The sequence below is a fragment of the Pelodiscus sinensis genome, chromosome 9, assembly GCF_052426305.1.
Source record: "Pelodiscus sinensis isolate ZL-2025 chromosome 9, ASM5242630v1, whole genome shotgun sequence".
In the NCBI taxonomy this organism is placed as follows: domain Eukaryota; kingdom Metazoa; phylum Chordata; order Testudines; family Trionychidae; genus Pelodiscus; species Pelodiscus sinensis.
The window spans coordinates 21,745,916-21,885,899 of record NC_143060.1 but is presented as its reverse complement, the minus strand read 5'-3'; the positions used below and the strand labels follow the sequence as shown (position 1 = coordinate 21,885,899).

Below are 139,984 nucleotides of genomic sequence, written 5' to 3'. Positions count from 1 at the left end.
ACACATCTTAGTTGAAATAGAGAACTGAAAAAAGGGCATTCCTAAAAAGTGCTGTGTGACTCATCATGTAGCCAGAGTCTTTTCTGTCAGGAGCCCTGCCTTCCCCCTGGTATATTGTGAGCTACCAGAGCTTTGTTCAGAATTTGTCTACTGGATCTTGTATCTATCTGCTCCTATCACAAACGTCTTACAAAAAGCATGGATAATGAATGTGGGTATGGGGAGGGGAAAGTAATAATGTAAACATGGTGACTTCTGACTCAAAATATTAACTACCTCTGTGTACCTATTGTCACTTCTGCTCACTGAAAAAGAGTGTGTTTTGTAGTTTTTATTCCAGTGAGCCCTGCAGAGCTATGGGAAAGAGTTAGATTCTATTATGGTTCATGCATTGTCAATGGAATTGTTAACTAGGTTCTTTCGCAGAGCCAAATTTGGCACTGTCTACATAGCAGGAAGTCAAGGAAGAACATTCTTCCTTGGACTTCCCTTACTCCTTGTAAAATGAGAGTTACAGGAGTTGGAGTGAGAAGTCCTCCAGCTTGCAATTATTTCAAAATAATGGCTTGCAATGTAGACACGCTTTTTGTTATTCCGGAATAACGTTAGTTATTCCAAAATAACACTGCTGTGTCTTCAAACCCTCAGAGTATAGAATTCTGACGCCCCTGAGAGATGTAGCTGTAGTGAAGTAAATTCTGGACCTAGTGTAGACCTGGCCTGAGGGGGAATAAGTGCAGAGCACCATAATGCCGTTTTTACATAGTGGGTACATCTAGACTGGCAAGATTTTGTGCAAAAGCAGTTGCTTTTGCGCAAAAACTTGCCAGCTGTCTACACTGGCCGCTTGAATTTGCGCAAGAGCACCGACGTTCTAATGTAAGAATTCAGTGCTTCTTGCGCAAATACTTTGACGCTCCCTCTCAGGGATAAGCCCTCTTGCGCAAGAATACTTGTGCAAGAGGGCCAGTGTAGACGGGTACCTTAATTTTTTGCGCAAGAAAGCCCGATGGCTAAAATGGCCATCGGAACTTTCTTGTGCAAAAGTGCATCTATACTGGGCATGGATGCTTTTGCGCAAAAGCACTTTTTACACAAAAGCATCCGTGCCAATCTAGACGCTCTTTTGCGGAAATACTTTTAACGGAAAAACTTTTCTGTTAAAAGTATTTCCGCGAAATCATTCCAGTCTAGATGCAGCCAGTCAGTTTTCAGACTTGAATTGCATCTGAAAGGATGTTTCACAATTTTGTCACACAGAAGGTGCTCAAATAGCTGTGTCACTTTTTGTTCTAAGGGCCTGAGCCCAATGCCTGTTGAAATCACGACAAGTCTTTTAATAGATGTCATTGGGTGCTAGGTTGAACTCTAAATACATATTTTTCCAATAGTGTTTTATCCAAGGTGAAATGCTGATTTATTCTCTTCTTCTGTCAGTGTTTACTGATGAGTTGTGATTCTATAGTTTTAGACCATGTGGGAATGATTAGAGTCAAATGAACACAACATTGTGAAGTCATTTCCAGCTTGTAATCAGCAACAATGGATGTGGTTAGGCTATTTAAATAAACATATGGAGGAGAGGATGAATCATTAAGTAAATAAATACTTGATGCTTAGGAACTGCCATTTTATGTAATGCTGTTGGGCAGATGTGACAGATACATTTCTTTTACTAAGGGCTTCTCTACACTTAAAATACTAGAGAGGCACAGCTGAGTTGCTGTTGCTGTGCCATTTTAGCACTGAAGAATGGACACTACCTATGCCAATTAGCTGGCTTATCTTTTGTAAATACTTTGTGATGCTAGCTAGAAAATTGCCATGCACCTGCCTGTCCTCTCTTTCAGGTGACACTGTAAATAAGAAGTGGGCAGCATTATATCCCGCAAATGTAAACATTCTTTTTTTATTTGCCTTAGCAATAGGCTGAATAAGAAGTAGGACCGAGAGGACTTGCAGGCTCTAAAGCAGGCCTGTTTCTCTCTTGCACCCCAATCCCTTACTCCAAGCTCCTCTCTGCACCTAACCTCCATCCCAGACCCTGCATCTCTTCCATTATTATCAACTACTTTCCAAAATCTTGGAGTCTTGGTCCCCCCATAAAAAATTATTGCCCACCCCTGCTCTAAAGCTTTACATTGTTTTGGTTTTTTCAGTGCAAGTATGTAGCAAAATGTACATTTCCAAATTGCACTTCCAGATCAATTTCACAACAGTACTTGTATGAGGTAAACTGAAAAATGCTATTTCTTATATAATTTTTACAGTGCAAATATACAATTTGCAATTGTATATAAATGTAAGGAGTAGCAAAGCTTGTCTGATGAAAACCATTTAATGCAATCTTGGATCTCTGTATATAGCCTGGTAAAGCAGAAGTGTATTTGAGCCCTGGCATGTTTAGTTTTGACTTAGAGTGCAACATGGTTATTATGTGTCTATATTTAACCACAGTGTTTTTTGCATTGCTGTGGTTCTTCTTTCATATTGCTCACACACAACAGCGGAATACATAAAACAGGCTCATTACTAAAAGAAATTTAGTTTTGCAGCAAGGAAGCTGCTACCACCAGAACTGCCTGGCAGTTTTATAAAGTGGGATGCTCCTCTACCTTTGAATGCAGAGTTATCCAATAAAGGCATACACTGTGGTCCTCTGCAATTTCCCCTCTTTCACTTTCTCAGCTTCTAATCGCTCCCTTTTTGCTTCCCCCAACACAATGGAACTCCTTGGTCCTCTGCCAAAAAACATCCAGCTGGCTACCAGCTTGATGCTGCCAATCACTCCTCTGTGCCATTGATCTTCAGTGTTCATTGGAGATCTCTAAGAGATAGGTTAGTTTCTGGAAATGATAAAGGGGACCTTATCTGGGATCACACTTGTGCTAATAGATGGTGTTTATGAACAGATATGTCAGTGACCTACCCCTTCAGTGATTGAGAATAATCGGTCTCCCCTACAAGAAGTAGGAAGCCATCTTACACAATATCCCTTTGGTTGGGGGAGGAGGCAAGAGGATCCCAGCCTGAAAATCGTTTTTGTGGCATTAAAGTAGCATGAAAGGTATTTTAGACCTCATTCCAGGGTGTTTCCTGGTAGACCCCTGAATATCCTGCACCCGGTACTTATGTTTTTTCCCCCCTCGCTCTTTGATCAATTTGACACTAGTATTTCAGTGCTCTGCAAACAGGAAGGTGTTGGCCTCTGATTCCCAAGGATCCAAACTAACATAAATTGCAAAGAAATAAAAACATGACTCTAATGGAGTTTTCTTGTTCTCATTTCAGGACAAGAGCATCTTTGACCTTAAGGCATCTAACTTCAAATCCATTCGTCTATTTGAGCTTTGGTCAGGGAATTATGTGGGTCCTCTCATTCCTTCTTCATTAAAACATGCCTCCCCAAATGTGCTGAAGGATGCGTCTGAGTTACTTATGTCTGTAGCACATTTTGCTGTGCTAATATCTTCCTCAGAAACAAATGACAAATATAGGTGAGAATGTAATGTAGGCATGAGTTTCTGTATATGACTTTGCTAGTGCTTGTAATCTTAATGGTTCATAGTCCACATAATGATTCCATATGTAAAATGTAAATGTGCATAAGGTTCCTTTTAACTAAGGTAAACCCTGGAATATCAAAATACTCAGTTGCCGCTTTTCAAACAATGATTTGAGGACCATATGTGACAGAGAAATTCTGCATAGGCTTCAAATAAGGACTAGGATGAATCTTCCAAAAATGGCAAAGAGGATGGCTGACTGTTGTCACCTGATCAAAATGGCATGTTAATATGTTAGTATCAGTCCAGCTCCCAGGAGTCAGGTCTCTGTGTTACTAAAATAATTCCCATTGCCACAGCTGCTACTAAATGTCACCTTTATGAAATTGGCCAACTCTCAGGTCTAAGGGTGACTAACCAAGAGATCAATGGAGAATCTAACCTTTAGAAGTAGTCCCCTCAGGTCCGATTCAAGTCACATAGTTGGAACAATCTAAATAAATTAATGCTGCCAGTGCACTGATTGCATGTATTAGTTTTACAAATGACAAGTGCAGATCAGAATAAACAGTAATCTGAATTCAGCTCAGGTGGAGGTGAATTTTAAGGCTACCCCAGGGTCAAATTCATCCCAGAAAAAGATAGAGAAGCCTAAGAGTTATTGTAACATATGTCCAGCTCCTTATAGACCAAAGAATCTTTTCCAGTGACTGAGCATCACTGTGACACTGTGGCCCTACCCTGTTTTCCTAGGAAATATCTCCTGCACAAATAGTCAGATGGGGGAGTAGGAAAAGTGTATTAGTCATTAAAGCTGTTCTACAATACTTGGAGATTCCCCAGATCTTCCACCAGCTAGTTAAGACATCATTTTAGCTGCTTTTTAGGGGGTCCGAATGCTGCAAAGCAGTTGTAGCAAGACTGAGCAGCTTGTTAAGTGTTTAGTTTTATTTTGAAAATCATGTCCAAAACATAGCACCTGTGCATGTGTAATTTGGTTTTCTTGGCATTTTCTCCATAGACATGAGTTAATTAATCTCTTCCTAGATTCATAATCTGGGAAAAATCCTACCTAGAATTCCTCAGCACACCATTTCTTAGCATATTCAGAAATCTTCTTTCCAAAGCTACTGTCTGTTATATAGACCACAGCATAATTATCTGCCTCCTTGTCAATCATCTGTCACTTAATGACAGTTTGAAGTGGCAGTGCTAGTCCCTGTTCATGGGCATGGACAAAATTGCAGAATTAGGGCATCCATGCAGATTTTGCTGTATCTTACAAACTTAATATTCTTTCCTACTTTTTAAAAAGTTTTTCCGTGAGTCTGAAAGCAGCCAAACATTGCCAGAAGAGTGTAATTTGTGGCATTCACCACAATGGGCCATATATTTTTGCAGCATAATTCTCAAACAGGGATCCTTCACATCCATGGAAATGGAGGTAAAATATTTAGTTTGATTTGCTGAAGAGAACTTGAATTTTGTGCCATTTTGAAATCCCTGAGAATTTTTATGTGGCAGAACAAAAGCAGGAAACTTGATCAGAAACCCAGCTCACTACTGCTGCCTTCCTAAAATCCCAGATGTGATCACTTGACCCAGAGTCTTCTGTTTGAACCCTGACTATACTTGATTGGATCCCTGACTCCCTTCACTCTCCAAAGAGCACTTTCCACCTAAGGGTATGTCTACACTACAGCACTAATTCGAACTAACTTAATTTGAATTAGTTAATTCAAACTAAGCTAATTCGAACTAGTGCATCTAGACCTAAAAACTAGTTCGAATTAGCATTTTGCTAATTTGAACTAGCATGTCCACATTGAGTGGACCCTGAACCAAAGTTAAGGCTGGCCAGAAGCAGTGCCAGCAGGGCATCAGGTTAGGACTTAGAGCATGGAGCTGCTGTCTCAGGCTAGCCGAGGGCTGTGCTTAAAGGGACCCGACCCCCACCCCAGACAGACAGTTCTCAGGGTTCCCCGCTTGCTTGTCTACCTCGATGAGGGACAGCAAAGCAGTCCTGGCTTGGAGTGCCCTGAGTGCCCACACTCGGCACATCACAGCACTCGGCCATCAGCCTGGCTGCACTTGCCGCAGGCTGCCATCCAGGGGGGTCAATCGGGGGGCTGCAGGAGAGTTTCCACCCCGAGGAGCCCGCAGAGCTACCCCAGTCCTCCTCATCGGGGGCTCATACCCCATTCCTCCCTCACATCCTTCCACTTACCCGTCCCTAGCCCCCCTTCCTGACGTACAAAATAAAGGACCCGTGTGGTCAAAAATAGAAACTCTATTTAACAAAACTTGGGGAGACTGGGAAAAGGAGGTGGGAGAGGGGAAGAGAGAGGGTGGGAGAGGAGAGGGGGAAACCTAGGAGGAGGGAGCTGGAAGGGGGAAGCCAGGGGAAGAAGGAGGAGGGGAAGTATCAAACTATGGTACGCCATATCTTCAGTCCTGTGTACAGATGTGATCTCCTCACCCCAGAAAAGATAGTTTGGCCTTGGAAAGGGTTCAGAAAAGGGCAACTAAAATGATCAGGGGTTTGGAACAGGTCCCATATGAAGAGAGGCTAAAGAGACTGGGAATTTTCAGCTTACAAAAGAGGAGACTGAGGGGGGATATGATAGAGGTCTATAAAAGCATGAGTGGTGTGGAGAGGGTGCATAAAGAAAAGTTCTTCATTAGTTCCTATAATAGAAGGACTAGAGGACACCAGATGAAATGAATGGGTAGCAGGCTTCAAACTAATAACAGAAAGTTCTTCTTCACAAAGCAAATAGTCAACCTGTGGAACTCCTTGCCGCAGGAGGCTGTGAAGGCTAGAACTATAACAGAGTTTAAAGAGAAGTTAGATAAAATCATGGAGATTAAGTCCATGGAGTGCTATTAGCCAGGGGGTAGAAATGGTGTCCCTGGCCTCTGTTTGTGGAAGGCTGGAGAGGGATGGCACGAGACAAATGGCTTGGTCATTGTCTTTGGTCCATTCCCTCCAGGGTACCTAGTGTGGGCCGCTGTTGGCAGACAGGCTACTGGGCTAGATGAACCTTTGGTCTGACCCAGTATGGCCGTTCTTATGTTCTAAGCTCAGGGCTCAGGGTTGGGGGTCTCACTGGACCACCTTGATTTTCATGCAAACCTGCTCCTGGGTGGCCAGGCTGGCAGCTATCCTGCCCTAGATGGCCACTTTCCTGTGCCTAGTGCGGAGGTCGTGGATGTTGGACGCCTCCCCCCAAACCTGGATGAAGTCCAAGATCTCCGCACTAGACCAGGCGGGCGCCCGCCTCTTGCAGCCCCGGGCAGTCCCCTGGGAGCCGCCAGCCTGATCCCGGGAAGAGGCGGAGGGCTGGGTGGCAGCGGGTGGCTGGCTCATGCCGTGCCAGGTGCAGGGTCTGCTGGCTGGGTGCTGGCAGGCTTGCACCTGGCATGGGCACCGTAGCCAGACCATGCCCCTTTACGGGCTCCGGGGCCGGGAGGGGGGCAGACAAGTTTCCCTGGTTGTGCCCAGAGTGGCCACCAGGGCAAGCTGGGAAGGGCTAGCCTCCCACTAGTTCGAATTAAGTGGCTACACAGCCCTTAATTCGAATTACTTAATTCAAACTAGGCATTAGTCCTCGTAGAATGAGGTTTACCTAGTTTGAATTAAGCGCTCCGCTAGTTCGAATTAAGTTCGAACTAGCAGTTTGCATGTGTAGTGCCTATTAAAGTTAATTCGAACTAACGGCTGTTAGTTCGAATTAACTTTGTAGTGTAGACATACCCTAAGAATCCTCCTCTTTTTAATGAAATAATGTATGCAAATATGTATGATAGTAATTAAATAAAGGTTTCTGGTCCTTAGACCTATAAAGTTTGCTTTGCATAACCAGATGTGTAAAGATGACTCAGGTAGCTAACTGATAACCACCCTTGCCTATGGGAATCCTCCAATGGTATATAGATGATATAGTTGAGCCTTGGTTAAATCATTTAACCTAGCTGCTGCAGTCTCCTCGTGTAAAACTGGGGTGTTATAGATCTAACTCATGTAACTTAAGAATTATTTGAGATTAATAAACTTTGAGATCTTTGAGTGATAGATACAGGGCACAGGAACGGTAGGCTGAGTCTTTGGTGCCTGATGTAGAAGACCAAAGTCAGCAGGCTGCAGTAGTTTGATGGAGGGCAGGTATAGGAGCAGTTGTGTGAGCAGGGTCCTGTTCCCTGAATAGGCTGCCAGAGACTGCTGCCCATCAATTAAGACAGGCAAGCACCTGGGACTCATCAAGAGCCAGTCTGCAGCCAGCTAGGGCCTGCTGGTCCTTTATAAACAGTTTCCTCTCAGGCATAAAGGAGAAGAAAAGGGACAGACTGTAGCGGAGGAGGAAGCACAGAGTGAGGCAAGCTATAAGGTGGCAAGAAGGAGAGGTTTTCTCCAAGATGCCAGGGTGAAGGTACTGTGGGAGTGGTTGGGGAAGAAGCCCAGAGAGAGACTGCTATTCTGTGGGGACAAGGGAGAGAGCCACACTAGTGGTTGCTACTTAGTGTCCTGGTCTGGAACCCAGAGTAAATGGGCAGGACCGGGTTCCCACCAACCCTTCCCATGCCCAGCGGGCTGCCACCAAGGAAAAGGAGACTTTTTGGACCACAAAGGAGTTTTCTCTCCAAGCTAGTGACTGACCTATGATGAAAATGGCTCATTAAGAGGGGAATTCCCTTGGCAGTGGGAGGGTTATTGCAACCCTCTGAAGCATCTTAAAAATCTGCGAGGAAGCACAGGACCCAGGGGGGTCCCCACCAGAGCTCTACCACAATTGGTCTCAGGTGTGGGATTCAGTCACAGCATGGTGGTTAACAAAAACAAAAAAATTGCATTGGGGAGTTGGTTTTGGATTCTCCTTTTCTCTTTCCTTTGGGTGTTTGCAGTTAATACAGAATAGTTTGTGAACACACTGAAGAGAAGGTATGGTAGTCACTCCACTATGCCTGTTATTCACCCCCTCGTTGGCTGGGGATTTGGAGTGCATCACAATGGAGGATTTGGTGAAGGCTTTAGTACAGGCCACAGGAGCCCACTCTGGTACAGGGGCTCGCTATGCAGGAGACCACCCAGCTGCAACAGGAGACAAACCAGCTACTCATGGACCAGGAAGCCTCAGATCCAGCCGTCCTCCGAGAGGTGATGGACCAGCTAACGGCACTCACCATCCATCCACTCTTGGTTGAGGGAACAAGAGCCCAAAGGGCCAAAGTTGCCTCCCTAAGAAGTTGCCGGGGGATGATGTAGAGGCCCGTCTCCTGGCCTTCAAGCAAACTGCTCAGTGCGAGGCCTGGCTCAGTGCGAGGAACTGCAGGTTGGTATACTTGCCCCATTTCTGTGTGAGTAAGCCCAGAGGGCCTACTACAATTTACCAGCTGAGGACGCAACCAACTACCCCTGGCTTAATGAAGAGATCCTGGCCAGTGTGGGGATTACTACAGCGATCTCGGGCCAGAGGTACCACATGTGGAAGTACCAAGAGGGCAACCCCCCAAGGGCCCAACTGTTCAAGCTGATCTACCTCACACAGTAAGGCTACAATCTAAAGTACATAGCCGAGAGGAGATCCTCAAGACCCTGATCATAGATCATTTTATGCGGAAGTTGCTCCGGACCTTCAGGCATGAGTAGACCAAAATGACCCGACCTCCTACAAGGAGGCAATCGTGTTAGTAGAGTGGGGGCTATCAGCAAAGGAGCTCACCAACCTCCCCTCTCCCCCCGGCAGTGAGGTAGAAGGATTTCAGGAAGGCTAAGCCCTTGTACCCCCCCCCCCCCCGGGCCAAAGGGGTAAATACTGGTGCTACGGATACAGGGAACTGAGCCGCATAGTGGCCCAGTGCCCCAACCTTGAGGAATTAATGCATTGTAGTCTTGGGGACTGGAGCAACACATGCTCCCTGCTCAGCCTGGTGGGGGTTGTAGTGATCCCTCACAACTACACCAGGCCAGTGAGGGTAGATGGGATGGGGACCATGGCACTCATAGTCTCCAGGAGTGCAGTCATCTGATCTCCAGAAATCTAGTGAAACCCAGCCACCTAACAACAGGGGTATGTACTGGAGTCACCTACATCCATGGAACTGTTAATTATTACCCCAGTGCAATGGTGAAGGTGAAGATTCATGGGACTAGTAATAGGTGCAAGTTGGGATAGTGCCCTCATTTCCTGTAGCCAGTGCTTATTAAGAGGAACTTTCTGGGAGGGACTTTCTGGGGTTCAGTGGCTTGATCCCCCTAAGGGGCAGGAACCAGGGGAGTCCCCTGAACTGAGGGGAACCAACACCGAAAGGTGCGCTCCCTTGGTGTTTGTAGAAATGGCCCAAGAACTGTTCCTCACCCCTGGGAGGGGTAAGAAAACGAGGAAGCAAAGAAGGGCAGCCACAGAGCACCCAAATTTTGCTGCAGGCCCAGACAGATGCCTGTGTAGACCAGGGCTGGGTAATAATTTTTAGGGGGGGGGTGTCAGTGCTGTTCCCCACTCTGGTACTCCAAGTGCAGAAGGTGGGAGCCCACAAAGACTTTAACTATACTTTGCCACTACAGGCACTGGTTACAAAAACTTCCTCCAGAATCACAAATACACAGATTGCAGGGTGGGGGGAGATAGCTGCCACCATCAAGTGATTCTTTTTATCCCTAAAACACGGAGTGATCACTTGAATTTTCCCTTAGGGGTACCCCAAGTTCTTCTGCCATGAGAGAGCTTGAAAAAAGAAAAACAAGCTTCAGTCTCTGGTAGCTAACTCTCAGTCAGCATGCAGACACACACAGCATGCAGCATGCAGACAGACTTCCTGTACCTTCCAGGACACAAGAATCTAATCATCACTTTAAAAAGTGATTTTTATTACAAAACAAAAGATATAATTGATAAAGAATACTTGATTGCTAGATGTTACAGAGCAACTAAGGAAAACAAATTAAAACACAGAGGAAAATCTCTGGAAACAATGCTTAGATGGTAAATGGGGAGGGGAGGCATAGATTCACACAGAGAAGTTCAAATCAAACCACAAAATAAAGAAAATACCCTGATCACGGCTAGATTCGCTTTTCCCCTCTACTTACTCTCAATCTTTTGTTGGTTCAGTCCACTTCCATGCCCAGGATTCCTTGGAAGCATGGTAGTCCTGCCTGGATTTAAATCATTCTTTGTGTCTCAACTCCAGGTTTAACTCTCCCACACAAAAGAAGCAGGCAAGGAATCTTATACAATTCAAATTTTATCCTTCTATCTCGATTGGTTCGGCTGGTCCCCCCTGCCAACACCCTTGCTAGCTACCTGAGTTTAACCCCTTATCACTGGGTCCTGGTCAGTACTCCTATCCATAATGGGGGACCACTCCAAGAATTTGGAAAGTGGTTGAGGAATGCACTCTTCCATGATATTAATGCAGGAGGAGCGGGGTATGGGATGGAGGTTAGGTGCAGAAGGGAGTTTGGGGTAAGAGAGAGTTTGGGTGAAGGAGACATTTGTGACCTGGGGCACTGGACTGAGGTATAGGGGGTTGGATTGTGACCTAGGACATAGAATTGGGGTACAGGAGGGGTGCTGGGGGTTGGGTTATGAGTTAGGGCAGGAGGGGACTGGGGCAGGGGATTGGGGTGCCAGATCTGGAAGACGTATGGGTGTAGGAGGGGGACAGAGGATTTGGGTATGTGGCCTGGGGGGGTAGGAGTGAAGAGAAGAGAGTTAGGGAAGGGAGGGGCTCAGGTGGCAGATGCAGGCTCTGGCCAGGAGACTTACCAGCCAGCAACCCATACCTGAATCCCCGCACCAGCATCCACACCCCTTGTGCTTTACGCTGCATGTTATTGAAACCAGCTGGAAGCTGGCCAATGGGACTGTGCTGGGGGCAGGAGCGGCTCCTAAAGCTTTTCCCTTTCTCCCCAGGATCAGTTTTTAAAGTGAAACTGCTACGCAGCTGCATTTCTGAGTGGCATGTGGCTGGGGCTCCCCGCAGCATCTGTGGGCTGAATCCAGCCCACGGGCCATATTTTGGCCACGCCTGGTGTAGACCAGTGCCCACAGGTTATGCTAGCGGAGGGCTCAGAGACTCAGGAGGGAGAAGACTCTGAGATGCCGGTAGTGGGAGACCTCGAGCCACTGGGGAACCTGGCGTGAGCACTGACCCCGATGTTGCAGAGTCAGCCCAAAGAAGTGGGGAGACCCTGTGGGGTTCAAGTTAACCTGCTCCGGGAGGGCAACCTTTCAGCAAGACCAGGTGGAGAACCCCAGATACACAAATGCCAGACAAGAAGTAGTTGAAATAGACGAGTTAGCAGGAAAGCTCCAGGAACCAGGCCCCTACTTTATACAAAAGAAGGACCTCCTGTATCACATTGTATGCATGCAGGGGCAGGAGATACACCAGCTCTTGGCACTGCAAAGACACCAACAGGCCATTTTGGACCTTGCCCATAGTCACCTGTTCAGAGGGCATTTGGGGGTAGAGAAGACCCAAGCGCAAATCCTGTGTCTGTTCTTTTGGCCAGGGATACATGAGGCTGCCTAGCAGTACAGTGCCTCCTGTCCACAGTGTTAATTACATAACCCTCACCCCCACCTGAGGGCTCCCCTCATGCTGCTACTGATCACCATAGACTTAGTGGAGCCACTAGAGAGGATGACCTGAGGCCACCAATATGTACTTGTCCTCGACTATGCCACCAGATGTAGCCAAAATGTGGTATTTTGGTACTGGTTATAAGAATATAGGGTATGTCTACACTACCCCGCTAGTTCGAACTAGCCGGGTAATGTATGCATACCGCACTTGCTAATGAAGCCCGGGATTTGAATTTCCCGGGCTTCATTAGCATAAGCGGGGAGCCGCCATTTTTAAATCCCCGCTGCTTCGAACCCCGTGTAGCGCGGCTACACGGGGCTCGAACTAGGTAGTTCGGACTAGGGTCCTATTCCGAACTACCGTTACTCCTCGTGAAACGAGGTGTACCGGTAGTTCGGAATAGGCACCCTAGTCCGAACTACCTAGTTCGAGCCCCGTGTAGCCGCGCTAGACGGGGTTCGAAGCAGCGGGGATTTAAAAATGGCGGCTCCCCGCTTATGCTAATGAAGCCCGGGAAATTCAAATCCCGGGCTTCATTAGCAAGTGCGGTATGCATACATTACCCTCCTAGTTCGAACTAGGAGGGTAGTGTAGACATACCCATAAGTACTACTATGGGGTTATCTCCCCTGCTCACTATGCCTGCCAACCCCCCCTCTTTCTGGGGGTAGACAGCCCTGGCTCTCCCCCCAGCCACCTGGGAGGACCTAGTCCCCCAGGCCAAGGCCCCAACTTTCTCCCCCACAGCTACTGGGAGCTGCAGGGACAAAGCCATGACAGCCCCAGTTCTCCCCCCTTTCCCCTGGCTGTGCCAACCCCGGCTCTCCTCCATGCTCCCTCGGGCACTGAGGAGAGCTAAGGCCGCACCAGGCCTGGCTTACTTCCCCCCAGCTGTTGGCGGGGAGGGAGGCCTTGCCAGGCCCCGAGCCACCAGGGAACAGGGAGGAAGGAGGCCACGATGCAACTGCCCCAGCTCCCCAGCACTGGGGAGGGGGGAAGGGAGGAGGCAGGCGGGATGCAGAGTGGTGTGATGACATCCCATAGGAAAAGTGTTTTGCCCCCAACTGAAACACTTCACTTTCCTGGTGCTCCAGTCCAGGGAGGGTGGTGAGGAGAGGATTGAGGGTTCAAGGGCTCAAGCCAGATTAACTCTTCTGGGGTTCCAGGGTTAGTGGATTTTGTGGGCCTCCTTAGGCTCTGGGGTGGGGCCAAAAATGAGGGGTTCAGTGTGTGGGACAGGGCTGCCAGTGAGTAGAATAGGGATGGGAGTGCACAATCTGGCCAGGAGGTAGGGGGCAGGAGCAGTCTAGGGGCAAGGTGTCTGGCCGGGGTAAAGGAGGCAGGAGCGGGTTGGGGGTGGGGTCTTGTCAGGGAATTGACTGAGGGGCTGGGGGTACAGGGTCTGGGCATGAGGGGGTGGGAGTCATTTATTTGTCTTCGGGCCTCCTGCTGCTGCCAATAGGTGGAATCTGGCCAATGGGAGTGCAGGGAAAGGCTCCAGACAGTGCACTCGAAGGCTGCTGTTCCCCCAGCCAAGGAGGGGAGCGTTTCTTCCCCACACAGTGTGGCTCAGGGTTTTCTCTCCACCCCCACTCCCACCCTGAAGTGGGCAGCCAGCGCTAGTGCTCCCATTGTGCTGTGGAGGAGGGAGGATGAGGAGCTGCAGCACCAGGCAAAGGGGGCCCAGGCCATTGAGGTCAATGCTGTCGGGCACCTCCTCACCCGCCTTGCAGAAGCACCACTTGCAGCTGCCGCCCCACGCATGGCTGGGTGGGCGGAAGGGAGGGAGGCAATCTGGGGGTTGGGCTTGGGTCTCACTGGAGCAGTAGTGGGACTGGTTAGAAAAGGAAATGTTTGACAGGCTTTACCTGGTCATCACTCCCCCCCCTCCCCATGCCTGCAACCAGGGGTGTCAATCTGAGTCCATCTCCCAGACTTCAGCTTCCTTTCTCCCTCTGAAAACCGCACGGGCGAGTCCACACAGATGGAAGAGCGTTTACACGCTGTCTGGTGAAGCAAGCACCCAGTACTGCCCCAGGCAAGAGCATATGGAGCAAGAGATAGGGACCGGCAACAAGTACCTCTGGTGCAGTTACCGCCAACACGACTTGCGGGTGAAACATGGTATCAATAGTCACATGACATCAGTAAAAAGAAAAATCACACCCCCTCCAGACGCAGCAGCCCGGGGAGCTCCCACCTGGCCCAGAGTACACGTGATCCCAGGTAAGAAACCAGCTGCTATGGGATGCACCACTGGAGAGTGATGCTTTCCCTTGGCACTAAGGCTTTCTCCAGCTCCAGCGCATGGAGCCAGCAGTGGCAGGGCTGAGGTGGGAAGCTCAGATCATGGCAGCGATGCCTTCCCGGCCGTGTGCGGTGTTTAGGGATCGTGGCCGCAGGAACTTTCCCCTTGCCTTGAAGCAAGGCCGAGTGTCACGGGCTGGGGGAGGAGTCTCCCCACTCCATCACCTGAGCCTCTCCTGCATCTGGCCCCCTCTGGGGTTGGAGATGCACTGGGGGTGCTCTGGGCTGGGGGGGAGGAGGGGCTGTGGCTGCCTCCCACTGGCAGCCAGTGGCCAGGCCCAGCTCTCTCCCCCCTGACTGGCTCTCTCCCCCCCAGATCCCACACACATGGCTTGCAGCTCCCCGGAGCACATGGGAGGGGGAAGGCCATGCGGCTGAGGGCAGAGCGAGGGGCTGTGGGACACAGAGTGATGCATGATATCACTCTGTCATCCCACAGGAAAAGTTTTTTTATGTATATAGAGATGTATAATTTGATGGCACCACATGCTTCTGTAATCACTTTCAGCAACTGAACAAAATAACCCAGTTCGATGCGTACCCCATTCTGTGCATATACGAACTAGTAGACCACCTTGGCAGTGCCCCACACTTAACCACTCTGGACCTGGCGAAGGACTATTGACAGACCCCCTAGCTGAAGACACCAAGGAGAAGATGGCGTTCTCCATCCCAGAGGGCCTATTTCAATATACAGTCCTGCCATTTGGCCTCCATGGGGCCCCAGTGATGTTCTAGTGCCTCATGGAGCTTCCCACCCAGCCATGCGTGGGGCTGCCACTGCCCACATGTTAGGCATGCGACTGCCTACCTAGATGACATAATCATTCATACCCCAGACTGGGAGATCCACATCAAGAGGGTAAAGAGAGTCCTGTAAACCTTTAGGCAAGCCGGCTTCACTGTGAACCCTGCCAAGTGCACCATGGGTTTTATGGAAGCCAAGTAACTTGGGTACGTGGTGGAAAAAGAACAGGCACAAGCATTCCTAGGATTCATGAGATATTACAGACGATTCCTTCCCCACTTTGCTACACGAGACAGCCCACTAACAGACTTGGTAAAAGCTTGGAACCCTCCCCATGAGCTGCCACCAGGGAAAAGGGGGCTTTTTGGACTGCAGAGGGAAGGTCACAGTGAGCCTCTGAGGCATCTTAAAAATCCGCCAGGAAGCACAGGACCCAAGGGGGCCCCACCAGAGCTCTGCCCCATTGCCTACAGAGTTCTGAGAAGTCTGCAATGATTCTATATAGTTTTGTTCACACAATCCATTAGGAGTAGAAAATCACAATCTTTAAACAGAAAGTGCCTGCATATTAAAATCATTTTCATTTCTACTGACAAAGCCTCCCAAGGTAAATGTTTACAACTAAATGGAAACATAATGGAAAATTAATATACAGGTCACCAAGGTCCTTTTAACTGATGATATTTTTTGAAAGTTCTTGTAACAAATTTTACTGTCAGTTTAGACTGGAATAAGTAGCTTCACACTTGAATTGAATGTGTACTTGCAGTGTTGTGGCCATATTGATGTTAGGGACAAAGTGGGTGATCTCTCTCTATATTACTATATATAAAACAACTTTTCCTGCAGGATGACAGAGTGACGTCACCCTACCCCCTAGCCTGAGCAGAGTCCCCAGAAAGTGAACCAGTGGCCATGGCTCAGGGTCCCCCAGGCCCATCCTTAGAGGTGCCCTGGACTCCCTGCTGGTCCTGACTCTCCTGCAGGGGGGCAGGAAGCAGTTGTAACAGCTTCTCACTGTGCTCCAGGGCCCTGACGCTGTGGGACCCAGCAGGGAACCTCCACCTGCCTCGGGCCAGGCGCTTGGGCCCCCACCTGCCTGGCATCCAGCCTTGTACCCTCCTCCTCCCCGCCGCAAGATTACAGTGCCAACGGCAGCTTCCTGCATGGGAGGAGAAAGCCTGGGGCTGGCTGCGGCCGGGAGGTGGGGTGGTGTGAGAGTCCGGTGGCCAGGGAGAGAGCCGGGCCTAGCGGGACCTGGACCTGGCCCCTTTCCTCAGTGGCTGGAGGGGGCCCAAGAGCTTGGGAAACAAGGGCCAGGGCAGCCTTTGGGGTGTGGGGAGAGCCAGACCTGCCCTGAGCCATTCCTGGCTTCCGGAGAGAGAGAGACAGGCCTGCCTCAGCCTGGCTCAACCCCTGCTCCGGCAACTGGAGGGAGAGCCAGGCCAGATATGGCCTCGACTTGGCCCAACCCAACCCTCTTTCCCCCTACCCCCTGGGTGGCCAGGGGAAGGGAGCTAGGCCTGCCTCTGCCCAACCTCCAGCAGCTAGCGGGGGGAGCTGGGGCTGGCCTGGCTTTGGGGAGGGGGCAGCTAGGGGAGAGAGCCGGGGCAGGCCAGAGCTTCCACGTCTCAGTCTCATCCTCCCCCGAACTGGGTGGGAGAGCCAGGGCTGCCTACCCCCAGATAGAGGGGCTTGGTGAGCATAGCAAACAGGGAGCACAGCCCTTTAGTTTTCTTTTATTGTACCAACATCTATCTGTTGGTGAAAAAGACAGGCTTTTGCAAAGAGCTCTTCTTCAAGTCTAGGCACTGGCGTACAGCTGGTTAACTCTTAAAGCTTTATCTGTTAATATGTGTAACACAATATTGGTACAATATAAATTACAAATAAAAAGCTCTATGCAACTGGAGATACTGAGAAACTAATTTTATATCACACAGGCAAAAAATAAAATGCACAGGAGCTAAAAAAAACCCCACAGAATGCATTTTAAAAGATTTGAGGGAGATTGATTCTGAACAGATCCACCCTCTGTGGGTTATTTTTGATGTAAAGGTTTGCTGAATACTTGGATCATCTTCCTCTGATATAATGGTGGTGTAATGTAAGAAACTTTTATTCAAGGATTGCAAGCACCAGCTCTGCAGGGGACCTGTTCAATTGAATTGGAATGTGAAAAGTAGGAATCAAGGGACTGTTCAAAACAGCCGTTGAAGCAGTGAAGGATAAAGCTCTCTCTTGAAGACACCAGGTAAGACATATGATAGATGTGTCAATTCGAAATCTCTTTTAACAAAGGTCACTTTTGGTTCCTATGAAGTTCTCACACATTTCTGTGTGTAAAGGAGTTCTCAGATATCACCCAATTTATCTGCTAAGGATAAGCTTCTTTCTTCAGTGTCTGACCTTCAGGACCATGATTTAATCACTCAAGACGTTAAGAGCAACTAGCACCAAGGGATCCAAACACCTTCTGGCTTTCAGGTGCCACCACAAGACAAATAATAATAAGAATGCAAACATTTATGCTGTAAGTTACTTGGAACTCAATGAGACGGTATCCTGGACTACTGATCAAGTGGCATTAAAGAGAAAGAAGGAAATTATCTTCATCATATAAGTTTTGTCCTTGTAATATCCAGAAATTAATTCAATCTTTTTAGAAATAGTAATAATTAAGGAGAGATAATTAATACCAAGAATTAGGCTGGGTGTGGTATATTGGTACGAGCATGGGAATGTAAGCTAGGAACTTGTGGATTCCAGTTCTGGCTCTGACACTGATCTACACTGAGGCTTGGATAAATCATTTAACCAGTAAACCTGGGGTGCTATAGTTTTAGCTCATGCATCTCAAGAATTATTTGAGATTAATTAACTTTGATATCTTTGGATGACAAGCACCACAGAAGTGCAAGGAATTATAATTAAGGTATGTATAAGCACAATTAATTTCTTTACATACCCAAACAACTTTTCCAATTTTAGTATTTATTGTTTTCAAAATATTCCTCAGTTGTCCTATTCTCCTATTCATTTGTATTGTTCTTTTTAAATTGCTTTTTCTTCTGTGACTGTCACTCTCTTGGTCTCAGACTACAAGAATTACATAATTTACATCTTCATTGTGTATAATGCTGAAACTCTCTCCTAATTCACACTCGGAATTTTTATACTAGAACCATGATTGCACTATAATACATCAAATGTCAAGGAAGACAAATTATTTTTCTGAGCTGTAACTTATACTAAAGTACAGAATTAGTGACACTGTTGCTATGACCTAAACTTAATATATATTGTAGAGTTTGTGTATCTGTCTACCTGTCCATGAGTCCAACCATCTGTGAGTCTATTTGTTCAAGAACTCCTCCTGAACTATAAGAGCTAGGACCACCAAATTCGGTATGCAGCTTCCTCTGATCCTAACTTGAAGCAAGGTCAGGGTTTGGTTGTTCCAGGAAAATGGGATGTGTTTAGAATTTGATTGTTTTCCATAACATGGAAAGGGAGGGGTCTGATAGGAAGGATAGTTATGCTCCACAATGACCATAGGGGGCAGTGAGCAGAGGAGACAGTTATATTGCACGGTGACCATGGAGGGGTCAGCAAACCAGGAAGAGAGTGACCAGCTGGAGCTGGGGCTTTCCATATTGCTGGCCACTGGCCCAGGTAAATGGCTCCCCTATTCCCATTCCCCTTTCCCCTGTCCCTTGGCCACAGGGCAGGAGGGGGAGGGGGTGCCCTGTCCCCAAGCATTCCCTGACCTCCCAAAGCCACTGGCTGGCTGTGGGGACTGGGCAGCATAGACCTAGACCCTCTCCCCTCCCATAGGAGGAGCCACTGGGCAGCCCAGCCCCAACCCATCCCATTCCCCCCACAAGGAGCTGCCAGGGGGCCTGGGCAGCCTTGTTCCACCTATGCCGCTGCAAGGAGCTGCCCCACACCTCTCATCTCCCTGCCGTGATCCTGCCCCAGCCCCCTGCAAGGAGTTCCATACATACCTGCCAGCTCTTTTCCCGGACTCCTGCACCCCTCACCTCCACAGCCCCCTGTTCTGTGGGACCCAAGTAATGCTGGGTAAATCTTATAGTATCCATATATTTAAAAAAAACCCACAAAACACTGAGCTCAATTGTGAACTGCTTATTCAGACTGCTGAGCAGCTTCTTACACAACAAATGCCACTGACATCAATGGGATTACTCATGTATGTAACAACTCACCAGTGTGAATAAAAGGTTCAAATCTGGCCCATTTGCAGAAAAGGACCAAGACAAAGAGGCAAGCTGCCAGTAGGTCTGAGCAAATAAACCACAGTGAATGATACATCATCCAGTTATTTTAGTCTCTCTTTCTGTTTGCAGTGTATCTATGAGCAGATTGTGATTTTTCCAATTGAATGTATTGTTAGAAATTTATTCAGCACATTTTTTTTCTCTCTAAGATTTGATCACAGACAGTTTTCTGTTAAGTTTTTGTATTCCATATGCAAAATGCCAGCTGTGCTGCATAGTTGTGATTGGCCACATAAATCATAGTCTAGTTTGTGTTCTGCTGTTGGGTGAGCACACAAACTCTTCCGACACAAGTGCTTCTGTCCATGAATTTAAAGTTCAGTTTCTGTGAATATTTTATTGTGACTTTGATATTGGCTTTCTCCCAATATCTATTCCAGTAAAACTCGGTTGCTTGAATGTTCTTAGAAAATGTTCATAAATAGGGCATGAACATGGCATAAGTAAAGGCATTTCAAAATCAGAGTGAAAATTCTCAAAAAACATCTTTCAATATTCATCTCTCTCTAGCTAAGAGATTTCTGGCTTTGATGTTTTCTCCCATAAATTTCAGATAGGGGATTAGCTTCTGAAGCCATCTGCTGGTCTTCCACCCCCTTGTTTCTGGGAAAGCAAATTAGAGCAGCTTCAGGATCCCAGAACAAGACCTTTGTGGAGGAACTGGCCTGGAGGAATTCAGTGGTAGATGCTAAGATTTGTCAGCATCTACAGCCAGCTCTGTTAATCTATCTTTATTAAGAGCATGTGCTATCTTACTTTTTTTGGAGGATTGTAGGAATATGGGTAATCTTATTTTATATTCAATTTTTCTGTAAAAGCAGGGCTTGAATAAAGTATTAGAACTGTAAAGAATGCAAATGTAATAAAAGAGATGCAGCATGAAATGTGTTTGCCTGTATCTTGCAGTTGGTTTGTGCTTTATGTTGTGTTCAGGCTTATACTCATTCATGCAGTCCCTAAATATTTTCTTTGTTCTGTTACTAAGTTCTCTTTTGGGCTCAGTTCTAGGAATATTAGAACTTGTTCTTGGTTTCCAAACCAGAACAGGGTTCCTCAAGGATTTCTCTCTTGCTTATTTTATTATTGTGTATATTTAAAATGACATTTAAGATGTGTTGTCACTTGACAACTACTTAAGTAATATTTTGCCACTGAAAGAGAGACATTTAATCATTCTTGGCTCAATTCTAAATTCCCCATTATTATTTTCTTACCATTTTTGTTCAGAGGTGAAGTGGAAACAGTGATGGCACAAAATCTTGGTATCTTCTAAAGGTTTGCGACAACCCAGAATGTCACATCCACAACCAAGAGGACAATTTTAGTTCTTCTGCTAGAATAATATAGACTCCTCCCACTTGGATTAAACAGATAATTTCAAATCTATGGCTAGAGAAATTCTAACTTTTCAGTAGAGGGCAGTGGTGATACCCTGTCCAGTATTTTACATGTTTCTGCTTAACTTGTTATTTCTTTCCAAATTCATTATGTTTAAACATTTTCAGGTGGCAACCATGTGGTCTTTGTAGTGTTCTTTGGCCCTTAAAACATGTTTTTTTCTTAAACTAAGATTGTGTTGCCTAAGCCATGTTTAAACTCCATTTGGCTCTTTCAACTTCAAACATAGCTTTAAACTTGGTTATAAATAATAAATGGGGCAGTGGATTTCTGCCTCCACATACCCAATTACTGCGGTTTTCAGAGGCAAGGACAGTGAATGGTGAGATAGCAGAGGTAAGGGTTCTGCATACCCTGTTCATTGCATCACAGTCAGTACTGCAGGCTAAGGTTATTTGCTCTCTATATCACTTCTCTTCAGGGGTTCAAAGAAATCAGCAGATCTCCCCATAAGAGCTAGGAATACCTAGCACAATGCATTCACGCACAGCAGGAAAGCTAGGGATTAATCAGAGGGGGAATGTTGTGAATTCCAGAGAGTTCTTTCTTTCTGTTGCACAGCTGGTGGCAGGGCATATTGCTACATGAAAGAAGCCCTGTCAGTATCAATCTTCATTACTAGTGCTGCTACATTCCAGAGAATGAATTGGCCTCATTTGATAACTTCAGTGCTGCTATTCCCCTCTGTTGGATTATACTCACAAAGAATCCAAATTCAAACACACTGAATTAGCAAATTATCAGTCAGGTTCTGGGAATTACCACATCCCAAACTCAGAAATATATCAGTTCCATATGAATCACAGCTTCATGGAAAGTAAAAATGATACAGAAAATTAGAGCATAAAGACAGCCCATCTTCGTGCCATTGCTGGGTTGTTTAAATTTTAAATTTACATCTTCCAAATGATGGGACTGCCAGCACTTCCCTTGGGACGCTTTTCCATAAGTGCGTCTTTCTATATTTTAAAATCAGACTTTTATTTAGACAATAAGATATAAGACAAAGCCATTAGGTGTGGCTTTTTAATATAATATATAGAGGCAACTTGGGAAATCAAGTAGTTTCCACAGGCTCATTTCTTAAAAATAGAGCAAGAGTCCAGTGCAGAGCCGGCCCAAGGTACAGGCCAATTGAGCTAACACTTGGGGTGCCCCATTGTAGGGGGCGCCGCGTGGGGCTTCTGGGCCGGGCAGGGGCGGCACTGTGCATGCTCTGCGCGCCCAGGGTGGCACCACGCATGTGCAGGCACCTGGGGGCAGGGCCACACATGCGCCGCGTGCCTGGAGGTGTGGGGACGCCGTGCACCTAGGGCTCGGGGTGCACGAATGGCTTGGGCCAGCCCTGGTCCAGTGGCACCTTAAGGACTAACAATTTTATTATGTTTATAAGCTTTTGTGAGTTGCAACTCAAGGTGCCATAGAACTCCTTGTTGTTTTTGCTGAAACAGACTAACATGACTGCCTTTGAAAATGGTAGGGGTTAATTTTTGCAATTCTTGTTGGAAAGCTCTGAAATAATCTAGGTCTTCCATTTTTCCTCACAGATTTTTTGCTATCTGTAGTGAGCCAGTTCTGCTGTCTGCATATATTGTGTGGTAATCATGTTTAGGAGCCCCTGGCACTACCTCATTGTGCCAGGTACTGCATGTATAATTTTCCACATAATGCTCAACAACTACACCAACAAAAAATAATGCTTATCATTATCGCTGCTGTTTCAGAAATATTGTTAGCAATGGAAATTAGACTGCGAGAAGCAATACCGCAGCAGACTCTCTTAATACCAATCATAGGCTCATGTTGGCACTATAACATAACTTCACTGAAGCTAATTTCTTCCAGGTTTTTCTGTCCTTTAGGACAAAAAGTTCAAGGACTAACCATTGCCTATCAATGACAGTGTAAAGGATACCCACAAATATAGTTGCTGTTGATTTATTTTTCACTGATGAAAAGCAGGTTAGCTTTCATGATAAAAAAGAATGAAGGCGTTTGTAAGGTTATCTCTTGATATGTATTGAAACCTTTTTTATAATTTTTTAAGCCCATACATAATTTTTCTTTTAAATATCAGTGAATTACAACTGTATTAAACATATATATCTAGATAATTTAGACTCAGATATTTACCTAGACAAGACAATCTAGATATATAAATATTTAACATGCCTATAAGTCTACGGCAAGTAAAGGCCAAATTCTGTAGCAGGGATATGTTAGTTGTATTTCAGATTTTTAAAACTGCTACACACTTTGCTGCTGATAATTATATAGCTAAGGCTTTGTCTACACGATGCAGCTTTTTAGCACATTACTAAAAAAAGGCACATTATTCATCAAGGAAGAGCAGGGGGCAGATCTTCCATGAGAATGTCAGGTAAAAAGAGGTCTGAGGCTATGTCTAGACTGCAGGCTTCTTTCAGAAGATTTTCTGGAAGTGATCATCCAAAAAAACTTCTTCTGAAAGAGAGTGTCCATACTGCGAAAGCACATTGAAAAAGCAATCTGCTTTTTTGAAAGATAGCGTCCACACTGAATGGAGGTTATCTCTCATGTAAGCTATGATTATTACTATGGATGGAGTGGCCACCGGGGCACCTGTGCTTTTTCCTCTTTCCTCTTCTTTTGAAAGAACTCCCTCTTCCCTGTCCACACACGCCTTTTTCTGAAAAAGCACTTTTGGAAAAAGGCTTCTTCCTCGTAGAAAGAGGTTTACCAAAGTTGGAAAAAAAACACCTCAGTTCTTTCGATTTTTTTCGAAAGCACGTGATTGCAGTGTGGACGTAAGTTAAATTTTTTTGGAAAAATGGCATTTTTCCAAAAAAACTCTGCAGTGTAGACATACCCTAAATTACCTCCTCACTCTTGTTTGAAGGAGAATCCATGGCGCAATATGGGTACCACTGGATCTCTTGCAAAATGCAGGACAATGTAGCACTTTAAAGACTAAGAAGATGGTTTATTAGATGATGAGCTTTCGTGGGCCAGACCCACTTCCTCAGATCAAATAGTGGAAGAAAATAGTCACAACCATATATACCAAAGGATACAATTAAAAAAATGAACACATATGAAAAGGACAAATTAATTGTATCCTTTGGTATATATGGTTGTGACTATTTTCTTCCACTATTTGATCTGAGGAAGTGGGTCTGGCCCACGAAAGCACATCATCTAATAAACCATCTTCTTAGTCTTTAAAGTGCTACATTGTCCTGCATTTTGCTTCAGCTACCCCAGACTAACACGGCTACATTTCTATCACTGGATCTCTTGAGAGAGCAAGGTAGTAGGGCCTCAAAAATGGAAATCAGCTTACTCTGGTACTGAGACCAAGGCATCATGGATTACCTTAACACGAAGTGGTTCAGTGCTAGTCATTATGGTAAGAACCTCATAAATACCACTGTCTTCAGTGCTGATCACTTTCACTAAAGACAGCTCCTTGGAAGAAGCATAATTGATGGGTTTTTTGGCAGAGCTGTATGCAGTCTTTTTCTAAGTAGATTCCAAGCACCAACTGCTTTCACATCCAGTCACTGTTTGTGAGTCACCCTGTGTGCAATACATATAGATAAGCACTTGATGAAGGGTAAGTTGCTTATATTGCAGTAACTAGATTTCTGTAAGTTGTGTTATCTATATGTTTTCCATAATCTGATCTCCTTCCTTGCTGTTAGAGTGTTTTAACATCTGGATTCTGCAATGGCAAAGGAACTGATTTGTAGTTGGACCCGCACTGCACTTTCTACCCTTGGTAGAAACACCAAGATGCGTAGGGCACATGCACGACCCTAACAGTCACTGTTGGCCAAAGATTCCAATCTCAGGTGCACAAAGCACATGCTCACAAAGTGTACGTCTACACTACAGAGGAAGAACGAAGCTGCCACTATTGATCTTCCAGGGTTCGAATTAGCACTTTAGGGTATCGAATTAATTCGAATAAGACCAATTTGAAGTGAGAGGGGCACTCCAGTCGATGGCGGTAAGCCTGCTTTCATGAGAAGTAAGGGAAGTTGAAGGAAGAATGTTCTTCCTTCAACTTCCGGCAGTATAGAAAGTGCCAAAAGCTGAGTTAAACTACTTCGATTTCAGCTACACAATTAACATAGCTGAAATTGTGTATCTCAATTTGACTTTGTCCTGTAGTGTAGACATACCATAAGTGTATGGAAACATGTCTTGAAGAACTCCATTTACGGTAAGATAAGTAACTTTTCTCTTTAAAGTAATGACTACCAACCACAAACTTGTACAGGAACCCCTTTTTTCCTGCCATTTGTATTTTGCCCATTTGTATGTCACAAAATTAATCTTGGTTTAATTTGCTTTCTTTTCCTTTCAAAGATTATCTTTGCATTCCTGAAAGCCTTCGATAAGGTCAAGACCGGGACTAGGTAGATACAAGATCTGCCAATGTATTTCCATTTTCTTTTGTAAAACAGAATTGTTCTTCCATTATTGGGGTTTTTCAGAGTAGTTGTCTTACAGTACAGGTGATGTGTATAGCAGAACTGTGATATAAATGCCCACTATGACTTGATTTACACCATTTAATAGAGATGCATAGATCAAACTTTTAGAGGTGACTCGCTGAATCATTTAACTTACAGTGGCATTGGGGTGGGCAATTATTTTTGATGGGGGGCCACTCCAAGAATTTAGAATGTGCTTGAGGGACGGATTCTTCCATGATATTAATGGAGAAAATGAGGGTATGGGATGGAGGTTAGGTGCAGAAGGGAGCTTGGGGGAAGAGAGGAAGTTTGGTTGAAGGAGACAGTTGTTACCTGGGGCACTGGACTGAAGAGCAGGGGGTTGGATTGTGACCTAGGGCAGGGAATTGCGTGTGCAGGAGTAAGTAAGCTACTCACCTTATTTCTTTCCAGGAACCATTGAGCTGGGGTAATAATTTGCTGCTGATCCAGGCCAGCAGTAAATGACTAACCCCCAAGAGCCAAAAGGACACAGGAGAAGAATTGTGATTCAGAAACATATCTCTGAGTCACACAATCTCCTGAGATCACTCCTTGCGTGGGGCATCTTATGTACCAGCTCTCAGCTGTATCTAAAACACAATCTAGTTTTTTATCATTGTGGAAAAATGAAGCTTAACCACCACCTACTATACCTGGAGTTAGTACAGTTTTTTTAGGAATAAAAGAAAAAAATATTGTTTTCCAAATTATTTACCATTGCCATTACTTCAAAGCTCAGCTGAACAGTTGGCCGTAACAATTGTTCACCACTTGGTTTGTTCCTATGTGGCTACAAGGGCTTGATAGGCCAAGAGTCCAGCATCAAAACAAATTTAATTCACTCATCTACCATTGCCACTGGTCATGCTTTTATAGATACATTTTCTCACAGTCTCAGAGGGGTAGCTGTGTTAGTTTATAACTTTAAAAACGAGAAGCCCTGTGGTTTCTAAACTACACCCCTTTGTCGGCAGAGGTATGTAAATTAGACATTTTGAAAGTGCAAATGCAGCAGGGATTTAAATATCCCACACTTCATTTGCATAATGGCAGCCACTGCTTTTTTTTTTAAAATGGGGCTTTTCGAAAAAACCCGGCAGTTTAGATGGGGCATTTTCAATAGAAATGCCCTGTCTAAACTGCAGGGTTTTTTTGGTTTTTTTTCGAAAAGCCCCGTTTCGAAAATAAAGCGGCGGCTGCCATTATGCAAATGAAGCATGGGATATTTAAATTGCCACTGCGTTTGCACTTTCAAAATGTCTAATTTACATCCCTCTGCCAACATACTTGCACAAGAAGGCCAGTGTAGACAGGCACCTTAATTTTTTGCTCAAGAAAGCCCGATGGCTAAAATGGCCATCGGAGCTTTCTTGCGCAAAAGCGCGTCTATACTGGGCACGGATGCTTTTGTGCAAAAGTATCCGTGCCAATCTAGACACTCTTTTGCAGAAATACTTTTAATGGAAAAACTTTTCCCTTAAATGTATTTCCGCAAAATCATTCTAGTCCAGACGCAGCCAAGTGTTAGAGAAAAGAAACTGCCCCCCCAGTAAAAAAGTTTGGCCAGGCCGCTCTTGCTATAGTGGGCTGCAGTACTCCTTGGGACAAACTGGCCGCACCCTTCCTGCATACCATTGCCTTTAGAAAAAGGGAAGGTGTGAAAAAGGGAAAATAGCCTCAGACTCTCCCACCCATCACCTTGGCCTGAGAACTGTGGGGTTTACCTGGTCTCATGAAACCTGCACAGTTTCGGCCCAACCCCTGGGACACAGACCCCCCCACTTGGTGACCATTGGGCCATATATGGTAACATGCAAGCACGGGAAAGAGATATGCAGATTTGGGGATAAATACCCATCGCACAGTTCGCTCTAGGAAGTCTTTGCAATACACGTACCACCGTGCGTGTGCCTTCTCGTATACTTCAAAGCGCTGCCGGCCTGATCAACCGACCAGCCACCTCCCCCGACTCTCGGGCGTAACCAAGGCCTTCGCAACCGAACCGATATCTGTGAAATGTTCCGTGTGCTGTGTAAGTTGGTATGTATGATTTGATTTTTTCCTGTTGTATAAGCTTAGTGTTGTAGTTGTTTTGGGTAGTACATAGAGTTTGTAGTTATCACTGTTATTTAATTAGTGTAGCTGGATATTTTTAGACTAGAGACTATTCCCCTTGCCATTCCCATCCTTATATCTCTGACACGTTTAACTAGAAATCGTAGAATAAATATAATAAATACTGTAAATTCATTATTAACACGGTCTATTAAAAATCTTAGAATAAATACTATAAATTCATCACTGTCATAAATAAATATTTTTTATTTGATAAAACGGTCCACCTGGTTCTATCCTTCCCCCCTTGGGTATGTATCATCGGACCTGTGATTTTCACGACACCAAGGAGCATTAGTATAGGAGAGAGACTGAATTAGCAACAACCCAAATTCCTCCTTTCTTTATAGGCAATGATTTTCTTTGTATCCCTCAAAACACGTGGGACATTATTGTCCACTGCCCAGTATCTTTTAAGTGTAAAATGGTACCAGCTCAGAATGATAGTGTTTTACACCCATTTTGCACTGTTATAAACATCTATACAAGGTGCAGGATAATGGAGACTCAGCCCTTCATAACTGACAATAGTTCACACATCTCATCATCTTTCAAAACCAGACCAGAAATGTAAAACCTGCTGCTTGAATTGTTTGTGGGTAACTCGTTTTTTTAATGTTCCCGGTGGTGATAAAAGTAACTAACTATTGGCAAAATGCTCCTTGAGCCATAAGCTAAAATGCTGTCTTCTAGTTTGTGCTAAGCAATGTTTCTTCTCTTGCCCAAAACACATGAATATTTCAGCAACTGTCTCTTTAAGTACCCATTTCCAATACTGAATGCATAGCCATTACTCCTTTGTTCACTAGAATGACCCTCCTTTAACATGTCTAATTCACGTTTGGATAGATTCCTTACTTCCTTACTTCCGAGATCTGAAGTTTATAGACAAATACTATGAAAAATAAAGGACAAGATGTTCAGAATACAAAGTTACACATACAAATGACAGGTAGGTATTACACTACCTGATGAATATTTGCATATCAGCAGACAGTGTTCACTTTTTAAATCCTAGTTTATAATGAGGATTTTAAAGGTTTTAAGATCATGCCTATGGCTCAATTCTCTGACTAAAACTCAGGAGCAGCTTCTGAAAAGTGGTAAAGAATATCCAAGCTAAAAAAAATTACCATAATGAGGCTATTTCAAAAGCTAAACTGGTATTTTAAAATCTGAGTTCAGTGTTCTCTCTGTAATAATTATGTACATTTTTATAATACCTTTTAATTGAAGGTTACAAACAACTTATTAATGAAACCTAACAACTCTTGCTTGTGAGTTAAGAAAATATTGTCCCCATTTTAAGGATGGGTAAATTGTGGAACATAGAGGTCAAGTGACTTGGCAAACATTACCCATTGAGAAATCTAAGGCAAACTCCTGTTTCAAGGACTATTGCTAAAAGTTCACCATATATCTCAGGACAATAATTTCAGGGATCTACTGTTGTACAAAAAAAATCTATTTTTAAAAAATGATTATTCCTGAGGACAGTGTTCATTACTATGACAGAATCAGATGCATGGCCTGAGAATTTGTCATTGTTTTTAAGATAGTATTGGGGAAGGGATGACCTTCTCTTCCCTCTTTTCCTTTGTCCTTGATCTCCCTCTTTTTAACTAAGGAGGACTGGATGCTGTACAGTAGTTATACATTTTAAGCCTGTCAAAATGTATTCTTCCTCATCTCTACAAGTATCAAATGTATACATATTTCTAGGGACCCAAAAGACTCCTCTGGTCTTGCAATTGGATCCACATAGGCAGCCCATACTACCAAGGTGACTCTGCATGGGTACAGGGGGCTGCTTGCATAGATCTGAATCCAGCCAGAGCCCTCAGTCATTAGTTCCAATTCAGCACCGGTTTGTACACTGAAAACTGTTACTGTTGGTCACCTATTTGATGGTATCCATTCCTGCCAGACAAGTATCCTCATCACAATTATTTACAGTGTAGAGAATGGCCAAAAACTGAATGAGATTTATCAGTAATCTTTAGGTTGCTGGAACAGAGTAGATACATACCTCCAGCCAATGCTGGGTATCAGTGGAATATGTTCTATAGAGCTTTCATGTGCATTAAAGCTAATTTTGCTGTGTTAGAAAAATGGCTGCATCAGGGAGATCCAAGCAAACTTCCTCACAGCTCATACAAGAAAGCACGTACAATACAACACATATGAAATGTATTAAAATCCATGTTAGAGCTGAAGGAAGTCATGTACCTGTAATAGACTGCTCTTACTGAACAAAATAAAAGCTCCTTGGAAGGCTTAGGAAATATAAATTGAGTTAAAAAATTTATGGTGGTTACCATGAATTTTAGAGGTTGTCATCATCATCCAACACACATGGTCTACTGAGGACTGTTGCACCAGCCAGAGCGACCAAGTCACACCAGATATCATGTAATGGCATTCCTACTGCCCAGATTTAACATAAATCCACAAATCTCTGGGATGGCCCCATAGACAGTGACAGGACAAATAAGAGTATGGATCCATTGGTGTGATAGTGGAGATTTTAAGAGCATGGTGTGTTGTGGTGTTTTTGTCCCACCTTGGGGACATGATCAAAGAGTGAGCAACACTGCTTTTGAATATAATGAGCAATTGAAGGAAGGTCAGATCTCTGCAAGATGATATTTCTCATAACATTGAACCAGTTTTAAAGAAAAGATAAATATATTTTAAATGTCTGTCTTGGAGTTCGAGCAGAGGACTATATGCTTGGCAACTTGCCATTTAGCTGATGTATGTTTCACTTAACTACTTTATCTTCAATAAAATGAGGATAGTAACAATCAATTTTATGAAGTATGATGCGCTTTTTAGACAAGTTGTGTGAAGTATTTATTATTATTGAATTAAATGAAACCAGCATAAAGTCAGCAAAACAAGACAGATGGTCAATCAGAGTTAGTGCACTTTGTAGAAGGAGTTTGACTGCATAGGCACATAGTTGGGGCTCAAAGGGGAAACATTTACTACCTTTTTTCTTTCTATGTTCTTCCTATGTATTGCACAGTGTTTTATTTTAAAAGGAAAACAGAGCTTTTGAGTTCCCTGTCAAATAAATCGCTAGGATTAGAATACTAGGTACTCAGTGCAGCCCTTTTTTGTTTCATCTCTGCCAAACATGAAAATATAGTCATTACTGGCAAGAGGACGGTATGTCTAAAGAGAAATGTCCAAAGTACAGCTCATAATTATTACATCATCATAGGCTTGGCAGTAGCCCACTTTGGTTACTCCAACAGAGGTATCTCTTTTTAGGTATCTCTTTTTTATTCTTTCTATTCTAAGAATAAAAAAGCCTGTGGTTTGGGGTTTTTTTCAGATGAGATTTTCAGAGCAATCTTAGAGAAGTTATATACATTTTCAATTAAAATGAATGGAAGCTGTGTCTAAATGCCCTTACGTTGCTTTGACAATCTCAACCTTCTTCTTTTAAGCAATATCAAGGGTTATTGCCCCCCAGTAATCTGTTAATCTCCCAGGGTCTCAAAACCTTAAAATTCTATTGACTGATATATTTGTACATACAATCCTGGGTGCTCCCCAGTTATCATAAGCAGAATGGCCAAGCTGTATAACTTTACCTTGTAAAGCTTCAGAGGAGTATGAAGTGCCAAAACTGAAGCATACTTGTTGTTCGTTTTATCATCTAATGCTACAATACTATTCATGCTGGAACTCCTTGATGAAATCTATCTCTTTTGGCAAGCTGCCTCAGTCGTCTCACTTAACTAATGTACGTCATCGGCCTTTTCTGAAATTAGATTAAAGCTGCATCTTTGATGCAATAACTCTGAAGCATGCACCAGAATTCCGAGTGCTCAACCTGAGTGCATTTTCACTCACCTCTGGTGGGCTTTGAAAAACTATAGTTTGGTATAATTGTAGTGGCATCTACAAATTGAACTTTCAGTGCTACTCTGAAAAGGGGTTAGAACCATGGGAACAAATGTAATCTTGGTGTCCCAAAACAGCATCCTGTATATTATTTTAATACTAACATTACCCACAGCTACTAATAAAGACAATTTCCCTAGTTTGTTTTTGAAGGGGGAGTGCCGTGGTGGTGGGAGACCCATAAGGTTGTTAGCTGTGATGGATGTGTTAATTAGTTGCATGGAAGGAATGAAGCAGTGCTAAATTGAAGATTGATATTCATGTTGTGGGAGAAGATTGGACAAAAGTGCTTGGTTATTGGTGGTGGGTTTTGGTTCAAATGGACTTTGTGATCTGCCCGGGTGGTTCTGCATAGTCAGTAGGAGTTCTCTCCTCTTTATTATTTGTATTTCCTCACTTTCCCTATGTTGAGTTGCCCTTCTCCTATAGGTTAGTATATTAATGCTTGCAACTTATCACATATGTCCATTCATTGCCATGGCACTTGTCCAGTTCGATATTCTTTTCAAAACTTTCTAATATCTGGTGTTAGTTCATGTTTCTGTGATTGGCCAATGTCATTACAGACAAAATTGCATCTTACACTCTATTTCCATTTCCTCAAAACTTAGGGGATACCTTTGGACTGTTTATCTGTGCCAGAGTTCAGAGGCTCCATGCCTTATACTTACAGGTTATGAAGCCTATAGTCAGCCTTACTGAATATAATAAAGGCAAAATATAATGAAGGCAAAGCAGTGGTTATAATAAAGGCAAGTTACATGCATACCCTGCTGCAGCAACCCTGGCCCTTGATGACCATTTTATAGTGTCAAAGAAAGTTAAACAACGCTGAAACATGCTGGGGATATGGAGTATCCAGACAGCAGGGTTTCTAAGGGCTTGGGGCCCTGGATCTTGTGGTGAGAGAGAAGGCGGAAAGATAAAGAAAATAATATTAAATAAAGTACAAGGTCATTTCTTGCAGGGAATCACAGGAACCTATATTCTCACTGTGAAAGAACAGCATGTTTTCATCAGATTATGACCTCCATTTTGTTGTACAAGTATCTAAATTTGCCTGAGGGCAGCCTATTGTAATGCATTCCAGAGGACTGTCCTACCTGGGAAAGGTGTTTGACACTTCTTTGAAGGACTATCATGCAGAATGTCATTCTTCTGGGAACAGCAAGAAGTTTTACAGTTGGGAATCCATACAAACAAATATAAAAGGATTTGTTTATAAAGCAAGAATTTTCCCAACTTCTGTGCACTAGGGATAGCAAGAACCACCCATTTCCTGTACTATGAGATAACTTCCCATGATATCAGTATTCAAGTATCAGCAACAAAAGTATGCTGAAGCTAATTACAACAGTATTTGGTACTATCCCTAACAATAGATTTAAACACCTGAACCTGTATATCACCTTTCACCCTTAGCACATATTTAATGCTGCAGTATGGAAACATAACTTATTGACTGGAGAGAGTAACTGTGTTTTTCTTAGTATCCACCATGTGTGAGGAGTATTCCAAATATAAAAGAACTCACATGAAAGCGCTAAAAAAATAGTGGATACACTATATGGCTGGAACATTCAAAAGAGCTTACAGCAGTCAGGTGGCTAATTTGTATAGAATTTCTGGAAATGGATACGTAACTCTCATAGTTTTCTTTGAACCACTCCCTCCCCCAGTTCAAGACTAATTCCAGACACAGTGACAGTCTCAGATAAGTGTTTAGAAGTAAACATTTGGTTATAGTTAGAGCTTTGTTTGGTCAACCTTTTGTATGCTCAGATTTTATATTATTTATACTCAAGACCAAGCCTGCCATTGGGAATGGGGAAAAGGGGGCAACTGCCCTGGGACCCGGTGCTGTAGGAGGCACTGAAGGACTGCTGGGGGGAGGCTGGAAACTCCACTTCCCCACCCCACATGTTCCTCTGCACTGCACTACTCTTTGTTGACAAAAGTGGGCATTTACCCCTTTGCTCTTGCCAAGAGTTGGGATAGCCAGAACAGGGTTTAAAAAGAGACTGCCCCAACCAAAATGGCACGTATGGTCACCCTAACCAAAAAACTGCCATTGTTTTTTGTGTCTGCCATCAGTTTTTTAACTCTTCAGATCTATCTATTGCTAAGCTGTTTCTGGGTGATGTCTTCATTTGATCTCCATGTGTTTGTGTGAAAATAATGTGCCCCCCAGTACAAAGACTGCATAGGTCCTAGAGTTCAACACAATGCTCTCCGTTGTCAGCCTGTCCTGAGATGCCATGTCTGCTCATAATGCTTTCATAACCAGTATTATCCTCACCAACCTGAGCACTTACATCTCCCACAAGGAAACAATGTCACATTTATTGATCTTCCAAGGATTCCATCTTTCATAGAAATAGTCTGTTCATTGCTATTGTCTGTTGGTGGATACAAGACTGAACAACTGTGAGCTGTGGTGTTCATCACAAAGCAAGCAGTCAATATTCCTGACTATAGGTTCTCATTCCTTCAGAGCTTTAGCAGATTCCTTGCAAAATAACAAAGCTCGGACTTCCCAGAATTTATTATCCTATCTTCCAGAATATAAAACCTTCACACCCTTTGACAATAACTTGCCTTATCCATTCTACTTCATTTCAATCAACCCAAGTATACTTAGGCCAAAGATTTTCATTTCTCATATATCTTGTGTCATTCTAGCTGTGCTTCAAAGCGATCTAACATTCCAACAACCAATTCTTGTCTTAATCTTAGCTGTGAAACTGTTTTGTTTCAGATGAAGAACTTCTTTGTGGCTTTGATTCTCCATCATCATAGCATCAGCTGGAATTGCTGTTACACCAGTACTACGTCCAGCAGATCATGGTTCTCCATAGTTGATGACTGTATTTGCAAATCTGTGACAGACATGGCTTGTTTCCATAACACAAAGCATTTTTTGCATGGACAGGTTGTTAACCTGGCACTCACCAAGACACTACAGAAGGCAATCCAATGCTAAGTGAATCTGAAGTTCCTTACTAAATTATTGGCTGATTTCCAGAATCACCCTTCTATTTTTTTCCACGTACCCTTGCTACCATAATGCTGTCTGAATAATCTGCATCAATACCATCTTGCCTAGTTCCAAGTTAATTATGAGCAATTTGCCAGTGCTGCGTCCTTAATGAGTGAATATGTTGGTTAGAAAACAGATTACTTTATTAAAGAAAACAGTACAAAGATGAGATTTAGCCATGATCCTGCAACTACATCTGAATGGGAGGACACATTCTTACATGAGGATGGAATATTTCTGTTAAGGAAAATAAAAGTATATGAAAAAATACCTCTGGTTAGACCAGCCAAAACAATAGTTCCTCCTACCTTGATTTTTACACCTATTTGTGAACATTCGTGGGCACAGCTCACTTTTTCAGATGAATGGAGTAAAGGGGGTTGTGCCCATGAAAGCTCATGATACTATCTACATTTTTGTTAGATTCTAAGGTGCTGCAGGACTATTGTTTTTAAAGATTTTTCAGTTATAGACTAACATGGCTACGCCTCTGAAACTTTGGGTCAAGAATTAATTAACCTAAACTGGCCACGCTCTATGTAGTTTACTGCAATCATTCCCCACAAGTCAGTCCTTCTGGACCCTTTTTTAGTCTGTTTCATTGTCTTTCTCAGAATTCTTTCTGACTTCTTGTGTTTCTGGTTTTGAGGTGTTTATTATGTGTATCATTGAATGACCAAAGGTCTCACTGTTCACACTCAGGCCTGGTCTACGCTACATGGGAAGGTCGAAGTAAGATACACAACTCTAGCTACGTAAATTACATAGCTATAGTCGACATATCTTACATTGTGTTTTCGTGTCATCCACATGATGGCAGGTCAACAGGAGCAAACCAGTGTTCCTTTTGTTTTTTTCTGTCCATGTGTAGAATAACTATTGTTACATTCACTGAGGCATGTGCAGATGTGCACCACCAGTAGAAACTCATGCTAGCAGCTGCTGCCCCTGTGGGTGCTCTGCTAATCAGCTAGGAGGCATAGGAATTTCTCCTGGGTGGCCACCCAAGCACTGAGCTTAGAGGGAATGGTGGACGAAGTGCTCTTTTCAGCTTCCCTTACTCCTCATGAGGAGTGGTAGTACTGACACGGATGGGGGTGCCTTTTGAGTTTGAGCTAGCAGGACTACACTATACACATTAATTCAAACCCAGGAAGATCGACCGTAGCAGCGTCAATCTTCTGTGCAGTGTGGATGTGCCCTCACATAGATATGATCCTTGTTCCAAAGAAAAGTGAATACAGGTGTTTGGGTTTTTTCCTGCCATATTGCGGTGCAAACACTTACCTAATTTTCCTATCATCTCTATTGTTCTCTTGTGCTATTGCTGCTTCCCAGCTATCTCCATTTCATGTATTTTCAGGATATTATTCTTATGGGTTGTTTGCATGTTTGCTCAGCTGGCTCCCATTATGATATGTCTTGCCCGTATTCCTAGCTTTTCTGTTCCTTTTGTATTGTTTATGTTGTTATAGATGTTTTCAACACCTCCCAAACTAGTTTAATATGTGAATGGTAATGTTCTGTTTATTAATCTCAGAAATATCAAGATGTTAAAAAATCAGCGTTAAGCAGTGGTCCCAGTAGTACTCCATAAATAACTGTAAAGCAGAAATGCTGAAAACTACTGATGAGGGCAGGGGTGAAGAGAGTGAATTAATTCTAGATTGTGATGTGGCAACATGTGAGCAAACAAACTGTCACAGACCAGCTAGTAATAAGCCCTTTCTGTGGCACTGGTGAGACTGCAGCTAGACTGCTTCATTCAGCTCTGGGCACCTCCAAACTTTGTAATTTGGAGGCAATTCAAAGGACAGCAACAAAAATAATTAAGTGGCTGGAGGAATTGAACTAAGCCAAGGGAAAGTACTTTGGTTGAAGTAGCACTAATTGGAGTAAGAGACATGCATAGACTTGTAGCATGTGGAGTATCTCAACACCAAAGAGGGAGAGCCTTTATTGAATGGGGGTATTAGTGGGAAGAAACTGAGTATCATGCAAAACGTCCTGCTATCTTCATCTTGCCCAGCAACTGTTTTGACTACTTTTGGACATTAAAGAACTTGTTTTGTGTATGTGTATGATCTTTGGTGCCCTGGCTAAATTTCAGCTTAATTCACATTATGACTCATCTAAAGTCTTCCTGCTGTATCAGATGGATCTAAAAGTCATTTGTGGTGTCAACGTTTGCTCTTAAAGGAAGTCTGCATTTCGCCCCAGGTGACTGTTTCAGCCATATATATTAAGTCCTTTACTTGCATTTCAGTGATGTGTTAAAAGCCCTGATCCACTGGGGCATCCTTTATTTACACTACATTGTGTTTTGAAACCCGCTTTGAAAGGTCCCAAGAGAGAACATAACATTATTAAAATAATGAATAATGCTTAGCACTGAAAGCACTTTTGTGTTTGTAATGCAAGATGAAAAAAGCCTGCGAGGCTAGTACACACCTCACCCTTAAATCTGCGCTGGGCAAGGACCTGGAGAACACGCTCCAAAGGACAATCCTTGTGTGGACTAACCCTTCCATCTCCAACTCCGATGTGTGTGTTACTGAAAACAAATACAACCAGCAACCCCTGAACGGGCAGCTCTGGCTCTTCGCACAGCTGAAGCGGCAAGCCGCTGCTGTATGAGACTGACACCAATATCTGCTGCTGCCGAATGGATCAGGCAGGGAGGGAAGGGGGAAGAGGAGGAGGTAGGTATCATGTGATTCGCTTTCCTGCTTCTTTAAAGCAGCCACATGCAGCCGAGCACCGGCCACAATCACAGCTCTGAGCAGAGGGGGAGCCAGATCCGGGCTTGCCTGGACAATCAGTGCTGAGTCGAGTCTGCCTCCTTCCCATCCTTGCAGCACTTTCAGAGCCTTAAGTTTTGCAGAGAGAGAGAAGGGGGACGGAAATCTGCAAAAATGGCTGGGGCAATTATAGAAAACATGAGCACCAAAAAGCTGTGCATTGTAGGAGGGATCTTGCTGATTTTCCAAGTCATCGCCTTTCTAGTGGGAGGTCTGATTGGTAAGTGTTAAAGGTGCAAACTTTCTCCTTCGCTTTGTCGTCTTGTTTAGCTACTTGTTACTGTATCACTGACTTGCTTCTATGATCTAATTAGTCCTGCTATTGTAGTTAAGAAAACACAGCTCCACGGGTCTCTTTGTGCACATTTCACTCTAGTGGCTACCAGAAAAGAAGGGGCAGAGAAAAGTTTTTTTTTTTTTTTTTTTTTTTTGGCCTACTTTCAGTGTCTGCTTAAAGAACGAGGAAGGGGGAGAAAATCTTAAGCATGGCGACTGATCGTGCATGGAAGTGTTGGGTTACAAAGTTTTGTTTTGTCCTCCTCCCCCCTTTACCTTCTGCCCATTTCTCTCTGTGAATCGACTGCAGGAGGAAATCTAATCTCCTCCAATAAAAAAAAATCAATGGGAGCTGCTCCAGCAGAGGAAAGGAACGTTTTTATTGTCTCTGATTTGCGGTGTTTTGTATTTGGATCAATGTCTACTTTATTCTTCAGCGATCTCTTCTTTTAGGCTGTATTTCAGACCGGGGAGGCGGGGGGAAGAGTTTGGAGGGAGGCGTTCCTAACATAATAGGGGAGTTGGAATGAGAGCTGGAACGAGACTTTTGGGTGGGCATGAATAATTCTGCTCCTGGCTTTGTGTTTTTAATGGTTTTCCCTCACCCATTCCCTTCGTCTCGCCCAGAAAGTGGGGAGAACCTCCTCTCTGATGCTTGAGACTGTTGTGGCTTATGGAAAGTTCTTCGGTTTATTGCTTATGGGCTTTTGAAACACTCCTTTCCCCAAATGTGTAATATTGTGATCACTGCCTTCACTTTACCTCCTCGATAATACCCTGCGGATCAGAGATGCTATCTTCGACAGTGCCTCCTCATTTTCAAATACTAGACTCGGGGAAGCTGCTGTGATAGGAACCCACCAGAAGTCCCATTAACTGATCTTGCACCCTTTGTTAGTGAAGCGTTGTAGCTGCAGCTTCCCAGAGCCTAGCCACTTTGCAACCAACATTTGCTTTCTGGTGGGAGCCAGCTGGTCCACGCTTTTCAGCAGCACCAAGCTTTCTCCCTGTGCAAACTCTCCTGGGTAAAACTTCAGAGCCACGGATTTGTTCTTATTTATTTTGCCTCGAGTGGGATAAGTGTATTGTTCTATTACAAAATCTTCATGGAAGAGCTAACATAACTTGTAATCTTCTCCCCAACTACTATATTTTATTCCCTGCCTATTGCCTACCTTATCTTGCCTATGATGCCTGATTTATTTTTTTTGGTGGGGGGGGGAAGGGGGAGGCAAGAGAGGAGAGGGAGGAGACCTGAGGGAGATCCAAGAGCTAGGGCAGTCCTGAAGATATGAATTACAAAGAAAGCAGTTTTGTTAGTGGCTTTACTGCCTCAAGTGTCAGTTCCTTGTACATCCCCTAGCATCCAGATACATATTATCTCTGGATGGTGGTGACAGCATCTGCTGATCAGACTTTGCCCCAAACAAGGTGAACCACTAAATCCCCTAAAATTCTTTCCACTTTGTCCCTTTCCATGAGGTGAAAATTATCCCACTAACTAGACAAGTATTTGTTCACAACAGATCTCTATGTAGGGCTATTCAGGACTCAGATAATCTTAAGTACCATCATTCTCACATCAAACAGACACAATTTGCTGATGGGTGATTGCTGTTGGATTTGTGACCAGCCATAATTAAAACCTAAAGTAAAAGATGGGATCATTTTAAGGGTGGCTATTACCCTACCCTGACTTTTACCACACCTTCTGAGTTGCTTTTATAGCCCATGAACCATGTACATCCCTATGAGCTGATCCATGTGTCCTGCTATGTAATAACGGCTTACGTTTCTAGGACAGTTGCATTTGAGAATTCTCAAGTGTCTTACGAACTTTACTTGCAGCTCTCCAAAAGGATTTTCTACAGCTTATGCAGAAGTGAGGCATAGAAGCTAATGGATTTGGACAAGGTCAATCACACAGGAAGTCCTGGAAAGGTGTGGGTATTACTTCAACGCTGTGTGCTTGAATCACAAAAGGGTAGCTTAGGGAAAGGGCTAAAGATCCACACTCACCTTTCAAATGCTCTGCCTTGGCTTAAGCACAAGTCACTGGGTTAAATGCCTCCACCATTAGGTGAAATTCTATGGCCCGCATCATGCAAGAAAGTCAGACTTGATGCTCCTAATGTTCTTGGATTTATTTATTTATTTTGGGTCTTAAAATATGTGAATATATGAATCCAATAGCATTCTTTTTTCAAGTTTATTCTAGTCGATTTGCTCAACTTTTATTAGAAAATATGATGACTGTATAGCAGCATTCCTCATTTGAGTTGTAAAGCAGGTTTGAGAAACAGAAGAGTGCTTTAAAGCTGAAATTACTTAGAATAGTGAAAAGTGAACTTGTTAGAATCCATGTACCATGATACTTGCAAGTCGTGGACACAGTTATTTCTTTGGAAAAAAAAATCCTGCTGAGATGAGATGGAGAAGAGGTGGTATTCAAAGATGGCAAACAAATCCTGCACAGTAGCCTTCTCATAAATGAGGATGCAGTGTACCAGGGACTGCTCTAAAAACAAAGCAACACCAATTCAAACTACCTCAGTGCAACAATATCTTCTGTGTATGGGTAAAAAACCCTAAGTATTTGTTAGTGAACTTTATAAAGGAAGCTACAAACATAATTGAAGTTGGACCACCTAAAACAATTTCTTATCTTTGTGGTGTTCTTTGGATATATACAAAGAGTTAAAAGGGTTCTCCTTCCTATTCTTCCAGTTCGGTCATTGACTGGGTAGCTTATGTTGATGAACTCAGTTTCTAATAGACTGTCAACAATTGCAAGTATGAGCAAATATTGTGTGTACTATTTTTTTTCTTTTAAGTATATTTGTATGTGTAAACAGGGCGTGGCCCTACAGATCTGGTATGTTGCTAATGTACTCATGATGCAAATTTATGATGGGCCACCTGAATTAAAATGTTACTTTAGTGTTCAGCAAAAATCTTCTCAGCTTTTCTTCCCCTCTCAGGCCACACTACTTTTCTTAGCAACAAATATGCTAATGAGACTCATTTGCATGTCACAATCTCATTTGCATATGTTCTGCCGATCCATTCTCGCACTGGGGTTTTTGCACAAAAACAAGCTATGTGGGCATTTTTGTGCAAAAACCCCTTTTTCTGCCCCCAAAAAGGAGGTATACCCATCTTGCAGAAAAAGAGGTTATACCTCCTTTTTTGGGGCAGAAAAAGGGGGATTTGCACAAAAACCACAGTACAAAAACGGATCGCCAGAAGATATGCAAATGAGATTGACTCATGCAAATGAGTCCCTTATTAGCATATTTTTTGCCAAGAAAACTCATAGTGTAGATGTAGCCTCAGTGGCCCAATGTCTCTCAAGTTATGGTCTCTGGAGTGTCAGTGATTCACACAATCCTTCCACTTGGTTCAGAGAATGGAAATTCTCCCAGTGGAGTTTGGGCAAAAAATGGGTCCACAGCAGGATCTTTCTTACAAAATAGCTTGAGACTTAAAAAGAGGATCCACTGCCATAGATTAGTCAAACTACTCATGGCTGTGACAGGACTGGTAAATTCACACTGCAGAACCTTGGTCTTTCACATGAAATTACTGCAGTACTGGCAGGGATGGTAGCTGTAGATGCACCTGAAATGGTGACTTTGGTGTGCTTTGATTAAGCCTAGCATAGGAAAAAACTTTTATTTTTAGTCTGTCCGGGCCTCAGTATTCATAGTCCATTTTGGTCAATTTCACAGTTCTAGAATTTTAAAAATCATAAGGGTAATGACTTCAGCTACTTTAAATTTGAAATTTCACAGTGGTGTAAGTATATCTGTCCTGACTGAAAAGGGAGGGGAATGTGTGTGTTGGGGGGCAGGGGAGACTGCATACTTATTGTAGGGGGAATTGTAGAACTGCTACCCTTTGGCACTGCTGCTGGCATCCTTGCTGCCTTCAGAGTGGGGCAGTGACTGGTAGCAGCTGTTGGCCAGGAGCCCAGTTCTGAAGGCTGCCACCAACAACAGCCAAGAAATAAGGATGATGTGGCATGGTATTGCCACCCTTTCTTTTTCCTGCCAGCAGCAGCACAGCTGCTTTCAGAGCTGGGTGCTTGGCCACCAGCTGCAGGTCTCCGGTTGCCCAGCTCTGAAGTTGGTTTAGCAACTACAATGAAGTTGTATGTTCTGAGACTGTGTGGATCTTCTCAGTCTAGTTTTGGACACTAAATGGTATTGATACCTAAAATGTAAAAGGCATTCTGTTTAGGAAGCAGGTCTTGTATGGGTACTCACATGGAATCATATGTATGACTGAAGTAAGGAGTAACATCTCTACCAAGGCTTAATTCTTGCTGAAGTCAATGGGACCTTCTCCTGAAGCAGGGAAGAATAAATAGCCTGGAGAAGGGAGATTTTTAATTCTGTCATACCTATGGTATGAAATGTTGACTCCTGGCAATTTGAATCATTTGAAAACTGTACAAGCTGGTCTTCAGACTGGCAACATCTCCCATGGAGTTCTGCTAAGCTATGTGCTAACAGTTGATTGATTTAGGTGTAGCTCTTTCTTCTAGTTATTGTGCACATAATTATAACTGATTGAAGAGCATGAAGACACCCTCCTGTAAATACGAAGACAGCTGTTTTACACGGTAGAAGTGCAGGTCAGGTGTGTAGTATGGCCAGTCAGTGTTAACAAACGGATATTTTGTGAAGACAATCAGCCACTAAGGTCAACAACGATGACCGAGTCTGAGGCTATGTCTAGACTATGGGGTTATTCTGGGATCCCAGAGGGATCCTGGAAAAACTCCGTCGTGTCCAGGGAACGCATCTACTCTTCTGCCAAAAAAAAAGAGCAGGCGTGCTCTTTCAGAAGCCCTGTCTTCTGAAGGGCACCTGTGAAAGAGGGTTTTTTTTCTGAAATTTGGTCCAATGTAGACAGGCCAAATTTCAGAAAAACCTCTTCCGAAAAAACTATTGGAAAAAGATACGCAAATTGCGGAGCACAATTTGTCTACTGTTTTCCAATAAAGCCCCATAGTGTAGACGTAGCCTGAGAAACTACTGTATGGAGGCTAGATTCCATAGTGTAGGAAGCTCTCCTAGTCTTTGGCCCCTTCCAGCCTTATTCTGACCAGCTTGTCCTACCTCCTGCATGGCGCAGGCGGCAAAACCTCACTCACCCGCTCCTGTAATGGACTCCTAACCTCTGGCTGAGTTATTGAAATCTTCAGACCACGATTTAAAAATTTCAAGTTAGAGAATCCATAATTTACACTAGTTTAAACCGGCAAGTGACCTGTGTCCCATGATGCAGAGGAAGGTCCTCCTCCCGGGTCTCTAACCCCTGCCTGCTGACACTGAGCTTACGCTGTCTGTTGGCACAGGTGCTGTTCACCGTTTGGGAGGGATGTGAGCAAGGTGATGGGGGCTAAACTGGCTGTAGGCAGTTCCAGGGTCTATATAAGCTACCACTTCCTCTTCCCATCTTTGCTCTGGTTTCTGCACAAGTGTAAGTCTGATCATATGTATTCTAGAAGGCGTTGAGCATTTTGAATGTTGTTGCTTCACAGAAGCTTTGCCCACCTCCCTTCGCCTTTTCAGATAGTCTGTGTCTACATTGGCATCCCTTTTCCGGAAAGGGGTGCCAATGAGACACTTCGGAATTGCAAATCCGCGGGGGATTTAAATATCCCCTGCGGCATTTGCATTTACATGGCTGCCGCTTTTCTCCGGCTCGGGGTTATGCCGGAGAAAAGCGCCAGTCTAGACGCGATTTTCTGGAAAATAAAGCCTTTTCCGGAAGATCCCTTATTCCTACTTTCAAGTAGGAATCCCCCGCGGATTTGCAATTCCGAAGTGTCTCATTAGCATCCCTTTTCCGGAAAGGGGTGCCAATGTAGACACAGCCATAAGGTGTTGTATCACCACTTTGTTGGTTACCTTCCCTTCCCATCCCAGCAGGTCGAGCAGACACTGGGTCTTTGAATAGTTACTAAAATTGGTCTCCTGAGAGTACTGTGTGCTCTACTGAACAGCCAATGCAGGATTGAAGAGTTTTGAAAAAATAACACAAACAACCAGTTTCCAAGCTCAAGCAATCTTCACCATAGTCAATTGGGAGAATTATTGACTGTCTCATGTGCACCTGGAGTGGAGGGGAAATTATATATGCAGTAAACTTCTTTTAACAACAACAAAAAATTACAATTTTTTCTGTTTTATGGAATCTGAGTGAATATTTTACAGGAAGTTGTATTTGTATGAGGTCTTAGATAACAAGGTGCTACAAAATATTTTATAAAGGTGCCTATCTTTTATGTACAGATAGAACATAGTTGCATCCCTAGAGAGTTCCGTTTGCATGGCAAGTGCAGTGGCAGCATATTATGCAGGCAGGCTCTAGAGCAGTGGTCCCTAACCATTGGAGGTTGCCGGGCGCCAGGGGGCGGGGCCCCCCAATGGCTGTGTGCCTGGGGGCGGGGCCGGCTCTGGCACCATGCATGCACCATGTGTCCAGGGCCAGGCCAGCCCCAAGCACTTGGCACACCGTTTTGGGGACCACTGCTCTAGAGCATATCTGTACATTGCCATATGATTGTGATAATTTGTGTTGATATGTAATAGGGATGTGAATGACTAGACGATTGTCCGATAAGCAAATGCTGATTGGATAGTCAAGTCGCCTAGTCACGTCTCCCCCTTGTTGCCTCTTAGAGGCAGCAAAGACAGGACAGGCAGGGAGAGAATGGGATACTTCAAAGTGGCAGTGCCACTTGCAGCCTGGGGCCAGCTGGGTGTCCCCAGGCTGCACACGGTATTTCAAAGCAGCGGCAATGCTACATGGAGCCCGGGAGCAATTGGGATTCCCCTGGTGACCCTGGGCTCTGTGCAGCGCTGCTGCATGGAGCTTGATTTGATTAGTCAATTACTTGAAATTTAACATCCCTAATATGTAATTTTTAACTCAGTACTCCTGCTTCATTGAGTCTGGATTGCTCTATTTTAAATATTTGTGTGAGGGAAATCTTCCTATTGGCCTGGCTCCTACGGTGACCATATTTTCTGCCATAACAAGCAGTGTATGTTACCCTGAGCCCCTTTAGCTATGTCCACCTGCATCCCTGGGGTAGTACTTCCAAGGTGGAGATGGGCACATGGCTGGAAGTAAAGGGTGCAGCTCAGAACAGAGAAAATATCATTTAATTGGTCACTTGTCTCACCTGGCAGGACTTCAAGTTCAAGAATTTTCACATTAGCTCCAGTACTTTCATGAAAATATCTTACTAAGATGATAGGAACAAACTTTTGATCTTTGTAGTTTGATGAATCAACCATAACAGTGAGACGTGAAGTTTTGCCTAATACCTGTTCCTTTTGAGTTTCTGGAACAAGCATGTTTTTCACAATTGGTTCACTTCTTGTTTGTGCTGCTGAAAATTTAGGTTCAAACAATGTAGAAATTAGCATAGTGGTACAATCTAAAGATCTGAAACTGTTATAGTATGATATGCAATTACTATTTCCTTTGCCACAAGCTCCATTTTAATAATAATCTTTTATAATAAAATTCTTCATTGAAGCACTGGACGCTACAGAGCAGACAGCTAACTGATGTTTCTCTGGTTGAATATGTGCAGTGATATCAACTTCCCGCCATGAGCAACATTTATCTCACTACTACATTGGGTGCAAAATGTTGTATGGATTGTCATGTTTCTTTCAAAAAGGACATTCCTTTTGCAAAGCCTCAGTAAAAGCACACATTCTCTTCCTGCTCTTTGCATTAATTTTGACACTAAAATCAAATTTTACAATTACATTAGTGGGCTATGCCCCCTGCTCACTAAGTTCACTAGCCCCTCCGCCCTCCCACTGCTACACTTGCCATTCCCCCCCCCCCCCCCAATCCCCTGCCAAAACCCACCCTTCTCTTATGTTGTCCCCAGCTGAAACACTTCACTCCTCTGGTGCTCCAGCCCCACGGTGGGGGGGAGGACCGAGGTTCAAGGCATCAGGCCAGATTAACTTGTCTGGGGTTTCAGAGTTAGTGGATTTTGTGAGTCCCCCTAGTCTCTGGGGTGGGTCCAAAAATTAGGGGTTCAGTGTGCGGAACAGGGCTGCCAGCGAGTGGGATAGGGATAGTGGTGCAGAATCTGGGTGGAAAGTAGGGTACCAGGAGCAAGCTGGGGGTAGGTGTCTGGCTAGGAGGGAGGGGGCAGGGGCAAAACTTGAGTTCAAAATATGTCTGTCTTGTTTTAAAAAAAGGAGGTTAATGAGTGGGAGTAATGCTGTGGCTTGAAAGCTGGCCTATAACCTCTGATTTTGCAGGTGACTATTTTTATACAACAGAAATTGGGGCTTTCATTCCAGTATGCAAGAGAGAGCTGGTGTTTTCACAGGAGACTATCTAACTGCTTGCTTTCACTTAGTTGAGGAACAGCAAATTCTGAAAAGTCCATGTGCTCCCGTCAAAACAGTTACTTGCAGACTTAACCAGTTACATAATGTCATTGATATAAATCAGTGGTTCCCAAACTTTTTGGTATCACGCCCCCTTTTTGATTTTTGAGAAACTCTCATGCCCCCCCCCCCTCCAATAGCAGCAAAACTTGGGGTGGGATTGACCGGGGGATTGACCGGGGTGTGTATGGCTGGGTCACCTCGTCCCCGTCCCCAGAATTTCTTCACGGGCACGTCCCCCAGTTTGGGAACCCATGATATAAATAGTTGAGCAGTAATCAACAATTCCAGTTCATTAGCTAAGTGTCTCCTCCTTCTGTTACTTACTGGTGAGTTTCTAAGATTTCCTTTTCTTTTTACTCTGAACGTATTACATTTTTAGGACTAAACTGTTACTCCCTGGAGAACACTGTGCTTGTTTGTGTGGGTATGTGGCCAGACCCCAAAGTAAAATGGTTCTGAATTTCAGTACAAAACATTTTTATATTCCTAACTTTCTTCCGTTGTTGGACAGTCCAAAACGATGGACAAGTTGTGATGAATTGGCCCATGGTGTACTGTGGACACAAATACTGATAGACTCTTTTGTGTATTGAAAGATTCCTTCAGACTGCAATCTTGGCAGGGATTTTGGGAGCTGATGAGAAAACCGAAACGAAAGGTCTTGTCTATTTAGTTTAGGCCTACTCAATTATTCTTTTAAGAACTGTTACTGTAGTTGAATGGGCAAACATGCCAGAAATTGACAGTTCCCAGACACAAACTTCTGTGTTTGGGGGCAGGGATCGAGGAGTAGTCAGTAAGTTCTACAAGATAATATTTCATATCCTCTCCTAACTGTATCTTGAAAGATACAGTTAACCTGAAAGGGCTAGGTGACACATTCTGTGCTTCATAGCTTATGTAAAGTCAAAACAACTTGCATCGTTTCTCCTGTTTTAGTTGTGTCTGGTTTTAAGTGTAACAAACTCTAGTGAAGACAAAGCCAATAGACAGTTTTTAGAAGTTTGGCAGTAATGCTGTTTGTCTGCACTTTTGTGGAAAATACTTCTATCCCCTGCAAGTATGGTTTGTGTTGTGGACAGGAACAAAATCCTGCCAAAAATGAGTCTTTTACACTGTCACTTGCTCTGGCAAAACTTTTCTTTCAGAATGTGTGGGTTTTTTTTTTCTTTAGCACTAGTGAACAATAAAACGTTGCCATTCAATTAGCAGTGTAGACAAAGTGGTAGTGATCTGCCTTTTTAAGTCACTCACACTCACTCACACTCACTCACACTCTAACCGGATGTCTTTCCCTGACAAACAGCACTTGTCTTCTTGCAAGTCTCTCCTGTTAACCCAGGAATGCCTCTAAAGAGCGAAAGGCCTCCATGCATGCATTCCACTGTTGCCTGAACCAATGATAAGGAATGAGTAAAATACTCATGCTACTATGTGCAGGTCTGGGAGTACAGGCAGTCCCCGGGTTACGTGGATCCGACTTACATCGGATCCCTACTTACAAACGGGGTGAGGCAACCCCGCACTAGCTGCTTCCCCCCAGCAGACCAGGGAGACGCGGAGCGGCTTTTCTCAGCAGACACCTCAGCTTGAGAATAAAGGACTGAGGGAAGTGAGGTGTGGGAAAATAAAACTGAGCTCTGGAGAAACGTTTGGCTAGAGTTTCCCCTACAATATGTACCAGTTCCGACTTACATACAAATTCAACTTAAGAACAAACTTACAGACCCTATCTTGTATGTAACCCGCGGACTGCCTGTATCTGAAACCAGGTCTACACTACCCCTGGAAGGTCAGCTTAAGGTATGCAACTCCAGCTATATTAAATAGCTGGAGTCGATGTACCTTTAGCCAAGCTTGGTGCCATCTCCACAGTGGGAGTCTGACAGGGAAAAACACTCCCATCAACTTCCATTACTCCTTGCAATAGCAAAGTGCACCGTAGGAATGTAATAGTGTAGTCGAATAACTGATGAGCAAAAGCTTATTGGTTAATGCTATAGTCTACACGCATTTTCGGTAAATTTTTTAGCAGGCTGGCCAACAGCCCAGTTCAGTCCTGGCTCATGTCACGTCTGGAAACTCAGACCCTCCTTCCCCAGACAGGGGCTGCTGCCACAATGCATTGCTGCCCCTTTATCACAGGCAGGAGCACAGGGCAACAGGCAGCTGGTCCACAAGGGGAGCTGGCTTTTAAACTGGCTCCCCTTACAGACCAGATCCCGCCTGGCACCTCGCGTTGCTGCCTCTGATACAATGGCTGCTGGCTCTGCCCCCGGGACGATAGAATAGTCGACTAACCGATAAGAATTCACGAGGATACTCGACTATTCAACTAACCAATATTTAACATCCCTAGTGTACTGGTGCCGACTGGAGTGTCCTCAGCATTCAATTTAGTAAGTCCTTACTAGACCTGCTAAATCAACCCCTGAAAGATGGACTGCCAGAGCACTGATCCTCCAGTAAGTGGCGAAGTGGCCTAAGCTACGCAGAGTTAATGTCTATATCCTTGTATTGGACCTTTCGAGGTATCCTGTAACGTATGAGTGACTTTTCTAGAAATACAAATTGCCACTGAGAATCCTAGGAAACATTTATTGTCAAAACATCAATACTTATACTATAGCATGAGAAATATGGGTCACTGCTACTGTTACAGATCTCCATTTCCAGGGATGTAGATGTAGAATGAAACACTCTGATTTGATCTGAAAACTGGCAAATGAGTGCTTGGCTGAAGATTCAGCTTGCTTTGTAGTACAGGAAACTTCTGATAATCCGGCACCTTTAGGACCCAGGGAGTGCCGGATTATCAAATATGCCGGACTATCGGAAGGGGGGGCTATGAGGGGCCTGGGGTGGGGTGGGGGGATGCCATCCCAGACCCCTCATAGCCCCCCCTTCCGATAGTCTGGCTCTGCCCCCAGACGTCCCTGATTCAGCCACTGCTGGTCAGTTTCAGCAGCGGCTGAATCTGGGATGTCTGCAGCAGAGCAGCTGGAGTGCTGCCGGGTTGGTCCGGTAGCGCCGACCCTCGGTGCTGCGAGACCAACCCAGCAGCCCCCCAGCTGCTCTGCCCCAGGTGTCCCCAAGTCAGCCGCTGCTGAAGCTGATCAGGGGCTGACTCCAGGAAACCCGAGGCAGAGCAGCTTCCTGGACTCAGCCGCTGATCAGTTTCAGCAGCAGCTGGGGCAGAGCAGCTGGGGGGCTGCTGGGTTGGTCCCACAGCGCTGAGGAGCGGCGCATCTGGACCAACCTGGCAGCACCCCACCTGCTCTACCCCAGCTGTCCCCGATTCAGCCGCTGCTGATACTGATCAGCGGCTGACTCCAGGAAGCCCGAGGCAGAGCAGCTCTACCTCGGGCTTCCTGAAGTCAGCCGCTGGTCAGTTTTAGCAGCGGCTGAATCGGGGAAGCCGGGGGCAGAGCAGCTCCAATGGTTCCGCTGCGTAGGAAAGATAGAAAGTATGGCAAGAGACCACCTTCGCTTAACAAGATCTTACATCCGTGGTCACCAACCCGTCGATCGCGATCAATGGGTCAATCGGGAAGCCCTGATCAGTCGATCGCAAGGCGTTTTGGACCCTCCCCCATTTCTCCCCACCCCAAGAAGCCCCACTACCTACCTCCAGCAACAAGGGAGGTAGTGCCAGCTTCCTCCAGGGTGGACCGAAGTCCAGCAGCTGCGTGCCACTTCCAGGGTTTGAGGAGGGGCACAGGCTGCTCCCTCTCCCCCAAACAGCCGGCGTCGTACCACAAAGCAGGTCTGTGGCACGCCGGGGACTCTCTGCACAGGATGAGGGGGAGGTAGGAGTCCCCAGAGGAGGTGCGTGCTGGGGCTTCCCTCCTCCGCATTGGCGGGGGGGGAGGGTTAGGTCCTGAGAAGAGGCGCGCAACCAGACTTCCCTTCTCTAGGGGGAAGGAGTCCCCAGAGGAGGCACATGCTGGGGACTTCCTGTTCCCTGCAGCAGAACCCACTGGCACCTTGTCCCCTGACCCTTGTCCCCACTGTCACACTGTCCCCTGCCCCCCACTGGCACAGTGTCCTCTGCCTCAGCACCCACTAGCACTCTTCCCCAGTACCATGACCTCTGCTCCCACCACCACAGTTGGGATGACATTAGTGAGGTTGGGGGAGAGGGGTTGGAGGAGTTATTTTTTGGCATCTCACTTGTGTGGCCCCAACTGACTTTTCTGTGGGTCAGTGACCCCTGACTCAAAACAGGTCTCCCACCCTTCTCATAAATAAAGACAATGCTGAAACTTGTGTTTCACATAGTATTTTATTTAAAAATGAAGCCTGGCCAACAAACCTCCAATTGGGGCCAAGCCCCCATCAGGCTGCAGCATCATAACACACCTGCACTCCCCTTTCCCCCAGACCTACATCTGAGCCTATCATACACTGGAACCCCCTATCTTGAGCCTCTCACATCCCCAAACTCCTGCAGCTCCACATCCTCAGTCTCCTGCCACAACGCTCCTGCACCATCACACACCTGCAAATCTGCACCATCACACACTGCCCATCTTACTCCCAACCTCACTGCCCAGAGCCCCTCACATACGCCAACCTAAACTCCTGCACCCTCACATCCACAAGAATGTGGCTTGCTCAGTACCCCAACCCCATCCTGGAGCTCTCTCCCCGAGCCAGCATCCCCTTCTCCACCTCCTCCTGCATCCAAATTCCCTCCAAGACCTTGCACTTCTCACCCCTTCCCACACCCAAATCCCTCATTCCCACCCCAAAGCCCACACATCCTGTCTCAACCCAGTGAGGGTACGGCTAGACTGCAGGAGTTTTTCCGGGATTCCAGAGGTATCCCAGAAAAACTCTTTTGTGTCCAGGGATGAGTTTGTTCTTCCATTTTTTTTTTTTTTTTTTTTTTTTAGTGAAACAGCAAACATGATCTTTCTGTACCCTCTGTATTCCTTATTCCTCATGGAACAAGGGGGCTTCTGAAAGAACGGGTTTTTCTGACATTTGGCCCAGTCTAGACAGAATGGGGGGGGGGGGAAGGGCCGTGTAGCCATACCCTGAGAGTGTATAAGGGCTGGGGATAGCAATTGATGGAGAGGAGGAGAACAGAGGGCGGGGCTTCAAGGAGGGGGTTGGGTTTTGGGGGAAGGATGGGGTGGTAGATCTTGGCTTGTTCTGACATTTTAAAAGTGATCTTGGACATAAAAAGGTTGGAGACCACTGGCTTACATGATCTAAATAGCAAAAAGGAGTCATGTAAAAAGTAGAAACTAGGTCAAATTACAAAAGGATGAATATAAGCAAACACCACAAGAATGCAGGGGCAACATTAGAAAGGCAGAGGCACAAAATAAGCTCAATCTAGCTAGAGACAAAGGATAACAAGAAAACATCTATGAATATTAGAAGCAAGAGGAAGACCAAGGACAGGGTCGGTCCATTGTTCAGTGAAGAGGGAGAAACAATAACAGAAAACTTGGAAATGGCAGAGGTGCTTAATGACTTATTTGTTTCAGTTTTTGCCTCTCTCCTCTGCCCTCTGGTGCCTGTCCCTCCCCCCCCCCCCACCCCCATGTATCTGCCCTTCTGCTTCACCCCCAGAATCCCTTGGCACCTGCACCTTCCCGTACCCCTGCACCTTCCTGGTGCCTCCCGCTTATCATTAGCAATTGCGATACGTCTAATTTACATCCCTTTTACAAAAAAGGGATGTAGTCTAGACGTAGCCTCTGACATGGAGAGCAGTTTGCGGGGTCTGGAGCTGGGGCTGCAGTGTTATTTTTATTACCAAGGTCTGGCCTCAGAAGTCCCCGCAGGCCCAGCCCCAGCTGCTGCACATGGCCCATTCTGGTTAGGTTACCCTGTCTAGAACATGCCTTGTGTGGCTGCTGCTTAACTCTAGCTGGAGCCAGGGCCACATGCAGGGACCTGGACCACAGTACTAAAAATAACACTGTGGGTGGCCTCTGCTCCAGTCCCAGCACCTGCTGAGCCTGAGTGCAGTTTGCCTCATAGCACCCCAGTTGGGCTCCACGTGGCTCCTGCCGCGGCTCCAAGGCAGCCCAGAGGAGGAGGAGGAGGTGGTGCTGCTGGACCAGGACCCTGCACAGTAGAGGTGGTTCCGTGGTGAGGGGGAGAGGGAGGGGCTGGATGTCACTGGAAGCCGGCCTGGCTGCTTGCTGGCAAAGCTCCAATGGAGCTGCCTACGTGCCCTGCTGGAGGAAGGAAGAGGAGGTTGCTATGCTGCATGGGGAGCAATGGTATTTCTGCAGCGCCATTTCTTGGTTGCTTCTTCCTGCAAGCCAGTGTCCCCATCAAGTAATGAAATATCTGTCAGGGCTTTCCAGGACATTTTACTACTTGATGGGGCACCAGGACAGAGTATTTAAATTCAGGGCTGTCCTGGAAAAATCAGGACGTGTGGCCAGTGTACTGTTGGAAGAGGAGGAGAGGAGTTTCCTAGGCCCTACCACAATGTAAAAATAAGCAATGCCTTTCATACACATACAGGACATGGGGGGGGGGGGGGGGGGTGGTCTCTTTTATACAGTAACTTTTGAATTATAGAAACTTTCCAGATAAGGTCTACTGTTTGGTAATTGAAAGGGGATTTTCACATAGTTTTGGGAAATGTTAACTGAATGAAAAAATTGCCCCCCTCTCCCACGGTTGTAGATGGCTTGTGAGCTTTAGACCCCCTGATTTTACACACACTCTGTCTCCTGCCTCCACCTCCCCACCCCCAGCTCCAGAAGTCTGGTCAATATAATAGGCATGTTTATGCCAATACCTTGGCTTTTTGAAGTGAGGTAAAAATGGTAAGTTTGATACTGCTGCAAATAACTGAAAAAACCACCAACACATTTTTCAGAATACGAAAAGCTAGCGTGGTCCTGATAAATTAGCTTGTTTATTCCAATCCTGCTGTGGGTTAGTGTAATGATGCGGAAGTCTATTGTACATGCTCATTGGGTAGTGGTGGCTCTGCACAGAAGGAGGTAATTGAGTAGAAAAGCAGAATGTTGTTGGTGCTTGGGAGAATACCATGTGAGGTCACTAGGCTTCCAGCTTTAATCAGGATAGATACAATGCAATTGAGATTTTCTAAAGGGCTTGTTGATCGTGTGAGATCAAGGGTTAATAGTTAATTTGAAATGCAGTAGGTGCTTCAGAAAAGGTGAGGCTATTTATGATTATATATCCAGTGTCTCAACTCACGATCTGGGGCCATCAATAGCTGGAGCATTTTCTCAATGCAGTATGGGAGTCCTGGCAGCCAGGGGCATGCATGTCCATCCTGGCCCCCAAATCCAGTCCCTTCCCGCCACAGCCTTGCCCTCCCCCCCCCCCCTCCCATTGCACCCTATCCCCGCAAGGGTCACAGCCTCGGGGCTTACCCTTCATTCCACTTCCCCATAGCTCCCACTACTGTGGGGAGTGCACGTGGGTTCCTGAACCCTGCTGCTGTCCCATGCTAGCCCCCATGGTAATCCTCGAGACTGCATCCCTTGGAAAGGAGTGCAAGGGGGGGAAGGTAAAACCCTTCCCCTCCCCCCATTATGTCAAGGCTCCTGGGGCTGGGTGTTCTGGTTGTAGATGGCCTTGGGCCTGTGAGTTTTAGACCCCCTGATTTTATACCCTCACACGCTCTCTCTTGGTCTCTCGCTCTGACTCTCTCTCTGTCATTTCCCCCCTCCCTCCGCCCCTTGGTAGGATGGGAATAGACGTGACGGTTAAATTTTGGATTGAAATTAGGGGTGGTAAATTTAGATTAATTGGCTAATTGACTAGTCGACACAATTTGCATCAACTATTCGATTAGTCGATAAGGGCACCTCCGCGTTTTGAAGAGTCTCAAGCAGTCCCTGCTGACCCTGTGCTCCCCACAGCATTTCAAAATGGCAGCGCCACATGGAGCCTGGGATCAGCTGGAGACTGAGAGTCCTCAGCTGGGGACTCTGAGTCCTCATCTGACCCTGGGCTCCATGGGGCACTGCTGCTTTGAAATGCCACAGGAGCCTGACATCAGGCTTCACACGGTGTTCCAACCCCTCCTCTTTTTCCCCTTCCCATTGCTTCATCAGTGATTTAGATGATGGCATAGAGAGAACGCTTCGCAGATGACGCCAAGCTGGGAGGGGTTGCAACTGCTTTAGAGGATAGGGTCATAATTCAAAATGATCTGGACAAACTGTAGAACTGGTCTGAGGTAAATAGGATAAAGTTTAATAAGGACAAATGCAAATTGCTCCACTTAGGAAGGAAAAATTATTTTCACACATACAGAATGGGAAGCGACTGTCTAGGAAGGAGTATGGCTGAAAGGGATCTAGGGGTCATAGTGGACTGCAAGCTAAATATGAATCAGTGCGACACTGTTGCAAAAAAAGCAAACATGATTCTGAGATGCATTAACAGGAGTGTTGTGAGCAAGACATGAGAAGTCATTCTTCCGCTCTATTCTGCACTGAGTAGGCCTCAACTGGAGTATTGTGTCCAGTTCTGGGTACCACATTTCAAGAAAGATGCAAAGAAATTGGAGAGTGTCCAGAGAAGAGCAACAAGAATGATTAAAGGTCTAGAAAACATGAGCTATGAATGAAGACTGAAAGAACTGGGCTTGTTTACTTTGGAAAGGAGAAGACGGAGGGGATATGATAGCGGTTTTCGAGTCTCTAAAAGGGTGTTAAAAGAAAGAGGGAGAACAATTGTTCTCCTTGCCCTCTGATAATAGGAAAAGAAGTAATGGGCTTAAATTGCAGTAAGGGAGGTTTAGGAAAACTTCCTGTCAGGGTGATTAAACACTGGAGTAAATTGCCTAGGGAGGTTGTGGAATCTCTATCTCTGGAGATATTTAAGAGCAGGTTAGATAGACGACATCAGACATGGTCTAGACCGTGCTTCGTCCTGCTATGAGGGCAGCAGACTGTACTCGATGACGTCTCAAGGTCTCTTCTAGTTCTAGTGTTCTATGATTTTATATCATGTCTGTAAACCACATAGTTCCTGTGAGTAAAACCAAAGTGGGTTTATTTGAGAGAGTAAAGATTTGAACAAGAAACGAGAGAGTAGTGGAAAAGCAAGTGATTGCGATACAATCCAAAATAAAACATTCTGAACCTGGGTCCATGCTTATCAATAATTCCCTTTCCTATCTATTAGATATCCTTACTCCAGAAGTTGGCAACCTTTCAGAAGTGGCGTGCCAAGATGTAACTTACTCATGGATCTGTGCGCCGAGGGGGTGGGGGCAAGGGCAGGTGCGGGCTGGGTATGGTAACCATATTTTCTGAACTAGCTCCCCCCTTGCATTCCTTTCCAAGGGATGCAGTCTTGAGGATTACCATGGGGGCTAGCATGGGACAGCAGCTAGAACAGTTTAAATTATTTAAAAGATTAAGCATTTAAAATGTCTCATGTTAGTTGATCAAACTTCATTTTAAATGAAGTAAAATAGTATGTCCAACACACAAGGTTTCAATGTTTTCTTTATGGCAGTTGTGGGGAACCTTTTTGGGGTCGGGTGTCACTGACAAAGAAAAATCAGTTGGGGACCACACAAGCGAGATGCAAAAAATCTCCTCCCCAAACCCCCAACCCTCACTGATATGGCCTCCAACTGAGACACCTGACTCCTCTGGTGCTTGGGCCTTATGAATGTTAGTGTTCCCACATAGCTAAACTTTATCCAGACTGTTATGCAGTTGAGGTGAAAGCTATTTGCAAAGAACAGTGGAACCCTTTGCCAAGGGATCTTTTACCTCCTCACAAAGGAGGACACATTTTTGCATAAACTTTGTAAGTAAGGAGACTTGATGATGACTGTTAGTTACTGTCAATGTACCGCAAATATTGCATGTACACTCAAGCTTGGGAGATACAGCCTCACTGCCATGACATTAAAAAACGAGTGGTCCTGTAACACCTTAGACTAACAAAATATATAGTCTTGTGAGCTTTCATGGGCACAATCCATTTCTGTCATCTGAAGAAGTGGGTTGTGCCCACGAAAGCTCATGAGACTATCTATTTTTTGTTAGTCTCTAATGTGCGACAGGATCACTTTGTTTTACTTTTTTTTTAAGTTACAAACTAACACCGCTACCCCCTGAGACTTTTGTCCAAGAGGTGATTGCTAGGAGTTGCTATCTCGACTTGCCTACAGAAAGGATCCAGTTCAGGTCAACCAGCATTAGTGACAGTGGGGACTCTAATGTGGCTGGCTTTCTGGTGCCAGCAGCTGTTTTCAGTACCATGTTAATTAGATGGCTTAGAACAAGTGTGTTCAGCACAATGTCTGCTTTCATGTGACGATGCCTGGTAGCCTTTCCCATTTGGGCTTCCAGTGTATCTAGCCCTGGAGGTGAGCAAGTGCTGATGTTAAAGCAGTGGACCCCAAATTGTGGGGCATGCCCCTCTGGGGGTTATGGAGGAAAGTTGGGGGGGGCTAGATCAGTCCATAAGGGGACCTCTGTGGTACTCATACCCTGGTTGAGAACTACTGGCCTACATTAAAGAATTGATTAAAACAGTGTTTCCCAAATGGTGTTCTGAAGAACCCCGGGGTTCCGCGAAGTAAAAATAAGGGTTCTGTGAGAATTCCATTATGATAACATTTTATGATTTAAAAAAAATAATTAATATTTGTTGTTGTTGTTTTTTTTAAAATATGTGCAATTAAACTAAACGTTAATCTCAGGACCTTGTTGAGCATTTGGTTATTATTACCCTTACTTATTTGTGGTCTACTTTTTCAGCTCCATATATTAGACTGTTGTTAGGAGTTCCACAAAATTCTTTTGAGTTTAAAAGGGTTCCATGGCCAAATAAAATTGGGAAACACTGGATTAAAAGATCCCTGTTCTGTGACACACTTACTGATTAAAAGCCCTTGTTCTTGGTTACCTCTAGTAAATGATCTAAACAGTAATTACTGCATTTGTTTTTCATTACAACAGCAATTGTAGAACTCCGGCTAAGAATACCCCACCATGCTCAGAAATGTCACTTTAATTACCTTCGCACTGAAATATACTAAGGCACATGTACAACTGCACCAAATACAAGCACATAAACTGGTTACAAACAGCATTTTTGGCACCAATATTTAACTGAAATCTCTTGATGCTAGCAGTGTTTTGTGTAGCACTTTGTACTACTGTGAGGTGACTTGGCTGCAGTTTCACAAAGCGTATTTTTTCCACTTGGTTCAACACTTTTTCCAATTAATGGAATCGGAGCCAAACAAATAATGTAAGCCAAGTGGCAAAGCTTGTTTGGTGTACAATTCCTGAGAAGAAATATATAGGGATTGTCTTTTCTTTTTCAAAGATATAACTTTGTCATGGGAGATACGAGTTTTCAGGACAAATGTCTAAAATCATAATCAGTCAGCAATGGAATTGGAAATCTATTTAGTCATAAGTTGAATCAAAGCAAGAAACATTAAAAGTAGAAATCAGGATCCCCCTTAATTCAGAAATGTCCACTTTAAATCAGGCACAAAGACCTCAGTACTCTGTTTTAAAAAAAAAAAAAAAGAGAGAGCGCGCGCACTGCAGGAGAGCTTGTGTGAAACATCTGGTGTGTTGTTGTTTTAAAAAAAAAATAGAATTCAAACAAGTGCTGTTTTTTGTTAGTCAGTGTGAGATTACTGTCTTGTCCTGGGGCTAAAGGAATTTGACACTTCATTGCTAAGGTGTGTCTTTAATGGAGCGGGGGGACGACAAAACCAAAAAGGCATAAATCTGTTACATAATCCTGGACACATAGTTGCCTCTTATACACATTAATTTATTTCTTTTTAACCATAGAATTATCAGTACATTTGTTTTTGTTGGGACAGTGTTAACTTAAGCTTTGCGTCTCTTGGCTTCCTGTGGGAGGAGGGAGTTCTGGAAGCAGTGAATAGAAGGAATGGAGTTCAGGGAGAAGGGCAAAATGTATCTGAGTAGAAGAGGAGCCACTGCCTGGCTGGTGCTGGAATGGCAGAAAGGGGCTTCAGGGACACAAGATAGTCGGCTTTGTGTTTTTTATAGTGGAGGGCAAAGACAAAGAAAGGGATCTTTGTAACACAAAGATGACAAAGTTTGTATGTTCTGATTTTGTAGGCAACTGCCTTGTAATAAACTTCCCAAACCAAACACTTATTCAGGTCTGTAACTAGATATTTTAGCACCCATGGAAAGCACACATTTGCTCCCCTGCAAGGCTTTCACGGCCCTAGAATTTTTCCACCTGTGACTTTGTGCCCTATGTGGCTGCCCCACTTACAGGGGCTGTACAAGGTTTCCCGTCTCCTGCAGCCCCATACTGGCACAGACAGACTCTACCAGCCAGTAGAATATCGGGAGTTTATTGCTTCTCCAGGATACGGCACAGCACAGATGTAATCTGATTACAGGGCAGGCCTAGGATGTCTCAGCCCCCCTTGAGATGGGGGAGCCTGGGCCCCTAAATCCCAGCCCGTTGCCTAGGCTGCTTCCTCCATGATACCAGCCAGAAACCTCACTCCCTCACTTCCAGCCCTGCCCCCAGCCAGGGCTCCACTCCCCTTCTTCCCATTGTTCCACTCCCTCAGAGATAACTCGTCAGACAGGTTTGAAGCCCCCTTGCATAATGACTCATCCCCTGCCCTGCTGGGCCATGCTGCAGCCAGCAGCCAGTGGAGGTAACTCACAACCCACTGCCCAGCATTGCAACCATCAAGGTACCCCCCACTGTCACACCATTTCACCAGCATTAATGTTGGGTAGTCAGGAAAGATACATGATGCATCTTTAGGAACTCCAGTCTCTTCAGAAAGCTGCAAGATGGAACTTTCTTCTCAGACCAGAAAATTACCATCTGAGGCATTGAACAGTGATCCGTGGAGACCCAGCCTACCCCTTGCTCCCATGGCTCATGAAGTCATACACAGGCAGCTTGGAGCGGTTCAAATACCGGCTGACAAGTGCAGAATGCTGGTAGAATGTGCTTTTGGATGTTTAAAAGGAACATTTTACAGTGAAAGCATCAGAGGGGTAGCCGTGTTAGTCTGAATCTGCAAAAGCGATGAGGAGCCCTGTGGCACCTTGTAGACTAACAGATTTATTGGAGCATAAGCTTTTGTGGGCAAAGACCCACTTTGTCAAACATGCATCTGATAAAGTGGGTCTTTACTCACGAAAGCTTATGCTCCAATAAATCTGTTAGTCTACAAGGTGCCACAGGACTCCTTGTCGCTTTTTCTCAAGGAAAGCAACATTCCCCTTGTTGTGGCAGCCTGCTGCGTGCTCCATAATAACTATGAAAGCAAAAGAGAAAACGTATGCTAGCCTGAGGGAAAGTGGGGAGTGAGGTACAACACCTACCCTCTAATTATGAGCATCCAGACAGCAGGAAAATAAGGTGAGCATATTGAAGGTCGCTGAAAATCAGAAGGTCTTTGGGAAAATAGTTTTTTGTGAATGGCCAGAAGGAGATATCACCAGACAGAGATATGACAGTCATGTATGTTGCTCTTAGTGAGGTGCCCCCTGCATTGTGTGCTTGCCTGTAAACCCTGTAATTTCCCCCACTCCATGCAACACAAGCAATAAAGAAGATATTGCTGAGAAATGAAGCATTTTCATTTAGGGAACACAAGGAAGCAGAGACTGAAAAGGAGTAAAAGTCCGGAGCTTTGAGGGCGGGGGGTATGAGGGCAAGCAGTGTATTATAATCCCCTGTTGAGCAATTGCAGGTGCGTGAATGACATCCCTGGGGGTGAATATGAGGCTGCCCCCTCCAAACCCTCGTATTCTAGGGCACCTGGGAGGGGAGGCTGTGGAACTTGGTGAGGAGGTCATGTGGTGAAAGGGGGATTTGTGCACCATCTGCCTCTCCTGTGACTTTGCCCGGGGTGTCTACAGCTCTGTTTGCTGCCCCACAAGACTCAAGATGTCCTCCAGTGTCTTGAGTTTGCGTTCTCTGCATGCTCTCCTTTCCTTATCCTCCATTCGCATCTCCTACAGCATCATTCTTCATCGTGCAATTAAATGCACTATGTCCATGCAGGACGATTGCATTTGATCATTGAGCATGTATATTTTCTCCTTTTGGATTTGTGCTAGTTGAACAGGCGGAGGAGCTGCGGGGAGTGGGCAACAGGATCTCCTGTATGCTCAATGCTGGAACTCATTTGTGACCCTGTGCATTCATGGTGAACTGAGCTGCCTGCTATGAGCTGTGCTCCAAACAGGAAGTGAAATTCAAACTTTCCAAGGTCTCTTCCTGTCAACTCTGCTGCTCTCCAGGTGCAAAGTGCTGGCCCAAGCAGTAACATTAGGGTACTTTGGGGTACCTCCCAGAGGCTGAAAAAATCGACTTTTACAGCACTGTGTCTGCACATACTGTAAAGATGTCCATGCAAGGTTGAATTTACTCCCCATGAAAAGCAAGTGTACCAAAATCAACTTTCACAGCCCTTAAAGTTGGAGGAACGGGCTTGGTGGTGTGGATTCATTATTTAGAAAATCAATCTAATACAGCTAAGTAGTGTAGATCCAGCCTTGGAATTTAGAATTATTCCAGTTCCACTTAGCTCCAGGGTTTGTGAGTTGTCTTATGTATGTGTGTAGCTTTTAAATTATTTATATCCCAGGTGACACTAGAAACATGGCAGAACTACTTTCAGATGAGAAATATTTGCTCATAACAGATACTATGTTGGAAATACAGGTTTTGTTTTAAAAAATGGAAAAGTTTTTAAAAACCTCAAACACCACCACATCCTTTGATTCCTATATCCAAATGGAGGATTTGGTTGAAGCTAAGGCTGTAATAGTATAGTCGATAAGCAAAAGCTTGTAAGTTAATGCTATTGACCATACGCATTTCCCTCCAGTCCCAAATTTTTTAGCAGGTTGGCCAGTAGTCCGGCTCAGTCCTGGCTTGAAATGGATCCAGGACCTACCCCTGCTACGGCTCTGCATTTCAAGTGTATTAGGAACCAGGTGGGCAGGCAGCCCTGCTCGGTTCTGGCTCACACCGGGTTCGGGAGCTCAGACCCACCCTAGACAGGAGCTGCTGCCACCCCATGCTGCTGCCTCTTTATTAGAGGCAGCAGCACATGGCGACAGGCAGCCAGTCTGAGGAAGGAGCTGGTTTTTTAAACTGGCTCCCCTTGTGGATCAGCTCCTGCCTGGCACCCTGTACTGCTGCCTCATGATACAGAGGCAGCAGTGCGGAGTGGCAGGGGGATCCTCAGGAGTGAGGCCAGAGCACACTAGCTGCTGGCCACACCCCTGGGAACTATAAGGTTCAATAAGGTTACTTGACTATTCAATTAACTGATATTTAACATTTCTAGTTGAGGAGTCATCTGTTTTATTTACCATTAAGACAAATGGTCTGAGTCTTCTCACGTTGATGTAAATCAGGAGTCTACTAAAATCAGTGAAGGTACACTTGTGCAAAACCAGTTTGAGGGGAGAAATAGGACCTCAGATGCTTGCTTTCACAGTCGTCTCTCTAACCTACTATAGCAGGCAGCAGTCTAGATACTCAGTCATCCCACTGGGGATAAAACACCAACACTATTTCAAGATAACTAGCGCCATTCTGAAATAACTTAGTCTGTGTCTACACAGCAGGCAGTTATTTTGAAATAGTGTCAAAATATTGACAACTTGGATGACTTCTTACTCCATACAATTACAGGAGTAAGGTTACAGGAGTCCAGGGGTAAGGGAAGCCGGAAGAAGAGTGCTCTGTTTCAAAATAGGAAGCGTCTAACCCAGCACTTCTTTCAAAATAAGCTATTTTGAAATAAGATTTGCAATTGACTTAGCTCAATTTGCATAACTTATTTTGAGTTAAGCCCTGCAGTGTAGCTGCACCCTTTGTGCCATGGAGTAGAACTTGCTGCCAGACAGCTTCAGAATTCATACTTTTCTTAAATTTCTCTTTACTTCCCCTCATGCTGCTCCTATTTTGAGGGCTCGGACGCAGAATAGCATAATCTAGAAGCATTCAAAGAGAGCTTCTAAAACTACTATGAATCCCAAGCATCCTGGTGAGGTTCTGACTGACCAAAATAAAATAGCTGTCTCCATCCAAAATATTTCTCCTCAACCATTACCAATCAACTGGAAGAGCACAGAACTTTAGAGAACATTATTGCACCGTGGCCCATCCTAGCCAGATCAGTTGTGCAAACTGGTCTGGGAGTCCGCAGGGTGGAGGCTATCCTTTCCTGTGCTCCAAATCCACCTCTGCCCTCTTCGCGCCCCCCCCCCCCCATGACCTCCCATTCCTGAGAGATGCAGCCTTAGCAATTACCAGGGATGGGGGCTGGTGTGTGGCAACAGTGGTCAGGCCCCCCCTGCACTCCATGTGGCAGTGGGAGCTGAGGGGAAGCGGACTGCACTGGGAGACAGGGTACCATGGGGCAGTGGTAGGAAGGGGCAGGACTTGAGGGAGAGTCATTCCCTGCCCTGGGGGTCACCAGCCTGAATCACAGAAGTGCTCCAGTCAGGGGTGGCCTGGAGGATATGAGTTTGAGACCTCTGTAGTCACTGTTACCTAAATTTTCCTCTGTACAAATTTTAGACCACACAGTGGCTGAAAAGCTGTTGTCCTGTGTACAGTAGTGTTCTTCACCATTATGACTACTAAGCTGATAGTAATGGTGGGAAATTTTTCATGGAAAAGCGGCATGATGTATCAAGGCCATTGGGAATTCAATGATAATCCAACATAATTGGGTTTCTTTGCTTTGCCCAAAAACCTTATCTATGCTAGTAACCGAAGAGAATCTGAATGTAACCCATCTAAATCTTGTGTAGAAAGAAAATAGCTCTGCCTGTATAACATGGTTAGTTCTCATCTAAACCAGAGTTCTTTAATAAAGTTGTTTATCGTGTCCCCTCTGTAGGGATGTAGTTGACTGCATGATAAGCTTAGGCTTACTGGGTAGTTGAGTCACTACTTGACTACTCCCATTCTCCCCCTCCTTTCCCCCAGCTGCCTCTGTATCAGAGGCAGCAAGCGGCAGGGGAAGCAGGAGCCAGTGCTGGCGGAGGCAGCTTAAAAGCCAGTTCCCCCAGCACCGTCTCCACAGTGCATGGAGGAAAGGGGGGGAGGACAAGGGAGGCAGAGCCACAGTGGGGAACCTTGCGGAGGTGGGATTCAGGAGTCCCGACTCAGCTGGGTCCCAGCCCGCTGTGGCTCTATTTAAATGCAGTTAGAGCCCCCACTGTAGTTCAGCCTTTTTAATGTAGCCTGGCAGCTCTTACTACATTTAAAAAGCAGAGCTGCAGTGGTCTGGGACCCAGTGCAAGCTGGAACTGCTGAGTCATGGACCTACCCAGTCTGTGCCTCTGTAGCTTGACTAATTATGTACTCGGTACAAATTGTATCAAGTAAACAATTAGTCAGTTACCCGCTTTTTAACATCCTTAGCTATAAGCAGTTCAGAGAACTATGTAATGTAATTGGGTCAAAGTGTGTGTGTGCACGCGCATAGGTATATCAGATCAGTTATGCAGTTTAGTGTGAAAGTGGGGGGACAATGAATGCAGCAGCACAGTGCTAGAAACTTAAGTTCATTCTACTGTCCAACATGTTTTTAAGAATCTCTTGATGCTGGATCATGATGTATACTTTCACTTTGGCAGCGTGCTTTGGTTCAGTTGATCAGAGCAGGTCATTATCTTAACTGCATGATGAGATTAATGACCATCTTTTTTTTTTTTTTTTTTTTCTTTCTTCAGAGGGGTAAGAGTGCATGCTTTACACACATTCAAGCAGGTCCCTGTGTAAAGTAAATGATCTTTACCAATAATATTCAGCTGAAAGTATCTGGAGTTGAATCAACTCATTCCCCTTCCACCAGCTAATCTTATTTTGATCCCTCTACAAGTCACACTCTAACTGCCTGGCTGCTCACCTAATAAATGATGTACTTTTTACTCTGCTGCAAGATTAAGCAGAAACTGGACCCTGAAGGATAAATCTTTGTTTGAAATATAAACCCTTGGGTAATTATTAGTATGGTAATTGACCATGGGGATTTTAAATTTTGAGAAACTTCTCCTAATAGAAGTCTTTAAAAGAAGCAATATTTTTACTGGCAATATGCTACTCTTCATATCAACTGAACTTGAAGAGGCAGTATCTATGCATTCTTTGCTCCATTCAACTTATCTGCCTCTGTATCTCTTCATAAAGATGAGAGGATATGTTTTTTACATCCCTCCACCCCCACATTCTTGGGCATAAACAAATAAGGAAATACAAACTAGATGGATTTTACAAAGTGGGTGCGTAAGTGGTTAGATAATTGTTCTCTGAGAGTAACAATGATTTACACTGGGCTTAATAAAAACTTTTATTTATTATCAAATATAAAAAGTGAAAACAGACAGATTAAAGTAAGTTACAAAGCCAAAATAAACAAACTAAACCTAATACACTGCAGACCTAATGTGGTGCTGCCACCTTGGGTTGGGCAGGGAGTTCATGCCTTCGTAACTCTCTGGGAAGAGAACTCCTTCTTCCACACCCACGTCCTCCAAGCGATGTGGTTGGGAGGAGCAGAGCAGGATGGGACCGGGTTGCTTAATTTCCTGCTGTCAAGTGCAGGGGTGGATCAGGCTCTCGGCTAGTCCTCTGGGCCCTGCAGATCCTGTGATCATTGCTTCAAACTGTCTTGTCATATGGATGGGAAGGCTCTGCTCCTCAGATAAGTACCTAGACGTACAAGGGACATAACATTGACTGAATCCAGAAATTAGATATTAGACATCAATACGATCAGGTTTTTTGTCTCTGATGATTACAAGAAAAGAAACTAGGTTCTGAAAATCTGTAATTGCCTCTTTCTGTTAAAGCAGTTGGAAATGCATGGGTTGTACATTAATATCTGTAAATTCTTCTCCTATGCCATATACTAACTGATCTTGTAAGGTCGGTGCACAGTTTATAGAATGCCTTTTCAGTTCACATTTTCTTAAGTCCTTCTGAAGGGCCATAACTTGGACAGGTCATTGTTGTCCAAGTGGTAGATGTGCTATGTTCTGCCACTCACTTCTAGTTTGCCTTCTTTAAAAGTAGACCTCATGGTGACAGCAGATACTCCACCATGTGATGCAAAGTGTCACTGGCATATATAGTCAGTAGAACAAGGCTAACACTTTCTCACTTAAGCTATGTCTATACAGCTTCCCTCTTTCGGCAAAAGCCTATGCAAATGAAGCGTGGGTTAGCATATTGGTGCGCATCATTTGCATAATTCATTAGCCATTTTTGTGCAAACCCCCCTTCTTGCACAAGAGCCATTCTTCCTCATTTTTTCAGGAAGAATGGCTCTTGCGCAAGAGGGGGATTTTGCGCAAAAAGGCGCTGTGTAGATGGTGCCTCTTTGCACAAAAACCTCTTGCAGAAAATGGCTCCTGATTATGCAAATGAAGCATAGCAATATGCTAATCTATGCTTCATTTGCATAGGCTTTTGTGGAAGAAGGAAGCCGTGTAGATGTAGCCTCTGAAATGTCTTCACTTTTTCGTTTCTTGCATATGTTGAAAGACTCCCTAAACAATTTTTCAAGGGCTACTCTGAAGTATCTGGTCTCCTGTACTTCTGTGTGTGGTTCAGAGGATAATCTGGTTTAATAATCTGTTAATCGTGTAACATGTTAATGTGGCTTGTTTCATTTTCAGCTCCAAGTCCCACTACGGCTGTGCCCTACGTGTCAGTAAAATGCATAGATGTACGGAAAAACCACCACAAAACTAAATGGTTAATACCCTGGGGGCCCAACCAGTGTGAGAAGATCCGAGATCTTGATGAGGCAATGAGCAGACAAATAGAAGCCAACGACATTGTGTTTGCTGTTCATATCCCCCTCCCCACCAAGGAGATGAGCCCCTGGTTCCAGTTTATACTTGTTATCCTGCAACTGGACATTGCGTTCAAGAAAAATAACGAGATAAGTAAGTCACTCACTGTATCCCCCAAATGTTTAATCAAAGCAAGAAAATATTGATCATAGAGTGTTTGTTAAATGTCTCTTAAAATAGTGGGTTGCTGTAAATTAAATGTATGTTCATTGTCCGTATAGACAAAGTTGCGCTACATGGGAACCTACTAACAGTGCAAATGCATAAAAGGTTCCTTTTTGAAACCATCCTCTTACGGATAATGTTAATGTTTTGAGTTTGTGTCAATTTATGAATTATTTACTATGTGAAAAATTACTTAATCATGGAAAAAATCAAAATATCCTCCCTAACCATACAAAAGGGAGTGGCTTTTCCAGAGCCAGCTTTGCCAGATCTTACCACATAACAAACTGTTTTGTGCCTTTGTACTGCTCCCACTGAAGTCCAATGGCAACAGTCCATTGACATAGTGAAACTACCATTTGAAAAAAAGTCAGTAGTTGGGATCCATGACCTCCTCTGCAAGGGAGAAAGTTTTTGTTTGTTTTTAAATTCCAGAAACTTTGCTAGAGTAGTGATGCTAACAAGAAGGCTCTATTTTTAATATGACATACAGCATTTTACTAGATAGACTATTAAGCAGCCTATTAAGCAGCTAGTGCTGGAATGGTCAGTGGCAAGAATAGACATTTATGAAAATTTCTGAGAGAGCTAGCGAGGCCTCTTCTCATTGAAAGAAATTGTGGGGCGGGGACAGTTCCAACAGGTTAAAGCAGTTGTCTCCAACCTTTTTACACCCAAGATCACTTTTTAAGTCTCAGAACAGGCAAAGATCTACTGCCCCGCCCCTTCCTTGAAGCCCCGCCTACATTACATGAGGAAATCTAATGTAAACGTACTGTGCAGATGCGCAGTTCAGAGAGGGCTCAAGAGCTACTCTTAGAGCCCCTGAGATCTACCGGTAGCCCACGATCTACTGGTTGGTGACCACGGGGTTAAAGGAAGGAAAGCTAGCAGAAGAATTGTCGTCTTTCTCTCCTTCCCAGCAAAGAATGCTGACATGTAATTGTGATCTGGTCTGAGACTATAAATGGCTTTTTCTTTACTCTGTCCCTTCCAAATCTCAGTTTTGAGGGCACAAAAATGGAGTGGACTCTTTCATAAGATCGAAGGGTCACCTTGAGATCATTCCTGTTTTAGTCCTACTGTTGTTGATTGAACCTTTCGTCTCCTTGCTGTTACTTGATGTAGTAGTTTTACACTTGATACCATAGGCTGAACACACCTACAAGCTGCATTCAGAAAGACTGAGTAAAATGCATGGTTAATCTCCATTATCACAGTTTGGAAGTCATTCCCCTAAGATTCATGTCCCAAGTTATTATGTAGTGTTTTAAAATATTAATCAGCAGTACTTTTAACCAAGCTAAAATTGAATGCAGTCTCTCTACAAGTCTTCTAGCGATTTTATGTATATCCCTTACATTTATAAATTGGAAATCTGAATAGATATTGTCAGAAAACTAGAGAAAGATAAAGGGGGATGTTAGTCTGTACTTGGACAGTGACCCTGTAGCTTTCTCATGCTTAATTGAATTGGGTTTCAGTTGGCGTTTCAAAAGCCAGGACCTCTGATCACTAGTGGTCTGGAAGCTGTTTGAGCTGAACAAAAGTGTATTTGCAATAATTCCCTGTTCTTGAATTTTCTGAGTCGGATTATTTTGAAGAATCTGATATTGGGGTTCTAGGAGGGGGTATGTATAGAATATTTCCTTGGGTGGAGGGGAGGGGAGGGGTGGTTCAAGTGACAAGGTTGCAGTGACTCATGTTTTTGTTTTTGATGTAAGCTTTTCCTGTGACCAGTTTAACTTCTAAATTTTGCCATTTGAGCCACAGGGCAAGGATAATGGGAGACTGTCATAGTTCTACCACAGTTTAATTAGTATTGCTCTGCTTGCTCACTGTGCATCACTGACTGTTTAGAATACCAAGTCAGGCATGCCTGTCCAGCAACTTAAGAACATAACTTGGTCATTGACTGAACAAGGGCTTTCCTGTGATAGAATGAAATGCTAATCATGGCACTGTGGCCCCAAGTAAAATTCTGTAAGATGGTTTATTTTTCTCAAAGCAGCACCAGCTGGGTAGCCCTAAAATGTACCTACAGGAATGCTGAATGGAAGACAGGAGATATTCCAGAAGATTGGAAAAGGGAAATTATGGTGCCCATCTATAAAAAGGGAAATAAAAACAACCCAGGAAACTACAGACCTGTTAGTTTAATTTCTATGCCAGGAAAGATAATGATAGAAATGTAGCCGTGTTAGTCTGGGGTAGCTGAAGCAAAATGCAGGACAATGTAGCACTTTAAAGACTAACAAGATGGTTTATTAGATGATGAGCTTTCGTGGGCCAGACCCACTTCCTCAGATCAAATAGTGGAAGAAAATAGTCACAACCATATATACCAAAGGATACAATTAAAAAAAAATGAACACATATGAAAAGGACAAATCACATTTCAGAACAGGAGGGGGATGCGGGGGGGAGGAAGGAAGGTAAGTGTCTGTGAATTGATGATATTAGAGGTGGGGAGAGTGGGATGTCTGTGAGCTAATGGTATTAGCTTCCCCAATTATCACCTCTATCTTGGTAATGGGTAAGATAGTTTGAGTGTTTGTTCATTCCTTCCCGAAGAGTGTCGAATTTTAACATGAATGACAGTTCAGAGGATTCCCTTTCAAGTGCAGATGTAAAAGGTCTTTGTAGCAGAATGCAGGTGGTTAAGTCATTGAGAGAGTGTCCTTTCTGGTTAAAATGGCAAGAAACTGGTTTTTCTTTGTGATCTTGTCTGATATCTGTTTTGTGGGCATTAATCCTTTGGCAAAGTGTCTGAGATGTTTGTCCAATGTACATAACTGGCTGGATAACTGTTCCCAGAGAGTAGTTATTAATAGTTCACAATCCTGCTGGAAAGGAGTAACAAGTGGGGTTCCGCAGGGGTCTGTTTTGGAACTGGTTCTGTTCAATATCTTCATCAACTATTTAGATATCGGCATACAGAATATGCTTATTAAGTGTGCAGATGATACCAAGCGTTGAGAGGTTGCAACTGCTTTGGAGGATAGGGTCATAATTCAAAATGATCTGGACAAATTGGAGAAATGGTCTAAGGTAATCAGGGCAAATGCAAAGTGCTCCACTGAGGAAGGAACAATCAGTTTCACACATACCAAATGGGAAGCGACTGTCTAGGAAGGAGTACGGCAGAAAGGGATCTAGGGGTTATAGTGGACCACAAGCTAAATATGAATCAACAGCGTGACACTGTTGCAAAAAAAGCCAACATGATTCTAGGATGCATTAACAGCTGTGTTGTGAGCAAGACACGAGTAGTCATTCTTCTGCTCTACTCTGCGCTGATTAGGCCTCAGTTGGAGTATTGTGTCCAGTTCTGGGCGCCACATTTCAAGAAAGATGTGGAGAAAATGGAGAAGGTCCAGAGAAGAGAAACAAGAATGATTAAAGGTCTAGATTACATGACCTATGAAGGAAGACTGAAAGAATTGGAAAAGAGAAGATTGAGAGGGGACATGATAGCAGTTTTCATGTATCTAAAAGGATGTTTCAAGGAGGAGGGAGAAAACTTATTCTTCCTGGCCTCTGAGGATAGAACAAGAAGCAATGGGTTTAAAATGCAGCAAGGGAGGTTTAGGTTGGACATTAGGAAAAAGTTCCTAACTGTCAGGGTGGTTGTGGAATCTCCATCTCTGAAGATATTTAAGAGGAGGTTAGATAAATGTCTATCGGGGATGGTCTAGAGCAGTGGTCCCCAACGTGGTGCCTGCGGGCGCCATGGTGCCTGCCGGGGCATTTGTGTGCACCCGCCGACAACCTGGGCCAGCCCCATTGCGCGGCGCACTGGAGGCGCTGGCCCCAGGCGCGCGACACGCACCAGCGCCTTGTGCGCGGCGCTCGGGCAGCCCCAGCCCCGGGGCACATGCGGGCACGCGGCGCCGGTGCCAGCCCCAGGCGCGCAGCTCGGGCGGTGGCCCCGGGCCCACAGCACAACGCACTCGGGCGGCCCCAGCCCCGGTGAACATGCCGGCGCCAGGTGCAAGGGCATCCCTGCCCCTGGTGTGCCCCAGCACGTGCGGCCCCGCCCCTTGGGCGCCCAGCGAGTGAGTGGCCCTGCCCCCAGGTGCCCGGGAGCCTGTAAAGGTTGGGGACCACTGGTCTAGAGTAGTACTGGGTCCTGCCATGAGGGCAGAGGACTGGACTCGACCTCTCCAGGTCCCTTCCAGTCCTAGTATTCTATGATTCTGTGATTCTATACACCCTTCAGAAGAAAGGAAGGCTGCCTTCACCGACATCTTTAGAAACACATTTAGGCCTTTTATAAGTATCCGGATACTTAAGAGCAAACTGCTTTTTCTATGTCTGGGTATGTCTACGTTACCCCGCTAGTTCGAACTAGCGGGGTAATGTAGGCATACCGCAATTGCAAATGAAGCCCGGGATTTGAATTTCCCGGGCTTCATTTGCATAAGCCGGGCGCCGCCATTTGTAAATCCCGGCTGGTTCAAACCCCGTGCCGCGCGGCTACACGCGGCACGAACTAGGTAGTTTGAACTAGGCTTCCTAGTTCGAACTACCATTTCTCCTTGTGGAATGAGGAGTAACGGTAGTTCGAACTAGGAAGCCTAGTTCGAACTACCGTTACTCCTCATTCCACAAGGAGAAATAGTAGTTCGAACTAGGAAGCCTAGTTCAAACTACCTAGTTCGTGCCGCGTGTAGCCGCGCGGCACGGGGTTCGAACGAGCGGGGATTTAAAAATGGTGGCGCCCCACTTATGCAAATGAAGCCCGGGAAATTCAAATCCCGGGCTTCATTTGCAATTGCGGTATGCCTACATTACCCCGCTAGTTCGAACTAGCAGGGTAGTGTAGACATACCCTCTGTCAGTCCATGTGGAAAGCTGCCTTGGCTTGGCTTTTTCTCTGAGGTAGGCTAATTTCTGGGTCTAAACAAACTATCTCTGTTTAATGCAATGTTTATTCAAATACTAGAAACAACAGATGCTCTTGCTCAGTTTGACTGTTCTGAAAAAGATGCGGAGCAGGGAGAAATCTGCCAAAAGTCTGAATTGCTGAAGTGGTTAAAAAGGTCTTTGTTGGGCTATTGAAATGTGCCACGCATATTTCATTTAATCGGTCAAGCAGGTAACCACTGCAAATAGAATTCCAGTCTTAGTGCAAGAAGTCTCATTCACATAAGCTATATGAAACAAATGCTCTGTGTGAATAACATTGGCCAGTTTCCATCAATAACACAGCTGTTGAAAGAGCTTAGTTACCAGGGCAATGGATGGCGCTCTGAGGGAATGTTTGTATGCAGTAATCTGACATTTAGCTGGCTGGCAGCAACCTTGAAAGTGAAGTAGAATTAGGGAGGGAGCAGTGGTGATAATCTGGTTTCTGACCACAAGAAATCCCTTGTTTAGAGACAGCACAAAAGGTTTCTTTTGAAACCTGAAGTGTTACTATATTATTATGCTATTAGATCTCATTCCTGTCATTGAGTTAAAGGAATGCAGGAAACTTTTTGGGAATGGGTAAATTGCCATTTAGCTCATCAATGCTCATTCTACCATACAATACCTGGTTTCAAACCAACTGTTTCTTGAACTGACCCACACTACACATCTCCTCTTAGCTCAGCAAGTCATGCATACACCAATACTTTCTAAACTTTCATGCATTCTGGCCTTTAATCCTTCCGCAATAACTGCCTTTAGCAGGTAACATTCCAGATTGTATACACTTCCCATAATGATTGAGATCTTCTTTCACTTACTTAATAGGTTTCCATTAGATTCTGTCAGTTTGTTGTTCTCATAAGGGAAGCCCTTCAATTTAAGTCCCAATCCTCAATATTCTCTAATCTTCTTTAAGAAATAACAGTCTGCACATCTTGCCACCACACTGGTAACAGCTGCCTCTCTTCTATGAAGCATTCAATGTTCTGTATAACTCGACAGTACTTTTTAACCTGCTGTACCTCCATAGACCCAGGACCTTCCTGATTATCATGCTTTACCTGTTGTACATAATCAGCGTACAATGGTCCAGTCATCTAGATCTGTAATAACTAACATGAGCACCTCTCAGATTATTTTATATTTAACTTCTTTCATGTAGAGAACTGATTTATTTCTATTCACACTTAGTGAACTTGGACTCAGGTTTTATTCCGTGCATGGACTTGCTATAAACTTGGCCCAGTCACTTGACATTGCTCCCTCAGGCTAGGTCTACACGATATTGTTTTATCGGAAAAAGCTACACAAAATGTGCTCTTTTTTTTTTTTTTCCAATTCTTGCATAGTTTTTTCCAATTCTTTTGTCGGAAGAGTCTTTTCTGACATTTGGCCTGTCTAGACGGGGCCAATTGTCAGAAAAGCCCCCTCTTTTGGAAGCCCCCTTATTCCTCCTAGAAGGAGGCGTATAGGGGCTTCTGAAAGCACGTTTGCCCTTCCACCAAAAAAAGTGGAAGTGCAAACGTGTTCCCTGGACATGGTGAGGTTTTTTCTGGCATACTTCTGGTATGCCGGGAAAACCCCTCAGTCTAGCCATAGCCTCAGTTTCACCATATGTAAAATGAGGACAATATTTGACAGCAATATATGAAGTGGGTCTGGCCCACGAAAGCTCATCACCTAATAAACCATCTTGTTAGTCTTTAAAGTGCTACATAGTCCTGTCTTTTGTTTCAGCTACACCAGACTAACACGGCTGCTTCTCTATCACTATTCTTAAAGAACAGGAGATGTGGCAGCATTTTATTACACTGTAAATCAATGGTGTGACTTTGCCTATTACATTTCAAACTGTCTTGCAAAGGACTTAATTCTTTCAATCTAATTTTTAAAAAGAGGTGGAAGGAGACTCACTTAAGTGAATTTTAAAAATTATAATTTATGTGATTGACTCAGTTTCCTCAACATGGAGTAAAAAAAATTCCTTTCGGGGGGAAGGGAAGGGAATGGTGATGGTATTCCTGCCATAGCCAGTCTACCCCTGTGTGTTCCTACTCAGATTTATGAGCTAGCTTTTGTCTCTCGGTTAGTTGGTTTGTACATCCATCCCTTTGCTGTCTGCTAATGCAAAAACTGAAAAATGTTTGTAGTTACAAATGTCTTTCCTGTTTGCTCTATTAGTATGCGGCTGGCACAGTCCCGTCATTCTGTGAAATTACTTCTCTATTTTTAGACTGTGACTGAAGATATCTACACTAATAACAGTTTAAAGGGAATTAGGTGAAAACTCTTAGCTGCTGAATCTCTATCCTCAAAAATCCCAAAGGTATATTGAGATGTGACATGGGAATTGTGAGGAGAACTATATCTTCGAGATGAGTGTCCCTATTGGTGCTTCACAGCATGTCTGTGCATCCCATTGTTGCAGACTGGATACTTCATAGCAGTGCCTGGGGGGGGGCTGCACATGCACAGTGAGCAGGGCACGTGGCATCATGCAGTGCAACTATACATATGCAGCCCCGTTCCCTGAGTTCCTTCTTACCGCCCCTGACTTAAGACTGAGCTCGGCCGTGCTCTTCACTCAGCATTCTGTCTTGTAGATAAGCAGTTCATTTTCACTTGTTTTTCTGTCCTTACCCTTCGTCTTCTCCAAATTCATTCCCCCCCCCCAAAAAACCCCCCCACAAAACCAAAAAAATTTATCTCAAAGTTGTTTTTCCCTAGTTGCTATTGTTTGCCTCCCTTTTTGGCAACAATACCTGGATCAATAAGATTCAAATGGCTCTGCCAGTAATCGTGTGACGCTCATCTCTGACTGACACTAAGGGTGTGTCTAGACTACATGCCAACGTCGACGGAGGCATGTAGATTAGACAGATCGGCAGAGGGAAATGAAGCCATGATTTAAATAATCGCGGCTTCATTTAAATTTAAATGGCTGCCCCGCTCTGCCGCTCAGCTGTTTGTCGGCAGATTGGGGCAGTCTGGACGTGCCGCGGTCGACAAAGAAGCCTTTGTCGATTGGCGCAGGTATGCCTCGTGAAACCAGGTTTACCTGCACCAATCGACAAAGGCTTCTTTGTCGACCGCGGCGCGTCCAGACTGCCCCGATCTGCCGACAAACAGCTGATCGGCAGAGCGGGGCAGCCATTTAAATTTAAACGAAGCCGCGATTATTTAAATCGCGGCTTCATTTCCCTCTGCCAATCTGTCTAATCTACATGCCTCCATCGACGGAGGCATGTAGTCTAGACACACCCTAAAAGTGCATCAGATGTCTAAGCAAAAATCACATACAGCAGGACTGCCATCATTGTGCCAAGCTTAAGGCGTGTACGTGCAGGGACTGAGATCTCCATATTAAGATGTTTATGCTTGAAAAAGCACAGCATCCATCCTCAGACCCAGGCACTCAATGGTACAATATACCTAAACCTGACAAAGGGGGAAAAATCCCCTAGGAAACGCACCTCCTCTCTACGTCACAAATCTCCATCGCCTGAGCAGCACCTGAGCAAGAAATCGGCACTGAGAGTTGAGGCTACACCACGTCTTAGTACATAAGGCGTGCCAGGCCTCTTGCACCTATTGTGGCATCTTTTAAACAGAGCACGCACAAAGCTCAGGGCCCAGCTTGGCACCGAGTAACCAGACAGCAGAATCATTGGTGCTGATACAACACCGTAGACTAGGATGGCAACGGACACTGGTACCATCCCTACAGCCAACAGTGCCACAACCATCTCGGTACTGCAGCATACATCGGTGTCGACCACTCCTCAAGCAATTTGGCACCATCCACCCTGGCACCGATGTATCTCCATCAGAAGGATCTCGCTATTTCTTCTGCTTTTAACTTCCCGTTCCTCAGCACCGATACATCACCGACCTCAGCAGCACCAAGGCATGTCTTTTCTCCCACAGGCCTATCCAGTGATGAAGAGGGGAGAGGCGAAGTAGCTTTTTTTCCACCCCAGCTGTCGCCTGGCACCAAAGTATCTGTCCTGTCCACTCATCCCAGTTTCAGACATTCGCTGGGTACCAGCATCCACCCCCCGCTTGAGGACCACATCCCTCACTGCCACTGCTGAGAGGCAATACTGGAGCCCATGGGCATACAATTATAGGAGAAAGCACACCAAAAAAGGGGGTCAATCAACCTGCACCCTCTCCACCACCACAGTGTCCATCACCCCACAGGTTTCAGGAGGGGGCATCAGATCTGCAATCTCTCGAATCAGGCCCAGGCACATCAACCTCTCTCCTCAAGTCTCCATCTGAGCCCATGGCAACTTGCTTGCTTCTCCGTCTATCAATGAAAACTGCATTCTTAGTGGTAATTACATCAGCCAGGTGTGTGGGAGAGATACCTTGATGGCAGGTCCGCCATCTGTCTTTTTTCAAAGATAGTCAGACTATGTACCCATCTGAAGTTCCTTCCCAAAATATGCTTCATCATTCCATGTAAATCAGACCATTCTCTTACATGTATGTTTTCCCAAGCCTCATGCCAATGCTTTCAAGGCAAAAATAAATACCCTTGATGTCCAAAGGGCACTCTTCTTTTACATCCACAGAGCAAGGCTTTTTAGATCCTCACCCAGGGTAAATCTACATTAGCCACCCTAGTTCGAACTAGGGAGGCTAATGTAGTCATTTGAACTTGCAAATGAAGCCCAGGATTTAAATATTCCGGGCTTTATTTGCATGTTCCCGGGCGCCGCCATTTTTAAATGCCCCATAGGAGGAGTAACAGTAGTTCGAATTAGGAACTTTAATTCGAACTACCTAGTCTGTGCCGCGTGTAGCCGCAGGCAGGTAGTTCAAACTACGGGGCATTTAAAAATGGCGTTGCCCAGGAACATGCAAATAAAGCCCAGGATATTTAAATCCCGGGCTTCTTTTGGAAGTTCGAATGATTACATTAGCCACCCTAGTTCGAACTAGGGTGGCAATGTAGACATACCCCCAGGCTGTTTATATCTATAGCAGAATGCAATGAAGGACAATGGATATCCTCTCAAAGATCATCACTCTGTTGACTATAGAGTGTTAGTTAAAGGTCTCTTAAAAGAGTAGATTGCTGTAAATTAAATGTATGTTAATTGTCTGTATAGACAAAGTTGTACTACGTGGGGTACCTACCAACAGCACAATCACCTAAGGCCACTACCTCGATACGGACCCATTCCACCAGAGCCATGGACATATCTGTGGTTTATCCCCACAAGATTCCCCTCACGGACATATGCACTGTGGTCATGTGGGCTTCTGACCAAACATTTGCCAAACACTATGCATTTTCTCATGGACCTCTGTCCTCAACTAAGGTTTCCAAGGCTTTGCTAGCTACAGCTAGCTCACCTGTCATCTGAAATCCCTACCTCCTTACAACATATTGCTTTGCGGCCACCTGCTGTGGAGCGCCCACAGGGATGTGTCTCAAAGAAGAGAAACTGACGTTCTTCGAGATGAGCTCCACTACCATCCCTTTCTTCCTCTCTACTTTGGAGACCTGGATCAGGCTGAGCTTCCAGGTAGAAAAGGAAGTGAGAGGAGGGGGGGCTATGCACCTCACTTGAACCCTCCCCGGCACTGCTGTGAAGAATGCGGCGCTGGGACACACCAACACCTGCTGTGGAACACGCACAGGGACACTCATCTCGAAGGACGTCAGTCACTGCTAAAGGTGAGTCGCCTCCTTAGCTCTTACTTTAGGGGTCTTGTTGTGGTGGCCTGAGTTATCTTATGAATGTCCATAAAACTGTCATGGAGAAGTCTGATGGGGAGAACCCTTAGAAGTAAGTGGGTACCGGAGACAACCATCCTTGGCACATTCCCTACTGTGTATAAATATGTGTATTTCCTCTTCTAGAGAGTGTTTCTGAATGAGATTATTATTCACCACCTCTTTGGTACTGACCACTGAGGTGTGCTATATGAGGGTATGAAATCTGGAATTGATTCTCTAGGCATGGCTCCATTATCTATACAGCAGTGGTTCTCAAGCTACAGTTAGTGTTCCATGGCTGCCTTCCAGGTGGTTCGTATCTGAAGCTTAGCCCCCCACCCCTTCTACCTTCTCTCCTTACAGCACAGGGACCCTGTACTAGCGCTCCAGCCTTGCGCCTCCACCCCTGCCCATGAGATTGGAGTGCCAGTGCTGGTTTCCCTCAGGGGGTGGGAGGGAGGGAGCCTCAAGCCTCCCTACCCACATCCAGCTCACGGGGAAGAAGCGGAGCCAGAAGCAGCTCTGTGCGCTGCCACTCCCCTTTTCCCACCCCTGGCTGGGGAAACAGCAGCGAATGGATGTGCAGCCTAGAGGCTTTCCCTGCTGTTCCTGTTGGCCAGAGTTGCGGCCAATGGGATCGGTGGGAGGCTGTGTCTGGGACATGATGCCTGGGAATGGCATGGGGCAGGAAAGCAAGTAAGTGCCTCCCTGTCACCCCTTCATGCCCTGACCCTGCACCCCAGACTACTTCTATACCCTCCCTCCTGGTCAGACACCCTTCCTCCAGCCTGTTCCTGCATCCGACCTTCCACCCAGACTTGCAGCCTCACCCCCTCCTGTACCTCACCTTCCACACAGATCCTGAACCCCCAGCCTTATCCCACTCACTTGCTGCCCTGTCCCACACACTGACCCCTCATTTTTGTTCCCGGGGGGGGGGGGGGGGGGGGCACAAAATCCACTAACCCTAAAATTTTGGAGGGTTTTTTGTTTGTTTGTTTGTTTGTTTGCTTCCTACTTGTGTGGACCTCAATTGATTTTTTTTTTCCCCCCCCTGTGAAATCAGTAGCACCTGACCCAAAAAATGTTCCCTACCCCTGCCATAAATAAAGGCAATGTTGAAACCTTTTGTGTTGGACGTAAACTAATATTGTACTTAGTTTGATTAAACTTAATTTAAAATTACGTGACAGTTAATGTGCTTAGTCTGTTTAATATTTTCTTTCCTTTCCTTTCTTATTGCTTAAACTAAACCCATTCTCCCTAGCTGCAGCACTAGCAAAATGGCTTTGGCATAATTATGTAATTAATGGCAAGTTTCCATTAGCAACTGGTGGTCTGTGGAAAGGTTTGCATTGAGCCAGGTGGGCCACGGGCCAAAATGTTTGAGGACCACTGCTATACAGCATCCTCCTTATACTTACAATGGAATGTCATCATCACTTTTTCTTTGCCAAAGTGTCCTGGGCATCTATGGAAGGTTTGCTTTAGACTGAACATGCAATGGGAGACATAGCCGGGAAACCCTCACAACTATAATAGGCTTAGTCTGAATCCTAACTATATGCTGTAGCCAAGTGTTTCTTGAAGTGGTCTGTGGGCCTGCCTAGGGAAAGCCTAGTCAGACTTGACCCCAAAAGCCAGCTCCTTGTCTGGAAATGGCAAACTGCAGCTGATGGGACCCATGAGGCTGTGTGGCTATAGAGCCTTTAGGTCAGTGGTCCCCAACCTTTAGAGGCTCCCGGGCGCCCGGGGGGCGGGGCCACTCACGCACCGGGTGCCCAGGGGTGGGGCTGCGTGTCCTGGGGCACGCCAGGGGCGGGGATGCCCTTGCACCCGGTGTCAGCATGTGCCCCGGGGCTGGGGCTGCCCGAGCACCTTGTGCTGTGGGCCCGGAGCTGGCGCCGCCGCCCGAGCTGCGCGCCTGGGGCCGTCACTGGCGCCGCGCGCCCGCATGTACTCCAGGGCTGGGGCCGCCCCAGCGCCGCGCACCAGGCGCCGGTGTGTGTCACATGTCTGGGGCTGGCGCCTCCAGTGCGCCGTGCACCGGTGGCGGGGCCAGCCCAGGTTGTCGGCGGGCGCACACAAATGCCCCGGCGGGCGCTATGGCACCTGCGGGCACCGCGTTGGGGACCACTGCTTTAGGTAAACAAAGCAGTGTGGGCCTGCTAGCGGCTTTCCCAAAGAGGGCCCCTGTCCCACTTTGAGAAACACTGCTGTAGCCTATTATAAGTGTCTGACCAATCTCCTGTTTTGACACTAAAGGAGGTGGCAGATGCCACGTCTGTGTATAGCCCAACGCACTTCAGGTTTTTGGAGCCATAGTAGGGTTGCCAGGTGTCCAGTATTCACCCGGACAGTCTGGTATTTTCAGCTCCTGTCTGGGGAAAAAAAATTCAGAGAAGAACGGACACCTAAAATATCCGATATTTTCTGATTTCTCTCACTCACCCTCCCCAGCCAGGAGGCGAAAATGCCAGGCACCTGGCAACCCTACAAACACTCAGCACCCGGCCTTCTCCTGAGCCCTCCCTCCTGGCTCCCAATACCCCCAGCCCCCATGCTTACCTGGCTGTGCAAGGCTGCTGGCACAAAATGGCTGCCGACCAAGGGTCTTAGTGCTCAACCGCTTGCCTGTTCCTGCACTCACTGTTAAAGGGGACATGCTGTTTTATTTTCTCCCTTTCTCTCTCTCTCTTTTTTTTTTTTTTTTTCCTCAACAACTGTGGTCTCCTACTCCTTTTTTTTTTTTTTTTTTTAAATTCCTTCAACAGAATTTTTCCCCGGTGTTTTTTTTGGGGGGGAAAGGGGGGGTTCGGTATTTTTGTTTCAACCATTTGGCAACTCTATATGCAACACATGGAGGAACTGAATAACTAATTCCCTGAACATTGTTGTTTGGCATGCTGACTATATGAATAGGTACTCGGCAGCACCTGACCTGTCTCCCTTCCACCCCTACTTTTTCTCCCTGAATAAGAAAATCTCTCCTTATACCTAAACTATGGAGAAAATAGTACCCCCCTCTGCACTCCAGTCTGCCTTTTTCTGCCCACACGTGACTCTTTCTTTTTATAGGAAGGATGTATGGCTGCCTCTCCAAAGCCTTGAAGGCATTGCCTATTGTATATAACCTGGTTCTGATTATATTTTTTGATGAGGAGATCCTTACTCACCCCCAAAAGTACCTGGAGTTATCTTAAATGGGCTGTATCCCCATCCTGCAACTGTCTGAGCCCAAAGAGCATTCTATATGGATCTGCAGTAGGGATCTCCAAAAGAAGATAAAAGATCAATATAAAGATGAGCCCTTCATGGTATATGAGGGAGTCAGTTGGGTGAGACTCTTTGTTTAGGGGCCTTTGTATTTCTTGTAACTTTGCTTATGAAACCCTTACTCTCTATTTGAATCCCTCTTCAATACCCAATTTTCTGCCATCCTACATTCCTTACGGGTAGCTAACTTTATACCAACTAGCCCAAGAAGCACAACTTTGACTACTTTATTTGTATGTTGTATTTTTTCCCCATGCTCCTTTTTCAGTTTTTCCCTAACTTAAAACATGAGCTTCTCAGGACAAATATTGTGCCTTGCTTCTGTTTGGAAAGCAGACTGTGTATTGGGCGCTACAAGAATTGAATAATAAGTTGATGGTGAGTCTGTCTTTCTTCATTCCTCCAATGACTTTTCTTGTGACTCTTGACACTTGTGGCTGGCATCCAGTTCAAAAAACACTCCCTTGTCTTGCAGCCAAATATAATGGGGTGATCACTTTTGCTCCTATTTCTACAGTATGTTAAGTGTATACTGTATGTCAACTATACATCTGTTTTTTTTTCTTTTTAAATCCGCAAGAGCATCAGCAGTGTTTATCCAGCTGAACAAAAAAATGAAATAACAGTTAACTATCTGAGGGTATGTCTACACTACTACCCTAGTTTGAACTAGGGTGGTAATGTAGGCAACCGGAGTTGCAAATGAAGCCCGGGATTTGAATTTCGTGGGCTTCATTTGCATATTGCCGGGCGCTGCCATTTTTAAATGTCCGCTAGTGCGGACTCTGTACCGCGCGGCTACACGCGGCACGGACTAGATAGTTCGGACTAGGCTTCCTATTCTGACGAGGAGTAACGGTAGTTCGGAATAGGAAGCGGACATTTAAAAATGGCAGCGCCCGGCAATAGGCAAATGAAGCCCAGGAAATTCAAATCCCGGGCTTCATTTGCAACTCCGGTTGCCTACATTACCACCCTAGTTCGAACTAGGGTCGTAGTGTAGACATACCCTAAGGGAGTAAGAATAACCAATACAAGTAGGATTTACAAATCTTTTGTGGTTAAAGTAGTTAACAGATTTTTTTTTCTCCAAAAAGACAGAGCTGATTTAAGTATAAAGGTGTCATTAATACAGCCAGATGGGGTTTACACTGTATTCAAGAACCTCTTCATTTTAATTTGAAGGAACACTTTGGCCAAGTTGCATCTCTGATGGGTGAGGCAATCCCATAATATATCTTAATAAAACTCTGAAAACTTGAAAATAAAATTATTCTGGGTTTTGACTTTCTCCCCCCCCCCCCCCTTCTCTTGGCTTGGACAAAAATACATTAATTTTGCATTCTGGTTTTCACCCCCAGTAATAGTGCAGCAATGTCTTAGATTGCAAAAATGAAGTGTTGAGTTTTGTTCCAGTTGGAACAGTTTTTTTTTTTTTTTTTTTTTAAGTCCTAAATATTCTTTTTTTTTTTTTTTAAGGGTTTGTAAAATGGGGGAGGGGAGGTTGGGTAGGCTTTTGGGTCCAGGTTTGACTGGGCTATTTATCCGTTATTTGCTAGTGAGCTAAAACAGTAGACCTGAACTTTATGTATTCGTATTTCAAGGAATCCTAACCAATGCAAAAATGGCTCTAGAGTATCAGAACTCGTGATCCATCTGGAAGACACAGAACACACATAAGACAAATGGCTCAGAAAAACCATGTTGCCGACCACACGAAAGCTTGAGCACCACCTCCAAGCATGCTATAAATAGCAAGACTAAACCACAAACCCATCCACACCCCTTCCCAGCATTCTGAATGAGTGTACAGTTACATAATCCCAACAAAAACATAACTTGAAAAGAAGACATGCGTAGGCCAAGCCAGGGCTTCAAGAATCTGTTGTTCTATCGTCGATTTGAAATATCATCCCTTGTAAACTGTAAAGGAGCACAATATCCAGGGTTGGGCCCAGAGATTCAAAAGCCTATGTTGGGTGCAGAGTTCTTTGTCCGACTGCTTCCCTGTGAACTGTATTTGGGATGTGATTAGATGGATTTTGTTAGTGCAAAAGGGATCTCCTAATATCTCTTCATGGTTTGTATATAAATGGCCTTTCCAAACCACTTCAGACTCAATGGAAGGCATATATGGTGAGATTCCTGATCTGGTGCTGGCAACCATGCCACCTTCCACCTCTCAGGAATTTCAAAGCAGATGCAGTTTTATGGTAACCTGTACTTTGAACAACCACTGCTCCACCCTGTCCATCGTTTTGTGCATCTGCTTCTAAAGTCTGAGGCAGACATTTAGAAATGGTGAAAATGGGCATGAAAGGAATAAAATTGGGAGAAAAACAGAAGGAAAAATGACCACACAAGGGATTTTTTTAACATGCTCGATCTCTCTAAAAATAAGCTCCTCCGTGCACCTAAGGTGAGGGAGGGCCAGTTTGAGTGAGAATTCTGCTTTCATTTATAGCTATAATTAAATACAAACTCAATTGCAGTCATGGTGAAGTGGGTGACCAAAGGATCATGAGACGACAGAGCCTTGATATAGGGTTTTGGATGATGCGCATGTATCCTGGAACTTGTAGCCTTATGCAACAGGACACTAGGTAGCAAGCACAGAAAAGACTATCCAACATGGATGACAATAAAGCTCTGTCACTTTGACTTAGTTGACTCCTAATGGAGAGTAGATAAACATCCTACAGAGGGTAAATGGGATTGAGTTGGTCCAGAGAGATTTCATTCACCATGTGTAAAATCAGAGCTTGTCCTCATATATGTTCTGAAATGTTTACTTCTTTGTTACATACTGTTCCTTTCATAACAAGTTTTACTCTTGCAGAAGAGAATGCAGAAATTACACTTGATGTGTCCTTGGCCTATCGAGATGACCTGTTCAGTGAATGGAAAGAAATGGCACATGCAGTGGAGACCCGAAAGCTAAAATGTACTTTTGCTTCTCCAAAAGTAGGTATTGCTGGCTTCTGTGCACTCGTTAGAATTGTGTCCAGTTTCAGCTTTCAGCATTACCAGATTTCTGTTGGGTGTATCGTAAGCGGGGAGAGAGGAATTCTGTCAACAAAACCTCACTTTTAAACTCCAAGGCAAAAGTGTACATGTGTTCTCTCTAAAGAAATGAATTTGGGATCCTAAATAATCATTAGAGGGGTAGCCGTGTTAGTCTGAATCTGCAAAAGCGACGAGGAGTCCTTTTGGAGGAGACTAAGGTGCCACAGGACTCCTCGTCGCTTAAATAATCATTAACTTTGAAAGTCTACATATTTTTTAAAAGCATTAGAGGTCTACTTTTAATAAATAATTAAAAAAAAATCACTACATATTCAGGAAGGAAAAAGTGTCATGAACAAAAGTTTTTAAAATATCCCTACTACAATAAAGTGTCCAGGAGTTGAGCCACTCACCACTTCTAGGTTAATGATTGTGATTTGGTGGTTTGTTGAGTGAAAGTTGTAGTAGGGGTGGATGGAATGATAAGGACAGGTAACTTTTTTGTTTTGCTTTGTAATTCTGGTATTTGAGGAAAGATAACTGACTCCAGTTCTTGTGCTCCTGGTGAGAAATCTGAAATGGCATCTCCTGCAGCATATTGCATATAAGGTGATGGTGTTTGTATTAATGCAAGAGTCCTGTAGGGGACCAGGACCCCACTGTGATGGGTGCTGTATAAACACAGGGGAAAAAAAGATTATATCTGCCTCAGAGTTGACAAGCAGGTAAGAGAAGAAACCATTGGCAGGTGTACAGGGAACCCCAGGAAATAATGAGCTGGTGTTAGTCTGCATGCTGAGCCATGGTGTCAGCTTCCCAGCTAATTGTCCATTGCCAAGTTGGGTAGTGTTGCTGGAGTGGGGAGAGGATATATAATTAGGGTTGTTGGCAAATGAGAGCTTTAAGAAAGGATTTTAAGATCAATGAAGTGGACTCTAGAGATTCAGCACATCTAGAACTTGGAGTTAAAAGCTGCTTTTCTATATGAAGAAGGATATTTTCCCCTCTTTTGTCTAATTTGTGAGATCAGGCTTTATAAATATTGCACAAACAGTCCATGTACTATGTGAAAGGCTTTTGTGGGAGCGGGGGAGACCTGTGCTACTTAGTGCAAGAGATGGGCAAAATCACTGCGTATGTTGGAACCTGGCCTCTGAAGCTACTAGACGCTAACATATCCTCTCGTCAGGATCATTCCCTGACCTGATGATAGGATACATGATAGTGTCTCTTAGTGTCAGTGGCTAAGTACTAACTAATTTTTTGTTGTGCTGTCGCAAACTGAACAAATATTCAAGGGTGGCACTTTATCACAGTCAATGCTGCAAGTGTAGCTAAGATGAGAAAACATTTTAGAAGCGAACGAAGGCAACCTGAAACTTTGACATCCTATTGTGAGGTGTCTTTTCAGTCAAAAGCTTATGTACATCTCTAGGAATAAAGAAAAATGCTGAAATTACAAGATACTTCTATACCAACCACTTTGCCTCTGCTTCAGTGAATAGAGCAGGAAGATTCAAACTAAATCTTCTTCAAATGCATGATGTAAGGAATTCAATGGGGAGCTGTTCTGAGTTGTGGTGTTACTTGTTGGCTGTGGGTGTTCTCTCTGCATGCTGCGCAGGCTCTGGCTAGATAGCCCCCACAGCAGACTTCAGTTGAATTATCCAAGAAGACCGCAGACTCTGTTCAGTGCTGAAGGTGCTCAGCCAGGTGCATTGCTGACAAAGCATGTTATGGGAGGCATGGATCATATTCACGTTGCACTCCGCGTCAGTGTCCAGCTCAGGCCAGGGAAGCTAATGATTCAGCCAGCAGGCCAAATTCAGTGATGAATGAGGTACATTGTACATATGCTAAGAAGTGCCCTATACGGGCTGCAGTATGTATATGTGTGCCTGTGATGGTGGACCAGCTCAGTGAGTGGTAAAACTTTCTGCTCTTCCCTTGGTCAGGCAAAGGGTTAAGGAGAGACATCCTGACATTTCTAGACTGAGACAATGAAAGTATCTTACATATTCCCTTACGTGTTCCGTGACCTGTTTGTTACCTCCCCTTTTAACTTTCCCCTTGTGCTTCAGACAAAACATCCCTGCTTTGTCACTTCTGTCAAACCATATTGTCATGCACTAGGTTGGGGTGTTCTTGTCCTGCCTAGCCTGCGAAAATGTAATCTACATATTCAGTATTGGATTTTAGCAGTGCTGGTACTGAGTTTACATACTGGACACTAACTTGAAGGCAAGCATCTGCTTTTGACGGGGCCTGACTTTTTTTGCTCATGGCATAACTTTCACTGGATTTGATTCAGGCCTTGTATCAGGCTGTGTTCTCCAAACACTCCTCCAGCTACAAGCAGTTTTGTTAAGAACTGACCCATTCTAGTGACAGTTTGTGAAGAAAATCATGACAAAACAGAACTCTCATGGTTGAAGTAGGCAACATTGAACTAAAAGGAAAATTCAGGAGGTGGCTTTCAGTGTACTCAGTTTATTCCCATAGCCTTGCACAAACTGCAGAAAGAGACAGTGCCACTGTATTGCTCAGACTGAGGAAATTCTGAAAGAATTTCAAGACATTGAAGAAAGAGATGCCCAACAACAAAGCTACACTGTAGGCTGTAAAAAGTGGACAGATCAAGTGGTTATTCCACGTCATTTTCTTGCGGATATTTTCAACCCAAAGTACTAGACTAGATGCTGGACATGGGCATCTAAACACCCATCAGTCATGCCAACAATAATACACTGCACAGCTGGAGGTGAACCCTGCAAGCAGCAGGTGCTCATCTTTTAAAAATAGCCACACCAGTTAACTGATTTAAATTCCTAGCTAAGCACCTGAAGTAAGAACTTGTTGAAGTTCTGAACCAGCTTTTAATAGCACCAGCCTCTTGCAAGCACAGAGGTGTTTTTTTTTTGTTTGTTTTTTTAACGTATTTTGTGCAAGGTTGAAAAATCAACTGAGATTTGAAACAGGAACACTTGTCTGTCTCTTTCAGTGTATGAATTAAAAACAAAGAGAGGGGAATCAGAAATGAGGAAAAAGTTTCTTAGGCTGTTCTTCAAAAATGGAAAATTAAATGACCTCTCGAGGTCCCTTCCAGTTCTAGGATTCTATGATCTAAGACCCAATAAACAGGCACTGCAGAAACTATTATAACAGAAGGGTGGTTCTGTTGAAGTAAATCCACCTCTCTCTGAGACAAAAACTAGATTCTCTGAAATTCTTCCATCTATTAAGTGCTGTCTACACTGGGGTTTAAATCAGCTTACTATATGTCAGGTGTGAAATTTTTACTACCAGTGTATCTGGGTAGACCTAACTTCTTCATGTAGTGCAGCTCTCAGGTAAGTGGGAAGTCAAGCTCCAGTCAATTTCACTTAAGTACATTTGAAAAATTTCCCAGGCTGACCTGAAATATAGTTTTTCACTTACTGCAGTTAATCCCTCTGTTTTTTAAAATAAATCACATAGTTGCAAATGTGACACATTTTATGATGAGATTATTCAAAACCATGTAAGGTTATTTTGTGTTAATGCAGCTCTGTTCTAATGAAACTCTGCCATCCTTATCCATCTCAACACATATGATCAGCAAAACTTTAATTGTCTAGTAACATTCTGAAAATATTAAGCTATATGGTTATTTGAACAAATACATATAAGCTATCATTCTAGATAGCAAAAAAGTACCAATCTAATGTAAAAGCTCTCTCTAATTGTAAACAAACATGTTTTAATAGTTATATCAACCAATGAAAATGTACCTTTCTTCAGCTAATTTTCTCAAGTACAAATGGAGAAGTTGATTAAAATGAACTATTTAATAATGACCCAGTGAAAAGCATCAATTTTTTTTAAAAATCCATTTATCCTGAAATATTAAGCAGCAATTGATCTACTAATAGGATTTTGCTGGCAATTTGACAAACAATGCTGGCTAATGATTTCAGATCTGTTATCCCTGCTTAGCATTTGATATTAGATGCTGCATGACTGCTTACATTTTTTTGTCTAAAATGTTTAATGTAATCTGTATCAATTACAGGCTCTAGGTCTAAATAAAATTTCTATTAAATACAAAATAATTACTATATTCACTACCTGTAAGTCCTTCTGTGTGAAAATTGAACATGTAAAATGAAAATCATGCTTTTTATCTTTTACACAACAAAATAACTTTTTTGAAATTAACATGCCTTGGTATACTTGATTGGATTGTACTGATCTGTGCTGTGAAACAATCTGAATAATTTAACAGTGCTGATAATTGCAGCATTAGTCAGTAGTAAGTGGCTAATTTAATGTGCACCACAAAGCTCTACTGGAACTGGGACTGCTGTGCCATGTGTCAGGCTATGTTCTGTTAGGGTATGTCTACACTACCACCCTAGTTCGAACTAGGGTGGTAATGTAGGCATACCGCACTTGCAAATGAAGCCTGGGATTTGAATTTCCCGGGCTTCATTTGCATAAGCCGGCCGGCGCCATTTTTAAATGCCGGCTTGTTCGAACCCTGTGCCGCGCGGCTACACGCAGCACGGGCTAGATAGTTCGAACTAGCAAGCCATTCCGAACTATCTAGCCCGTGCCGCATGTAGCCGCGCGGCACGGGGTTCGAACAAGCCGGCATTTAAAAATGGCGCCGGCCGGCTTATGCAAATGAAGCCCGGGAAATTCAAATCCCGGGCTTCATTTGCAAGTGCGGTATGCCTACATTACCCCGCTAGTTCGAACTAGCGGGGTAGTGTAGATATACCCTTACCTAAGAATCTCTCAATTCTGTGAGGAAAGGCCAGACCAACAGTGTTTGTAACCTACCCTGAATTCCACACGAAGGCCTGCCTGAGTAACCATAGAATCATGACACACGTTATTTTTTTACATAGCCGCGGATTAAAACCAGCAATCATGATTAGTATTCAGACAAATTGTTCAGGAAGTAAAGGGTTCAAATATGTTCTCACTAGTTTATTTTTTCACAGAAAACTAGTTGATACACAGTGAACTGCTTCTCCCTGTGAAATTGGAGACTATACCCTGAGGTGGATTTGGCTTTCTCTTTATATTTATCATACTTCCTGGTTTCCTAAAAGCGGACAAGTTGAAATGTGGTGAAACAAGAAGTCTGTGCTATACATCTCCAAATTAGAACCCGGGAAGGACTAGTTACTGCTTTAGAACTATTGATTGTATCACTTTTGAAGTCCATATACAGTGAGCCCTCGCTACTTCGCGGTTCGACCATCGCGGATTCACGACTTCGCGGACTTTTTTCATTACATTATGTATATACGTGAATCCGCGATGGTCGAACCGCGAAGTAGCGAGGGCTCGCTGTATACATGTTAAATATACATGTCCCTACTTCGCGGATTTTCAACTATCGCGGTCGGGTTTGGAACCTATCTACCGCGATAAACGAGGGTTCACTGTAAAAGTGAACAAAGCTAACCCCTTTGCATTTTCCTTCTCGCTACTGTGCCACTAGACCAAAGAGCATGAAGGGCGACACTACGACTGTGATGTGCTCCCTTTCATGGAAATTGGAACTGTGGCGCATAAATTCTACCTCATCAACATTCGACTCCCTGTGAATGAAAGAAAACTAATTAATGTGGGAATTGGCGAAATAAGGGATGTTCGCCTGGTGGTAAGTGTGCCTGTCTCATTGCTATCTTTACTCTGGTCTCCCTCTTCACTAGAGTAGGATTGTGTTTTAATGTAGACTCACTGCTGTGTCAACAGTGAAAAGATTAATAGAATCCAACCTTTATTGAGCTCATGATTTGCTATCAGTCATAAGTTTACCACAGGAAAAAATCCTGTTTCTTGGTTCTGCACAAAAGCACAATTGCTTGATTCCAGGATTAGTCGATTAATTTTTTTTGTCAAGATCCAGATTTCAGAGAAAATAATTCATGATGGTAATCAGTAAATTAAAAGATTTTAAGGTCCTTTCAAAAGCATCTGGTGGTCTGAATTCGGCCCATCAGCTGCTTTTTGACTAATCCTGCTCTATTGACTATTAAGAGTTTTAGGGCTCATCTAGACAACACGGAAGATTCGAAAGAGGATATGCAAATTCCATGTGAAAGTAATCAAGATGCATTTTTCGCGCCCCCCCTTTTTTCGCCCCCCCCCCAAAAAATGAGGTTTACGCGGCTTTTTTAAAAGGGGGAGGAGGGTTGCTGAAAGCATCTTAATTACTCCTCCCATGGAATTTACATATCCTCTTTTGAATTTTCTGCGTAGTCTAGATGAGCCCTTAGTGAATATTTTCTTTACAGTCAGTAAACGTGTACAACTTCCACCACCAATGCAGACACTCTTTTCTTACTGGATCTCTACTTTGACTATTCTCTAGTTTTATCATCCCTCTCCCACCAGACTAACTTTTCCTTTGTGGGATAATTCATTGCTGTTCTGCTCTGCTGGTAATTGCTTCTTTGACTGATTCCAGAAGCAGGCAATTTTATTAAGCCTCACTAACATTTTTCTATTATATGCAGTCTGGTTTTGGAGCAGAGTTTAACTTACTGGAAAAATATGCCTCCAATTACATGATCACTTGAGGCAAAGAGCTAAAATAATGGATGAGGGGAAATAGGAAAAATGGAATAATAGCACTTGAAGAGAAAACTCTCTTAATCATGTCAACTTTGATTTCAACAAATGTGTTTTTAAATGTTGTCTCTGCCTCATTTCAGTCTTAAATAATGTTGTCCATCAAAGCGTAGAGAACCTAAATGGTCCCCCCTCTCCCACCACTTAATGTCGTAGAGCTTGTCTGTCTTTCTTACTGTTTTGGCTTTCGATCTGAGCTGTTTCTGGTGCTAGGGATATTAAATTTTGACTAATCAGCTAATCGAATAGTTGATGGATTTTTTTCCATTGACTATTCCATTAGTCGATAAAGGGAGAGGTGGGCACTCACGATCATGACTGCGCCTCTGCCTTTTAAATGTACAGGGCTCTTGCTGTATTTTATAAGGATGAGGCACAACAGTTGGATCTGGCACGAGTGGGACTGCTTGAGTTCCTGCTTGTGTCCTTTCCCCTGCTACGCCTCTGCCACCTCTGTCTCCCTCCCCCCATCCCACCTCACCCCATTCCCTATGGAGATGGTCCTGGGGGGAACTGGCTTTTAAACTGGCTCCCCTCAGCACTGGCTCCTACTCCCCTCTTCCCCAAGTGGGGAGTAAGTGACTAGTCAAATAGTGACGCAACTACCCGATAAGCCTAGGGCTAGGCTTATAGAGTAGTCAACTAGTTGCTTACATCCGTATGTGGTGCAACAATCAATTTGCCTGGAGGCTCTTTCTGTAATTAGCAAGGTAATCATCATGTATATCCTCATCCCTCCCCATTTAATATTAAGCTGACCAATTTTCATGTTTGAATAATTTTTTTTAAATGAGTGGAAACTTTTATTAATTAAATTGTATGCAAAAATATTAAACGTATTAAACACCAGTACTAAAAGAATCTGTTTTCTATAAATGTCTGGGTATTTGGAAATTGAAATGTTGCAATATTTACCCAAGTTATCCGGAATCTTAAACATTCTACTTGGACTGAATGGTCAGAGGACTCATGAAACAGCTGTTTCCAGCTTTTTCCATTTTGACACTGTTCAGCTGTGCATGTCACAAGCAATAATCTTTGATGTTAAGTGACTATAGTTTAGACTATTGCAACTTCTACCAGGCTCTGATTAGGGACGTAAAAAATATATAAAAATATTAAACATGTAACCAATCAAAATTTAGTTAATTGTGAAACTAACTGCAAGCTGCTGGCTCCCAGCCCCACAGGGCTGCGGGCAGGGGACTGCTCTGGCCGGGCTGGGTGCCAGTTACCAGTAAGCCTTGCTTCCTCATTACCCGTTTGCATCCCTGCCTGTGACTATAACAGGAGAATGAAAATCTGATCTTGTCTATAAGTAAGGAAAGAAATATTGTACAGCTCCCATGTTTAAACTTATGTTCTCAGGGTATCCATCAAAACGGTGGTTTTACAAAGGTGTGGTTTGCAATGAAAACCTTCCTGACACCCAGCATCTTCATTATAATGGTTTGGTATTGGAGACGGATCACCATGATGACACGTGCTCCTGTCCTGCTGGAAAAGTGAGTAGAGGAGTAACTCACTGTGATCCAGACAACACACAAGATTTAAGTCCAAATGTATGCCTTGGGCAAGGCCCCAGTACACTGGCCAGGTGCTAGTTTGCCAGCCCCTACCCTGTGGATTGATGTGGGATTTTTTTCCTCTTGCTTCCCACTCTTGGCCAAGCCAGTGTAGCAGCAGAGCTGCTCTACTGCAGCTCAATGCAGAACAAAGTCTGCATTCCGGATACATTCCTCCTATTTATGTGACTTGCCCCTTCCCGCACAGCAATCCGGGATCCACAGAACTTGCCTCTCAAAACCTTTTGGTGGAGCACAGGAAGCCTCTATAGGTCTGTGTAGCAGACCTATTTATCTCTACCCTGTGTGTCAGCTCTGCAGGTTCTGATCCGGGTCTCCTAGTGTGGCAGAAATACACTAGACTTCTGCATCAGGGCCCTATGTGCTTTTGGATGCATGTGTAGAATTAGCTCCGTAAGAATTTGACTGCCCAACCAATACTCTGAAAATAGCATCTGTTGTAATTCCTTAGCAGGGTCTTTGGATACATTTCTTGCCAAGTCACCCTTCAGTAATGGTGACTCTGGAGAGGCAAGATAGTAGTACTGCTGTGTGGGTGGATCAATGGGAACATGTCTTGGCAAAAGGGGGGCAATGTCCCTCACTTCTCCATGAATCACAAAGGCATTTTGTAGTCCTCACCAGTAACCTCTACTTCTTCTTGAAACTTCTTTGGCACAGTCCTCTTGGTCCTTCCTTTGAAATGAAAAACAATTTTGTTTTCTCCAGGGTCATCTTTGCTCTTGGTATCTCCATGACATTCATAAACATCCCAGTAGAATGGTTTTCTATTGGATTTGATTGGACTTGGATGTTGCTCTTTGGAGATATTCGACAAGGAATCTTCTATGCCATGCTTCTGTCATTTTGGATCATCTTTTGTGGAGAGCATATGATGGTAGGTGTGATGATGGAAACAAGAGCCTCTTTACTCTTAGAAGTGTCTTAAATTGTTAGTAGCATTTGGATAGAAATGCCAGGGAGAACCTGTTACAAACCAGACACTGGTGTTAGTATCTCCTGGTTTAAAGACCCTCCTCCCAGGAGCAATTCCAGCATCAGTAGCTTGCCTTAGACAAGCTTCCCTGGTGTATACTGGATATTTGCAAAGCAACTATTTGGATTGTTGTGCACAGTTCCACTGGACTCCATTCCTTGGAAATAGCATGGTGCTGCAGTGCCCAGACTGGCAGAACACAGTGCTACAGTCTATGGGCTTTGTGGTGCTCTAGTGCACATCAGAGCTTGTGTGGGCCCTGCTGGTGTGCACTTAGTTCCCTAGTGCCCAGGGAACTCTATGGCATAGACAAGCCCTATATTTAAATAGAACTCATCTAATTTCCTCTGTATGGACAAGCTGCTTGCTAATCTCCCCGAAATAGAAACCATTAACTCTTCTTCAGGAGTCTCCTCTCTGCATTCCCACTACCTGCCCATCTTCCCCTCTATTCAGAATTGTGTATGACCATAGGGAATGTGTGATTTGGGAGAAGGAACACAGGCAGCTGGGTGAAGGGGAGGTCAAGAGGGACTGCATTTCCATACATAGGATAGGACAATAATGCCACCCTTGTACAAGCTCTTTTGTGTATCCCTGTGATGGGGAGTACCAGCTTTGCACTGACCAAATGGTGTTTAGCCAGGTTACCCTGGCTCAAGGGGTGCTGCCCCCACAGTCCTGCCGGGTATGCTCAGACAGTAGCCCAGGTATAAAAGCCTGGGGAGAGGCTGTCTGGGTTGGCTGCTGGAGGAGAAGGACCTCAGGTTGGATGCCTTGGGTAGATGAGTACTAGAATGGTTAGGCCGCGCCAGGGTCATATCCACCATGGACCTAACCAAAGGCTACTGGCAGATCCCCTTGACACCAGCCTTGAAGGAGAAGATGGCGTTCTCGACCCCCTTTGGGCTGTTCCAGTTCACCACAATGCATTTCGGTTCGTACAGGGCAGCAGCTATCTTCCAGCGGCTTATGAATAAAGTGCTAGGCCCGCACAATGCCTATGCAGCTGCCTACATCGATGACATCGTGGTCTACAGCCACAGTTGGGCCAAGCACTGCTAGCTCCTGACCCGCGTTTTGCAAACCTTAGCAGAGGCAGGCCTTACGGTAAACCCAGCCAAATGCCACTGGGGCCAGCAAGAGGTGAGCTACCTGGATTATATCGTTGTGAGAGGACAGCTCCGGCCTCTGGTGGACAAGGTACAAGCGCTACAAGACTACCCTACTCCCACCACAAAGAAGCAAGTGCAGAAATTCTTAGGGCTAGCGGGATACTACCGACGTTTTAGCCCAAACTTCGCTACAATAGTGGTCCCACTTACGGACCTCACAAAGAACCCCCGATCTTGCCACGTCGAATGGTCCCCGGACTGTGAAATTGCCTTCCAGAGCTTGCAGGAGCAACTGACCCAAGAACCAGTGCTTATCCAGCCAGACTTCGACAGCCTGTGTATTTTACAAACTGACTCTTCCAGGGTGAGGTTGGGAGCCATTTTATCACAGGACAAGGAAGGTGAGGAACATCCCATTTTATACCTTGTCCGAAAGCTGTTCCCGCGAGAGACACGATACTCCACGATAGAGAAGGAGGCTCTCACTGTGAAACGAGCAGTAGAGGCACTCAGGTATTACCTTTTAGGGAGCTGATTCTCGCTGGTCACAGACCGTGCGCCGCTGAAGTGGCTCCACTCCATGAAGGACTCCAATGCACGAGTCATGCGATGGTACTTATCTCTCCAATCTTATGTTTTCCAGGTAGTGCACTGCCCAAGGAAGACCCAAGCCAATGAGGACTTTTTTAAGGGTCAGAGAGGATGGTGCAGCAACGCCACCCCCACCATCCCTCTTAAGGGGGAGGGTGTGTAACGTGGTGTACCAGCCCCACACTGAACTAACAGGGGTTAGACAGGGTACCCTGGCTGAAGGAGCCCTGCCCCTGAAACCCTACTGGGCATGCTCAGATTGTAGCCCAGGTATAAAAGCCTGGGGAGAAGCTCACTCTGGGTTGGGTGCTGGAGGAGAAGGACCTCAGGTTGGCGCTCCTGACCAGCAACAGTCAGCCACCCGAGGGGAAAAGAGCGGTGGCTCCAACGCTGGTTGGGACATAACCACTGCAGACCACCAGGGAAGTCAGGCCCCTAGGAGTCAGAAGACCTAGCTACCACATGGGAAGTTGGTCCATTGGATCATGTAGGAAGTGGTCCAGGGAGGGTGCAGGAGAGATCTCTCCCATCCAGAGATCCTCAGCGTGTTTCAGTTGGATTCCCTGCCAAGGGAGTGGTGGACCGTTCTTCCACTCACAGAGCCCTGGCCCGGGACCCGGTGGAGTAAGGTGGGCCCGGGTCCCCCTACTGGGGCATAGCCCCCACCCCTGTGACTTGGCTCATTGGGCTGTCCAGCCCTGTCTTAGAGAGCCAGCGAGCAATTTTGTTTTACCGCCTCTGGCAATTAGGCCATCCAGCCCTGAGGGGAGGGGCCAAATTACAGGTGGTTTACCAGTTGCACAGGGTGTGCCATAGGCTCAGATAGTCCAAGAACATGGGACCCTAAACACACACCCCTCTCCTGGGTGGGGGGGAAGGAAGGACCACCCCATGACAATCCCCAATTTACTTGGCTTCCCAAGGAAGTTATGTAGCTCAAAACCTGGGAGGCCATATCCCACCAGTGGAAATGCACAGAGGTGACTCCAAACAGCAACTAGTAAGCAACCTCTTTCTTGATTTAGGAATATCTTTTGCTGTCATCTCACTAGTTTCATAGTTCAGGCACTCTTTTTTTTTTTTCCCCTTCCCCACAAATTAACTTTATCCTTTTCCATGGCTTGATTCACTAGGATCAAAATGAACGAAATCGTCTCTCTGGGTACTGGAAACAGGTTGGGCCCATAGCGGTTGGTGCCTTCTGCCTTTTCATCTTTGACATGTGTGAGAGGTAACACACACTTTTTTTCCTCTTCATCTCTATAGTGCTATTGTGATTGTGCTCTGATGTGAGGTGGTGTCCTTGTCTTATGCCGCAGTTATTTGGATACAATCGATCTTTATACTGAGTCCATGTTAGTCTGCCTTTTTCTAATAGCTTTGAGACAAGGTTTGAAAAGTTGGTATGAAATTGTAGCCAATCGTTTGGGTCTTATACCAACACTGGCATTTTATCAACCCCCTTTCTGTGCCCTTTCGGTAAGGGAATGAATGGCAAGACCCTGTTCCTCAGATTAGGCAGTAAAGTCATTAGTCCCCCTGTAAAACTGTTTCCTCCAAGCACTCTGCTCAATTTTAGACACCTGAGTAGCAATTTCCCCAATTTCAGTTTTCCCGTTGAGATCCAATTGCATTATTTAAAAGTAAACTTCTTACTGGAAAATGACTGAAAAGTGTGTCTGAGAGAGAAAAATAAAAGGTAGCATTTTGCATGCCTACATATACGTTCTGTAGCAATATTAGCTCTCACGGGGCAAAGATTTTTGACTGGCAGTTCAAAGACTAAATTATTGAGCATTCTCAGAAAACTGCTTTGGAATGGTAAGTGACATTCAGGATGAAAATACAGTAGATATAGTCTGTCTTTTTTCTTTTTTTTTTTTTTTTTAAATGAGGCTTTTTACCCTATTCTGCACTCATTGTAGGCTAAAATATAATTCCTTATTTTATCTCTTCATTGATATGTGTATCAAGACCTAAAAGTTAAGAGGTTGGATTATGATGGAGTGGAAAGTTTTCATCCCAGTTTCCTGTGTTAATATTTATGAGGAAGATTTTTTTTTTTTAATGCATATCCCTACCCATTTGCAATAAATGCTTTTTGAAGCAGTGTGGAGCCATTAATTCTGCATCATGGAAGAGGGGGAGGGGGCTTTAGTACTGTGTAAGTGACAAAAATCCCCTCTCAGCTAGTAAGCTTGATACATTTTTTAAAATGCCATGGTTTTGCATAGCTTGACACAAGCTATTTTGGACAAACAAGGTACAGTCTGTCCCAATTATGACCACAATTGTGCAAGCATGTGTATCACCATTTTCTTACAAAGAGACAAGAAGGCTTTTCCTTTGGCTTTCATAGTATTATGAAGTTAAACCATTAGACTGTTTTTTTGTAAGATTACATATCCACTGGAATGTAAACTGAAGTCTTTCCCCACCTTCAAATACATTCCCAAATTGCAACATGGTATTTTAGAAAAATGAGTAATGTGGTGTTAGAGGTGTAAGAATGTATTTTACAGGATCTTTGACATTTTTTTTTTTTTACATGAATTCTGATTGCCCTAAGTTCTCTCCTATTTTTAGAGGGGTACAACTGAAAAACCCATTCTACAGTATTTGGACCACAGATGTTGGCACGGAGCTGGCTGTATCCTTCTATCTGTTATTGTGCAATAATACTTATTTTGGTTTTGGGGGGGTTTTGAATGAGAAATACATTTTAGTAACTAAACATTTCACTTTCTCAAAATACTTATTGAATCTGATGGAAAAACCTGCTCACTCTGATATGATTGGACTGGGACATTTTGTTTCTGATTTTAAAATATTGGAGGATCTAGACTGCCGTTTGAATAACCTATCAAACATTAGGTTTGATCAAATATTAACGCAGCATGTAGATTTTGCTGCAAGGATGAATTCTGAGATTAGTATTGAGATAAGGGAAGTGAATAGGAAAAATTAGCATCTGCCTCAGCTGCAGAAAGTCGAGGAAATGGCACATCTGGAGTTAGGGTGGGGGTGATGAGCAAATCCTGTCTAATTTGTACCCCCTATCTTGTTCCCTCTACTGGTCTGAACTATAACCATTTTTTCTCTGGGGCAGTTCATATTCATTGCTGACACTTTGGAAGTGAGGTTCTACTGCATTTCTACAAATTGGTTTTTAAATTTGTCTGCTCACACTGGAAGTGTTTTCAGCTGCATTTAATTTTTATTACTAGGCTAAGATAAGGTAATGTGATTAGTTTCACTTCCCCAACATCCCAGTCCTCTTGCAGGAGTCGTCAAAGATTGCATGTTGGCTGGTGATTACTTCTCATCTTCTCTGCTAAACCCTGTCTCTCCATGCTAGCAGACAGAAGTGACAATTCCAGCTTAGCCCTTTTAATACGGTGTTAACGAGGGATAAAATGTTTAAAACTCCTGCAGGCTAAGTGCTTGGGAACAAAAGAGTGTGTGCTCCGGGACTGAGCTGTGGAAGGGACAGAGAAGTATACACATTTGCTCACAGGGAAGTTTTAGAGTGCAGCTTCTATTTCATAAACACTAGATAGGATCATTGTAACAGAATTTTACAAAAGTAAACAAATTATCTGGATAATATTTTTTTTTCAATGTCCTGCTTTGTCAAGGAGCTGTTCCCTTTAACTTTACTGCTCAGATGGCATTTATCATAGTTGCAGGAATCTGCCTTTGCCTCTACTTCCTGTTTTTGTGTTTCATGGTGTTTCAAGTTTTCAGAAACATTAGTGGGAAACAATCCAGCCTCCCAGCAATGAGCAAGGCTCGCAGACTTCATTATGAGGTTAGAAAACCTTTGTTGGATTAAATGTGTGCATGCGATCATTGCTTTAGTATTCCAAAAAGATTGCTGCTGATCTACCAACAAAATGTATCCACTCTCATTAGCTTCCTCCCCACTCATAATTTAGAAAACTTTATCTTTTACTAGTTTTCTCATGCTGCAAAAACTCTAACTGCTTTTTTGTGAGCTGATCTCATCTTTTTTTCCTTCTGATGTTTAGCCCCCACCTAATAGCTTCCATCTTCAAAGTACTTTACAAACACTAACTCTCTCATATTTCACATGTGCTTGTAGGCATTTACTCCCAATCTACTCTTGGTTTCTTTTCAGAGCAGTGTGGCTTAGTGAATAGAGCAGTGGGCTGGGTCTGGCGAGACTGTGGGCCATTCAGTTCACCTCTCTGTGCATTAGTTTTCCCATTTATAAAACTGGGATAATGATACGGACCTCCTTGGCGAAGCAATCTGGGATCTACTGATAGAAAGCACTTCTTATTATTACTATTATTATTACAGATAAGGGAAATGATGCAGGGTGATCATGTGACTTGCCAAAACCATTCAAGGGAGTCTGCATTGGAACAGCCTCAAAGCCAGAATTTCTGGCTTGCCATCCTCTCCTGAGAGCACATTTGCCTCTGGTTGGAGCTGTACTCATCCTGCTTAATTGCTGTTGCAGAGCAGAAAGAGGAACCCACATAGAGTTTGTCAAGTCATGAATGTGTTCCCCCCACCCCCCCTTTGTGATTAAGGTTTAAGGGACTATAAAGCTTTAGTAGAAAATGTTCTAATGAGTCCAATTCTGTGTCTACACAGATCATTTGTGACTCATTTACTGGAACAAGTAATGTACCTTTTAAAAAAGACTGCATTTTGCAGACACTTCCTCTAAGTCATAGCTCTTCTTTAGGCCTTTTTCCTTGAGAGGAAGCACAGCACAGGGCTTGTGAATTTTTGAATTGCAGTAGAGCCTAGGACACTGTGCAAACACCTAACAGAAAGATAGTCCTTGCCCTGAGGACTTCAGCAGTCATGTTGCCCTCAGCCCCCCTGCTGCACAATGGCAGCTGTGCACAAACTTGTAAAATGTCCTCACGCACTCCTCTCCAAGATGCCTGAGTCAGTGTGATTCAAAACTAACATAACTAAAATATCCATCTTCATTAAGTTAAAAACAGATGTTTTAAAAAAAGCAAATGAAGTCTGTGATAAGCACCCCGAACCATGTACATTTTGTCCTTAATCTATAGTTCAACCTATATGCAATCTTCTTAAATTTCCCTACCAAATTTTCTTGGGCTATGGAAATTGCATCCCTTTTAGGTAAACCCAAATTCTAGAAACAGAAAATATTTATAAAATAGATCAGTCTTGATCAGTGTTCCCTGGAAGTGGTGCACTCTGTCACTGCTCAGGAGATTAGTAGAGCATCTACAGCTAGATTTTGTTTCTACTGGTAGTGCACATGCTGCTTTGCATAAAATCAAGAGTCTCCTTCACATTAGCTCTTAGTAAATCAGCTTAATTTCAGAGGAGCAAATGTAATGGAAAGCCTTAGCAGTCAAGACATCTACACTCCACTCATTGTAACTGAGAGAAATTCAGACGTGGGGGAACAGGATATTGGCTGTCACCAGGGTAGGATGAAGGAGCCAGTGCGTGATGTTGATTGTGGGTGTTGTGGTTTTGAGCTCTTTCCCCTCATCCACTCCCATCTTTTCTTGGAAGCTAAAAATTAAAATGGGATTTTTGTCTGCTCTGTTACGATGCCTGGTGTCGTCATCTCTTTCTCTCTCTGTCAAAATAGGGGCTGATTTTTAGGTTCAAGTTCTTGATGCTCATCACTCTAGCTTGTGCGGCAATGACTATTATCTTCTTCATTGTCAGTCAGGTGAGTGTGCTGAAACTAAAGTTGGTAGATAGTGCAGTACCCAGATTCCTGGGGAGCCAACATATTGGTTATATCCTAGTTCAGAGGACACAAAATTCATTGTAGGCAGAGTTGGTTGCATTTGTTTGTTGTTAAGGCTGCCTGATTATTTCCCATTATGAGACCCAGTTTTCAGTTGCTTATTGTTTATAACTTTGGCAAACTTAATTGCTGGGCTCAAATTTTTCATGCAGGCTGTTTGCCCCAGCATGGCTTTTCCTCCCCTAAACTTTACCCAAATTATTTGCAAGATGAAGCTGAGGGGAAGGGATATTTTGTTGCCCATGTTAAAGAAATTCTGGTGACCTTTTCCCTTTGAAAATCTCTCTGTGTGAGAATATAATTACAGGCTGTATCGTAATGTTTGTTCACAAGGCAATCAAATTGAGATTGCACAGGCAATCTTAATACTAAGAATATCTTACTGGGTCAGACCAAAGGTCTGTCTAGCTCTGTGTCCTGTCTTCTGACAGTGGCCAATACCAGATGCCCCAGAGGGAATGAACAGAACAATTAATCACCAAGGGTATGTCTACACTACAGCGCTAATTCGAACTAACTTAGTTCGAATTAACTAATTCGAACTAAGCTAATTCGAACCGCATCTCGACTTAAAAACTTGTTCGAATAAGCATTTTGCTCATTCGAACTAGCGTGTCCACACTGATTGGACGCAGGGGCGCATTTAAGGGCGGCTGAAACTGGTTCTGGCAGGGCATCAGGTCAGTAGTTGCTTTGTGTGGCTGCTATCTGAGGCTCGTGTTTAAAGGGACCCCCCTGGACAGCCGGTTCTCAGCTTTTCCGCTTGCTTGCCTACCTCACCGAAGGACAGCAAAGCGTTTTTCTCTGTGCCCGTCTGTGTCGGTGCTTCCCTTCGGGGACACCGCCGCAGGTGGCAACATGGAGCCAGAGCTCGCCCTGTACTTTCTGGTGCAGTTTATGGACTTGCTGCTGCAAGCCTGCCAGCAATGGCTGGAGGCTGCCTGGTTCCACCTGGTGCACATCAGCCCCCTGCCTCTCCGCCTGGCCACCCTGGGGGTCATGGCGCAGTTGCGGCGGCACCCGGGCGCCAGCGTGCCCCGCCGCATCCGGCGTCTGGACACCAGCAGCGACTGGTGGGACCACAATGTCCTGGAGCGCTGGGGAGACCAACAGTGGACCCAGAACTTCAGGATGAAGAGGGACACCTTCCTGGAGCTCTGCGAGTGGCTCGCCCCTGATCTGCGCAGAAGGGACACTCGCGTGAGGCCCGCCACCCCCCTCCAGAAGCGTGTGGCCATCGCCCTCTGGAAGCTCTTCACGCCGGACAGCTACCGATCCATTGGGAACCAGTTCGGCGTGGGGAGATCCACCGTCAGAGCAGTGCTCATGCAGGTATGGCACTCGCCGGCCACTAGGCCGGGGGCGAGGGGGGCTGCAAGGAGGGGATGGGCCGCCCCAGGGAAAACGGGGTGACGGGGGCGGGGGGAGGAGGCAAAAGTGCCCCGCACCGGAGGGGACGGTCTCTCCCAGCCATACTACACGCCGCCCGGGGGGGGGGTGCTCCCGGGAGTGGGGCGCGGGGCACTGCCAGGGCACGAGCACTCCCAGCCACCCAGGCGCTCCACTGATTCGTGCTTTGCTGTGTCTCTCCGCAGGTGGTCAAGGCCATCAGCCGGGTGCTGCTCCACAGGGTGGTCCGCCTCACCGACCCGGACGCCGTCATCCGGGGGTTCGGTGCCCTCGGCTTCCCCAACTGCGGGGGGGGGCCATCGACGGGACGCACATCCCCATCCCTGCCCCGGAACACCAGGCCTCCCAGTACGTGAACCGCAAGGGGTATTTCTGCGTCCTCCTGCAGGCCATGTGTGACCACCGGGGACAGTTCACGGACATTAATGTGGGCTGGTCCAGCAAGTCACATGATGCCAGGGTGTACCGGAACTCCTCCGTGTGCCAGAGGCTGCATGCTGGGACCTTCTTCCCAGACCACCACATTAGGGTCGGGGACGTGGACATGCCCGTCTGCCTGGTGGGGGATGCGGCCTATCCCCTACAGCCCTGGCTCATGAAGCCCTACACGGGGCACCTAAACCCCTCCCGCCAGGCCTTCAATGCGAGGCTGACCAGGGCCCGCATCATCATTGAGGGGGCCTTTGGGTAACTGAAAGCCCGATTTAGGTGCCTCCTCAACCGCCTCGACCTCGCCGAGCACAACATCCCTCCCGTGGTGGCAGCATGTTGTGTGCGGCACAATTTGTGCGAGTGGAAGGGGGAGGCTTTCCTGCCAGCCTGGATGGCTGAGGCTGACCGCATGGCTGGCCAGTATGCTCAGCCCCGCACCGCCGCTGTCCAGGAAGCCCAGCAGGGGGCCGTCCGGATCTGGGAAGCCCTGCGGGAGAGCTTCCAGGTGGAGGAGGAGGACTAAACTCTCCCTGCATGCCCCACTGGGGCCTTCTTCCACCCTTTCCCCTCCCTAACCTCCCTTCCTAATGTCAAATAAAGACACCTGTTTTGGAAGAAAAACCTCTTTATTTTACATAACTGGGGTGGGTGGAGGGAGGAGTGAGGAGGGGAGGGGGGAAACCTGGGAGGAGGGAGCTAGAAGGGGGTGGAAGGGAAGGGAAAGCTCAGGCTTGGGGGTCCGGCTGGCACTCTCCTGTCTCGCAACACTGCGGGTGCGGGGGCCTCTGGGGGGGAGCGGAAGTGGAGGGCGTGGTAGGAGGGACGGGGGGTGTGGAGGAAGTGGCAGAGGGAGCAGGGGCAGCAGAGGGAGCAGGGGTGGGAGGAGGAGCAAGAGCTGGGGCAGCCGCAGGAGCAGGAGGCGGCAGGAACCGGTCCACCAGTGTCTGGAGGTGGCCTCTGAGGCCACGGCCCTGCTCCTCCAGTGCATCCACACTCCGCTGGTAGTCCTCCTCATTCCTGGCACGCCTGCTCGCCCGGGCGCGGGTGGCTGTTGCAGGTGGGGTGGTGCGCCTTGCAGTCCCAGGTCCTGCGGCTGTGGTGAAACAAGAGCAGCGGTCAGTTCTCCCTGGGGACAAGGTGGGTGAAACTCAGCCCCCCTCTGCAAGGCCAAGGCCCCTGCATGACACCTAGCTGCTGCTCCATGGTGGGCAAGGCCCAGGCACAAGGTCCCTGGGCTCCCTCTTCCCCCCCACCCACCCGTACACATAAGGGGAGCATGATGGTACTCGCATGTGGAGGCCTCCCCGGCCTCGGACGACACAGGTGATGTTGTCTGTGGTGTTTCTCGGGGGTCCTGGGTCCTGGGCAGGCTCCTGGCTCGCGGTGTCCTCCGGCTCCTCCTCGGTGTCCAGGACGGGTCCCTCTGCCCCGGGGTCGATGACCACCCGGGGGGCATGGACGGCATGAGCCCCCAGGATGCGGTCCAGGGCGTGAAAGTGGGGGCAGGCCTCCAGGTCGGCCCCTGGCAGGCAGGCCCGGGAGTAGGACTGCCGCAGGTCCTTTATTTTACAGCGGACCTGCTCCCGGGTCCGCTGGTGGCCTCTGGCGGCCAGGCTGTCAGCCATGCGGCCGTAGACAGCTGTGTTCCTGTGGCTAGTGCGGAGATCGTGGACATTGGAGGCTTCCCCCCAAACCTCGATGAAGTCCATGATCTCTGCAATAGACCAAGTGGGCGCCCGCCTCTTGCGGCCCCGGGCAGGCTCCTGGGAGCCGCCAGGCTAGTCCCGGGAAGAGGGGGAGGGCTGGGCGGCATCGGGTGGCTGGCTCATGGAGTGCCAGGTGCAGGGTCTGCTGGCTGGGTGCTGGAGGCTTGCAACTGGCACAAACTGTGTAGCTAGCTCGTGGCCCTTTAAGGGCTCCGGGGCCGGGAGGGGGGCAATAGAGTTTGCCTGGTGTTGGCCAGAGTGGCCACCAGGGCAAGCTGGGAAGGGTTAGCCTCCCACTAGTTCGAATTAAGTGGCTACACAGCCCTTAATTCAAACTAGCTAATTCGAACTAGGCGTTAGTCCTCGTAGAATGAGGTTTACCTAGTTCGAATTAAGTTTGAACTAGCGGAGCGCTAGTGTAGCGCCTATCAAAGTTAATTTGAACTAACGTCTGTTAGTTCGAATTAACTTTGTAGTGTAGACATACCCCAAGTGATGCACCCTCTGTCTTTCATTCCCAGCTTCTGGAAAACAGAGACAAGGATCACTATCCCTGCCTATTCTTGCTAATAGCCAATGATTGACCTATCTTCCATGATTTATCTAGTTCTTTATTTAGGGTTGTTGGGTTTTTTTTGTTTTTGTTTTTTAATTCTGGTAAGATGAGTCCTATTTAAAACTACTATTCAGTTGAAGCAATTGGCTTGAAGTTCTACCCAAATTTGGCAATTCGTTTTGTCTGGCTACTCTTGTGAAGTTTGGTATTTTTGTTTGTTTAAAGACTATGTTCTGCCACTGATCCTTTTTTTGGGTGGGGGAAGCAGAACTTGTTGTTTGTGGAATTTTGCTTCCAAGCCGATGGTATGCTATGGCCCCAAATGACTTGCTAATTTGGCTTTTAAAATGGAAGACCTTTTATTTTGTTTTCAAAAGGTTAATATTAAATTACAGACTGTTTCTTAATTCTCCATAGAGTCTTGTGTCTGATTCTTCATATCAGGATCTAATACTATGAGCTCTAGGTCTCTGCCATAAGACTGAAGCAGTGAGATGTGCTGGATGCCATTAGTTCTTTGCATTATTCATGCTGCTTTCTTCTATAAAAGGTTTATTTATAGGCCTTCTAAAGTGTTCAGACTTAGCTAGTTTCCCAGGTACTGCTTGAAATACTTAGCCTCACTAAAATCTTGTATGACTGGAATGGTCTAACTTGAATCTTGTGCATGTGCCAATCCTTATAAATTGGTAGCAGGGGAAAATACTTTTTTGTATAGGCTTTACTTCCATGTGTTGTTTGGACACGAATTGTCCGTGAATTTTCTTCTGTCTTAATTTCAGATTTCTCTGTAGCGGCTTTTAGAAACGTATTTGCTTTCCAGATTCTTGCTCGTCATATGAGAATTCTCCTTTCTTATCTGTCCCTATTGAATCTCTGCTTTCTTATGGACAGGTGACTGAAGGCCACTGGAAATGGGGGGACTTCGAAGTACAAGTGAACAGTGCCTTCTTCACAGGCATCTATGGGATGTGGAACCTCTATGTCTTTGCTCTTATGTTCCTATATGCTCCATCACACAAGAATTATGGTGAAGATCAGTCCAATGGTAAACTTGGTTTTTGATGTGGCTTTAAATTAATTGCATATAAATACGAGGTTGAAAGGGCTTGGGGACAGCATTGCATAGCTGGGGAGGAAGAATGAGGAAAAGATAGAAGACTGAGGAACGGAACTAAATGCAGGTTGAACCTCTCTAGTCTGGCACCCTTGACCTGATCGGTGCCAAACAAGAGAATTTACCAGACCATGGGAGGTCAATATTGCCTAGCAGCATTGCCAACACTTCCACTGCTTGCTGGCTTCTGAAAAGACATTAAGGGGTAAACTAGTGCTAAATAACTGAACTGAACACAGAGAGCCAGGGCTGATGCCTATAAACAAATTTTATGGGTCTGTGGGAAATTTGGCCACACCCATGATAAGTGGACATTTGGCTAACTAAAATCATGCCAGACCCTGGATGTTGCCAGACCAGACTGTTCCAGGTTAGAGAGGTTTCGTTTGTAGTTTGTTTCCTGAATTTAGGGTTGGTTTCCCTTTTCATGTGCTTTAGTAGCACAGTGGCGCTCCAGTATTAGCTCCTATAATTGCGTGTCTGGACTGAAAACTAGGCAAGGCAACATTCTCCTCTTCAAATCAATCTGAATTCAAGGAATCCTGGAAATACTTCTTAGTCCTCAGTTTTGGAAAAACTTATCACTTCCAAAACGTTAGGGGAATTTTAACCTGAAGGTCACGCTCTAGTTCCCACTCCTTGTTGTAGTATCAGGCTAAAACCTGACTTTCTATTTCAGGTGACCTGGGCGTAAGTAGCGGGGAGGCACTTCAGCTGACCACCACAATCACCCACGTGGATGGGCCAACTGAGGTTTACAAGCTGTCTCGCAAGGAGGCTCAGGAGTAACTCCTGGAACACCTCGCTTGGGACAAATGCAGTGAAGTACAGTACACAGAATGAGACAACGTGCTCCCTGGGGAGACGTCCGATGTAGCTCACTCTACAAATGCCCAGTATTTATAGTGTGTGTTCACTAAGGAGTGACTCTAAAATAGAACCTTTGTAAACTCTCTTTAATATGATGTAGTTCTGTTTGGGGGAGGGCAGGTGCTATGTATGCTATATCGTACACAGACATGCAGAAAGAACACTAAAGGTACAAAGTGAAACGTTCAAGAGTTAAAAGCCAGGATTTATGTTGCCTGCAGAACTTTAGTTTGGCTCCTTGTGTGTATGCAGGGTGATAGTCTTTAATTACTGGGGGTTTACACTCGTTCAATGCACAAAATGGACAGTGCTCAGTTAAGCGCAGATTTTCACTATTTGGTTTTGTGTGTAATTTCCTAAAGCCAGTGAAAATACAATATTGTATTATGCATCTAACCATGTTGACATCCTTCACTTCCCATTTGGGTCTTTGGTAGGTTTCAGGCCTTTAGACCCAAAGCACAGATCTCTGCAAATTAGGTTAACAGAGCAACTGGTAACAGTAGTGGAGGAAGGGAATAGACTAGGATATGTGTGTTCTGGGCGAGCAGAACAGAGGGGAGGGACTATGACTGGATGGAAGGAGATTAATAAGATGAGCTAGAGCTGTGGTGAGCAAGACAAAGACAGTTCAAATCATAGAGGGTTTTTGCTGTGAATCTAAGGATTCCAAATCTGCCGATGATTCATGCACAGTCATTTTTCAGTTTGCTTTTTTTAAAGCCTAGGAAATCACGAACAGTAAACTCCATTACACTAGTGTGAGGGTTGCAAAGTGAAGCACTCTGAAATTAGGAAACGCCAGTATTAAGCTTGCCTGTGGAATTTTAATATGACCACCTTGTTCATATACATCATGACCCAGATTTTAATTGCATGATCTCACATTATTTCCTGCCCCCAAAGACACTTTATGCCTTATCCAGGGAAACAGGCTGGACTTGTTGCAGGAATAAATCAGGGATGTGTAGTGAAGGACACTGCTGTCTATAGCATCCATATCACTAAATGTGTGTGTGCTTCAGTTTCTAGCTGCACACCTGGGCTATGTCTACACTGGCGGCTTCTTGCGCAAGAACATCTTGAACAAGGGTTCTTGTGCAAGAAGTCTTGCGCAAGAAAAAGTCCACACTGCCATGTGTGAGCTGTGCTTTTTGCGCAAGAGCGCCCATGGCAGTGTGGATGCTCTCTTGCGCAAGAAAGCTCTGATGGCCATTTTAGCCAGAGGGTTTTCTTGAGCAAGAAATCCCTGCCGAGCATCCACACTGCCCTCTTGGCAAGAGCTCCTGCGCAAGAGGGCTTTCACCTGTTAAAAAAGAGCGTAGTTCTCAAGCAAGAAACCCTCTCTTACCATGCCGTCCTGTAAATTTCCTTGTGCAAGAGGAAAGGAAGGAAGGTACAGTGTGGACCCTCTGCGGGTTTCCCGTGCAAGAATGGCCATACTTGTGCAAGAAGCCATGAGTGTAGACATAACCCTGGAGGTATTGGGGATCAAACTTGCAGAATTGCGAAGTGCTCCAGTTTAAGTCAAGTGGCACTGTGCTGCAAACATAAAGTGCTGTGAAAATTACCAGCACTCTTAAAAACAAGGCCTTAGCCTTCTCAAGTGAGGCCCCAGAAATTTAATGGGGACACTGAAAATTTTGGCCCTAATTTCTGTAAATGAATTAATTCTGCCTCTATTCAAGGGTGCATATGAAGATCAATATATTTGTGTGTGAAGCACTGTGAGAGCACGAGGAGGAAATAAATAATTTTCTTTCTAATGCACAGTTTTTGGATGGATTTGTCAAAGTCTGGATTCATAATGAGGAGAATAGAGATACTGAATAAATATGTGCTCATATAATGAGGCAGGGGTCCTCTGGAGACAAATACAGGCAAGCATATAATTAAAGACTGTAACATAAAACATGCTCAAGGGGCAGAGTAATTGTGGCATTTCACGACTTTTGAGAGTTTGACTCTGCAACCTTAATATTACTTTAACATTAGGTTTTTATGCAATACCTATGTACTTTGAATAAATTCATCCCCCATTTTCTTTTATAACGTAGTGTAACATTGCATGTTGTAAAGATTAATTTTTATTATTCATTTCAGCTTTAAAACCAAATCTTGTGTGTTAAACACTAACAAGTCTGTTATGGTGTAGATGTCTTTTTTTATATCTGAAACTATTAAGTACCACTTGCATACCAGAAACTGTTTTTGGATCGTATTAACTTTTTTTGGTGTTTTTTGTGTTTTGTGTTTTGTTTTTATGTTCTCTTTTTACAAAATGCTGTAAGCAGTCTGGGAAAGTGTAGATTTGTTAATTTAAATAAAATATACATTATTGTGGTTTGGGGTTTGTCCTGGTTCATTGACTGAAGAAATTGTAGCTCCCCCTTTTTTTTTTTTTATTGTTTGTCTGCAGAACTACAGTGGACAGACCAGTAGCAGAACTATGCCTTACTAATCTCTATTTTGGCCTTAACAAAACAAATAAATGAAACCAAAAAATACCATATTGGTTTTTTTTTTATTATTATTATCATTATCTTTTGGAAGCTGGAATTCTTTTGTATAACTCTTATGGGACAAGATGACTAATGTAAACAACTTGTCACTTGAAATGTGATGAGATGCTGGAAAACAGTACCTCGGTGCCTGAACTCCTTCTCTCCAATTCCTCACTTTGTTAATTAAGTGCTTCTAAAGTGATTCAGGTCTTGCTTTCACAGGGCCAGATCCCATGCCTTCTCAAGTCAATGGGAACTGAAGTGGGGCTGGTCTCAATATCACAGGTATTTGACATTGGACCCAGCGGCTGACTAGAACCCCCGTTCTGTTGTCTTGCACTTCAAACCAACTTTCCTAGCTAGTTTGGCCTGTACATGTACTACCAAGAAGTGTACTGTAAAGGAAAAGGTAATGTATTAATTACAGTAATTTGAACTGACAAACTTATGGGAGATCGTTACCTGATGTTTGAGCTATAAAGTATTATTTTGCATGATATTATATTGTTCATGAGAACTAGGAAACTGTCAGGAATCATTAGTTACCTTGGTCAGAAAGAGTATGTCTACACATCAAAGTTATTTTGGGATAGCTACCCCGTGTCTTCAAGTCACCTGTTAATGTTTTGAAATATTTTTTGAAATAACGGGCGTGCTTTTTTGGCATCCTGGTAACCTTCATTCCACTAGGGTTTAGGGATGTCTCATAATAGCACTTCATTTTGAAATAAACTCGAAATAAGCTATGCAATTTGCGTAGCACAAATTGCATATCTTGTTTAGAGTGCAGTATAGACATAGCCAAAGTGTTTAAAGTTAAAACCAAAACCCACGTCTCCAATTAGGCTTTCTTGCTATAGTGCCCTCCCTTCCATACTAATGTCCCCAATCATTCCCATGCCTACTCCTTGGCAGCAGGAAATGAAGCATGAGGTGCTTTGGCAGTTGTACTTGCAGGAGGCACTTGGCTGTTCCAATGATTGTGTTGGAAAATGCCTTTTCCCCTCCCAGCACAGAGAGGCACTGTGCTCATGATATGATTTCAGTCTCACATATGCAAGGTGAATTAATTTAAATCAACAAAAATCATTGATTTTAAATCAAGTTACCAAAAAAGCTAGGATTGATTGATTACTCTTAGAGTAAGTCCCATTGAACTCACTGGCACTTCTGCTTTTGAGAAAACAGGTATAGAATGTTGAAGTAAAATAGGGAATAGACTTATAACATCATCATTATGGTTTGTGACCATGATGCCTGAAATAAGGGGACATGTGTTATGCAATATAAAATAAGAAAATGACACTCAGTGGCAACTGAAAACCCTAGATTTCTCTTACTGCAGCTTTCTGTACTGTATACTTGGGTAATAGATTCTAAACCTAGTTAACTAATGAAACAAGCCATAGGGATTAGATTAAACTTTCTTCCTAGCAACATCCAACACAGCAAACATTTTGGGAATTTTCTTGTCAAATCACATTTATACAGTACTAAAAGGCAGAGGGAGAGTCTTGAATAATAATACATTGCAAAGTGAATTATTTAAATTACTAATTAGTTGACCCACTCAGCCATATTCATGTCTTCATCCACATGATTTTCTCCCAATAAGCAGTTTCCCCTTATGTTTCATTATTGAAACTAGGCCCTGAATCTTCTTGCACTGCTTACACTTGGCATGTTTTCTTTCCTCTTTTACCCGGAGAATGAATTTCTTCAAAACATTCCCAGCTAGGGTCTCTGTTACGACTAGAAACCTTGACATTTTTCGCTGTGGCAAAACGAGCTGTGCGTGTGCTGAATAACGTCTTCCCTTTTTTTTTTTCTGGTACACTCCATTGTTCCTTTCTATGCTGCTTCGGATTCGTCTACACTGCACCTGTAGCTTGAAATAAGCTACGCAATTTGAGCTACATAAATTGCGCAGCTTATTTTGTATGTATTTCAAAATAGAACACTCTTCCAAAATGTCCCTTAATCCTCGTGGAACGACGTTTAAAGGGGACGTCGGAATATTTTTAAATAACGGGCGTGCTGTCAAGACGTGGAATTTCGGGATACTGGAAGTATCCCAAAATAGTGCTGCTGTCTAGATGTACCCCTTCTGTCCTTTCCTACATATTGTGTGTCTGTCTTAAGACAATGTCTTGCTAACTCCTTTGCTTAGCTTGGCCAAGGTCCACCACCACATAAGCACAGAATAAAACAATCCTATCCAACCTGTGTATCTCTGCACATGTGACTTTACTCTGCTGCGAGACAGAAATTGAAAGCCCAGAACTTGCAAAAAGGAAGAGCTGGTAGTTAGGCCGGACAGACTGGAACCATTAATTCATATTTATGAGACTGTAAGTGTAGGTGTAGCATGTTTGTGATGAGATTTACTTGTAACTGTTTTTAAATGAGAAATTTTGTATTGATTTTAAAAAATTAAAAATAAAAGTTGGTTTTATTGATTTTTTATCCACTCTGCACCTATACTGTTCTGAATCCTTCCTATGCCATCAAACTTCACAGAACATGAACAAGAGCACTGCCCTGTGACCACTTCTTCAAAAGGCAAGCAAATCTGCAGAGCTTTCTAAGAGTACACCTCCACTTGCACTTGATCAGCAAAACTTTTGTTGTTCATGGGTGCCTTGGGAAAAAAAGCCCAACCCATGAACAACGTTTTGCCATAGTAAGTGAAAGTGTGAACATTGCTTTGTCAGAAGGAGCACTCTCCTGCCAACAAAGCAAGAAAAACCCCTCATAGTGGGTGGAAGTATTTTGTCAGCAATGCTGCTGACAAACAACATTCACATAAGCCAGGCATGTCCAAAGTCCGGCCCGCGGGCCAATTGCGGCCCGTGTTCCGGTTTAATACGGCCCCACAGGTAATTTGGCAATATCTATCTTTTATGGCCCCCAACGAATCCATATGTATTGAGATGAATACATTGTAAAATCTCAGTTAATGTCAGTTGGTCTAAATCAGTTATAAATATATTTGGACACAACATGTATACTTGGTGTTATGTTCCTGTTCATATTTTTTTAACTTAAAAGTTGACAGACAACCTTTATTACCAATAATATGTAATGTACTTTACAATGTTCCTGACATATTTCAGCTTCCTGGATTTTTTTTTCATCTGGCCTTCAGATATGAAAGGCAGAGTGATTTAACACCTGTTTAGATTTGTCATCCATGTGACGAAATGAATAGTATGCCGTTTGCAATAAACTTTGCATAAAATAGTTAATTTGCATTTAATTTTAATGGTTCAAAGAATGTCAGGCAAAATGGTCGGCCCTCACGCTTGTTCACTTCATCAAATCTGGCCCTCTTTGAAAAAAGTTTGGGCACCCCTGACAAGCTGACGTTTTTAGTGGCAAAGCTGTGTCAACACAGCCTTACCACTAAAAGCAGTGTAGTGTAGACAAAGCAAAAGCACATGCTACCAACTTTATTCAGCAAGATAACATAGCTTTAACACCAGCCTAATTAACAGGCAATATAGTGTATGTCTACACTGCAGTATTTTTCTGGAATAATGGCCATTATTCACTGCAACAGTGTTATTTCAACAAAAAGTCAAAAGAACAGATGGCTTTTTCCAACGGTGGTAAACCTCATTCTATGAGGAATAATGCTTTTTTGGGAAAAGGTAGGTGTGGATGTGGAAAAAGGAGTTCTGTCAAAAAAGAGGACTCCAGGGCATAACACAAGTACCCTGCTGGCCTCTCTGTCCACACTCCTCAGAACTCTATAGTTCCTCTCTCCCGGTAGCTCTTAAAGTGGCAGACACCTGGGACAAGGCTTTTGTGAAGAAGCTGGCCCTGGGAGCTTCCAGATGCCACGCATCTGAGCACTATGTCCCAGCCTGAAGCCGCCTCAGCCCCAAGAGCCCACTGGCCCTCACAGGGAGCATGCCCAGGGCTCCCAGGAGCCTGCCAGGGGCCACAAGAGATGTGCACCATCCTGGTCTGGGGCAGAGATTCTGGCCCTCTTCTAGGAGGAGACCCTCCAGGCTCTCCACTCTAGATGGCGCAATGCTGATATACATGGCCGGCTGGCCGAGACCCTGGCCTCGAGGGGCTACCAGCACAGTCTGGAGCAAGTGAGGACCAAGGTCAAAGAGCTCCAGCAGGGCTGGGCCAGGGCACGCAGCCACCACATGCCACTCGCAGCCACCACATGCCACTCCCAGCCCCAGTTCTGAGCCTCTCCTACCTGTCAGTCCCCGTAATACACGAGGTTCGAAGGGATGCCGGAAAGGATGAGACCACAACTGGGGCCTTTAAAAAGCACAAACTGATTTTATTTTGATGGCGCCAGACAAACATCAACAAAAATTAAACAGATTGCCAGACAACACAAAATAATTCCCTGAGGCTTTTCTAAATCACAATAATTCCCAATAACTGCCCAGGGGTTAGGAACAGTTGAATTAACACTGGTATTGTCTATAGGGCTGATTATTTACACAACTTTATACAAGGAAACAGTAAAAAACCTAAACCATAACTATTTATAAACTAACTTAGTAACTTTTTAACCACTGTCACTTGACAAGCAATAAGGACAACTAAGAAATCAATTAGGATAGGGATGATGGCGGGCGGGGGCGAGGGGGCGCGTTATACTAGTTCTGGAGACAGCAGGAACACAAGTACCGGTCACATGCTCATAAACTGTCTCCACTCGGATCAACCAACTCGGAGTACGCTCAGTAAGACTCAAGAGCGGGGGGTGCAAGGCGTCTGGGTGATCAGGCCAGGAGTTCACTCAATGCGAATCCCCAGTGAGAGAGGGGCTGCCTGCCTGTTTTATTGCCTGTGAACTTATCACCCCATAGGTTGGTTTTTGCTGCAGTGGGTGGAGTAGCAGGCCTGAGCACCAGTCAGCCCACTGGCTGATCTGTTACTGCAATGGGTGGAGCGAGCAGGGGAAGATTATTAATTTACATGCCCTTATATGGAAAACACTCCACCTCACAGACAGAGCCCCCTATACCAGCCTCAGAGGTATTACATGCTATGGCTCCCTGCGACGGGCAGCCATTTCTGATGTTCTGCCTCGGACACTACCCAGGTTTTCAGCCCCACCCCCCCTTCCCCAGTTACTTTTACTGAGGAAAAAACATACACAATTGTTTTTAAAACACAAAACTGGTCTTTTTATTGAGACTACTGGAAAGGGGGGAAGGGAGGCGTTTTTCTGGGAAAGGTATAGAGGGGCAAGTCACAGGCCTCTGGGGGGAGGCCCTGGGGAGAGTTAGTGGGGTCTGTCAGAGAAACTCTCCCTCAGAGCCTCCCGGATGTGCACCCCCACCTGATAGGTTGTATGTGGCTGCTCAAAGGCCCGTCCTTCCTGGCCGGCCTCTGCCTCCCATCCTAGTAGGAAGGCCTCCCCCTTGCTCTGCACAATGTTGTGAAGAACACAACAGGCTGAGACCACCTGGGGGATGTTGTGCTCTCCCACCTTGAGGTGGGTCAGGAAGCACCTGAACCTCATCTTTAAGCAGCCGAAGGTACATTCCGCCTGGATGCAGGCCCTGCCCAGGCAGGCATTGAAACGGTCCCTGCGTGAGTGCAGGTGGCTGGTGTACGGCTTCATCAACCATGGCATGAGGGGGTAGGCCGCGTCCCCCCATGATACATAGTGGTATTTCCTCATCCCTGACCCTTAAGTCTCTTTGGAGGAAGAATGTGCCATTCTCCAGCTTCTGGTAGAGTCTGGAGTTGCTGAACAAATGCGTGTTGTGCACCCTCCCAAACCACCCAACGAAAATGTCTGTGAACTGTCTGTGGTGGTTGACCAGGAACTGCAGGACCATCGAGAAGTATCCCTTCCTGTTAATGTACTGGGCAGTTTGATGTTCTGGGGCCCAGATGGGGATGTGGGTTCCATCTATGCCTTCCACCCCATAATTAGGGAAGCCCAGGGCAGCAAATCCAGCAACAATAGGGTCTAGATCTCCCAGGCAGATAACCCTGTGCAGCAAGATGGAGTTTATGGCCCTCACTACCTGCAGAAGGAGACAAAAGACACAAAACAGAATCAAAGGGGGTGCCTGAGCCCTTGGTAGGTACCCAAACACCCCTATGAAGCCTGCCCCCTTGCAGGGCTGTATGAGGGAGGGACTGCAGAACCCCCCAGGGTGGGGCTTCCCCCAGCCCCCCTCCCTTTACCTAGGGTGTCCCTTTCCAGTCCTCTCCCCGCCTCCAGGCACTGCAGCCTGAGAGTGTCTTACCTCCATGAGGAGGGCCCTGACGATGGACTTTCCCATGCCAAACTGGTTGCCCACAGATTGGTAACTGTCTGTCTGGCATGGAGAGCTAGACGGCAATGGCGACCTGCTTCTTTAGGGGGATGGCAGGTCGCATCTGGGTGTCCTGTTGATGGAGGGCAGGGGCGAGCTATGCACACAGCTCCATGAAGGTCTCCTTCCTCATGCTGAAGTTATGGAGCCACTGCTGGTCGTCACACTGCTCCATCACCAGCCAGTCCTACCAGTCGGAACTGGTGTCCAGCCTCCGAAACCATCTCTCCACTGTCAGATGCGGTTTCAGGGGCTTTACTCCTGAACCCAGGAAGTGGGTCTCAATGATGAGCTCGGAGTCGAACTCATGTAGGACCATGAAGGCAGCCTGCTGCAGAAACTGCAGCATGGCTGTGTGGGGCCATCGCGTGCCCAGAGGTAGCTCCGGCTCCATGGCAGGGCGTATGCTGTGGCATCCAAAGGCAGAGCAACCAAAGCAACCACTGCAAATGCTCTGCTATCCCTCAGAGAGGTAGGTAAGCAAGCCGAAGAAGCTGAGAAATGGCTTATCCAGGGAGGTCCCTTTAAGCACGTGTCTCAGATAGCCTTAGGCAACAGCACCCAGAAGCAACTGCTGACCTAATGCCCTGCCTGAAGTGGATCCGGGTGGCCTTAAATGTGAGATTGCGTCCAATCCGCATGGATGCTCTCTTTCGAAATAGCACATCGCTATTTCATTGCGCTTTCTCTGTATGGACGCGTCCTTTAGAAATAAGCTTTTCTGGAAGATGTCTTCCGGAAAAGCTTATTTTGAAAGAAGCTTGCAGTCTAGACATAGCTGAAATGACTAGCACCAAGGTACAAACTGATGCGCTTTCTTAGTTTTCTTCAGGGAACGGTATCAAGACTGATTTATGCTGGCAGTTTAGGTCTGCATAGTCATGTCTATCGGGAGTGTGAAAAAATGTACATGCCTGAGACTAGGTAAGCCAACCTAACTCCAGTGTAGACAGTGCTGGGCAGACAGAAGATTTCTTCTATCAGCCTCATTATTGCTCGCTGGGAGGTGGATTAACTACTCCTCCCATTGCTATAGAAAGGGTCTCTTCTGAAGTGTAGCAAAGGCACATCTGCAGCACTGTGATTGTGCCATGGTAGCCTTCGACATGAGCCAATAGTTTGTTCAATCCTGGTAAGATGGCAGGAGGCACAAACTGTGATGTGAGACGTGCTTCTGGAAGCACTTGGAAAGGAGTCTTGTTTGCACTTATGCCTTGAGTGGTAGTTGTCATGTTTCCAAGCAGGCTTTGAACATTTCACTTGACTGTCTAGAGCCTGTGGACTTTGAGTTTTGTCACAATTTTAGGTGCAGTTCACCACAACTGTAATGTGACTTAATTTACAAAACTAGCTATACATGCACCACTGCAATGAGTTGCAAGCATCTGAGGTACCCTATATTGGGACTGCATTCATTATAGGAACCCAACCCGGCATTTCTTGTGTTCCCACCTACTCTTTCTTTTCAGTGGGACTCTTGGGCACTCAAGAAAGGCTGGGCAAGGCCCAGCTCTCACTCTGAACCCCTTCCTGTGATGGAACATGAAATTACAGTGGTGCTGTTTGGTAACCGTACCTCCTTTAATGAAACAGTGTAAATTGGTGCTCATCACACAGCTGAGAATCACTCTTCACTCTATAATCTGCCAGCAATGGGGGGATGTTTTCCTGACTAGAAAATATTACTGTTCTGTTTATGGTGCAATTAAAGGAGTCATGTGACTTGATTTTTGCATTGATTAAATAGTGAACTTGGGGACAATGGATGAGGGAGAATATTTTTAATGGCTTGATGCCTCTAAGATAAAAAAATTTGCATATGAAAAATAAACTGGGAGCAGATATTTAACAGGAGTGACAGATATGGAAAGAGTTGGGACAAGACATTATCCAGCCAGAAAGACTAAGGAGAGCATGTTACATGACAATGTGGCTTAGTGGGAGATAATGCTAACAGTGGAACAAAGTTTTAAATGTTTGGCTTATCACAGCCCAGGCCATGTATTTACCAGATGTTTGCAATTAACATTTTAAAAACCAGGACCAACTAAAAAATCTTACAGCTCTTTGTGAAGCTGTTTTAAACCTCTGTATCAGAAACTGATGGGGTTTGCATTTGCTTTCATTCTTTGAAAATAAGGGTACAAGCATTCATTCAGATAGGTTATTGACGCCGCAGAGTTGAATGTGTTCCAGAAAAACAAGTGTGGTTAGAGATTAGGGATGTGAAAAGTTAGTTGGTGGGGGCTCCCCACTTGCAGTGGGTAGGGGGCTGCTCTAGCCCCCTGGGGCACACTGCAGACAGGGGCTTCTCCAGTCTGGCTGGAGCACCCCCTGTCCACTGTGGGGGCTTGAGCATGCCGCAGGTAGGGGCTGCTCCAGCCATCTGGAACAACCTCTGTCTGCTGTGGGCCCCATGTAGGGTGCAGAGGCTGTGGGGAAGGTGCTCCAGCCCCCCTTTAATCAGTTTAACTGGTTAAATGTAATGTTTACTAACTGAATGGGATTTACATCTCTCTTAGAGATAGTATCAACTTAAATGTAGTCATCTCTCTGTACCCTACTGGTGAGCACACTCATGTGGGACGGAAGAGAACCAAGGAGCCTGGATTTCCACCGTCCCAGGAGATAGCTTTGTCCAGAAGGCTATTCTGGTCACTGGCTCATGTGCTCATCATTTTCACAAAACCTTTGGGAAGCTCATGGATTCTTCCTGGGGCACAACAGGGAGTGTTTTTGAAATCTCACTGCTCTAATATAGGAGAACTCCTAGATAGGTCCATTTCACCATGTAAGCAAGCCTTGAAAGGTTAAATTCAGCACAGATCTACATGTCCTCTACAGGTCCCCGACCTCCTGTTCTTAGTTGTCCGCTGGATGGCTTGCACAGGCTTTCAGGTTCTATGTCACTTTAAAATGGTCTGAAGAATATGTTGCAGGGGATCGGACTAGCCCTTCCATCCCCAACTGCTATGGCCAGATGTACACTAAGAGCATGCTTCCTAGATAACTATCCCAGGATATTGGGACTTAAAGTGTTGAAGAGGCTCTAGTCTATGCCCTGGTCTATGCTAGGGAGTTATTTCAAAATACCCCCCATCCATTTTGATATAGCAAGTGGAGCGTCCACACTACCAAGCCCCTTATTTCAAAATAACACACTGTTTATTTAGAAATGTGTACTTCTGCTCATGGGTGGTCAGTGCAGCTGGGGCTGGAGGAGGCAGGCTCCTACCCTCCTCCTACAGCTCCGTCCCCCACCATGGGGAGGGAAATAGCCAGGAGAGGGTGTGCAAATGCCCTCACCCCAGGAGTACCAGGGAGGGAAGAGACCACAGGGCTCCAGCCTCCATGGCCCCTGTAGCATAGAAAGGGTGGGCTGAGGTGGGGGGGTGAAGACCAGGTGAGGGGAGATTTGTTTTCCTGCTCCTTTTAAAACACCAGCCAAAAATCACAACCCTGGGAAGAAGGGAGGCAGATGGCATCTTGCCGCAGCAGCCAGTGCTAAGCCTGGTCCTTCACAGCACCTTGTGAGCCCTCATATTTGCTGGGGGCCAAGAATGGCTGGGCAGTTCCACAAAACATGAACACAAAAAGCTGTGCGTTGTAGGAGGGATCCTGCTAATTTCCCAAATCCTCGCCTTTCTAGTGAGAGGTTTAAGATGGTAAGTGTTTAAAGATACAAACGTTCTCCTTCCCTCTGTCCTGTTTAATTGTGTGTTGCTGAATTTCTTCTATAAAAATGCATCATCCCCAGGCCTGTTTGGAAACTCCAGAGGCTGCCAGGAAAGGAGGGACAGAAGCGGAAAGGGTGGTACTGCCTAGTTTCACTGTCTAGCTAATGGGAAAGGAAAAATTGCACAAGGAAACATGAACATTAAAAATCTAACTTCTCTCTGAGCAGTTACATGAAATAACCCACTCTTCAGTTATGTAACAAAAACAACTGCTGGGAACTGCTCCAGCGGAAGAATCTTATTTATCTGTAATTGTGCAATCTGTGCTGTGGTGGTGGGGTTTATTTCTTTCAAGTCTCTCCCAGATTTCATTTCAGGAACACACTGCAGAGACAAAACTCAGTACAAGTTACAGTTAAAAAAGAGATTTGCTTCCTGAGCTGGATTCTAGACAGAGTGGAGGAGAATGGAAGAGATTGAGCACATAAAAATTATTCTGCACCTGGATGGAAAAAAATCTGCAATGGATGGAAAAGATTAGAGGAAACATTAATTGGGGAAGGGCCTCCGCAAAAGGCTAGCACTGCCTCTGCTTGTCATGCTCTGTAGCATGAGCCTTGTCTATTGCTCGGCATACCTGGAAAGGTGGAAAGAGGCCGTTGAAAGCTTCAATTTCACCCATGTAAGCTGTAAAGCACAGGCTCTTTTGCAGCAACTTGGAGGAGCCCAGCCAGTAATGCGACAACGGGGAAAGGTGATTGTAAATGCTGTCACCTCTCGTCATTTTCTTTCTAACAGCAAGATGCTGACCGATAAGATTACGTGCCAGGAGGTCCAGCAGGAATTCCACGAGAACCTTCCACAATGCCCAGAAAAATCCCACTCTCTCCTCCTCGTATGCTGTCGGAAACCGAAAGCCGGAGTGCCGCAGGGATCGCTGGCATTCCTCCAGCATTTCCCAAGAACCTAGGAAGACAGACATAGAAAAAGCTGGCAGCACTTTTTAATGCCATCCATAAAACTGGAGCAGTACCAATGAGCTGGCAACAGTCAACTGTGGTTAGTCTGTGGAAGCTGGGAAATCCTCAAAAGGCTGTAGCCAGCCAGCTATCATCCCTTCTCTCTCCTTTCAACCACCAGCAAGCTCATGGAATGGGTGCTGCTCCACCATCTGTCTGACATAATTGAAGACCTCCTCCCAGTGGAGCCGGCAGGATTTTGTCTGAGTAACTGCTGTGCCCGTGTTGCTCCACTTACTGGCCATATTAAGGCAGGATTCCAATGCAAGCTGAAGACAGGGATTGCTGCTGTTAGTCATTGCTCAGCACATGACATTGTCTGGAGACAGGGCCTCCTCCTCAAGAACTCCCATCATCTACTGCTGGTGAACGATCTGCCTCTGGGCAGCAATAATGGGGGACTGCCTCTTTAATCATCTTAATGGCCGGATCAGTAGACCTAGAATTCTTAACTCAAGCATCCCTTGGGCTCTGTCCTGACTCTCGTACTCTTTAAATCTATGCACTGTGGATACACCAGCAGCAGAGTCAAGGAAGTTCATGTAAGATGACATTCCCCTAATTGTTCAGCATACAAACCTCCTTGCCATCAGCTGCAACCTAAACTGAGATCTTAGCACGATGACTGATTATTTCCAATGGTGGGAACCTAGGCCTAATCCCAAAAACCTCTTGGTAACAACCACTTTTTTTGGTCATGTGGAAAGCAAATACCAATCTTGATGTAAGTTGTGTGGTGAGAACATCCACCAGGAGCTAATCCAAAATATATTGGCATTCCACTGGGCTGGAGTTTGACCTTTCAACAACACCCCCAATAAAGTCAGGGCTTGTGTCCTGCTTCTCAGAAAATTGGCACATCATGGAGCTCCAGTCTATGAATCTTACAAACTGCAACAATTGCCTTGGTGTGCTCTGCAGATGACTGCTGTGTGCTATTGTGGTCTCACAGCAGTCACACTCAACTCCTTGACACTCAACACAATAACACTATGCACATTGTGTCAGGGATATTCAAATCGGCACCAGCTGACTGGCTCCCAGTAATGTTGCACACCCAGCCTCCACATATTAGAAGAGCTGCTCAGACTTCTCTCTTTCTTAACCTAGTCAATGCAGATGTGAGGGTCCCACTCACCAAAAACAAGAGTAGAATGCCACAACCCTCTGTGGATCTGTATCAGCACCACTACACCCAACTTCAGTGGTGAGGCTCATTGGAAAGTGCCTATAGACCCAACTCACATGCATTTTGACCACTCAAAACAAATGGCTCGTTGTTGATCTTCTTGAGGAACCACCAGGTTTTGATTTATGTTGGAAAGACTGAATCTCATCAGGACATCTCATGGGAGATGTGCGCAATCCCTCTTTAAAAGGAAAACGAGGCAAACACTTTGTTGCGACATTCATCATGTTTGAATGTCCCCTTCATTCTTTTGCTGGGAGACTGAAGGACATTCCCACAGCAGTGAGCTGGTGAATGTGCTGACTATAAGACTTGAGTATAAATTTGTAGTCATTGCTACCTATCCAAAGCATATGAAAGAAAACCAAGAGAGGGCAGGGATTAAAAGCTTTCCTCAAGATTGGCACTGAGGCACACTGCCAGGTCGGTGTGGTGAAGTTTACTTTGCTACTGCCTGGCTTGTAGCTGTCCTGTTATTAAATAGCGTATTTTATTAGACCTCTTTGCTTTAAATCATAAATATAAATAGCTTTTTGCCAGGCCCTGCAAAGGAAATAGTACAGACACATTCTGCTGTATTGATTTCAGGTAGGGAAGTGTGAAATACGGTACAGTTTCCACACTTAAACTTGTCTTCCCTCAGGGTATCCATCAGAATAAATATTTTACAAAGGTGTGGTTTGCCATGAAAATCTCCTTCACATGGTTTGGTACTGGAGACAGATCACATGCTCCTGTCCTGCTGGGAAAGTGAGTACTGAGTGATGATTCAGTGAACACAACAGATATCAGTCTAAATGCTGCTCCCCAGTCAAAACCTATATAACTGCAGGGGAAGCAAGATTTACCCCATAGGGATTTTACTACCTTCCCAGTCCTCTACATAAAGTAAGCATTGTATTTGCATTTAGACTCCTACTTCTAGGTACAGAAAGTTGTGTTTTTTTTTTTTTTTTTTAACAGTTATACCATACTGTCAGTCACCGAATGACCCCTTAGTGCCACCATGAAAGTGGGGGTCGTGTACAAGGATGTACTTTGGCAGCGAAGTGCAAATGTCTTTCCTTCTCCCAAAATTCTAAACTCTACCTCTTCAGGACTCTTCTGAAACCCATTGGTCTACAGACCCAACTCACTCCCAGCCCTGTGTCTTAGTCACTACATTAATTGGCCTTGTTGACAAGACTCTTGGTAACTCATTGATTTTTCTCATGTGATAGAGGTAAGATGACAAGCTTTAGTAAAGTCTATATTCAAATACAGGATTATATTAAAAACTAACGTTAAGGCTTGATTTTGGAAAGCCTGGTTTGTGATAGGTGAAACTATGGGGACAAGTTACTTCTTCAACAAGGAAAATCTAAGAACTGGGTGACAGTGGAGTTTGTGATTGGTGCAGAAATGTGAAGATATTGCTCACATCTGCTACTGTATGTCCACATCAGCCACCTCAAATGTGATCTGTAAGTCTGTTAAACCTTCTCTGTTAGTAAGGTGTGTTTGTGTTAAGGAGATTCCACATACAGCCTGTATTCCAGGCTGTAACTCTCACATGTTCCTGAAGGATTAAGCTAAAATTAGAGAACCCATGAGGATGGACCTCTGGGGCCTATAGCAGCTAGACTGCAAGGTTCTGCTGACAAGAAGGGGCACCTGGTGGGGAATCTCAATCTTCTGATTGGCTAGAGTTGGTGTCTGGACACTGCTTAGCCCCAATGGGCTTAGAAGCATGTGGGATCAGATCCCACACTTGGATCCAAACACACCAGCCTGAGTTTAACCAGGCCTGTATAGTCCTGCATGTTGTACAGAATTTTAGAATCTGCCTTTGTACCATATATCATTTCAGTGTAATTATTTTTTTTTCTAGTAACAATAATTCATAAAAAAACAAACTCCTCTGTTCTGTGCAATTTCTCCATGTTGTTGTAATGAACTCCATGCCTGGCTCCTATTGCCTCTTCATCTTTGACACTTGTGAGAGGTAAATGATACGTTGTCTTTCAACTGGCCTCTGTAATCATGCTCGGATTTAAAAAACTCTGCTCTTTTGAAAATGAATATTATTTGAAAACATGGACAAATAAACCCTACTTCCCAATTCCTGTTCCTCTGCCTACTCCCCGCCCCCAAAAATAACATTACTTCATTTTTTCCATACTGCAAATAATAATGCTTAAGAACTTGCATTTTGCTGTATTTTGTACTGATGTGATCTATGACTATCGTGGATTCTCTTCTGTTTTCAGGGGGCAAAGGTACAACTGAAAAATCCATTCTTTAGAATCTCAGCAACAGATGTTGGGGTATGGAGCTGGCTGTATTTGATCTGTTAGTACCACGTGTTTCTTGTAGCAGAAACTGGAAATGGTTAAGAAACAATTGATTTTTTTTCTTAGATAACTGGAGAAAAGCGCCTTATCTTTGATTGAATAGGGCTAATTGTTGGTTTCTAATTAATCTAATATTGTGTCCAGAGTGTCCTTTGAATGCATATGTTTATGGTTCTTTAGGGTGACGTGTCTATCAAATATTGCAGTATGTAGGTTTTGCTGCAAGGATGAGTTCTGAAACTGATATTTATATAAAGGAAATACAAAAATTAGCACCTGCCTCCAGCTGAAGAAAGTCTGGAAAATGGCTCATCTGGAGTTAGGGGTTGGGTATTAAAGAGATTCTAGAGCAAATCCTGTTCTCTGAAGCCTGTCTAAGTTGCACCTGTTATGCTGTTCCTTCTCTTTATTTGATCAGTAAGTTGTTTGGGCTTTATCCCCTCTGGGACAGTTCATTTCATTGCTGCTTGGGTGTGTGGGTTTACTGCATTTATAGGATTTGCTGTTTAAAGTTGCCTGGTCATGCTGGAAGTGCTTTCAGCTGCCTTAATTTATATTACCAGGCGGAGATGAGGTAATGTGATTAGTTCCACTTCTCCAGCATCCCAGTCTTACAGGAGTTGCCTAAGATTGGTTGGTTGGTGATTGCTTCTTAGCTAAGCCCCATCTTTTCATGCTAGTAGAGCAGAAGTGACAATTCTAGCTTAGCTTTTTTAGCCTGCAGAAGTTCAATATTTTATCCCTCATTAACAGCATATCAAGTGCTTAGGAGGAACAACAAAGCATCAGCTCTGGACTGAGCTGGGGAAGGGACTGTGAAGCACACACCCTCAGTCAGATGGAAACAGCAGCCTGAAGCTTTTATTCAATACACACAAGAAGCTTGAATCAGGAAGGCTGAAAGTGGTCTAATTACTGGATGATTGTTTCTTTAAAAACCACTCTATCAAGTAGTCATTTCCTTTAACTGGTAGGCTCAGCTAATGGCATTCATTACAATAGCAGGCATCTGTCCCTGCCTCTGTCTTTTGTTTCTGTGCTTCCTGGTGTTTGAAAGACTTTCCATGGAAGTTCTGAAACACTTTAGTCTCCCACCTATGGAGAAAACTTGCAAGATTCAGTATCAGAGTGGGAAACCCTTGCCAAATAATCACCATCCACTACCTATAGATTGGGTGACGAGGGGGGGAGAAGGGGCGGGTAATTTGGTTCTGATATCTTTTACTAGGGAGACTGGATCAAAGTCTAAATTGGTGTAAATCAACATAGCTCCACTGACTTGATTGCACATCTCTTCAATTGGTCTCTGCTGAAGGGAGAAAGGGACTCTCTCTTTAGATCACTAAGCAAGCTCAAAATGTCCATTGTGCTATTAATAATGATGGAATTTTTTTGAAAATATGTAAGTCTCCTAGTAGATATATCACAAATGGAATCTTGGCTTTAGGCGACTGTCTCATTAGGAATAAATTATTTAGTACAATAAAATATGTATTATATGCAGCACATTTGATAATTAGACCTACAAATGTACCCTAATTGTGACCACAGCTGTGAAAAAAAGACAGGACTATGCAGCACTTTAAAGACTAACAGCAGGGGCGGATATAGGGCAGGGCGAACGGGGCAGCTGCCCCGGGCCCCGTGCTTCAGAAAGCCCCGCGCATGCGCCGTGGTGCCACCGCGCATGCGCATGGCGTCACTGCGCATGTGCCGTGGCAAAGGGCGGGGCCCCGTGGAATTATGCTGTCCAGGGCCTGGCAAAATGGTCATCTGCCCCTGACTAACAGGATGGTTTATTAGGTGATGAGCTTTCGTGGGCCAGACCCACTTTCTCAAATCAAATTGTGGAAGAAAATTGGCATGACCATATATACCAAAGAGATACAATCAAAAAAAGTGAAAGTAAAAAAGTAAGAGTTTATAAAACATCACAATAATTTATAACAAATGTTGATGGGAAAAGATTAAAAAATGAGCCAAAACACCTGTATTAATCCAAACAAAAAGGCCTACTGATTTAATTGAAAGATTGTGAGACACGCACACTTGTTATGCAAAATTAGTGTAAGACTGGAAATCAGTTAAACAAATTGGTATCCAAAATTAGACCTTGTTTTGGTGGACAAAATGTGAGGGCATAGGCTACTCTCTGTTGCTCCTTTATTTGGGTCCTATAAAGAAAGACTTTGGGATTAAAAATTGGCTACCAGAGTGAACTTTACCAATATGGCTGCCACCTTCAAGGTCTCCTGGGATGCCAGGATTTCATCATTCTGATCCTGACCAAACCTGACTAGAGAGAGGGACCCACTAGCTGTAGCAAAATCAAGACCACCACCTGGAATCTGAAATTTTGTCTCCCCTTGTGTTCTTTACATTCCCGACCCTATTTCTGCTCCTTCCTCTCTTTCTTCCTCTCTTTTTCCTTCTGTCTAATAAGAGTCTGGCTTATCCAGCTAAGACTGTGTTTTGCAACACTGTTGTAAGCCTGTGATACAAAAAAGCAGCTTAAATCAATGCCCTGATGTTCAGGGCACATCTACCCAGTAGCGTTATTTCTAAATAACAAAGTGAGCATCTACACAGCAAACGGGTGTGTTATTCCAGTTTCGGTAACCCTCATTCTACGAGGAATAACACCTATTCCAAAATAGTGATAGTGATTTTGGAATAGGGTGTGTGTAGACAGGGCAGCTGGAGTTATTTTGAAATAAGAGGCATCCAGGAAATCCCATAGGTGTTCTGCTGGCCACTCTGTCCACACTCATCCAAACTCTATAGCTTCCCTTCCCCTGTAGCCCTTAAAGCTGCAGCCTCAGGTGAAACAGTATGTGGCACACAGCAGGCCCTGGCTTCACTGAGCCACATAGCAGCTATCAGACCAGCACTTTCTGCCTCCGTGAGCAGCCCTGTTGCTTCCATTGAGCCCTCCATGACTGCAAGGGAGCTGGCAGTTAGTTCCCAGGACCCTGCCCGGGGAGCGAAGAGGTGTGTACCTTCCTGGTCTGGTGTGGTGATCCTGGACATCATTGAGTCTGGGGAGAGGAGACAAACCTTCAGGATCTCTGCACCAGATGCAGGAATGTGGATGTCTGTGGCTGGATGGCCGATAGCCTGTGCACCAAGAGCCACATGCAGACCCAGGAATAGGTGCACATGAAAGTTAAAGAACTCAGGCAGGCCTATGCCAAAGCCAGAGAGCAGCACTCCTGCTCTGGTACAGCACCACAGGCCTGCCCAAATTATGTACAGCTCTACCACATCCTAGGGGGCAGGCCAGTCCCTCACCCATCCCTCCTTGTGGACTCAGGTCTGGAGATGCCCGTCATCACCATCCTGAGGGGCAGAGCCAGTGAGGAGGAGGAGAAGCTGGACGAAGTCAGCACTAGCTCCATGCCTGCCAGCCAGGACATTGTGCTCACCCTGAAGGTGGTACCGCCCTCCCCGGATGTCTCCTGGGCATTGTTCGAAGATGGGGAAGGCCCTCAGATCCAGTCCAACCAGTTGGAACTGGTATCCAGTCTCCAGAAGTGATGGTGCATGATGTGCAGGGGAGGGCGGGCGGGGTCGAGCTGCATGAGCGGCACTTGGAGAGCAGAGAGAAACTGCCCCACAATGAGCTGGAGGTCCTGTTCCTAGAGGGCCTGGAAGCAGGGGCAGATGACTGTTTTGTGGGGCCCCGGGCAGCGTAACTCCACGGGGCCCCCCCTTTGCCATGGCGCATGCGCAGGGCTTTTTTAAGCGCAGGGCCCGGGGCGGCCACCCCATTTGCCCTGCCCTATATCTGCCCCTGCCTGGAAGGCTGCCCACAGAAACTGCAGCAGGAGGTGCACTAACATGTATAAGGCCTCTCAACAGCTAGGAGGCAGATCCGGCTCCATGGCTGGAGAGCTGAGGTGTCCACAAAGGCAACCACAGCAGGCAAAGGAAAGGCTTTGCTGTCCCTCAATGAGGTAGGCAAAAGAGAAAAACCTGAGATGGCTATACAGGGGGTCTCTTTAAGCATGAGCTTCAGATGGCATCAGGACAGTACTCCTGAGGCTCTGCCTGAAATGTTTCTGGATAGCCTTAAATGCGATTCAGCATCCAATGAGTATGGATGCTCTCTTTTGAAATAGCTCAGCACTATTAAGATGGGCAATGCTGCATAGACGCACTAGCTTATTCCGAAATAAGCGTGCAGTGTAGACGTGCCATTAGTGCTGGTATAGTCTTGGAGCAGCTGGTAAGACCATGTGCCATGCCAATGTTTTTCCAGCAACGAAGTTGCCAGTGAGTCTGTTATACTTAAACAAAGCACACGAGATCTTTTATAGGGGAAAAGGCAGTACGCCGCATTTATTGAGCATACAACAGTTGCATATGCTTTTTCAATCACTCCCACACTCACACACACATCGTGCATACACAGTCCTGCCAGACTATATCATGGTTACCAGTCCAGAATCTGTATCAATCTAGTGGCCAACTACATCGAACACAGAGGGGGAGCAGGGCCTTTGTCGGTCAATCGATCCGATGATCCTCTGGAGCTGATGGCAAGACGAACCCAAAGTCCCATAGCAAGGCACACTGCTTTTATAATCCTCTCCTCTATGGATTTCACTGTGTCAGTCTGTGACCGGTTACTGTTATCTTGTGGATGTTAATCATTCCCAAAACATCTCGAAAGGCTCATCCTGTCCTGGATTGTTAATCAGTTGTTTTTAGGGATGCCTTCACCTTTAGAGCTGTCAATCTGCCAATCTGATCAATTCTTGACCGTGGGTATGCACTGATGGATTTTCTGACGCCGATATGTTTCTTCACAGTCTGTCTTTTACAGTTTGTCTTCACCCACATTGCCCCCTTCTCTCTTGACCATCTGGCTATAATGATGACCTTCACACGTTATCTCATTCACACAAACAGTCTTTCACAAAATCCTTCAAAAGTAAACAGTACTGCTTTATATTAAGCAAAATCAAAATCAAAACAATTCACATCGAAGGCCCGGGCCTTCAATATTTCTAATCTCATTAACATAGACACAGTATGAGATCCTGTCTCTTTACTTACTAAACTTTGATATATATCTTACTAAAGGGCTTAATTTAAATGTAATAATATGTTACCTTACATCGCTACATTATTAAACCTAAATACAAATATAAAAAGGATACAACTTTCAATCCTAACAAGTCCATCTGAGAAAAAATAGTTGCACTTTCTATTTCTGCTGTGCCTTTCCCCTTTTTTGTATATTTCTGGTTTTGTCTTTTAGGAAATGGGGATTGAGTTTAACAGCTTATTTCCCCCTTCTTTTCTGTATCCTTAATAAAAGATTTAGAAAGCACAGTGGTGTATTTCTCATGGTGCTAAAGGAGCTGAGGTATCTGTATACGAAACCATTGACTTGGTTTAAAACTGTTTCATGTTGCACAGTAACTGGGTTATGTTAACACTTTTGACACTTTGGACCCTATGTTCCATCTAAATTATTACAGTAGCTCCCCAGTTTGGTAGAATAGTCTTACTTAATCACATAGGCTGTGTCTAGACTACATGCCTCTGTTGGCAGAGGCATGTAGATTAGACACATGGGCAAAGTCAAATGAAGCCGCAATTTAAATGATCGCGGCTTCATTTAAATTTACACGGCTGCCGCGCTGAGCCGACAAACAGCTGATCAGCTGTTTGTCCACTCAGCACGCTAGTCCGGACGCTCCCCTGCCGACATCAAAGCCCTTTGTCGGCAGCCCCGTTATTCCTCGTGGGATGAGGTTTAAATCGCCGCTTCATTTGACTTTGCCAAACAAACAAATCTACATGGCTCCGTCGACGGAGCAATGTAGTTTAGACGTACCCATAGGGTCTGACTGATGCTTGTACTCATGTGACAGGAACCTCCCACCTTCAGTGATTTGCATCTTTCAGTGGGAGTCATTGCAATCTGGTAATTATTCAAAACACAATGTACCACTCTGACCTGCACTAGCCCTGAAGGGACAGAAGCTTGACCATAAGCCAATTACCATAGCAAGGGCCACAGTAAATGTTAGAGAACTCTGCTTCTTGCCATTCTTTGGTATGAGGAAGATATGGTGGAAAGTCTTCATCCAAAAGAGGGCCATAGCCCTGGGAAGTGGCCAGCCACAGCCAAGGACCTGGGGCACCTGCGGAAAAGCTACTGGGGAAAGGCAGAGGTGTTTGAGGAGAAACATCTCGCCTCCTTCGATCCGATCAAACAGTTTGCTGTGTGGTTTGAAGAGGCCATGCAGTGCCCCTCACTCAGCGAAGCCAATGCTACGTGCCTGGCCACCTGCACCAGGGATGGGAGGCCCTCAGCCCACATGCTGCTTCTGAAGGGGGTTAGCCAGGATGGCTTTTGATTCTTCGCTAACCATGAGAGGCACATAGGAAAGGAGCTGGACTCCAATCCTTTTGCCATGACCGTCTTCTACTGAGAACCCTTTACCTGCCAGGTGCATATCAAGGGCTCTGTGGTGAGGCTCCTGGAGGAGAAATCGGAGCCCTACTTCCGCTCCTGGCCCTGGAGCAGCCAGATCGGAGCAGTTTGAGTTGCCAGAGCACCATGATTCCCGACCGGGGGTATTTAAGGAAGAAGAACGCAGAGCTGAAAGAGCTGAACCGGGAGGGAACTGTGCCCAGGCCCGCATACTGGTCTGAACCAATAGTTACATCCTTCTTCCTCTCCACCTACCTGTTCAAGGAGCCTGGGTTCTCACCGATCAATGCTGTGGGACAAAGAACACCTTGTGTGTCTGCAGAATTCTTCCTCTTGTTTGTTTTGGTAACAAATGTAGGAGAGTGGAGGCTGCTGGAGAATTCCACACCATGGGGTATCCAGGGGTTGTGTGTTTGGGGAGTGGCTAATTATTGGGGTAGGGGGTGTCTGAATGGAAGCTGGTAGGACAATATGGCCTTTCTAACAACTGGAAGGTCATTACTTGCTTTCCTTCCAGCTGCAGGCTCGACCACTTCCTGCTAATAAACAAATATATTGGGCTAGGTCTAGACTACACTCTTTTATGGGAAAAAACTACTCAAATAGCTTTTTCTGATTGCTTTTCCGGAACAGGCTTTTCCACTATTTGGCCCCATCTAGACGGGACCAAATGGTGGAAAAGCCTCCTCTTTTGGTGGAGCCCTTATTCCTCGTAGAACGAGGTATACAGGGCTCCCTGAAAGAGTGTGTTTGCTCTTTTGCCAAAAAAAAAAAAAGCAGAAGAGCAAACGCGTTCCCTGGATGTGGTGGAGTTTTTCTGAGATACCCACCAGTCTAGACGTACCCTTGAAGTGTCCAATAAAAAAGGGGGGGCAAATATTGGGTAGGTCTAATTCCCCATTTAAAAATACACCATGACTTGAGCTAAACTTTTCAAAAGCAGCTTAGTGATTTAGGTGTCTAAGTCTGGATTTTACGCCACTTAGGCACAGTTACACATTTCACTCTAAAGTGCTTCCTTTGTCTCTGACCATGTAAGTCAGAATTCTGTCCAGCGTCACTGTGTAAGCAGGGTGAGAGTGTAACTGGCTAAGCAGGGAAGATTGGGGCTGGCAAATTTGCTGCTGTTTTAATGAAACCTTTTGATTATATTGAAGTGCTGCCTCCGGCACATTCAGTTACTAAATCAGCCTTGCTCCATGCTGTATCATTTCACAAGAGGAAATGTAATGGAAAGCAGTGCTAATCTCAGACATTTAAGCCACTCCTCTCTGCATCTGGGAGGAATTCAGATATGTAAGAGAATGAAGACCAGTGTCTGTTGCTCTTACAGGACAGGTATGTGTGTGTTTAACACTGTCAGTGCTGTCTATATACTTGGAGGGCGAATATTCAAGTTCTTGAAGGTTCTCACTTTGATTTCTGCAGCGAAGTCTATTTTCTTCTTTTTTGTCTAGCTGGTGAACGTGCTGAAAGGTAATCCCGCAGGAAAGCATTCCTGAGCTGTGTTGATGTAGTTACCACCAAGGCGAATTTGAACCTGGGACTTCAAGAGCGGATTATAGGAGCCTCTACCCTCTGAGCTAAAAGCCAGTTGGCTCCCACCCCATGCTGTAGAGGTCTCTTGATCTTAACTGTTGCAGTGGTCTAGGTGCCACTTGCAGTACTCAGTAACCACACTAGGGCTAAGTCTACACTTGTGTCTTCTTGCGCGAGTAATATGCAAATGAGGCTAAGCATGGAATATCGCCGAGCCTCATTTGCATACCTAATGAGCCACCATTTTTTTCAGAAGAGGCTCTTGCACAAGAAGGAGCATCTACACTGCCCCTTCTTGTGCAAGAAAAACCCTCTTACGCAACGCCGTTCTTTCTGTCAAGTAATAGGTGTAACGGCATTGCGCAAGAGGGTTTTTCTTGCGCAAGAAGGGGCAGTGTAGATGCTCCTTCTTGCGCAAGAGCCTCTTCTGAAAAAAATGGTGGCTCATTAGGTATGCAAATGAGGCTCGGCGATATTCCACGCTTAGCCTCATTTGCATATTACTCGCTCAAGAAGCCGCGGGTGTAGACATAGCCTAGGTGTGTGGGTTACATTGACACCTCAGGTTCATTCTAGTTCAGTCTGGAGTGAGGAAAGCCACAGGAAAAAAAGGCCATTCAATGCCATAGATCTTTATCAGTGGCTAAAACACTACAGCTACTTAAAGGGTTATCCTGGTATAACATGGCGGATACTCTCCCCACACACACACACCACCTCCCGCACACTTGGCACCTCTTGCTGGTGGTTTGGAATATAGTTCTTCTCCAGTTCTTGCACTTCTTCCCCCACCACAGTTGGTATCCTACTTTCTGTTGCTCATTTCCCTCCTGGGCCTGGCAGTCCTTAGCCTAATCACTTTCCTCAATGGCCCACTGCAGTGTCCAGTATAGTGCCTTGCTCCAGGGGAAAACTGCAATCTCATTTGGCCACTGTCATCACAAGCTAGGGGGAGTGGTGACTTCAGGTCCAGATCTAAGGACCTGATCCAAGTGGCAGCCACCTACTGCTGCCCTCCTATTCTCCCCTAGTGCCTTCTTCCCTGGGCCACTTCCCTGTAGCTCCAGCACCTTCTAGGCCCTTCTGCATAACGGTCTCCATCTGGTGATTATCAGTCTACTGCTACCCCAGCTTCTATTGCCCTGCCCAACACTGCTTATCTAGGTGCTCCTGAGCACCCAGTCCATCTCCTTCCTGCTCCAGAGAGAAAGAAGCCACAGCTCTGCTGAGCAGCTGCTTTTTATACCTTCTTCCTCGGAAGCCTCAGCAAACCTCCTCCTTACTGGTTTCTAACCAGCCTTGTGTTACTTGGAGGGCTCTGAGCACGGGTAACACTGACTGGCAAAGTCGGACATGGGATCTCTGGAGTTTACAATATGAACCTCTGCTGCATGAGCTAAAAGCCAGCTGGAAGTTTGCTAAGGCTGTAGAGTAGGCTCATTATTCTTTCTGTAAGTCGTCTCAGTGCCACCAGATAGGACAATACACCACTCCCAGAAGATGTGTAGGTTACACAAGCTCCCCTTGGCTTACTTTAACCCTCTTCCTTCTGACTGGGCGGCCACAACACTACACCCAGCCTCTTCTGCTTGGACTAATCCCTGTTTCTGTGCTGAAAAATACCCTTAAATTCATACCTTCTAGTGTTGCACTTGGAGGGATTTTTGTTCCAGAAACTACAAGGCAGCACATTGGGTGAGTAAGTAAAAAGGAGGACACCCTTTCAGGAAGAAACGATTGATTCTTGCTTACCTGGAAGCCCTCTAGCTCTGGTTTTGTAAGTACAAATGCCTTCTTACAAGCTACAGTGGCAATATATGACAATGGGTTTCTATTTCTTAATAGAGTTAGCAGGAATTTTCCTGAGTGATTCCATCAGGCATTCTGTCCAACATTGTGTATTTTATTGCCATTCCGTTCTTCTGACTCTTAGGCTGTGTCTAGACTGCATCCCTTTTCTGTAAAAGGGATGCAAATTAGACACATCGCAATTGCAAATGAAGCGGGGATTTAAATCTCCCCTGCTTCATTTGCATGAACATGGCTGCTGCTTTTTTCCAGCTCGGGTCTTTGCCGGAAAAAAGTGCCAGTCTAGACGGGGATCTTTTGGAAAATAAAGCCTTTTCCGAAAGATCCCCGTCTAGACTGGCGCTTTTTTCCGGCAAAGCTCCGAGCCGGAAAAAAGCAGCAGCCATGTTTATGCAAATGAAGCGGGGGGGGGGATTTAAATCCCCGCTTCATTTGCAATTGGGATGTGTCTAATGTGCATCCCTTTTACGGAAAAGGGATGCAGTCTAGACACAGCCTATGTGTGTGGGGGGGTCATTGGTGGTAAAACAAACATCTGGTCTTGGGCTTTTTAGTCGAACCTCACTTCCTTCCTTCCCCTCCCCTTCTCTGGAGCGGTCTCGATTATTTCTAGGTGCTCATTCAACATATTTGAGACTCTTCCTTACCTGCCTGGCCTTTACTGAATCTCTTGTTTTTTCAGGTGCCTGAAGGATGCTGGAAATGGGGGGATGTCACAGAGTACATGAATGGTGCCTTCTTCACAGGCATCTATGGGATATGGAACCTTTTTTTTCCCCCCCTAAAGCCAAGGGTAGTTTGTACTTCAAAAATGTAGGGTTTTTAAAATTCAATGGCTGAAGCTAGTTACACACTGCCCTCTACTTCCATTCTCCTGACTCCCTCCACCCCCCCCATCTTTCCTCAATGTAGCTTGCCTAATTCACCCATTTGTGGCAAAAACTACCAGTCTTGTGGCATCTTAATTTGTGGCAGTTATTTGCTGCCATCTTCTGGAATATGGAGGTAAGTTTTCTCCCGTAACAGTTTATTGTGTAAAAAAACAACAAATCGTCTGGTAGCACTTTATAGACTAACAAAGCATGTAGATGGGATCATGAGCTTTTGTGGACACAGCCCACTTCTTCAGATGACTGGAGTTATGAGTTTGGGATATGAAAACTCAAAATAAATAGGAGAGGGGAAGGGAAGGGAGGAGAGAAAGAAAAGGGGAAGGGAGTGGGAGACAGAGCATCATTAAGTATCTGGAGAATGGGTACTTAAACCTAAGCAGATAAAAATCAAAGTCAAAAGAGATCCTGGGCAGCTCTGGTCAGCACCACTGGCTAGGAGGTTATGTCCAGTGGTGCAGGGCAGCCAGGCTCCTGACCTGGCTCCATGAAGGAACAGTCACATGTCTCTGCAGCTCCTAGGTGGAGGAGTCACCAGAGAGCCTCTATATGCAGAGCTGCCTGGTTGTGCTTCCACGTAGGAGCCTGAGAGTGTGTCTAGACTACAGGTTTTTTTTGAAAAAACTTCATCTGCATCTAGACTGCAGCCGCATTCTTTTGAAAGTAAATCGAAAGAACGCAGCAGGTTTTTTGATCGCGGTAAACCTCATTTTATGAGGAATACCGTCTTTTTTCTAAAGTACTCTTTCGAAAAAAGGCGCTATAGAATGCAAACTGTGCTTTTTTGAAAGAGAGCATCTAGACTCTTTTGGAAAAAATGGCTTGCTTTTTCAAAAAATCTGCTTGTAGTCTAGACATTCTCTTTCAAAAGAGGCTTTTTCGAAAGATTCTTGTAGTCTAGATGTACCCATAGGGATACACAGACATACCAGCTGCTTCTGGGGAGCTGCCTGGGGTAAGAATTGCCCCCACCCCTTCCTACATTCCCAACCCCCTGCCCCAGCTCTACCCCCCTCCCTACTCAACCTGAGTCCCCTTCTCTTGAGCCCTCCCATGAACCCAGACTCTCTCCTAGAGCCTGCACCCCCTCCTACACTTCAATCCCCTACCCCAGATCAGAACCCCTCCTGCACTCTGGATCCCTCAGCCCCACTCCACAGCATGGACCCTCAGCCAGAGCCCTCAACTTCCACCTGCATCCCGATCTCTTGCCCTATCTAGGAGCCCCCACCAGCACTATGAACCCCTCATTTCTGGCCCCAGCCCAGAGCCTGTATCCCCTACCCCATCTTGGATCCCCTTCCTATACCTCCAGCCCTCTATCCCTTACCTCATCTCAGAGTCTGCACCCTTAGACAAGGGTGTTCAGTTTTGTTTGTTTAGAATGTTAGCAAGCCTAGAACTTCTCCATAGAGAACATAAGAACGGCCAAACTGGGTCAGACCAAAGGTCCATTTAGTGTAGTATTCTATATACCAATAGTGGCTAATGCCAGATGTCCCAGAGGGAGTGAACACAACAGGTAATCATCATGCGATCCCTCTCCTGTCATCCATTTCCAGACAAAGAGAGGCTAGGAGTCACCATTCCTACCCATCCTAGCTAATAGCCACGGATGGACCTAACCTGCATGAATTTATCTAGCCCCTTTTTTAGCTCTGTTCAAGTCCTAGTCTTCACAACATCCTTTGGCAAGGAGTTCCATAGGTTGACACTACCCTGCATTAAGAAAAACTTCCTTTTGTTTGTTTTAAACATGCTACCTATTAATTTCATTTGGTGACTGCTAGTTCTTCACTTTTTCCACATCAGTCATAATTTTATAAACCTCTGTCATATCCCCCCTTAGTCTCCTCTTTTCTAAACTGAAAAGTCCAAGTCTTTTTCATCTCTTTTCATATGGGACCTGTTTCAAACCCCTAATCATTTTTGTTGTCCTTTTCTGAACCTTTTCCAATGCCAATATATCTTTTTTGAGATGAAGCAACCACATATATACTCAATATTCAAGATGTGGGCGTACCATGGTTTTATATAGAGGCAATAAGATATTCTCTGTCTTATCGCTATCCCTTTTTTAATGATTCCTAACATTCAGTTTGCTTTGACTACTGCCGTACACTGAGTGGATGTTTACAGAGAACTATCCACAATGACTCAAAGATCTCTTTCCTGAGTAATTGCAACTAAATTAGTCCCCATCATATTGTATGTATAGTTGGGATTATTTTTTTCAATGTGCCTTACTTTACCTTTACCAAAATTAAATTTCATTTGCCATTTTGTTGCCCAATCACTTAGTTTGGTGAGATCATTTCAAAGTGCTTCACAGTCTGCTTTGGTCTTAACTATTTTGAGCAGTTCAGTATCATCAGCAAATGTTGCCACCTCACTGTTTACCCCTTTCTCTAGGGCTATGTCTACACTATGGGGGTTTTCTGGGAACGCATCTGCTCTTCTGCTTTTTTTTGCGGAAGAGCAGATGCGCTCTTTTGGAAGCCCTGTCTTCCTCCTCCCACGAGGAAGAAGGGCTCTTCTGAAAGAGGAGGCTTTTCTGAAATTTGACCCAGTGTAAATGGGCCAAATTTCGGAAAAGCCTCTTCCGAAAAAAACTATCAGAAAAAGGTACACAAATTGCAGAGCACAATTTGCATACCTTTTCCCAATAGATCACTGTAGTGTAAACATAGCCTGGATCATTTATAAATAAATTGAATAGGATTGGTCCCAGGGAAGACCATTGGTGGACACGACTAGTTACTTCTCTCCATTCTGAAAACTTACCATTTCCTACCTTTGTTTCCTGTCTTAACCAGCTATCTATCCACAAAAGTACCTTTCCTCTTATCCCATGACAATTTACTATATTTAATAGTCTTTAGTGAGGGACCTTCTTTCTGGAAATCTAAGTACACTATATTCACTGGATCTTCCTTGTCCACATGCTTTTATTGACCCCCGCAAAGAACTCTAGTAGGGCATGATTTCCCTTTTCAGAAACCATATTGACTTTCCACCAACAAATTATGTTCATCTATGGCTATGTCTACACTGCAGGCTTCTTGAACAAGAACTTTTTGCAGAAGTGATCTTCCGCAAAAAGTTCTTGCGCAAGAGCGCGTCCACACTGCCATGTGCTTTTGCACAAGAGATGTGCTTTTGAGCAAGAGAGCGTCCACACTGCCATGGATGCTCTTGCTCAAGAAAGCTCTGATGGCCATTCGCAGAGGCCATCCGATAAGGGTTCCTTGTACAAGAAACCCCTGGTGTCCATCCACACACGCCTTTTTGCGCAAGAGCTCTTATGCAAAAAGACTGATTCCTTGTAGAAATACTATTGCACAAAAAGCCCTTCTTCTGATGATCTACTGTACTTTTTCTTGCACAAAAACACGCTTGTAGTATGGATGCTCCGTGAGGTTTTTTGCACAAAACCAGCCATTTTTGCACAAAAACTCTGCAGTGTAGATATAGCCTATGTATCTGACAGTTTTAGAGCCCCAAACATGATGACCAAGTTGACATACAGACTAGTGCATAAGGACACAAGCATGAGAACTAGGCCAGTCTGGCACCTGGTTTCTCATAGAAGGGAAATATGCTGCTGCTTAATGTGAATTATTGTTATTCAGCACAGGGTAAAAGCATGGGGAAGAAATAGTTAATCAGTACCATGGAATGACATGCTCATTGCCTTCCATTTTTCCATAGTGAAATATGCTATTTTTTGGCACAGTAATTATTGCATGTGCAGTACCCCCGCAAGCTTCCCCTGCTCTCTTCCTGCCAGTGTGCCTCCCCCTGAGCTGAAAGGATCTTCTTGTAGGATGAGGGGAGTTTATTCGTTAGCTCAGACACTAGCACAAGTGCTAATTAGTGACAATCACAATGAGATTTGCTGAGGCAACTAACTCCCTTCACTTAGGATTACAAATAGCAGTTACCATCTACTGGCTTCCAGTCACTCTGAACTGTGGGGATATGTTCCCTATTCTAGGATCATCCCATCTGACCTCCTGCCTGACCCTGGCAATCGAATTTCATTCCATCACCCATGTTGAGCCTAATATGTCAAAGACAAGTTATCTTCCTGCACCAGACTCTCCCAGCCTCAGTGAGTTTCTAACTCCAAATACACCTTTGTTAATGCTGTGAGCTGCACACTGGGAAGCAAAAAATGATCTCATCATCTCAGCTGATGTTGCAGCAGAGATCTGAATGGAATAAGTAGAGGGTCAGCCTCTCTAATGCTATTAAACCCTGCGTACATTTCATCGTGCAACTCCACAGGGAACCTCATTACAGTAGTGTCCCCTCCCCCACACACATTTGCAATGTGTGAGGCATTTTATTTGTTCACAATCTAACCCTCCTACACATACCCTCATGTTAACTCCCAGTGAGCTGAGAGCAATTTCTTTTGAGAGATGACTAATAACAAGATGAAAATGTCCTGAACAACACAAAATCTCCAGATAGCTGTGATTCATTCAGCATGATTGTAGAGCATAAGTTTTACTCTTGTAAGAGGGGTACAGTTGGCCAGAACTAATTCCCATTCTATTGTATTTCACACACAACAATAACCTGGGTTTTAGTATTGCTTGTTGTACCAACACAACAGATCTTTTCTTCTCTGATCTTTATGTATTAATTACTTTGGGGGACTGGGATTTTCAATGCAGCCCCAAAGGCATTAGCCATTTAATTATCTTAGGTCCCTTTGAAAATTTCTGTTTGTGGAGCCTCAGACTTTTGGCTGGATTCTGATCTTAGTCTCATCTGTATGTAATGCAAAGTATCTAGTAAAAATTAGGTGGTCTGGGCCCACAGACAAGCTGCACAGCTGAACTCAGGGGAGGGATAGCTCAGTGGTTTGAGCATTGGCCTGCTAAACTCAGGGTTGTGAGTTCAATCCTTGTGGAGGCCATCTGGGGCAAAAATTTGTCAGGGCTGGTACTTGGTACTGTTGTGTAGGCAGGGGACTGGACTTGATGACCAAGGTCCCTTCCAGTTCTAGGAGATAGGCAATCTCCATTAATTTAATTTATTTTTTTAATAACCCTAATCTTTATCAGTGACTGAGTTTGTACCATATTGCTTCTGCTTCTAAAATGTGAAAGAGATGGCTTAAAGTTAGCAGCATTTTACTAGCAACAGTAGTAGCATAGATAAAGTAGTGGGTGGCTAAGTGCTTAACTGAGACCAAGACTTTAGTAAATAGGAGCCTAAAGTTAGGACTGGAAGTCCATGGTGTCATGGTTACCATGTGAGCTGTGTCTTACACACCTCCCCTAGTTTGTCCATCTTGGCTGAGTGTGCCACTGCCACTAGGTAGATTTGAACCTAGGACCTCTGGAGCTGAGTGTAGAAGCCTCTACAGTTTGAGTTATAAAGCCAGTTGGGTTATAAAGCTACATGGGACAGCAAACCATGCTAGGTATGTGAGTTACATACTTCCCTTAGCTGAGGAAGTGCATCCCAAGTTTCAGAGATCCAGTTGAAATACCAGATGAGCCCCCACTTGTAAAAGCCACAGAGCAGATTTGAACCTGAGACTTCTGGAGCTTAGTGGCTGGCTTTTCAGCTTAGGCTGTAGATCTCCCTTGTTCTTATCTCTCACTGTAAGTCGTCTAAGTGCCACTACATGGGACAGTGAACCACACTAGAGCAGTGTCTACATTGGTGCGATCTTGTGCAAAAGCAGCCACTTTTGCGCCCAAACTTGCCGCCTGTCTACACTGGCCGCGAGTTCTTGCACAAGAACACTGACATTCTAATGTATTAAATCAGTGGTTTTTGCGCAAGAACTATGATGCTCCCACTCAGGAATAAGCCCTCTTGCGCAACTGTTCTTGCGCAAGAGGCCAGTGTAGACAGGCAACATGAATTTCTTGCGCAAGAGAGCATCTACACTGGCACAGATGCTTTTGCGCAAAAGCACATTTCTTGTGCAAAGGCACATGCCAGTGTAAACGCTCTCTTCTGGAAGAGTTTTTGCACAAGATCTCTTCCGCAAAAGAGTTCTTGCACAAAATCATGCCAAAGACATGCCAGGGCTCTGTCAACACTGGCGGGTTCTTGTGCAAGAACTCTTGCGCAAGAACACATCCACACTGCCATGTGCTTTTGCGCAAAAGCATCCATGGCAGTATGGACGCTCTCTTGTGAAAGAAAGCTCTGATGGCCATTTTAGCCATTTCCAGCTTGCACAAGAAACCCCTGCTGCACCTCTACACTGACCTCTTGCACAAGAGAGCTTACACTTGTTAGAAAAGAGCATAGCTCTTGTGCAAGAAGCCCTCTCTTACCACACTTCACTGTAAAACTTCTTGCGCAAGAGCAGGCAGGTAGCGTGGTCGCTCTGCAAAAGAATGTCCATTCTTGCGCAAGAACCTGCCAGGGTAGACGTAGCCAAGGGGTATGCAAAAGCAACGAGGAGTCCTGTAGCACCTTATAGACTAACAGATTTATTGGAGCGTAAGCTTTTGTGGGCAAAGACCCACTTGAACATGCATCTGATGAAGTGGGTCTTTGCTCAAGAAAGCTTATGCTCCAATAAATCTGTTAGTCTATAAGGTGCCACAGGACTCCTCGTTGCTTTTGCAGATTCAGACTA

At 44.9% G+C, this 139,984-nt stretch overlaps 2 protein-coding genes and 1 pseudogene across 2 annotated transcripts; all 3 read left to right on the top strand.

The window, feature by feature from the left end:
• Positions 1 to 37,135: 37,135 nt before the first annotated feature.
• On the top strand, positions 37,136 to 107,986 carry WLS (Wnt ligand secretion mediator). Its single transcript, XM_006125001.5, has 12 exons — positions 37,136 to 37,427; positions 65,595 to 65,867; positions 82,706 to 82,830; positions 88,367 to 88,528; positions 90,871 to 91,007; positions 91,797 to 91,965; positions 94,904 to 95,001; positions 96,357 to 96,420; positions 97,438 to 97,581; positions 99,388 to 99,471; positions 104,551 to 104,704; positions 105,453 to 107,986. The coding sequence occupies exons 1-12, from the start codon at positions 37,322 to 37,324 to the stop codon at positions 105,560 to 105,562; spliced, it is 1,626 nt and encodes a 541-aa protein (XP_006125063.2). The 5' UTR covers positions 37,136 to 37,321; the 3' UTR covers positions 105,563 to 107,986.
• Positions 99,478 to 104,543, top strand: LOC149523917 (uncharacterized). The gene is made up of 2 exons (XM_089780461.1): positions 99,478 to 100,884; positions 101,148 to 104,543. Exons 1-2 carry the CDS (start codon positions 100,411 to 100,413, stop codon positions 101,316 to 101,318), a joined length of 645 nt encoding a protein of 214 aa, XP_089636587.1. The 5' UTR covers positions 99,478 to 100,410; the 3' UTR covers positions 101,319 to 104,543.
• Positions 107,987 to 125,997: 18,011 nt separating the features above from the next.
• LOC102456879 (pyridoxine-5'-phosphate oxidase-like) lies at positions 125,998 to 133,165 on the top strand (annotated as a pseudogene).
• Positions 133,166 to 139,984: the final 6,819 nt, after the last annotated feature.

Excerpts from the sequence above, each read along its gene's own strand:
- WLS (XM_006125001.5), top strand. The coding sequence starts at position 37,322 with ATGGCTGGGGCAATTATAGAAAACATGAGCACCAAAAAGCTGTGCATT. Across the intron at positions 37,428-65,594 it reads TCTAGTGGGAGGTCTGATTG|CTCCAAGTCCCACTACGGCT; the intron begins GTAAGTGTTAAA and ends TTTCATTTTCAG. Across the intron at positions 82,831-88,366 it reads GTACTTTTGCTTCTCCAAAA|ACCAAAGAGCATGAAGGGCG; the intron begins GTAGGTATTGCT and ends CTGTGCCACTAG.
- LOC149523917 (XM_089780461.1), top strand. The coding sequence starts at position 100,411 with ATGGAGCCAGAGCTCGCCCTGTACTTTCTGGTGCAGTTTATGGACTTG. Across the intron at positions 100,885-101,147 it reads TCAGAGCAGTGCTCATGCAG|GTGGTCAAGGCCATCAGCCG; the intron begins GTATGGCACTCG and ends GTCTCTCCGCAG.